Source organism: Oreochromis aureus, linkage group 4 (assembly GCF_013358895.1).
Source record: "Oreochromis aureus strain Israel breed Guangdong linkage group 4, ZZ_aureus, whole genome shotgun sequence".
Lineage (NCBI taxonomy): Eukaryota > Metazoa > Chordata > Actinopteri > Cichliformes > Cichlidae > Oreochromis > Oreochromis aureus.
In genome coordinates this window covers 6,583,163-6,725,072 of record NC_052945.1, presented here as the reverse complement: position 1 = coordinate 6,725,072, position 141,910 = coordinate 6,583,163, and the positions used below count along the sequence as shown (strand labels likewise).

Here is a 141,910-nt window from a genome sequence, read left to right as displayed (position 1 = left end):
AATAGGTCTGGGACTGGTGTTGTTTGGGCGTTTGGAGCCGACCCCGATGTACGGTGTCAATGGTGTCATAAAGTTAATTTTTACATTCAGGCAACACAACCTGACAAATCTCAACAGCAACTCTCCATGTATCCTCCTGTTGCTCTTCTTTGACACCAAACAGCCTGAGGTTCCACCGTCTGAAGTATCGCTGGAGATCTGTGATTCTTTGCTGGTTTTTATCCATACGCTCTTCCTCTTTGGAGATTTTCTGCTCCAAAGTGCCCACTCTGCATTTGACATCTTTTATCTCTTCACGTGCAAAGTCCACAGTTTTTCTGATCCAGGTCATCCATTCTTTCGTTTATTAGCTTTGACAGAGTTTCAACAATATCCACGCTATCTACCTTTGAATGCAACGCTGTCTTTGGCGCCGGAGACTGGCTGGGTGAGACGGGTAGAGGTGGAAACTCGTCCATTACGTCCTCGATAATTGGGAGAGGTAGTGAAAGAGCCGTGTAGTGATGGCAGTTATCAAGCAGTGGGTTTACCGACCCGGCTGTTTGGCTAGCATTAGCCTTTAGTAGTAGCTTCGTCCTGGAGCTAGCCGAGGGTCTTTTATTGTCACGCTGTGACATTTTGTCGCTTTATTGATCAAAATCAGTCCTTTTCTGGCTTAAATACCGAAAACGCTTCTGAGGTCTGAGTTGACACAGTGTTCCTACGGTATTATAGCGTTACATTTGCTAAGCTGGGGAGTAAGCGTGCACTTACTCCGCCATCTTGGAACGCCCCCTCGCTCTTTGATCCTTTGACCTTCAAAGGACCATTCTGACGTCACGGTCGACTTCACGGTCTCTCGAGTCCTTAAATAGGGGAGCTCCTTTAACAGTTTACATTGGAGCATTTTCAGAAACAGCCAGTTGTTTTAGACAAAGCGAATACGTATTTAACCTGTGACACCGTGCTTTAAACCTTTAAAAAATGTCACAGGAATCATTAGATAACTTACCTTCTGGAAGCGATAGTGGATTGGAATCACTCAGGCTGCGGCTTCAGGCTTTTAATATGAGACTGTCTCAGGATCACGAACACTCAAGGCTAAATTCTGAGATCAGCAGTATAATTGTTACTCAGCTGTCTGACGTTAGAAGGGACAAAGATCGAATCAGCAAAGAGTATAAAGACAGTAGGAGAGCTAACAGGGAAGAGACAGAAAAACATTGGGAACAAAACACAGAACTCACAACAAGATATGAAGATATCAAAACAAAAAACGCAGAACTCAGAAGAGAGTACGAAAATATTACAAAAGAAGACACAGAACTCAGGGAAGAAAATGTAGAACTCAGAAGAGGGCACGAAAATATTACAAAAGAAGACACAGTACTCAGGGAAGAAAATGCAGAACTCAGAAGAGGGTACGAAAATATTACAAAAGAAGACACAGAACTCAGGGAAGAAAATGCAGAACTCAGAAGAGGGTACGAAAATATTACAAAAGAAGACACAGAACTCAGGGAAGAAAATGCAGAACTCAGAAGAGGGTACAACAATATTACAAAAGAAGACACAGAACTCAAGGAAGAAAATGCAGAACTCAGAAGAGGGTACGAAAATATTACAAAAGAAGACCCAGTACTCAGGGAAGAAAATGCAGAACTCAGAAGAGGGTACGAAAATATTACAAAAAAAACCGCAGAACTCAAGGAAGAAAACGCAGAACTCAGAAGAGGGTACGAAAATATTACAAAAAAAAACGCAGAACGCAGGGAAGAAAATGCAAAACTCAGAAGAGAGTACGAAAATATTACAAAAGAAAACGCAGAACTCAGGAAAACTGTGGAAAATCATCAGCGCCTAGTGGAAGAAGCACAGTGTATAATAAATAGAAATGCTCCTGAACCTGAGGAGGCTGAGACCCATGGTTCGTGGTGTCATGGTGCCAAACGCCTACTTAAAGTAGGTTTAGGTCTTGCCACAGCGGCCATTGTTGTTCCTGCAGCTTGCTGGGCCATCTCAACCCTTTTCCGCTAAAGTGAATGTCCTGCTCTGTGGGGTCATGATTATTATCATGATCCCACAGAGCGAGATCGCTATACAATGATTCTGGTCCACATCCACAATTACAGCCCTACTGTAATTGTGGATGTGGACCAGAAACCCCTTAAAAACAGTAATGATGTTTTCCAGCCACAGTCCACCTTCATCCTGGCGTTGTTCCCGCTGGTGCAGGGCAAAGGTTTCTCCATTTGCTTCTGTCCAAGGCGTCCTCAGACGATGCGTTGACTGTCTTAATGTCTTCCTTGATTTTGTCCATCCACCGTTTCTTCGGTCTGCCTCGAGGCCGGCGCCCTTCTGGGTCGATCCTCATAGCCATTTTTGTACAGAGTTCTCATCGCTTGAATCATGCGTCCATACCACCTCAGGTGGGACTCGAGCATCTTTTGGACTCCAGCCACAGCCCACCAGCCTGTCATAAATTCTGTGCTCTCCTTTATGTTTGATTTTATTTTGCCCCTCACACCCCAACCAGTCATGGCAGAAGACCGCCCCTCCCTGAGCCTGGTTCTGCCAGAGGTTTCTTCCTGTTAAAAGGGAGTTTTTCCTCTCCACCGTTGCCAGAGTGCTTGCTCACAGGGGATCATTTGATTGTTGGGATTGAATTTTGGGTTTCGTTTAATTGGCTTGAACTGAAAACCCTAAAAATTCAGGTGAGGGTTTTACATAGTGGAGAGCACTACATTTGTTAACTGCACTTTTTTATTTGTAGTTTTGCAGTGCTTCCTACTACAAAAACTACAAATAAAAAACTTGCAGTTAGCAGCAAATCAAAATAAAGAAAACACATTTTTAAAAGATCCACTACTGCTCTGTGTATTTACTTCAATGAACAATTGTATGTTTTTGTGGTAGAAGATTATAGATTGTCCAAATATGTGAGAGTTTTAAAATTAGCAATGCATGAGATTTACTGTGGCACAGATCGTTGAGCAGATCGTGTGTTGATCTGAGTCCTGTGATTTCCAGTAGTGATTTATTCCCAAGACAAAATCAAATTGTCCTCTGCTGCCGTGTTGTTGCACAATGAAAAAGATGGAGGTTTCAGAAACAGTCCGGCCCTGGTTACTGTCTCAGATATGACGCTAGTCTTATCCTGTCTGCTTCTGTGTGTATATATGTAATATGCATATCCACATAATTATGGATTATTATAATTATGATATTTAATAAACAAACACTGTGTTTTAAAGAACATACACTAAGAAACTGATTGTATTAAATTTTTATTTCAAATATATTTCATTATATTTTCTGTCATCATTTTACTATAGATTAAGTGCAAGAGTTGTTAAGTGTGGATAATTGAATAATAGTTTATTGCAATAGCAAATTGCGCCTTGTTCTCAGATGGACAGCAAGTGGAGAGTGATAGATGAGATGAGGAGATGGGAGGAGGAAGAGAAGCAAAGAGTGATTCACAGGTAGAGCCTAGTTTATTTACCAGTTTTTGTTGCCTTATGGTTCCAAGCGCTTTCACCAGGCATTTTGTTATTATCTCATAACACTTGTTTAATCAGCTACCATCTCTCCTATGGAAGTTTTACTGTCTACAGTCCCAGATCAACACAGCCCTGCCCTCCAGCACTATCAGCAGCGGGAGCAGCAGAAACCCCTCAATAGCAACATTTTACCCCATCAGGTAAAACATAGGCTATATTTGCTTTGCCTTATCGCCCCCTCACAACACTGATATAGTATGATGCGATCTCATAATAGATTCTTGATGAATGTGTGTTGTTGTTATTCAGCCTGGTTCAATGTGCCCCTTTTTAACTTGAGCACCCACCCAGTTACAGAACTGCCTCCGTTCGGGCATTTACGGAATCGTGGTTAAACAACAGCGACGACAACAGCACGCTACACATTGCTGGCTCACCACCCCTTCGTCTGGACAGAGACCGTGAACGCAGCGGGAAGCAACATGGCGGCGACGTGTGTCTGTATGTAAACAACAGCTGGTGCTCTAAAGTCACCGTGAGGGAGAAGCTGTGCACTTCAGACATTGAGCTTCTGGCTGTTTCCTGTGCCCCTACTACCTCCTCAGAGAATTCCCACAGCTTTTCATCATCTTGGCCCTGACAACATCAGCAGTGGAGTCCTGAGGCACTGTGCAGGGCAACTAGGAAGTGTGTTCCGGACTCACTGTTAGGATCCACTGATTTCGTCACTGATCAATCTTCAGTCACGCCAGAGCTTCATGTTTATGGGATTAATGTGCAGTTTCATTGAATCTGTATTTATCTTTAAACAGGGTTCATACGGTGCTTGAAATATGTGATGTTTGGTGCAGTTTTCCTGTTTTGTGGGGAAGAAAGGCTTTTTAAGTCAACCTAAGATGATTCGTTTTCATTTTCACATGGTCTTAGTGACATGATGCAAAGTGAAACATGCTTTCTGTTTGTTTTTTTCGGGGATGTGCTGGGAAAGCTTGAACATGGACCTTGAAAGTGCTTTAAAAAATGCTTGAATTGGAGCCAGAAAAAGGCGTATGAACCCTTGACTGGGAGGTGATGGAGTCTGAAACCATGTGATCACTGTAAGCTCTTTGATCTATTACCTGATGGACCAGCAACACCTTCACTGTGTTTAAATGAGAAAGAATCCAGCTTTACTTTAATATAGACAGCACTGTGCAAAAGTCTTGAGCCCTCGTTTCTTTACATTTTGCAGGAGAATTGGAAACGGCTGCAGCGATTCACTGAAACGTGCAAATATTCATTAAAAATACAGAATATGAATCAAAAATCAAGTCTTTACAGTTGTAACGAGCTTGAACGTGAATGGTTGGTCTGACCTTCATCCTTCAGTTCACTCTGAACTCTCTGAGCAGCTCTCTGTCGTCTCTGTGAGGACCTGCAGGAACACTTCTCCAGACTTCTTGAAGGACATTCAAAGCTCTTCTGCCTTTTATTGATGATGTTGATGATTCCACACTGTTTATGTCCTGGTGAGCTTTGTGCCCTGGGAATGACAGACCATGACTGATATTTTGTAGATCAGACTGCGTAGTTGTGAACTGAGTTTTGTAACTTTGTAAACCGAAAGATCAGAAAATGATATCTTTGTGCATCTGTAGATGAGAATTTGTGTATTTGTGTAATGTACCCCTCTGACAGCCAAACCCATTAATATCCTGTCTGCTTCTGCCGGTTTCCTTCATTTAAGATACAGTCCTGATTAAAAGGTTTAAGACCGCTTGAAAAATGGAAAAAAAAATCATATTTTGCATGGTTGGATGTTAACAAATGTTGTTACTAAGAAAATGTTTTATTCACAAATGCAGACATTTCAAAGCTAAATGACATGATTTTGAAAATGATAAGTGATATTAAGTGTATTCATTGTTAATCACAGAATCATAATTTATATATGATTTTATTGATAGTTAATTATGTTTAACTGCTCAGCACTGATCAGAATATAACTAGGAATAAGTTTAACCTGTGTGATAGATCAGAAAATGTAATATAGACAGGCTTCACACACAGAGTGGTGTGTGTGTGTGTGTGTGTGTGTTTGTCAGCTCCAATTATAGAAGATCCACCACCAGAACACAAAATATATGATTGCAAAGGCAGAGAAGCAGAACAAGTTCATCTAAAGGCAGATGTTGCTTAAGGAAGTAGACTAGAAGCCAAGTATAACAAAACTGACAGCATGTTCTAAAAAATGCAGGGGTGGTTAGCAGAGATGGGGGAAAGTAATCCGATTACTTTTTCAAGTAACGAGTAAAGTAAGGGATTACTATTGCAAAAACGGTAATTAGATTACCGTTACTTTCCCGTAGGAACGCTGCGTTACTAAAACCGTGATTTTTTTTGCGAGAATGTCTCATGACAGTGATGTAAGTGAGTGCGACGTTCGTGACAACAGCTGTGTGCAGATCAACAATGGATAATATATCGAGTGGGGAGAGTATGAGCATGCAGCGTTTAAAGCGTGGAAGTACTGACCTTACTTTGAGCTTGATTCCATAAAAGTGACAAAAACATTAGTGTCCGTTGTGCGTGGAAGAAAACTTCATTTTACAGCGAAACACCCCCCTAAACTTCCAAGCAAGCACAGAGTGCGCTACCACCTAATGGGAAATTCACAGAGAAACTTGCAAATTCTTCAACTGACCGCTTTATTTTGTTAAACACACCGAAAACTCGCTCGAGCTCAACCTAAAACAAATGGAGAAATGTGCTTATGGATGTGGATCCATCGATTATTCAGTAATATATGGCCTTAAAAAAAGAACTGACCTGCCTAAGGTACTGCAAAGCACATGTGCATATATTTCAGGATCACTGTAACCTCAGTGGCTTTAAATAAACTTTATTTTGGAGTTACATATTTTGATTTTGGGCAGTTTTCTTTAGGAAACAACTTTTCTAGTCATTCACATTTATTTAATATGGTAAATTAAGTTTTGGGCATGTGTGGCACCATGATATAGATGAATACATGAAAATTGCAGCCCCCATTTTATTTTTATGCTTCATGTCACTTCCTTTGGGAAAAACTACTGTTAGTGTCTATTTTGCTGTAATATAAGTTTCGCCAGCAGAGGGCGCTTGGTGTCTTACACATCAGTAGCCGACACCTCACTAGAAGAGTAGTGCAGAGCTGGCGCACCGGGAAGTTCCTGATACCTGCTGTTTCTCTATTTTTACAGATAAGCTGGATTCCAAATAATACATATGTGATACACAACAGTAGCAATCGATCATAAACATAAAAGCTAGAGAGCCAATTCACGAGCTTAAGGGTTGATAATGGTGAATCACTACCAGGTGTTGCAAAATTCACCTTTGTTACATAGCAAAGTATTTAAAAATGAATTTCATTTCATTATGTATGATCTGAGCATGTGCAGAATGATCCACAGCGCTCTTTGATCCTTTTTTAAAAATTATTATTAAACTTTATTGAGAAACAGTATACAGAACGTGTATACAACCAGAGCAAAATTAACATATGCCAGGGGGTGTAATACAAAGAATTACATACATTCAAATAATTTGTAATTACTACAAATGGTAATAGTTTTCATAGCATTTTGTTAAGTGATCCACAAATCAATTTTATGTAACGTAAAACATCACTATAGTAATATTTAAAATTAGGCTTTTGGTTACTGTATTTGCATTTGTGAAAAAAAAAATTAGGTAAGATAAAAGTTTACAATAAAGTAAACATCTTTTTTGCCTTCGAAAGAAACAAAATACAACATTTTTCCCATTTCACAGTAAAGTCTCTGTAGACATGTCCAGCAATGAATCTGCTGAAGTCTTTCCAAAATGTTCTAGCGTATGAACAGATCCAGAAGAGGTGCTGCAGTCTCAGGATGGCTTCCACAAAATCCACAGTTCACATTATGTCCCTTTTGAACTTTGTCATATAATGATTAGCAGGATAAAATTTATGCAGTATTTTAAATGAGACTTCCTTCACTTTATTCGTTACCAGATACTTGTTAGGAATTGTCCATGCTCTTTTCCAGTTAATGTCACTGACAAAGGAATTCCAAAAAGAGACCACATGTGGAATAGTTAGAGATTCTGTCTGGAACAAAGCACGAATATTCTTATTACTTTTACTATGGTTTATTAGACAGATTCTTCCTATGTGTGAATCCAAAGGGTTGGGGAGAGAAACAGATGATATGCAAGGTTGAATACCTTTAAAAAGCATTATAATACCCGTAGGTATTGCATCAAATAATATGGCATATTCTTTGGGTGTGGCTGGAAATTTATAGGTGTTTAAGAATTCTGAATAGGACATAAGCTGCACATTGGGATTAAACAGCTGATTAACCAAAACAATCCGTTTCTCAACCCACATAGTGCATAAAAATAAATCATTATTTTTTTCTATGTTCCTATTATTCCAAATTAAATATGTATGGGGTGTAAAGTTGTGTTTATATATAAGGGACCAAGCTAATAGAACTTGTTTGTGAAACATCGACAGGTTTTCTGGAAGCTTATCTATATTATAATCACAACCTAAGATAAAATTTAGACCACCAAACTTAGAGAAAATGTGGTGAGGAATAAAATTCCAAATGGATACTGGATTTTTAAGAAAATGTTTAGCCCAATTAATCTTAAACGTATTGTTTAGAGTAGTAAAATCCAAAACATTGAGACCACCGTGTTCATAGTCATTCATCACTACACTTTTTCTGATGTAATGTGTCCCGTTTTTCCAGAGGAAGTTGAAGAGCATTCGGTCAAAATCCTTACAAGTTTTGCCGTCCACATGCAGAGAAATTGCTGCATAAGTCAGTCGAGACAGACCACCTGCTTTTGAAAGCAATACCCTTCCTCTTAAACTTAAATCTCTCTGCAACCATTGATTTAAATTGGTTTGGGATTTTTTAATAATTGGGGGAAAATTTAGTGAAATTCTGTCTTTTGGATCTTTGCAGATAATCAGACCTAAATGTGTTGCTTCATTTTTAACTGTTATATTACAAATACTCTGAACATTACACTCTTTGACCGGTAAAAATTGACATTTAAGTTTAGCACCAATCCAGACCCTTTTGAGAAATCCTCTATTACATGTAAAGCAATTGGCACTTGGCGGGCATTTTTAAGAAAAATTGTGGTATTATCTGCCAGTTGACTGATGACAGTCTCTCTGTCTGCTATATTTATACCTTTCACAGTGTTATTCGAAATATGAGAGGCAAGAATTTGGGTGCAAAGTAAAAAAAAGATAAGGGCTAATTGGGCAACCCTGGCGTACCCCTCGATTAAGACTAAAACGAGAAGTGGTGCCATTTTTCGTTCTAATAGAACTATTAGCATTGGAATACAGAGTTTTGATAACTTTGCAGAAGATATCACCAAAACCAAATTCCTGAAGAGTAAGAAATATAAATTTATGCTCAGTTGAGTCAAAGGCTTTATAGAAGTCCAGGAGAAGGATAAATGAGTCATCAGATATTAATGCTGAGTAGTCCAGAATATCCAAGACGAGTCTAATATTATTGGAGATGTGCCTGTTTGTCTTAAATCCAGACTGTGTCTCATCTACAATATCATCCAAAATATATTTAATTCTTCTAGCTAGCACTAGAGCTAATATTTTATAATCATTATTTAGGAGGCTTATTGGTCTCCAGTTGTCTATAAAAAGTAGGTCCCTCTTAGGTTTGGGAATTAAAGTAACAAGTCCTTGAGGAAGGCTGGGGGAAAGAGTGCCCTTTCAATACTTTCATTATAAAGCTGCAACAAAAGGGTGCAAGCTGAGAAGAAAATGATTTATACAATTCAGCCACCAGCCCATCTGTGCCTGGAGATTTGTTGTTTTTAAGAAATTCAATAGATGTCAATATCTCTTTTTCAGTAATTGGACTGTCACAAAAAAGCCTATCAGCACTTTTAATCATTTCAACATTATTTACAGATTCAATAAATTGGGTAGCGACCTTTGCGTTATAATTGGATTCATACAACTTTGAGTAGAAATTACAACAAAATTGAGAGATAATTTTTGCATCATCACTGACCGTACCATTTATATTGAATTTATGAATAGTATTGGCTTTAGATCTACTTTTTCCTAAGCGGAAAAAATAAGTAGAATTCTGCTCTCCCTCCTCTATCTATCTTTTTCTTGAACGAACAAAAGCTCCTTCAGCTTTCTGGCGGTAGAGCTCATCCAGTTTAGATTGAAAGGACCTAAGATGTAATCTATCCTCCTCCGAGACCTCGTCTGGTGGGAGTTGATATATTGCGGAACTTTGAACAATTAGATTTTCTTCTTCTGCTGCTGCCCTTGACTTAGCTATTTTTGCCCCATACTGTCTTAACATTTTACTCCTCTCAAATTTTAAAATTTCCCAGTTTATGCCATAGGAATTCTCAATATTAGCCTTGTGTATAAAATGTTTTAACAGTCGCGTGATTTCAGATTTTACAATTGTATGGCTCAAAAGCGAACTATTTAATTTCCAATATGAGGATCTATTAATTGCAATAGTTGGAAAGAGTTGCAAGTTAATATATATTGCTCTATGGTCCGTAAGTGAAGTTGTAAGGATATTGACTGTGACACTGTCCTTTGACAGACTACTTGATATTAACCAGAAATCAATACGCGATTCCCTTGAACCAGAACGGTTACTCCAGGTAAATGATATATCGTCAGGAAATTTGTCTCTCCAAATATCTGTTACATTAAATTTATCCATAAATGTTTCCAATCTCAAATTTTCTCTAAAATGTTGTGCTGGGGGCCATCGATCTATAGTGTCATTTAGTGAAACATTAAAATCTCCTCCAATTATTAAATTTGAAAAACTAATCCTTGTATCTAAAGAGTCAATTAATTTATCATTTTCAGGTTTGGTATTATAGCCATATAAATTGACAATTGTGAAAATGGAGTGATTGTATTCTACTACCAGACAAATATAATGACCCAAAGAGTCACAATCTGAATGTAGAACAATACCTCCGAAGCTACCTTTGAGAGTTGTGACCCCAGCTGACCTCTCTGTGCCGTGGGAATACCAAACATCGTTACCCCACTGAGACTTCCAGAAGTTCACATCAGCAGATACGGAATGGCTTTCTTGGAAAAAACAAATCACTTTCATATTTCTTAGCAAACAAAAATAAGGCTTTACGTTTACAAATCTGTCTCAACCCGCTGGCATTAAGGGAAACAATAGAAAATGAAAACAAAAATAAATAGCTAGAAATTTAAGGAACCAATATTGTGTGCTTAGCAAAAAAATAAAAATAAACCTCACTAAGGGACCGAACATTGCAAGGATGAAAATAACTCGGCAGAAATACAAGAAATATTTTTAAGGTGCGACTCAGGTGCTGAAACTTAAAGTGTCCTCAAAATATAAATGAAGCATAGACTTAATGATCCAAAACATCAGAAGGATCAATGAAAAGCATTCAACCAAGTCCAAGCAACTGTGCAACATTGTAGAGACTTTTCCATTTCTTAGCTCCCCCATATTCACCTCTCATTCTGAAGATGGGAAAACTTCCGTCCCATTAACAAAACCCCGGCATCCGACGTAACAGGTCTTTTTATTTTCTCTGCCAGCCTTCTCAATAATGGGCCACAACTTGCTCCGGCGCTCCCTCTCTTGTCAGGAAAGGTCCTCAGCAAACTTCAGGTCCTGGTTGTCCTTTAAGAATGGAGATGTCTTAGCTGCTTTCCACAGGCCATCTCTGGTTCTGCGGGAGATGAACTGGATGATAATAGGTCTGGGACTGGTGTTGTTTGGGCGTTTGGAGCCGACCCCGATGTACGGTGTCAATGGTGTCATAAAGTTAATTTTTACATTCAGGCAACACAACCTGACAAATCTCAACAGCAACTCTCCATGTATCCTCCTGTTGCTCTTCTTTGACACCAAACAGCCTGAGGTTCCACCGTCTGAAGTATCGCTGGAGATCTGTGATTCTTTGCTGGTTTTTATCCATACGCTCTTCCTCTTTGGAGATTTTCTGCTCCAAAGTGCCCACTCTGCATTTGACATCTTTTATCTCTTCACGCAAAGTCCACAGTTTTTCTGATCCAGGTCATCCATTCTTTCGTTTATTAGCTTTGACAGAGTTTCAACAATATCCACGCTATCTACCTTTGAATGCAACGCTGTCTTTGGCGCCGGAGACTGGCTGGGTGAGACGGGTAGAGGTGGAAACTCGTCCATTACGTCCTCGATAATTGGGAGAGGTAGTGAAAGAGCCGTGTAGTGATGGCAGTTATCAAGCAGTGGGTTTACCGACCCGGCTGTTTGGCTAGCATTAGCCTTTAGTAGTAGCTTCGTCCTGGAGCTAGCCGAGGGTCTTTTATTGTCACGCTGTGACATTTTGTCGCTTTACTGATCAAAATCAGTCCTTTTCTGGCTTAAATACCGAAAACGCTTCTGAGGTCTGAGTTGACACAGTGTTCCTACAGTATTATAGCGTTACATTTGCTAAGCTGGGGAGTAAGCGTGCACTTACTCCGCCATCTTGGAACGCCCCTCGCTCTTTTGATCCTTTGACCTTCAAAGGACCATTCTGACGTCACGGTCGACTTCACGGTCTCTCGAGTCCTTAAATAGGGGAGCTCCTTTAACAGTTTACATTGGAGCATTTTCAGAAACAGCCAGTTGTTTTAGACAAAGCGAATACGTATTTAACCTGTGACACCGTGCTTTAAACCTTTAAAAATGTCACAGGAATCATTAGATAACTTACCTTCTGGAAGCGATAGTGGAGATGAGTCACTAAGAGTGCAGCTTGAGGCTAGTGACATGAGAGTGTCTCAGCTTCACAGAGACATAGTGCTTCACCTTGAGCGCAGCCGTAGAATAAATGCAGAACTCATGGAAGAGGTCAAAATATTGAGAAAAAAAACGCAGATCTCAGGGAAGAGCTCGAAAATATTAGGAAAGAAAACGCAGATCTCAAGCAAGAGCTCAAAAATAGTAGGAAAGACAACTCAGCACGCATGGAAGAGCTCAAAAATAGTAGGAAAGAAAACGCAAAGCTCTTGGAAGAGCTCGAGAATAGCAGGAAAGACAACGAAGAGCTCGAAAATAGCAGGAAAGAAAACGCAAAGCTCTTGGAAGACCTCGAATATAGCAGGAAAGACAACACAGAGCTCATGGAAGAGCTTGAAAATAGAAGGAAAGAAAACACAAAGCTCTTGGAAGAGCTCGAGAATAGCAGGAAAGACAACGAAGAGCTTGAAAATAGAAGGAAAGAAAACGCAAAGCTCTTGGAAGAGCTCGAGAATAGCAGGAAAGACAACGAAGAGCTCGAATATAGCAGGAAAGAAAATAAAGCTCTTGGAAGAGCTCGAGAATAGCAGGAAAGACAACGAAGAGCTTGAAAATAGAAGGAAAGAAAACGCAAAGCTCTTGGAAGACCTCGAATATAGCAGGAAAGAAAACGCAAAGCTCTTGGAAGAGCTCGAGAATAGCAGGAAAGACAACGAAGAGCTCGAAAATAGCAGGAAAGAAAACGCAAAGCTCTTGGAAGAGCTTGAAAATAGAAGGAAAGACAACACAAAGCTCATGGAAGACCTTGAAAATAGCAGGAAAGACAACGCAAAGCTCAGGGAAGAGCTAGAAAATAGCACGAAAGCGAATGCAGAGCTCATGAAAAATGTGGAAAATAATCAGCGCCTACTTAAAGTAGGTTCAGGTCTTGCCACAGCGGCCATTGTTGTTCCTGCAGCTTGCTGGGCCATCTCAAAGCTTTTCCGCTAAAGTGAATGTCCCGCTCTGTGGGATCATGATAATAATCATGATCCCACAGAGCGGGGATCGCTACAATTGTGGATTCTGGTCCACATCCACAATTACAGCCCTACTGTAATTGTGGATGTGGACCAGAAACCCCTTAAAAACAGTAATGATGTTTTCCAGCCACATTCCACCTTCATCCTGGCGCTGTTCCCGCTGGTGCAGGGTCTGCTCTTCGGCAAAGGTTTCTCAATTTGCTTCTGTCCAAGGTGTCCTCAGACGATGCGTTAACGGTCTTAATGTCTTCCTTGATTTTGTCCATCCACCGTTTCTTCGGTCTGCCTCGAGGCCGGCGCCCTTCTGGGTCGATCCTCATAGCCATTTTTGGTACAGAGTTCTCATCGCTTCGAATCATGCGTCCATACCACCTCAGGTGGGACTCGAGCATCTTTTGGACTCCAGCCACAGCCCACCAGCCTGTCATAAATTCTGTGCTCTCCTTTATGTTTGATTTTATTTTGCCCTCACACCCCAACCAGTCATGGCAGAAGACCGCCCCTCCCTGAGCCTGGTTCTGCCAGAGGTTTCTTCCTGTTAAAGGGAGTTTTCCTCTCCACCGTTGCCAGAGTGCTTGCTCACAGGGGATCATTTGATTGTTGGGATTGAATTTTTGGGTTTCGTTTAATTGGCTTGAACTGAAAAACCTAAAAATTCAGGTGAGGGTTTTACATAGTGGAGAGCACTACATTTGTTAACTGCACTTTTTTTATTTGTAGTTTTGCAGTGCTTCCTACTACAAAACTACAAATAAAAAACTTGCAGTTAGCAGCAAATCAAAATAAAGAAAACACATTTTTAAAAGATCCACTACTGCTCTGTGTATTTACTTCAATGAACAATTGTATGTTTTTGTGGTAGAAGATTATAGATTGTCCAAATATGTGAGAGTTTTAAAATTAGCAATGCATGAGATTTACTGTGGCACAGATCGTTGAGCAGATCGTGTGTTGATCTGAGTCCTGTGATTTCCAGTAGTGATTTATTCCCAAGACAAAATCAAATTGTCCTCTGCTGCCGTGTTGTTGCACAATGAAAAAGATGGAGGTTTCAGAAACAGTCCGGCCCTGGTTACTGTCTCAGATATGACGCTAGTCTTATCCTGTCTGCTTCTGTGTGTATATATGTAATATGCATATCCACATAATTATGGATTATTATAATTATGATATTTAATAAACAAACACTGTGTTTTAAAGAACATACACTAAGAAACTGATTGTATTAAATTTTTATTTCAAATATATTTAATTATATTTTCTGTCATCATTTTACTATAGATTAAGTGCAAGAGTTGTTAAGTGTGGATAATTGAATAATAGTTTATTGCAATAGCAAATTGCGCCTTGTTCTCAGATGGACAGCAAGTGGAGAGTGATAGATGAGATGAGAGGAGGAAGAGAAGCAAAGAGTGATTCACAGGCAGAGCCTAGTTTATTTACCACAGTTTTTGTTGCCTTATGGTTCCAAGCGCTTTCACCAGTCTTTGCATTTTTTTATTATCTCATAACACTTGTTTAATCAGCTACCATCTCTCCTATGGAAGTTTTACTGTCTACAGTCCCAGATCAACATAGCCCTGCCCTCCAGCACTATCAGCAGCGGGAGCAGCAGAAACCCCTCAACAGCAACATTTTACCCCATCAGGTAAAACATAGGCTATATTTGCTTTGCCTTATCGCCCCCTCACAACACTGATATAGTATGATGCGATCTCATATTAGATTCTTGATGAATGTGTGTTGTTGTTATTCAGCCTGGTTCAATATGCCCCTTTTTAACTTGAGCACCTGCCCCTTTAAACATCTCTGAATGGCCCTGACCAGGAGGGGATTAAAGAAGAGTGGGGTGAGAGCCAGACTCAAGAGGCAGACACACAAACAACGAGCGCTGCCGTCCATTATCTTTGCTAATGTGATAAGCTGCAAGCCTGCATCAGCCACTTCCATGAGTACAGAACTGCCTCCGTTCGGGCATTTACGGAATCGTGGTTAAACAACAGCGACGACAACAGCACGCTACACATTGCTGGCTCACCACCCCTTCGTCTGGACAGAGACCGTGAACGCAGCAGGAAGCAACATGGCGGTGGCATGTGTCTGTATGTGTCACGGCGAGTGGGATGAGCCGTGTGGAAAATAATAAAGGAGGATCCAATCGCAGGCAGGAATGAAGGTGAGAGGGTGGCTTATTAAACACAAAATGAAATGGACAAAACAGCAAAACGGGACCGAAACTATCTAAACTGAGAACAACTAAACTACTGACACAAACCAGGACCTGAACATGAAGGAGGATGAGCGGAGGTAGCAGGCGACGGACAGCAGGGAGACACACAGATGAAGCAGGGTGGATACGCAGACAGACCAGCAACTACAATGACTAAAGACGTGACTTAAATACACAGAGAAACACAGGGAGATTGCACACAGGTGGTGGACACAGCTGGGAGTAATTAATGAGACGAGACAAGAGGTAAAACTGAACACACTCACATGAGACGCAGACTTTCACAATAAAACAGGAAACAAGAACACTACACCAAGACGCAGACCTGACACTGAGAGACAGACAGAGAATGACACATGGAACCTGAACTCACACAAAACATGAGAACACAAATCCTAAATACAAATAAACAGAAACATGGAACTCTAATAACAATAATCATCAGCACCATCACCAAAACACCAAGATAACTGAAACACAGTACCAGAGAAACATAAAGAATAATCCATGATGCAAAAAGTAAACCAAAACATAATAAACTCAAAATACTGGGTCCAACGGACCCAGAACCGTAACAGTATGTAAACAACAGCTGGTGCTCTAAAGTCACCGTGAGGGAGAAGCTGTGCACTTCAGACATTGAGCTTCTGGCTGTTTCCCTGTGCCCCTACTACCTCCTCAGAGAATTCCCACAGCTTTTCATCATCTTGGCCCTGACAACATCAGCAGTGGAGTCCTGAGGCACTGTGCAGGGCAACTAGGAAGTGTGTTCCGGACTCACTGTTAGGATCCACTGATTTCGTCACTGATCAGTCTTCAGTCACGCCAGAGCTTCATGTTTATGGGATTAATGTGCAGTTTCATTGAATCTGTATTTATCTTTAAACAGGGTTCATACGGGTGCTTGAAATATGTGATGTTTGGTGCAGTTTTCCTGTTTTGTGGGGAAGAAAGGCTTTTTAAGTCAACCTAAGATGATTCGTTTTCATTTTCACATGGTCTTAGTGACATGATGCAAAGTGAAACATGCTTTCTGTTTGTTTTTTTCAGGGATGTGCTGGGAAAGCTTGAACATGGACCTTGAAAGTGCTTTAAAAAATGCTTGAATTGGAGCCAGAAAAAGGCGTATGAACCTGTCAGGATCCAAGCGGCCAGGAACACACAGGCACAAATGTAATCTTCAAAAAAATGGGTTTTATTATACCCCAAAAAGGACAAGAGGATTACAAAAATTCAAAATAACAAAAATAAACTTTTTTTAAGAACCAAGTGGGCCCATAAAAGAGGTTAACTTAACAGAACTTTACTCAAAAGTCACTTAACAAAAACATAACTCAACAAACTGACCTGCCCAAATGAGAAACAGCTCCAGTTATATAGCAAATGAATAAACCATTATATACACCAAAGGTGAAAACTAAAGAGATAACAGCTAACCATCATTCAAGAATAACCCCATTCCCCCTGCATGATCACAATTGATGGTCCAGTCCACTTTATTGGCTTCTGCATTTAAACCAGCTCCACCCACAGCCTCCTCTTTCAGCCAAACCAGGAAGGACTGGAGCGGAGGTCAGGTAACTCAGAAAGAGCAGAAATATTATCAATATAACATACCTATATAAAACAACAAACAATGCAAAGCAGGGTCTATGCCACCATTTGGGCTATAGCTTAGTGCTGTCATGCATTACAGGTAAACTCAAAATAACAAATTAGTTAACTTATGATCACAGAAGCTTTAGAGCATAACGTAAACATAAGACCAAATGAATATTACCTAAGTATCTTAATTGTGTGGTTGCATGCAGCCATCACAGAACCCTTGACTGGGAGGTGATGGAGTCTGAAACCATGTGATCACTGTAAGCTCTTTGATCTATTACCTGATGGACCAGCAACACCTTCACTGTGTTTAAATGAGAAAGAATCCAGCTTTACTTTAATATAGACAGCACTGTGCAAAAGTCTTGAGCCCTCGTTTCTTTACATTTTGCAGGAGAATTGGAAACGGCTGCAGCGATTCACTGAAACGTGCAAATATTCATTAAAAATACAGAATATGAATCAAAAATCAAGTCTTTACAGTTGTAACGAGCTTGAACGTGAATGGTTGGTCTGACCTTCATCCTTCAGTTCACTCTGAACTCTCTGAGCAGCTCTCTGTCGTCTCTGTGAGGACCTGCAGGAACACTTCTCCAGACTTCTTGAAGGACATTCAAAGCTCTTCTGCCTTTTATTGATGATGTTGATGATTCCACACTGTTTATGTCCTGGTGAGCTTTGTGCCCTGGGAATGACAGACCATGACTGATATTTTGTAGATCAGACTGCGTAGTTGTGAACTGAGTTTTGTAACTTTGTAAACCGAAAGATCAGAAAATGATACCTTTGTGCATCTGTAGATGAGAATTTGTGTATTTGTGTAATGTACCCCTCTGACAGCCAAACCCATTAATATCCTGTCTGCTTCTGCCGGTTTCCTTCATTTAAGATACAGTCCTGATTAAAAGGTTTAAGACCGCTTGAAAATGGAAAAAAAATCATATTTTGCATGGTTGGATGTTAACAAATGTTGTTACTAAGAAAATGTTTTATTCACAAATGCAGACATTTCAAAGCTAAATGACATGATTTTGAAAATGATAAGTGATATTAAGTGTATTCATTGTTAATCACAGAATCATAATTTATATATGATTTTATTGATAGTTAATTATGTTTAACTGCTCAGCACTGATCAGAATATAACCAGGAATAAGTTTAACCTGTGTGATAGATCAGAAAATGTAATATAGACAGGCTTCACACACAGAGTGGTGTGTGTGTGTGTGTTTGTCAGCTCCAATTATAGAAGATCCACCACCAGAACACAAAATATATGATTGCAAAGGCAGAGAAGCAGAACAAGTTCATCTAAAGGCAGATGTTGCTTAAGGAAGTAGACTAGAAGCCAAGTATAACAAAACTGACAGCATGTTCTAAAAAATGCAGGGGTGGTTAGCAGAGATGGGGGAAAGTAATCCGATTACTTTTTTCAAGTAACGAGTAAAGTAAGGGATTACTATTGCAAAAACGGTAATTAGATTACCGTTACTTTCCCGTAGGAACGCTGCGTTACTAAAACCGTGATATTTTTTTTTGCGAGAATGTCTCATGACAGTGATGTAAGTGAGTGCGACGTTCGTGACAACAGCTGTGTGCAGATCAACAATGGATAATATATCGAGTGGGGGAGAGAGTATGAGCATGCAGCGTTTAAAGCGTGGAAGTACTGACCTTACTTTGAGCTTGATTCCATAAAAAGTGACAAAAACATTAGTGTCCGTTGTGCGTGGGAAGAAAACTTCATTTTACAGCGAAACCCCCCCCCTAAACTTCCAAGCAAGCACAGAGTGCGCTACCACCTAATGGGAAATTCACAGAGAAACTTGCAAATTCTTCAACTGACCGCTTTATTTTGTTAAACACACCGAAAACTCGCTCGAGCTCAACCTAAAACAAATGGAGAAATGTGCTTATGGATGTGGATCCATCGATTATTCAGTAATATATGGCCTTAAAAAAAAGAACTGACCTGCCTAAGGTACTGCAAAGCACATGTGCATATATTTCAGGATCACTGTAACCTCAGTGGCTTTAAATAAACTTTATTTTGGAGTTACATATTTTGATTTTGGGCAGTTTTCTTTAGGAAACAACTTTTTCTAGTCATTCACATTTATTTAATATGGTAAATTAAGTTTTGGGCATGTGTGGCACCATGATATAGATGAATACATGAAAATTGCAGCCCCCATTTTATTTTTATGCTTCATGTCACTTCCTTTTGGGAAAAAACTACTGTTAGTGTCTATTTTGCTGTAATATAAGTTTCGCCAGCAGAGGGCGCTCGGTGTCTTACACATCAGTAGCCGACACCTCACTAGAAGAGTAGTGCAGAGCTGGCGCACCGGGAAGTTCCTGATACCTGCTGTTTCTCTATTTTTACAGGTAAGCTGGATTCCAAATAATACATATGTGATACACAACAGTAGCAATCGATCATAAACATAAAAGCTAGAGAGCCAATTCACGAGCTTAAGGGTTGATAATGGTGAATCACTACCAGGTGTTGCAAAATTCACCTTTGTTACATAGCAAAGTATTTAAAATGAATTTCATTTCATTATGTATGATCTGAGCATGTGCAGAATGATCCACAGCGCTCTTTGATCCTTTTTAAAAATTATTATTAAACTTTATTGAGAAACAGTATACAGAACGTGTATACAACCAGAGCAAAATTAACATATGCCAGGGGTGTAATACAAAGAATTACATACATTCAAATAATTTGTAATTACTACAAATGGTAATAGTTTTCATAGCATTTTGTTAAGTGATCCACAAATCAATTTTATGTAACGTAAAACATCACTATAGTAATATTTAAAATTAGGCTTTTGGTTACTGTATTTGCATTTGTGAAAAAAAAAAAAATTAGGTAAGATAAAAGTTTACAATAAAGTAAACATCTTTTTGCCTTCGAAAAGAAACAAAATACAACATTTTTCCCATTTCACAGTAAAGTCTCTGTAGACATGTCCAGCAATGAATCTGCTGAAGTCTTTCCAAAATGTTCTAGCGTATGAACAGATCCAGAAGAGGTGCTGCAGTCTCAGGATGGCTTCCACAAAATCCACAGTTCACATTATGTCCCTTTTGAACTTTGTCATATAATGATTAGCAGGATAAAATTTATGCAGTATTTTAAATGAGACTTCCTTCACTTTATTCGTTACCAGATACTTGTTAGGAATTGTCCATGCTCTTTTCCAGTTAATGTCACTGACAAAGGAATTCCAAAAGAGACCACATGTGGAATAGTTAGAGATTCTGTCTGGAACAAAGCACGAATATTCTTATTACTTTTACTATGGTTTATTAGACAGATTCTTCCTATGTGTGAATCCAAAGGGTTGGGGAGAGAAACAGATGATATGCAAGGTTGAATACCTTTAAAAAGCATTATAATACCCGTAGGTATTGCATCAAATAATATGGCATATTCTTTGGGTGTGGCTGGAAATTTATAGGTGTTTAAGAATTCTGAATAGGACATAAGCTGCACATTGGGATTAAACAGCTGATTAACCAAAACAATCCGTTTCTCAACCCACATAGTGCATAAAAATAAATCATTATTTTTTCTATGTTCCTATTATTCCAAATTAAATATGTATGGGGTGTAAAGTTGTGTTTATATATAAGGGACCAAGCTAATAGAACTTGTTTGTGAAACATCGACAGGTTTTCTGGAAGCTTATCTATATTATAATCACAACCTAAGATAAAATTTAGACCACCAAACTTAGAGAAAATGTGGTGAGGAATAAAATTCCAAATGGATACTGGATTTTTAAGAAAATGTTTAGCCCAATTAATCTTAAACGTATTGTTTAGAGTAGTAAAATCCAAAACATTGAGACCACCGTGTTCATAGTCATTCATCACTACACTTTTTCTGATGTAATGTGTCCCGTTTTTCCAGAGGAAGTTGAAGAGCATTCGGTCAAAATCCTTACAAGTTTTGCCGTCCACATGCAGAGAAATTGCTGCATAAGTCAGTCGAGACAGACCACCTGCTTTTGAAAGCAATACCCTTCCTCTTAAACTTAAATCTCTCTGCAACCATTGATTTAAATTGGTTTGGGATTTTTAATAATTGGGGAAAATTTAGTGAAATTCTGTCTTTTGGATCTTTGCAGATAATCAGACCTAAATGTGTTGCTTCATTTTTAACTGTTATATTACAAATACTCTGAACATTACACTCTTTGACCGGTAAAATTGACATTTAAGTTTAGCACCAATCCAGACCCTTTTGAGAAATCCTCTATTACATGTAAAGCAATTGGCACTTGGCGGGCATTTTAAGAAAAATTGTGGTATTATCTGCCAGTTGACTGATGACAGTCTCTCTGTCTGCTATATTTATACCTTTCACAGTGTTATTCGAAATATGAGAGGCAAGAATTTGGGTGCAAAAGTAAAAGATAAGGGCTAATTGGGCAACCCTGGCGTACCCCTCGATTAAGACTAAAACGAGAAGTGGTGCCATTTTTCGTTCTAATAGAACTATTAGCATTGGAATACAGAGTTTTGATAACTTTGCAGAAGATATCACCAAAACCAAATTCCTGAAGAGTAAGAAATATAAATTTATGCTCAGTTGAGTCAAAGGCTTTATAGAAGTCCAGGAGAAGGATAAATGAGTCATCAGATATTAATGCTGAGTAGTCCAGAATATCCAAGACGAGTCTAATATTATTGGAGATGTGCCTGTTTGTCTTAAATCCAGACTGTGTCTCATCTACAATATCATCCAAAATATATTTAATTCTTCTAGCTAGCACTAGAGCTAATATTTTATAATCATTATTTAGGAGGCTTATTGGTCTCCAGTTGTCTATAAAAAGTAGGTCCCTCTTAGGTTTGGGAATTAAAGTAACAAGTCCTTGAGGAAGGCTGGGGGGAAAGAGTGCCCCTTTCAATACTTTCATTATAAAGCTGCAACAAAAAGGGTGCAAGCTGAGAAGAAAATGATTTATACAATTCAGCCACCAGCCCATCTGTGCCTGGAGATTTGTTGTTTTTAAGAAATTCAATAGATGTCAATATCTCTTTTTCAGTAATTGGACTGTCACAAAAAAGCCTATCAGCACTTTTAATCATTTCAACATTATTTACAGATTCAATAAATTGGGTAGCGACCTTTGCGTTATAATTGGATTCATACAACTTTGAGTAGAAATTACAACAAAATTGAGAGATAATTTTTGCATCATCACTGACCGTACCATTTATATTGAATTTATGAATAGTATTGGCTTTAGATCTACTTTTTCCTAAGCGGAAAAAATAAGTAGAATTCTGCTCTCCCTCCTCTATCTTTTTCTTGAACGAACAAAAGCTCCTTCAGCTTTCTGGCGGTAGAGCTCATCCAGTTTAGATTGAAAGGACCTAAGATGTAATCTATCCTCCTCCGAGACCTCGTCTGGTGGGAGTTGATATATTATGGAACTTTGAACAATTAGATTTTCTTCTTCTGCTGCTGCCCTTGACTTAGCTATTTTTGCCCCATACTGTCTTAACATTTTACTCCTCTCAAATTTTAAAATTTCCCAGTTTATGCCATAGGAATTCTCAATATTAGCCTTGTGTATAAAATGTTTTAACAGTCGCGTGATTTCAGATTTTACAATTGTATGGCTCAAAAGCGAACTATTTAATTTCCAATATGAGGATCTATTAATTGCAATAGTTGGAAAGAGTTGCAAGTTAATATATATTGCTCTATGGTCCGTAAGTGAAGTTGTAAGGATATTGACTGTGACACTGTCCTTTGACAGACTACTTGATATTAACCAGAAATCAATACGCGATTCCCTTGAACCAGAACGGTTACTCCAGGTAAATGATATATCGTCAGGAAATTTGTCTCTCAAATATCTGTTACATTAAATTTATCCATAAATGTTTCCAATCTCAAATTTTTCTCTAAAATGTTGTGCTGGGGCCATCGATCTATAGTGTCATTTAGTGAAACATTAAAATCTCCTCCAATTATTAAATTTGAAAAACTAATCCTTGTATCTAAAGAGTCAATTAATTTATCATTTTCAGGTTTGGTATTATAGCCATATAAATTGACAATTGTGAAAATGGAGTGATTGTATTCTACTACCAGACAAATATAATGACCCAAAGAGTCACAATCTGAATGTAGAACAATACCTCCGAAGCTACCTTTGAGAGTTGTGACCCCAGCTGACCTCTCTGTGCCGTGGGAATACCAAACATCGTTACCCCACTGAGACTTCCAGAAGTTCACATCAGCAGATACGGAATGGCTTTCTTGGAAAAAACAAATCACTTTCATATTTCTTAGCAAACAAAAATAAGGCTTTACGTTTACAAATCTGTCTCAACCCGCTGGCATTAAGGGAAACAATAGAAAATGAAAACAAAAAATAAATAGCTAGAAATTTAAGGAACCAATATTGTGTGCTTAGCAAAAAAATAAAAAATAAACCTCACTAAGGGACCGAACATTGCAAGGATGAAAATAACTCGGCAGAAATACAAGAAATATTTTTTAAGGTACGACTCAGGTGCTGAAACTTAAAGTGTCCTCAAAATATAAATGAAGCATAGACTTAATGATCCAAAACATCAGAAGGATCAATGAAAAAGCATTCAACCAAGTCCAAGCAACTGTGCAACATTGTAGAGACTTTTCCATTTCTTAGCTCCCCCCATATTCACCTCTCATTCTGAAGATGGGAAAACTTCCGTCCCATTAACAAAACCCCGGCATCCGACGTAACAGGTCTTTTTATTTTCTCTGCCAGCCTTCTCAATAATGGGCCACAACTTGCTCCGGCGCTCCTCTCTCTTGTCAGGAAAGGTCCTCAGCAAACTTCAGGTCCTGGTTGTCCTTTAAGAATGGAGATGTCTTAGCTGCTTTCCACAGGCCATCTCTGGTTCTGCGGGAGATGAACTGGATGATAATAGGTCTGGGACTGGTGTTGTTTGGGCGTTTGGAGCCGACCCCGATGTACGGTGTCAATGGTGTCATAAAGTTAATTTTTACATTCAGGCAACACAACCTGACAAATCTCAACAGCAACTCTCCATGTATCCTCCTGTTGCTCTTCTTTGACACCAAACAGCCTGAGGTTCCACCGTCTGAAGTATCGCTGGAGATCTGTGATTCTTTGCTGGTTTTTATCCATACGCTCTTCCTCTTTGGAGATTTTCTGCTCCAAAGTGCCCACTCTGCATTTGACATCTTTTATCTCTTCACGTGCAAAGTCCACAGTTTTTCTGATCCAGGTCATCCATTCTTTCGTTTATTAGCTTTGACAGAGTTTCAACAATATCCACGCTATCTACCTTTGAATGCAACGCTGTCTTTGGCGCCGGAGACTGGCTGGGTGAGACGGGTAGAGGTGGAAACTCGTCCATTACGTCCTCGATAATTGGGAGAGGTAGTGAAAGAGCCGTGTAGTGATGGCAGTTATCAAGCAGTGGGTTTACCGACCCGGCTGTTTGGCTAGCATTAGCCTTTAGTAGTAGCTTCGTCCTGGAGCTAGCCGAGGGTCTTTTATTGTCACGCTGTGACATTTTGTCGCTTTACTGATCAAAATCAGTCCTTTTCTGGCTTAAATACCGAAAACGCTTCTGAGGTCTGAGTTGACACAGTGTTCCTACAGTATTATAGCGTTACATTTGCTAAGCTGGGGAGTAAGCGTGCACTTACTCCGCCATCTTGGAACGCCCCCTCGCTCTTTGATCCTTTGACCTTCAAAGGACCATTCTGACGTCACGGTCGACTTCACGGTCTCTCGAGTCCTTAAATAGGGGAGCTCCTTTAACAGTTTACATTGGAGCATTTTCAGAAACAGCCAGTTGTTTTAGACAAAGCGAATACGTATTTAACCTGTGACACCGTGCTTTAAACCTTTAAAAAATGTCACAGGAATCATTAGATAACTTACCTTCTGGAAGCGATAGTGGAGATGAGTCACTAAGAGTGCAGCTTGAGGCTAGTGACATGAGAGTGTCTCAGCTTCACAGAGACATAGTGCTTCACCTTGAGCGCAGCCGTAGAATAAATGCAGAACTCATGGAAGAGGTCAAAAATATTGAGAAAAAAAACGCAGATCTCAGGGAAGAGCTCGAAAATATTAGGAAAGAAAACGCAGATCTCAAGCAAGAGCTCAAAAATAGTAGGAAAGACAACTCAGCACGCATGGAAGAGCTCAAAAATAGTAGGAAAGAAAACATAAAGCTCTTGGAAGAGCTCGAGAATAGCAGGAAAGACAACGAAGAGCTCGAAAATAGCAGGAAAGAAAACGCAAAGCTCTTGGAAGACCTCGAATATAGCAGGAAAGACAACACAGAGCTCATGGAAGAGCTTGAAAATAGAAGGAAAGAAAACACAAAGCTCTTGGAAGAGCTCGAGAATAGCAGGAAAGACAACGAAGAGCTTGAAAATAGAAGGAAAGAAAACGCAAAGCTCTTGGAAGAGCTCGAGAATAGCAGGAAAGACAACGAAGAGCTCGAATATAGCAGGAAAGAAAACGCAAAGCTCTTGGAAGAGCTCGAGAATAGCAGGAAAGACAACGAAGAGCTTGAAAATAGAAGGAAAGAAAACGCAAAGCTCTTGGAAGACCTCGAATATAGCAGGAAAGAAAACGCAAAGCTCTTGGAAGAGCTCGAGAATAGCAGGAAAGACAACGAAGAGCTCGAAAATAGCAGGAAAGAAAACGCAAAGCTCTTGGAAGAGCTTGAAAATAGAAGGAAAGACAACACAAAGCTCATGGAAGACCTTGAAAATAGCAGGAAAGACAACGCAAAGCTCAGGGAAGAGCTAGAAAATAGCACGAAGCGAATGCAGAGCTCATGAAAATGTGGAAAATAATCAGCGCCTACTTAAAGTAGGTTCAGGTCTTGCCACAGCGGCCATTGTTGTTCCTGCAGCTTGCTGGGCCATCTCAAAGCTTTTCCGCTAAAGTGAATGTCCCGCTCTGTGGGATCATGATAATAATCATGATCCCACAGAGCGGGATCGCTAATAATTGGATTCTGGTCCACATCCACAATTACAGCCCTACTGTAATTGTGGATGTGGACCAGAAACCCTTAAAAACAGTAATGATGTTTTCCAGCCACATTCCACCTTCATCCTGGCGCTGTTCCCGCTGGTGCAGGGTCTGCTCTTGACAAAAGGTTTCTCAATTTGCTTCTGTCCAAGGTGTCCTCAGACGATGCGTTAACGGTCTTAATGTCTTCCTTGATTTTGTCCATCCACCGTTTCTTCGGTCTGCCTCGAGGCCGGCGCCCTTCTGGGTCGATCCTCATAGCCATTTTTGGTACAGAGTTCTCATCGCTTCGAATCATGCGTCCATACCACCTCAGGTGGGACTCGAGCATCTTTTGGACTCCAGCCACAGCCCACCAGCCTGTCATAAATTCTGTGCTCTCCTTTATGTTTGATTTTATTTTGCCCCTCACACCCCAACCAGTCATGGCAGAAGACCGCCCCTCCTGAGCCTGGTTCTGCCAGAGGTTTCTTCCTGTTAAAGGGAGTTTTCCTCTCCACCGTTGCCAGAGTGCTTGCTCACAGGGGATCATTTGATTGTTGGGATTGAATTTTTGGGTTTCGTTTAATTGGCTTGAACTGAAAAACCTAAAAATTCAGGTGAGGGTTTTACATAGTGGAGAGCACTACATTTGTTAACTGCACTTTTTTTTATTTGTAGTTTTTGCAGTGCTTCCTACTACAAAAACTACAAATAAAAAACTTGCAGTTAGCAGCAAATCAAAATAAAGAAAACACATTTTTAAAAGATCCACTACTGCTCTGTGTATTTACTTCAATGAACAATTGTATGTTTTTGTGGTAGAAGATTATAGATTGTCCAAATATGTGAGAGTTTTAAAATTAGCAATGCATGAGATTTACTGTGGCACAGATCGTTGAGCAGATCGTGTGTTGATCTGAGTCCTGTGATTTCCAGTAGTGATTTATTCCCAAGACAAAATCAAATTGTCCTCTGCTGCCGTGTTGTTGCACAATGAAAAAGATGGAGGTTTCAGAAACAGTCCGACCCTGGTTACTGTCTCAGATATGACGCTAGTCTTATCCTGTCTGCTTCTGTGTGTATATATGTAATATGCATATCCACATAATTATGGATTATTATAATTATGATATTTAATAAACAAACACTGTGTTTTAAAGAACATACACTAAGAAACTGATTGTATTAAATTTTTATTTCAAATATATTTCATTATATTTTCTGTCATCATTTTACTATAGATTAAGTGCAAGAGTTGTTAAGTGTGGATAATTGAATAATAGTTTATTGCAATAGCAAATTGCGCCTTGTTCTCAGATGGACAGCAAGTGGAGAGTGATAGATGAGATGAGAAGATGAGAGGAGGAAGAGAGGCAAAGAGTGATTCACAGGCAGAGCCTAGTTTATTTACCACAGTTTTTGTTGCCTTATGGTTCCAAGCGCTTTCACCAGTCTTTGCATTTTTTTATTATCTCATAACACTTGTTTAATCAGCTACCATCTCTCCTATGGAAGTTTTACTGTCTACAGTCCCAGATCAACACAGCCCTGCCCTCCAGCACTATCAGCAGCGGGAGCAGCAGAAACCCCTCAACAGCAACATTTTACCCCATCAGGTAAAAGATAGGCTATATTTGCTTTGCCTTATCGCCACCTCACAACACTGATATAGTATGATGCGATCTCATATTAGATTTTTGATGAATGTGTGTTGTTGTTATTCAGCCTGGTTCAATATGCCCCTTTTTAACTTGAGCACCTGTCCCTTTAAAATCTCTGAATGGCCCTGACCAGGAGGGGATTAAAGAAGAGTGGGGTGAGAGCCAGACTCAAGAGGCAGATACACAAACAACGAGCGCTGCCGTCCATTATCTTTGCTAATGTGCTAATGTGACAAGCTGCAAGTCTGCATCACCCACTTCCATGAGTACAGAACTGCCTCCGTTCGGGCATTTACGGAATCTTGGTTAAACAACAGCGACGGCAACAGCACGCTACACATTGCTGGCTCACCACCCCTTCGTCTGGACAGAGACCGTGAACGCAGCGGGAAGCAACATGGCGGTGACGTGTGTCTGTATGTAAACAACAGCTGGTGCTCTAAAGTCACTGTGAGGGAGAAGCTGTGCACTTCAGACATCGAGCTTCTGGCTGTTTCCCTGTGCCCCTACTACCTCCTCAGAGAATTCCCACAGCTTTTCATCATCTTGGCCCTGACAACATCAGCAGTGGAGTCCCGAGGCACTGTGCAGGGCAACTAGGAAGTGTGTTCCGGACTCACTGTTAGGATCCACTGATTTAGTCACTGATCAACCTTCAGTCACGTAGGAAGACAGAGCTTCATGTTTATGGGATTAATGTGCAGTTTCATTGAATCTGTATTTATCTTTAAACAGGGTTCACACGGGTGCTTGAAATATGTGATGTTTGGTGCAGTTTTCCTGTTTTGTGGGGAAGAAAGGCTTTTTAAGTCAACCTAAGATGATTCGTTTTCATTTTCACATGGTCTTAGTGAGGTGATGCAAAGTGAAACATGCTTTCTGTTTGTTTTTTTCGGGGATGTGCTGGGAAAGCTTGAACATGGACCTTGAAAGTGCTTAAAAAGTGCTTGAATTGGAGCCAGAAAAAGGCGTATGAACCCTTGACTGGGAGGTGATGGAGTCTGAAACCATGTGATCACTGTAAGCTCTTTGATTTATTACCTGATGGACTAGCAACACCTTCAGTGTGTTTAAATGAGAATGAATCCAGCTTTACTTTAATATAGACAGCACTGTGCAAAAGTCTTGAGCCCTCGTTTCTTTACATTTTGCAGGAGAATTGGAAACGGCTGCAGCGATTCACTGAAACGTGCAAATATTCATTAAAAATACAGAATATGAGGCAAAAATCAAGTCTTTACAGTTGTAACGAGCTTGAACGTGAATGGTGTGGCACACCCAAAATGTGTGACCACTTTTGTGTTAATCATCTAATTTAATTTATTTAATTTGTTTATTTGTTATTTTCTGTGACTATGAATATTCAAAGTGACTTTGGTAACATGACCAATTTATGCAGTATATTATTTTGTCACATGGACTGTACAGAAGGACAGGAAAAAAATGGAGCAACACCTCAGGTGAAACTATTATTTCAAGGCAGGTGCACCCCAGTTGCTTTAGGGGGATGGACTTCCGCCCACTATTCAGAGGCAAACCGAGTGCACTGTCTTCATTGCTCCTTAACTTTACCTGTATTTGCAGGTTAGTACTTGGTAGTGATGGGTAGATGAGGCCTCGTGAAGCGTTTCAGCACATTCCCCAAACTGTATCGATACTGTGTCGACACAATGTTGCTGTTTTGCTCCATACTGACACCTGCTGGACCTTAAATATCATTGCAGGCAACTTACTTGAGACTCACAACAGACACTGATTCAATGACCTCGTCATACTTGTACACTGTAAGGTACTTTCCATGGAATCATTTTATATCTTTTACATTTCAAATATTGTAGACATCTATAAAATATATTGTGAATGACACTAAGTGAAAATTAAAATGAAAGTATTGTGAATGTAATATTACCCATTTGACTCAGAGTTTATTATAAAATTCTATTCAGAAAAAAAAGTTTATCCAATGTTTTTGCATTCAGTCTATTGCGTTTTTTTGACACCATTTCCCCAGCTTTGGAAAACTCACAGGCACAGATGAAGATGGGGTACACAAAAACTGTAAAGTCAGGTGGAAAAAGTTCTGATAAGATGTCTTCCTATTCCCCCAGTACCTTAAAGGATCCTCTGATCTTGGAATGTTTCTCTCAACACTCTCCACAATACTAAAGGGTTGGCAGTCCTTCTAATAAAATTCAGGACTGCCTGGTCCAGAACAGTCTTCCTAGATGCTTGATTTCAAAATAATAAAACACATATTAATAAAAAAAAAAAATGATGATAAAGCTGTTCAGTGTCAATATAGCCTGACCTGTGTTCATTCTCGGTGTGTTTGTCTCCTCATTTTCATGTTTGGGTTCTCTGTAATGCCTAAACATTAAGGAGGTGCTTTTGTTTGTGTAAGAAAGCGCCGCAGAACAGATGCGACATTTAACCTGCATAAAATGAAATAAATAATTTACACTTCAACTCACATTGCTGTTTTTCCTATTCTGATAGATTACACTGAAACAAAGACAGACAAACTATTACCTTCTTTGCAGTTAAAAGATCAAAATGATCCCACACAGCAGAAACATTTCTTTTTCTTTCGGGCTCCATTTTGTTATGGAGAGATGTGTTTTGTTTTTTAATCTTTGCGAGAGTAATTTCATGGTTTTTTTTTGTGGTGACTCATTCCATTGGCAGATGCGGATGCGGTACTTTTTAAACACAGTTTGGCGCGTTGGCAATGAGCGATACAGCAGCTGTATCGATCACGTGACTTTTTCTTAAAGCGACGCACGCACCGATACAGGCTTCGCTAGGTGAGCTTGATACATGCGTCGGTGCGTCAGTGTTGCTGGACCCATCACTAGTACTTGGTAAAAAAAAATACTACCACTGTCTGTTACATACCAATGTTTTATCTCCATGCTAAGTTGTAAAGAAGTATGACAGTATCTGTAACACAGCCGCGCGTGAACCCGCATCAGTGTGAGACAGCGGGGTCAGGCTGCGCAGGCCGCTAGCAGAAACGTCACGGTAATGTTTTGGTATTGTGGGTCGTAGCGCCCAGAGCATTGTCTTGCAGGAAGGTCATGCATATAGAGTTATTTTATTTTCATTATGGAGGTTGACACTCCCGCACACTTTACAATTGTATATAAAGTTTTTGATAGTAGGATGTTTTATTGCTTAAGTATTATTGAGGTTGGAAAAGTATAAAGCTGTTTAACATGTGAGTGTTAATGACATGTTAAATAGAAGGAAGTTGCCCATGTTATACGGAAGCGAGTTTCATCTTCAGTGTGCTGTAAGTGATGTGTGTTTATTTTTGCTCAATTTCAGTATTCAGAACCGCTACAGTTGTCCACTTTAATTTCAACCACATAAGTGTGTGGTTTGCTTTAAATACAGTTGAATATTGCTGTAAATTCACTGTAGATTACGGTGGCTTTCAATTGCTTAAGCGAGAGCATGTGTGTACTTTTGTTTTGCTTTCACTGAGCGATCACATGAAGCACATGTAAAATAGTGGAAAGTGTAGAGTGTGAATCAGTTTATTTTTTGTGCTTGTGACTTTGGAAAATGGACATATATGGACACTGGCACTGAAAGAGTCATGCACACATGGATATTGTTAATGTTGTTCATGTTTATTGAAACTTGAATAAGAGATGCAATCTGAGAGGCAAACCGAGTGCACTGTGTCTTCATTGCTCCTGAACTTTACCTGTATTTGCAGGGATTTCTTCTTTGTTATTATGGCACCATTCCTGGGGCCCGTAACAGTTGGTCTGACCTTCATCCTTCAGTTCACTCTGAACTCTCTGAGCAGCTCTCTGTCGTCTCTGTGAGGACCTGCAGGAACACTTCTCCAGACTTCTTGAAGGACATTCAAAGCTCTTCTGCCTTTTATTGATGATGTTGATGATTCCACACTGTTTATGTCCTGGTGAGCTTTGTGCCCTGGGAATGACAGACCATGACTGATATTTTGTAGATCAGACTGCGTAGTTGTGAACTGAGTTTTGTAACTTTGTAAACCGAAAGATCAGAAAATGATACCTTTGTGCATCTGTAGATGAGAATTTGTGTATTTGTGTAATGTACCCCTCTGACAGCCAAACCCATTAATATCCTGTCTGCTTCTGCCGGTTTCCTTCATTTAAGATACAGTCCTGATTAAAAGGTTTAAGACCACTTGAAAAATGGCAAAAATCATATTTTGCATGGTTGGATGTTAACAAATGTTGTTACTAAGAAAATGTTTTATTCACAAATGCAGACATTTCAAAGCTAAATGACATGATTTTGAAAATGATAAGTGATATTAAGTGTATTCATTGTTAATCACAGAATCATAATTTATATATGATTTTATTGATAGCTAATTATGTTTAACTGCTCAGCACTGATCAGAGTATAACCAGGAATAAGTTTAACCTGTGTGATAGATCAGAAAATGTAACATAGACAGGCTTCACACACTGTGTGTGTGTGTGTGTGTGTGTGTGTGTGTGTGTGTGTGTGTGTGTGTGTGTGTGTGTGTGTGTGTGTGTGTGTGTGTGTGTGTGTGTGTGTGTGTGTGTGTCTCAGCTCCAATTATAGAAGATCCACCACCAGAACACAAAATATATGATTGCAAAGGCAGAGAAGCAGAACAAGTTCATCTAAAGGCAGATGTTGCTTAAGGAAGTAAACTAGAAGCCAAGTATAATAAAACTGACAGCATGTTTTAAAAAATGCAGGGGTGGTTAGCAGAGATGGGAAAAAAGTAATCCGATTACTTTTTTCAAGTAACGAGTAAAGGGATTACTATTGCAAAAACGGTAATTAGATTACCGTTACTTTCCCGTAGGAACGCTGCGTTACTAAAACCGTGATTTTTTTTTGCGAGAATGTCTCATGACAGTGACGTAAATGAGTGTGACGTTCCTGACAACAGCTGTGTGCAGATCAACAATGGATAATATATCGAGTGCGGGAGAGAGTATGAGCGTGCAGCGTTTAATGCGTGGAAGTACTGACCTTACTTTGAGCTTGATTCCATAAAAAGTGACAAAAACATTAGCGTCTGCTGTTCACTGCGTGGGAAGAAAACCCCTTAAATTCCGAGCAAGCACCGAGTACGCTACGACGTAATGTGAAATTCACAGAGAAACTCGCGGATTCTTCAACTGACCGCTGTGGCACACCTGCACCAGGGTAAACCTCCGCCTACGCCACTCCTGCTATACAGGTGAAAATAGAGCAACAGGACCGCTAGTCTTTGATTTTATTTATTTTCTGCTGTGTTTGACTTGCATTTATTTGAAAGAGTGAGTGTAAACACAAAAAAATTTTTATTTTATGTGCTGGAATGTGCAGAAAATAGGTTTAAATGTTAAAAAAAAAAAAAATTTCTTCCACTCAGTGAATGTTGCATATAATTTAATTTTTGCTTGATGCATAAAGTTAAGATTAAAACTAATAAAACAAGTTTTAAAAAGAGACTTTTCCATTTGATTACATTTTGTATGATGGATTATGCAGAAAAAGTAGAATTGGGTTGAAGGATCTATCGCTTTATCACCTATTCAAGTTGTAAATCGTGTTTTTAAAAAGTAACTAAGTAATTAATTACTTTTGAAAACAAGTAATCAGTAAAGTAACAGGATTACTTTTTTGGGAAGTAATCAGTTACTGATTACTTTTTTCAAGTAACTTGACCAACACTGGTGGTGACGGCAGCAAATTCTTATGAACATCACCTGGGGCTGTGTCACTGTACTAGGCATACAATGAAACTCTGAACAGGGTCTTCCTTTGTGTCATTGTTCTTGTCATTTGCTTCATGACCACTTCTATAAGACTGCTGAAGTGACTCAACAGGTAGGATCATAACAGCAGTAAGACAACTGGATCCAACACCTTTTCCACGGAGGCGTTTTCTGCAGAGATGAATGGACAGTAGAGGAGTCATAAGTATCCCTCACAGGATAAAGGCCTGAAATGAGGTGATGGGGGTTGATAGAGACCATAAAACAGGAGTGGTGACAGGCCTGCAGCTGTGAAGAGAGCTGAGACCCATGTTGACAAACAACAAAACCAACTGGTATGTTTGAATTCCTATTCTACATACATTTGGACTCTGGTCCTATGGACAGTGATTGAAACAACTGGAAGTGACATTTATGACGCCCTGCCGAACTCAAACCACTCTGCACAGAGAATGTGTGATCACCGCAGAGCTGGAATGATTTTGAAAATGTTCATTTCTGTTTTGACTGTTAACAATTCATTTGTTTGCTCATAGGATGCAGTTTACCACTGAATGAGATCAATGAGGAATACGATGACTGCTGATACATTTGTCAAATGTGTACTCCTGCAGTAATTTAGGGTGATTAACAGATGTTGAATATAAAAAACAGGGCGGAAATGTCAGGTTTTTATGGTTGCTGGGAGGATACATACAGACCTCCAAGGTTATCTGCAAAATGTTTGAGAAAAGGTAAAATTACATTTAATTACATTTATTGGTAAAATTACATCCCCGTGGTCTGCCAGGATGACGCGCCGCTCCTCCGTGACCCCTGTCCTCCCCGGCTCAACGTGCGCCGGGCGAACCTCCGCAATCTGAGGCCACTGTGTCGGACTCCCTGTGCTGCTGGGGCTTATACCTCATCCCCGGCTCCTGTCAGGATTGGGCTGGTAAACGCCAGATCGCTGGTGAACAAATCTTTTATTCTGAATGAGTCATTCATCTCCTGGAAACTGGACTTCATGTGTGTCACGGAGACTTGGCTTAATACTGGTGAGTCCAGTACTTTATCTGAACTTTTACCAGCGGGTTGTTCCTATTTTAATACACCAAGGACATCAGGGAGAAGAGGAGGTACGGCGGTTGTTTTTAAAAAGGTTTTTAAATGTAAACAGTGTGTTTTACAGCCCTCGTTTTCCAGCTTTGAGCTCACGTGTTTTGAAGTTAATCGCTCTAACTCTGTGCTCTTTGCTGTTATTTATCGTCCCCCTAAATACAATAAGAATTTCATAAATGACTTTTCAGAATTTCTAGCTGGGATTATGCCCAACTACGATCACGTTCTTATTGTGGGAGATTTTAATATCCATGTCTGCTGCCCTGATAAACCTCTGGTGAAGGAGTTTTTAAGCCTCATTGACTCTTTTAATCTGGTCCAGTCCGTACCTGGTCCCACACATGAACACGGACACACACTAGACCTGGTCTTGTCACACAGTCTACCTGTGTCTAACGTGGAAGTGACTGACACTGCTTTCTTTGACCATATGGCTGTATTATTTGATGCTGTGTTTTCACGCACTACAGTTCAAACCAGCGCTCCTGTTCGCCGCTGTCGGATTATTAACCCTTCCACTGCTGCCCAGTTCTCAACTGCTTTTAACCAGCTGTCTATCCCCGCCGATCGTACTCCCTTGGACACAGAGATCCTCAGCTCCTGGTTTCAATATTCTTGCCTTACTATTCTGGACTCTGTGGCACCATTAAAAACCAGGAAGCCCAAGGCTAAAACTGACCCTTGGTTTAATGACGCCACTCGGGCTGTGAGGAGGGAGTGTCGTAGAGCTGAACGCAGATGGAAGAGGGACAAACTGCAGGTGTCTCTTCAAATCCTAAAGGACTGCTGGCGCCTCTATCAGGATACAGTCAAAGAGGCTAAAAGAAAATATTTCTCTAAGATCATTTCCTCCAACAGTCACAAGCCACGTGTGTTATTTAAATCTATTGACTTAGTCTTAAATGCTCCACAAAGTGGCTGTTTGGAGGCCTCTCATAAACTGTCTAATGATTTTGTGTGTTTTTTCATTGAGAAGGTTGCAACCACGCGGGCTCTCATTTCTTCCCTGAGTCTGACCCCTCTGTCTTGATCCCTTGCTCTGCTGTTTTTAACCAGTTTGAGCCTGTGTCCCTTTCTTATTTAGAGGATGTGGTCGGCCACCTGAGGCCCTCTGGTTCCCCAAATGATCCTGTCCCACCACAGTTTTTTAAGGAGATTTTTCCTAGCATAGGCCAGGCTGTTCTTACTGTTATAAACAGCAGTTTAATATCTGGTGTAGTCCTGCTAATTTTAAGCATGCGGTAGTACAACCCTTGCTTAAGAAACCTGCCCTGGACCACACTGTATTGGCTAACTACAGACCTATCTCCAACTTGTCCTTTATGTCTAAAATCTTAGAGAAAATTGTACATTGCCAATTGATGGATTTTTTAAATGAGAATGGTATCCTGGAGGTCTTTCAATCAGGTTTTAAAAACTTTCATAGCACAGAGTCAGCACTCTTAAAGGTTTTTAATGATATCCTCCTTACCTGTGACTCTGGTAATCATGTTGTTCTTGTCCTCCTTGACCTAACAGCTGCCTTTGACACTGTAGACCACAACATTTTACTGTCTCGCTTGCACCATCTTGCAGGCATTCGTGGTACTGCTTTGAAATGGTTTAGGTCTTATCTTTGTGACAGAACTTTTAGTGTTAACTTTTTAGGGTATGAGTCTTCCTCTGCCACTTTTCAGTCTGGGGTCCCATGAGGGCTCAATTTTAGGGCCTCTGCTTTTTCATTATATTTACAGCCCCTGGGAACCATCCTCAGAAGGCATGGAATATCCTTCCACTGCTATGCTGACGACTGTCAGATTTATCTGCCTCTGAAGCAGAAAGATGCATTCTCCATTAAGCCACTTCTAGCATGTCCAGAAGACATTAAATCTTGGATGTCCCTAAACTTTCTAAGGTGTAATTCAAGCAAAACTGAGGTGATTCTGTTTGGTCCTAGTGGACCTTGTGAACCCTCTGCTATTAATTTGGGACCCCTGGGAGAGTATTTTAAATCTGTTGTTACAAACCTGGGTTTTAAGATGGACAGTGATTTTAAATTAGACAGTCAAATTAGGGCTACTGTCAAGTCCAGTTTTTACCATTTAAGGCGCTTGGCAAAGATGAGACCTATTTTATCCAGGCCGCATCTTGAAACGGTAATCCATGCTTTTATTTCATGTCGTCTAGATTACTGTAATGCTCTGTATTGTGGAGTTAGTCAGCATCTTCTCTCTCTCGTCTGCAGCTGGTCCAGAATTCTGCTGCACGACTTTTAACCAAAACTCGTAAAGAGAGCACATAACTCCCATCCTGGCTTCACTCCATTGGCTGCCTGTATATCATAGAGTTCATTTTAAAATCCTCATGTTTGTTTTTAAATGTTTAAACTGTCTTGCCCCAACTTACCTCTCTGAGCTTCTGCATCCTTACTCACCCCCCAGGTCTCTCAGGTCAGCTGACAAGCTGCTCCTGGAGGTACCCAGGTCCAAGAGGAAGCTCAGAGGGGACAGGGCCTTCTCTATTGCTGCTCCTAATCTGTGGAACAATCTGCCCCAGCACATTAGAGAGGCCCCTTCACTGTCCACTTTTAAAACACATCTTAAAACCCATTTTTACTCCTTGGCATATGACACAGTCTGACCCGATTTTATTGTTTTGATCTAATGTGCTGATTTTATTGTTTTAAATGTAATTCTCATCATCATTTTTTATACTATTTTATTATTGTCTTTGCTATTTGTGCTAATTTTATTTATTTTAATGTCATTTTAATAATCATTTTCATACACACACACACACACACACACACACACACACATATATATAAATAATTAAAATATATATGTATATTATTATTTTTCTTATTTTTTAACATGTTCAATGTATCACTTTGGCATGTCAAGTGTACAGCACTTTGTGTTCAGCTGGGGGCTGATCTGAAAGTGCTATATAAATAAATTGCTTGCTTGCTTGCTTATTGCCGGCAATAAATGTAATTTGTGATGGGCTCCGCCAGGACTGCCCTTTGTCACCGATTCTGTTCATAATTTTTATGGACAGGATTTCTAGGTGCAGCCAAGTGGCGGAGGGCTTTCACTTCGGTGGCCTCAGAATCTCATCTCTGCTTTTCGCGGATGATGTGGTTCTGTTGGCTTCATCAGGTGAAGGCCTCCAGCTCGCACTGGAACGGTTTGCAGCCGAGTGTGAAGCAGCGGGAATGAGGATCAGCACCTCCAAATCTGAGGCCATGGTTCTCAGCCGGAAAAGGGTGGAGTGCCCACTCCGGGTCGGGGACGAGTTCCTGCCCCAAGTGGAGGAGTTTAAGTATCTCGGGGTCTTGTTCGCGAGTGATGGGAGAAGGGAGCCGGAGATCGACAGACGGATTGGTGCTGCGGCTGCAGTGATGCGGATGCTGCACCGGCCTGTCGTGGTGAAGAGGGAGCTGAGTGTGTAAGCGAAGCTCTCAATTTACCGATCGATCTCGTCCCTACCCTCACCTATGGCCACGAGCTGTGGGTAGTGACTGAAAGAACGAGATCGCGGATACAAGCGGCAGAAATGAGCTTCCTCCGAAGGGTGGCTGGCCTCTCCCTTAGAGATAGGGTGAGAAGTTCGGCCATCTGGGAGGGGCTCAGAGTAGAGCCGCTGCTCCTCCACATCGAAAGGAGCCAGATGAGGTGGTTCGGGCATCTGACAAGGATGCCTCCTGGGCGCCTCCTGGGTGAGGTGTTCTGGGCATGTCCCAACGGGAGGAGGCCCCGGGGCAGACCTAGGACACGCTGGAGAGATATCTCTCTGCTGGCCTGGGAACACCTTGGTGTTCCCCCGGATAAGCTGGAGGAGGTGGCTGGGGAGAGGGAGGTCTGGGCTTCTCTGCTTAGGCTGCTGCCCCCACGACCCGGCCCCGGATAAAGCGGATGAAGATGGATGGATAGAAAATTACATTTCACTGGAATGCAACACAAACCACACACTATGTATAAACTTATTTTACATTGTGTCTTCAGCAGCTGCATGAGAGACTTTTGTAACATGGTAAAGGACCAGAGCGCCTGACTGCAGCTTCATAGAAAATGAGCAATCAGAAGTAGTTTCGACTATGGAGCCTGAGTGTGTGAATAAAACACAGGAAACCAAAATACAGCTCAAAAATATATATATATATATATTATGTTTGTTATGAGAAATATATAGACCGATGTACAAAAAAATAAAAATATATGCATATATATCACAAACAAAAATAATGTTGACAATACAAAACAGCTTATTAGGTTCCAAAAGGAGGTGGGATTTGGTTTAGTCCAGTATGACATCACTTTAGTTTCATTGACCTGTGAGAGGTCATGTGTCAACAGTTCAGTTTAGGCCAAAGGTTCGCAAGTCCTACCGCAATGCAGCAGTGGTCGGGTGGCTCGCCATCCCGCGCTGATCAGGGCTGATCGCGAAAAAAAAAAAAAACTGACCTAAACAAGGTCAAAAACATAAATTATCATTCACAGAAGAAAATGAAACAGCATTCTACTGCTGTGACAAAATAAATACATAAATAACAAAGTCAAGTAATTAATGACAATCAATAATCAAAACATCTCTTATAATGACTATCATTCAAAATACAATTACAAAACAACATTCTCATGGGTCCTATCAAAGTATATTAGCAATTAGGCTAATAAACATTATGCAAAGCTTATCAAATATATTTACAAAACGCATTTAATCAAAGGTGTTGCGCAACAAGTTCAATAATCTAAATGGAATTTAACTCAATGCAAAAGTCTCATAGGCCGTTTTGGCATTTAATTAGAAAAGTAACAAAAAACATCCAAAACGGACAAAACTACAAAAATCAAATCACTCGTTCAACTCTTGATACGTTAATTCAACATTCGGCCATAGTGGAATAAACAAAAACAACAATATTCAATAAATAGAACTAGTAATTGCACTTACTGTCACTAGCCTGGCATTAGCTTACCGGCGTTTTAGAATGCGCGACCGCGGCTCCGCATTTTCATTAAACCAAACAAACAAATAACTCACCGTTGAGTCGATTGCGAGGTGGTGTAAAGATGAATGAATCGGCCGGGTTATTGCACGCTGTCAATTGGTATGTAGTGTATAATTTGTCGATATCTGACAAGTACGCCAACCACAGGGACAACAGCAGCCAGAGGAGCAGGGAACGTGCAGCTGATTGACCCGGAACTTATACGGGTTCATTCCCGCCACAATAAAAGGATTGGCAGAAGTGGGGTCAGACGTTACTGTGGTTACACTTTCCCCTGATGAACATTAGTCAGATGGACCTCTTCGCGGATTTGCCTGAAAGTGACTCACAAGACATGCTTTGTCACATTAATCAGCTCGATGAAGTCAGGTAATTTGTACTGAAACCTCAGGTTTTGCAGACTTTATCATGTTGTAATGTATGTTTTAAAATGATAAAGTTGTAGTGTTTCCCCCCTTCAGTCTCAACCAGTGTTGGGGAGTAACGGAATACATGTACTGCCGTTACGTATTTAAAATATAAAATATGAGTAACTGCCATGGTCGTCGTAAATGTGCAGTCATATTCATTGTGTTCCCGCTAGTGCTGTCAGCGTTAATCTGAAGTGATGTTAACGCCACAACAAGGCAAATCTCCGTTAACGAGCTACCGCGGATCGACCCATGCGTGGGGCTGGACGGAGTCAACACGTTAACGAGCAAACTGCGCTATATATGTATATGTGTATATATGTATACATATGTGTGTGTACATATACATATATATATATACATGTATATATATATATATATGTGTGTGTATATATATATATATATATATATATATATATATATATATATATATATATATATATATATATATATATATATATATATATATATATATATATATATATATATATATATATATATATATATATATATATATATATATATATATATATATATATATATATATATATATATATATATATATATATATATATATATATATATATATATATATATATATATATATATATATATATATATATATATATATATATATATATATATATATATATATATATATATATATATATATATATATATATATATATATGTATATACACACTGTGTTTTGTAGCCTGCTCTTCATTTGCTCAAAATGTATGCCCCGTCTAATTTATACAAATCAGACGCATCTGGTGTGATGAACTTTCACCACCATTGGTTTGAGATAAAAGAACTTGGGCAGACAGCCCACGTCTGTTCATCCAATCAGGCATAGCTCAGTATTGTACAGGTGTAACTGAGAACCTGTCAATCCTTAGTTGTCAGTTTCTATCAGCTCAGCCATCAAGCATCCAAAAATGGAAATAATTTGACCAAATGCCACTGTGGAAGTGTAAATGTATTGATGGTTAATTTGTAACTTTAGCTGATAAAGCCATTTTCAAATGCTAAATTACCAAGTACTACATAAGCTCAGGGATAAATTCATTGACAATATGCGCTGAAAACCAGTATTTTGCTTCATTCGATAGGCAGCTATTTAATAGGCTTGCAGGCAAGATAATGTTAGCCCAAGATTAAACAAAAATTCTTCCACGAATTGAGTTTTTGGTAGAAAACCGCTAATATAAGCTATTGCAGACAAAGTGCTACCCATTTAGTACTACTAGCAAAATAAAATCTGAAGCTGAATCATTTATTGGTTTGTGTTGGACTCTGTGCTGTGCTGGGTCATTTTGTGGACATGAGTGATTTGTGGATTCTCACTTTGCTAATCTAATATTAGCAAACTGAAGCTGAACTGTAGAGGAGGTGGGCAATGAGGCTCAACACTTTGAGATAAAAATGTCACATTAAATTGCTGTGAGTGAAAGTTGAGGAAGGTCTTATAATATTTGGGTTACACTCTAGTCCATAGGTGTCAAACTCTGGCCCGCGGGCCAAATTTGGCCCGCAGCCTAATTACATTTGGCCCGCGAAGCCATGCCAAATTACTATTAGAGCTGGCCTACTGGTATTATACAGCTAATACATATATCGTTTAGTATCAAGCTTTGCTTGTTCCATATTCAGTTTTTCAGCAAAACTTGTTTGAGTCCATAAGAAAAGATTCATTCTTATATCTGGAGGAAGATTTTTTTTTTCAATAAATATTAATGATAGCCCACGACTTTGTTCCAGTTTTGAATTTTGGCCCACTGTGTATTTGAGTTTGACACCCCTGCTCTAGTCCATTCAAACATAAAAAAAAGTGTTTAAACTGTTAAAGTTGTTTTATAGTGCACTTTATACTGAGCTCTGCAACCGAGCTGTCATCTACAAGTTTTGTTTGAATTCTCCTAGAAACCTCACAAACAGATGATGCTTTGTTTTACAGGAAAAAGCTACAGGAGGCCTTGTGCCACTACACCACAGACACCCTCACCTACATTGACACAATGAGAGCATTCTGTCAGATGTTCCCTAAATGGATTCTCTGGAGAAAAACCAAGGTAGAAATAATGAGGGATATCAAAGATAGACTTGAAGCACTTGACCTAAACATCAACCATGTTACTAAGTCAGAGGAAAAAGGTAAAGCCTTTGTGGAGTATATGAAGAGCCAGGTGACTGTGAATGTAGACAGCAAGCGTGCAGAGCTGGAGAATGAGCTGGTCGAAGTGTTGAAGGACACTGCAAGTGGCCTGGAGAGTCTCAGCAGCTTCCTGGATGCAGTGGAGAAGCTGGCAGTGACCTCGCTGCATGTGTTCACGGAGAACCATGTGTTACACCTTCCAGAAGGGATCAGTCCTGAGTATGTTCAGGCTGTCATCTTGGCTGCACGAGTGATCTGTCCTCTGCTGCTGGAGTTTAAAAGAGACGACAACGCCTTCTTCCTTCCCAAACTCCAGAATGTGGAAGTGCTGGCATATCAGCTGGACAGATACATACAGACCTCCAAGACAATCTGTGAGAAGTTGGACAAAAGGTAAACAAATAAATGATATACAAAATATTAAGGAATTTTGCACAGTAAGTATTATCTATTGTATTAAATAAGTTGACCTGCGTTCTTCACAGCTGCTTCAGTGACTTTGGTCTGAAGATGGCTGTAGAAACTGTGGTTGATCTTGATGTGGATTTGCCTGAGGATGACATACAGAGAATGCTTGATCACGTAAATCAGCTTGATGAGATCAGGTAAGTTTTTCTTTTCCCAAATATGTGTCAGCGCAGAGCTTGTTTTTTTTTTATCTCAGGGGTCAGATACTGCTGGTGTCCTACAGGCCTGCATAAGATGTCCTTTGATGTTGGTGCTGTGATGTAGACATTGCCGCTGCAGTGAGACCAGTTTCACTCCTAGTGCATCAGGGGTCTTGAACTCCAGGCCTCGAGGGCCAGTGTCCTGCAGGTTTTAGATCTCACCCTGGGCCAACACACCTGAATCAAATGGTTAGTTCACTACCAGGCCTCTGAAGAACTTCAAGACAAGTTGAGAAGATAATTTAGCCATTTAAATCAGCTGTGTTGGATCAAGAACACATCTAAAACCTGCAGGACACTGCCCCTCGAGGCCTGGAGTTCGAGACCCCTGATAAACATGCTTGGTCTGGACACTACACTATACAAAAAAATGATGTAGCTTCTGGATCTGTAAAGTCAAGCCAGTGTAAATGTTTCTTAACCTCCTAGGACCTGGCGTCCACGTATGTGGAGATCACATTTTGGGTTGTCTAGACCAAAATACAAAATTTTGCTCTACAAGGGCCTGATATCCACTTACGAGGACATTATACTGCCACTACTCTATCAAAATTTAAAACGAATGTCCTCATATATGGATCTCATTTCTCTCAGAAACAAAAATCAGGTTAAAAAAAAAAAAAAATCTGGTAATTCTTTGTTTTTTACATTTATCAGGTCCCAATCAGCCCAAATAGGAAAGAGAAATTAAAAATGCATGACTTGAAAGAGTTCGGGTCGTAGGAGGTTAAACCTTTAGTCTTGTTCATGGGCTGCAGGGGCAACCAAAAAAAAATGTTTTGCAGGACACATGACATGTTTTTGTTGGTCATGTAGCCTTAAAAACTAAACCTAAATATTGTTAATATTGCAATAACATGCTAAAGTTTTAAAATCTGTCACCCCACTTTAAATTTCTTCTCTCAGGATGAACGAGCAGTTCCGAATGGTGTTCTTGTTCCAGGAGGAACCGTGCCATGGGTTCATTAGTGAGTTTGACAAGCGACGGCCCACCATGCTGCAGTTTCTAAAGGGGATGGAGGAGACAGCTGTTCAGTTAGACAGAATGAATATGGGGGCAAAGATTTCCAGTGTGGCAGGCAGCTCCGTGGGGGCAGTTGGAGGTGTGCTGTCCATTGTTGGTTTGGCATTAAGGCCTTTCACAGCAGGAGTTTCTCTAGCTTTGACAATGACTGGAGTCGGGTTGGGAATCACCAGTGGAGTCAGCAGTATTGTTACCACTGCAACAGAGGTTGGAGTAAATGCTACACAACGAAAGAAAGCCTCTGAAGTCTTCAAGAACTTTATGGAGGATGTACAGAGTCTCCAGAGTTGTCTGGAGGAGGTTACCAGTCAAACCATTGCCAAACTGGACGCAGTTGACCAAACTATGTTTATGGTAGTTGGCAAGATTGCAGTTAACGCTATTACTATTGGAAAGGGTATTGGTGCACTTGTTGATTTAGCTTCTGCTGTTAAGGTGTTACAAACTGAAGAGCTGCTCATGAGTGCTGAGAAAGTCGTGGCTCAAAAAGGACAAGTGTTACGTAATGCACCCAGGGTGGCCTCAGATATCCCAGATATTGGTCAGGCAGCAGCCAAAGGGACCCTTGCACTGTCCAAGTCAGCAAGAGCAGGTCTCATTGCACTTAATGCTCTCTTCCTCGGCATGGATATTTTCGTCATCTGTAAAGACAGCATCAGTCTGGCTAAAGGCAGCAAGACTGAACTCTCACAATTCATCAGAGCACGAGCTGCACTTTGGAGTTCAGAGATCGACTCATGGCAGAAGATGCATGACTCTCTGAATGAAGGTTTGCCAACATCAGAAAAAAAGAAGGCTGTCCTGGAGACTCCAATTTATCTGGAGATGGAGGTGAAGAAACAGAGTGAAGCAGAAAGGGTAGAACCATCTGCTGAATGATTTAAAAAAAAAAACTACAATGAAACAGTTCGACTCATGCTAACTGAAACTATGATCAGATCATAGAGCTGTTTTATGTGGAAAATGTTTGAAAGCAATCCTCAGACTGTAGGTCTTTTCAGAAACAGCACGCAGCGAGGCATCCTCATGCTGTAATTACATTAATTGCCAATAAGTCAACTGAAAAAAATGTATATTCTAGAGTTGTGATTACTGCAATATAAAGTATCAGAGAAAATATCTGTCAATGCAAAATTTGAATAATATATGTGATTTGTACATAATTCTGCTGAACATTTTATTTGCACAGTCAAATATAAAACCTTATTTAAGAATTACTTCCAGATAGACATTTTTTCTGTAATATAGTTCTGTAATTACACAGTAATTACATGAAGTTCTGGTGCACAGATTTTAGAACAGATGAAATATTCTTGTACCAGTCTGACCAGTCTGCTGTGTGTGTACTGCACTGGTAATTTAACAGCAGCACTAATCACATGTAATGATCATAATGTAAATGTAGTCTGTTTCTTTTTTGTATAAATACTTGTATCCTTAAATTTTCCCTCTGTTGATATATAAAGTTTTAACTTATCCAGTGAAATGTGTTAATATCCAGAATTGTTTTAGTGAATATAATTAAAAAGCTATGCCTGTGGTTGATGATAGGCAGCAGATACGAGATGAAAACTAAAACAAAAACTAAAACAAAAAAATAGATGTTGTAGTTTTTCTTGTTTAAGAATCAATTTTTTTTCAGAACATTTAGTCAGACTCTCTGGTAATTTGATAAACATGGATACCTTTTCCAGTGGCCTCTTACACATTTGCAAGTTTCACTTATAAAACATGTGACAGTTGTAATTACAGTTTTAATTACAAATATATGATGATGATGATGATATCTTCCAGATGAAGCAAAAAAAATTCCCACAACTGCTGATGCTCTTAATTTTATTGCTACAGTATTTAACAAGGTCATTGTTGGTATATGTGCATATTGTCCTTAAAGTAAAACAAACAGACAAATAAACGTACAAGTTTATTTGTCTGTTTTTGGTGCTACCTGTCTTTCTCCAGAGTCAGCAAATTAGTTGTGTAGGAGACTTTATTCAGCAGTTAGATGTGAGATTACTTAAGCTAAGGAAGCAGAGTTTGCCAGTGCCGTGCACCAGTTTGTTTGTGTTTTAGTGACTACTGTTTAGTCTTGTATGGAGACAGATTTCTTAATTTATGCTCGCTTTTTTGGCCAGCAATTAGCTGTAAATATCTTGATTTAAGCAGAACTTCACAATTTGCCATTTTTGGAAAAAAAATTTCTGTATGAATTTTTGAACCTTACTATTAACTATAAAATTTTACTAAAATTAATGTAATGTACTTGTGCTACATATTTTGAAATCAATAAACTGCTCAATTTTCTTTCACATTTTTTTTAGATCATTTCTGCAGTTGTCGTTTATTTTGTTATTAACTAGTACAAATAATGCCCAGGAAGATTTCTATACTTTATGCCTTAATCTCCAATATCTATCTATCTATCTATCTATCTATCTATCTATCTATCTATCTATCTATCTATACACACATGTATAAATATATCTATCTATCTATACACACATGTATAAATATATATATATACATAGAATAGAATAGAATAGCTTTTTATTGTCACTGTTACAAGAACAGTGAAAGGCAGTTTGGCATCTCTCCATGTGTGTGAAGTACACAATAGCGTAAGTATTTACACAATGACAAATTTACATTTACACAAGAAAGATATGTACAAGTTATACATACACCTGCAAACATACACGCACATACATACATATATGTATATATACATATTTGCATCCGTACATGCGTACACACACGTATTTCCACATACACGCTTACATCTATATACATACACATACATGCCATCTAACTAGCAGGTGCATTGAGAGGTGCAGTGTGATCAGTGATATTGCACATTGAGTGTGTGGCGGGGGGATGATATTGCACATTGAGTGGGGGTGGGGGGGTGCTGTTGGAACTATACTGAATAATGTTATAATAAATACAGTTTAAAGTGGTAAGGGTGTTGTTTGCATTGAAGTATAAACAGAAATACGATTTATAAATAAGGTGCAATGTCCATGAGTGTTGGCAGTGCAGTTATCCTCCAATCAGGGTGGAGGTAGGGCATGTTTGACAGCCTGTGGGTAAAAACTTCTGTTGAGTCTGTTTGTCTTCGACCTGATGGACCTGTAGTGTTTACCAGAGGAAGGGGGGAAAAAGTGTGAGTGTCCAGGGTGCGAGGGGTCTTTAATGATGATGCTGGCTTTCTGCTGAAGTCTGCCAGTATAGATGTCTCTGAAGGGGTTAGTGAAGTGCCGATTGCCCGCTCTGCTGCCCTCACCACCGCTGCAGTTTCCTCTTGTCCTCCGCAGTGCAGCAGTTGAACCAGAGTGTGCAGCAGTAAGTCAGAAGGCTCTCAATGGTGGAGCGGTAGAAGTTTACTAGCAGTCTTTGGGGTAATTGGGCCTGACGTAGTTTCCTGAGGAAGTACAGCCTTTGTTGTGCTTTCCCTACTTGGTGGGAGATGTTTGTGGACCAGGTAAGGTCGGCCGAGATGTGGACTCCGAGGAACTTAAAGCTTTCTACCCTTTCTACCTCCTCCCCATCAATGTAGAGGGTAGAGTGCTCAGATTGCTTTGTTCTTCTGAAGTCGATTACCATCTCCTTGGTCTTGGCTGTGTTCAGATGCAGGTTGTTGTCGTCACACCATTGCTTCAGATGCTGAACCTCCTCTCTGTAGGCTGAATCATCGTTGTTGTCGATCAGTCCTATGACAGTGGTGTCATCAGCAAATTTTATAATGGTGTTACTGGTGTGGATTGGTGAACAGTCATGGGTGAAAAGTGAGTATAAGAGGGGACTGAGGACACACCCCTGTGGGACACCCACATTCAGAATGAGGGTGGAGGAGGTGTGCTCTCCCATTCTTACGTTCTGGGGTCTGTTGCTCAGGAAGTCCAGTATCCACACTGCACACATACATACATGTATAAATATATTCCCTTTTTAGTTGGTAATATCAAAATAAATTTATAAGCCATTAAGGCCTAGGAAAATGGGGGAGGGAAGGACTAAGTAACTAAATGCCTCCAACTGTGGCTACACCCCAGGAAGTTTTACTGGCTGCAAAGCCACACAGGCTCCTAATTGATGTCGAGGCATGGCAAATAAATTTCATAATTTCATAAAAGAAAATAAAAATATGGAACCGCAAACAGCAAAGTGACAGGGTTTACCACATCAAAGGCATTTATTTAAAATAACACTATTTAACACTATGCATTTTTTAAAAACAACAACAACAAAAAAACAAACAAACATGCCACTAGATTGCCCTAGATAAAATTGCAGTTCAACAAAACTGATGCCACTCTGCAACTCAAATGGTGCTTTATACTTGCATTCTGGTGTTTGCACTCACATGTATGGAAGGGAACCTCACCCAATGACACCAATGTTCTTGTATCTGCAGAGTTTGCTCCTTCATGTCTGACAACATAGACTCCCAAAGTCGGCTGCTCCATTTCTCTGCTTGCACCAAGATCCACATCCTTTAAATAAAAATAAAAGAAAAAGATAAGTTAATTGCATACATATACATATGGACAAGTAAGTCCACCTTCCATTTCCTATCCCAAATTTTAAAAAAAAGGAAAATAACTGATTGTTTTCCTTTTTTAACTTACCAAGAATTCCTTGAATAGGTCATCTGGCTTTTCATTTAAGTAGACACAGACAGCATTCAGAATGTATCGAACATCAACGCTGGGATTCTGGTGGAGATAAGAACTCAATATGAGAGAAGTTTACTATTTTGGTTCCTTTCAACCTCTTTACAAAAGTCAAAAATATTAACACATAATCCAGATAAGTGATTAAGCAAAGTTTCATAACTCACATCAGTGACGTGCAGTGAGGTTCATGATTGGTAAGGCACTGACTCCTCTGAGTCAGATCAACAAATATATGAACCCAAAAATCAAAGCTTTTCAATTTCAACATTACGTGAAAGCTTTCATTTTTGTTTTAATCAATTCCAGATTGTTCAACAATATATTTAATAATTGTGCCCCTAAAAACATTAAAATTAAATAGAAGATTAGAACTGGGCAATATGGACTTAAAATCCTATCATGACATTTTGTGGTATTTTTTGTGATAACAATAAGTCTGTGAAGGTTCTCAGTCATCCAGGTCATCGTAGTCTAAGGAGCTTGGAAAGAAAAGTGAAGCTTCTTCAGTGAAGAAGCTTCTCAGATGAGAGATGAAATGTCTTCAAGCAACTTAAAGAAGTCCAGATGCTTTTCTTTCAAAGCTTCTTAGATAACAATAAGAGTTACAATAAAAGATCATAATAGTATTTTTGCCTATAAATCTATCAATGCAGCCTCACAAATACAAATATTGCAAATTAAACTTATCAAATGTGCTATTTAGACAAACCAGCAGTTATTTATCTCGTTGAATTGATGATACGTTTGACATTAATGGAAGTAATAGTCTCAACTAAATTATCATATATTTTTTTTAGAGGTTTGAAATAGGATGTGTGTTATCACAATATTGATAAGCGATACAATAAGTGCCCAGCCCTACAGACGATGCATTACAATTTATTTAGGTTTGGTGTGATCTCATTTTTTGTGTGCAGTAAATAAATAGGTCAAATGACCTGGAAGCAACTATAGAAAAATCATTAATTTTACATCAATTAATTAATTTATAAATAGGAGATGCATTGAAATAAAATTGGTGCGCCTCATTGCTTAGGACTGATTTGGTGTCAATTTGTCCTTTGTGAAATTTACTGATGTTCCCTAAGTGCGCTGCTTTATCCAATGTCAATGTGTCAATGGCGCTCTTAGTGTAATGTGATTACACTGTGAATCCATATACATGTACCTCTTATACATGTTGCCTTTAGGATTCAGCACTGCCATCCATCAGCCTCACTCGCATTTTTGCAGCACATTTATGACCAATAACATTAAACATGTAACACACAATCGCCAAATAAATTAGGTAGTCTCCATCAAGTCATCGTCTGTATTACATGTGTAATCAAACATGTACGTTGGCGATTTAGAGAAACAGCAGTGGGATTGCGCATGTGTGTGTCCGCGGTGAGACACAGCATCATCATTGCCTCCTCTCAGCGTTTTACCTTGTATTTGAACAGAAAATCCGTAATGACAGCAATTTTGACCATAAAAATATTGAAATCACACAGAAAGCAAATTTAAAATCTAGCGTACAAATTGAATTTCAGCAATTTTGACCATAAAAATATTGAAATCACACAGAAAGCAAATTTAAAATCTAGCGTACAAATTGAATTTCTCTTTTGTTAGTATTTTACTTCTCATTAAGGTGCCTCACTTGACTGCATGTCACTGATTCACATGTATCTGCAAAATATTCAAAAATACACATATTCAGTTGAAAATAAATTCTGATTAATGACAGACACAGAAATTGAAGAAGCATTCAAATAATTTCAGAGCTCAATCAAGGTCAACTAAAATACATACCCCATCCATGGCTGCCATGATTAAGTTGATATTGCGTTTGGCTGTTCCCCCCTTCTTTTTGAACACTCTAAGAAGGTGGTAAGCGTAGTGATCCAGCTTGGCCATGAAAGTCGACAACAAAGGGACCATGGTGATGCGGGTGAACTCTAATTTTATTAGAGGCCACATGCAGGAATGTTACAACTTTCAGTCAAACATTTTGTATCTTTTAAAATTAACAATTTACAGTACTTTGTTCTTCTTCAAATACAAGTTCTTATGAAAATGACTTGCAATAACAAAATTAGTAAGAATTGCCTCAGTCTCTGAAAACAGGGCAGACCATCTGTTTTTGACCTCTGTAATAAATGGCATGTCTTTGATGATTTCCTGTCTTCAGTAGCGATGATAACCAATGGAAACTGATACAAGGAGTTAAATGCAGTATATATAACAGTATTACACATTATTCTGCACTTCAATGACAACAGATGAACGCATGTCTTATACTTTACAAATCAAAGTGTTAATCGCTTAAATCCCTGCGTTTGACATTAAACCAGAAATCAACATGGAGTCGAATTCTTTCAAACAATGTAGCAACTTAATTGATGCACGTTTCTAAAATACACTATACATTCATTTCATTCTTCAAACTACAGGAACCTGTCACTGAACAGACTCTTCTGGTTGTTTATGGCTGTGTGCAGAGGATGCCCAGCATTGTCCATAATGTCCAGCAGTTTTTTTAGTGTCCTTTTCTCTGCCACTGACACCAGAGTGTCCAGCTGAGTCCTTCTTTGCTGTGCTGCTACCCCAGCACACCACAGCATAGAAAAGTACTACAGCAACCACTGACTGGTAAAACATCCTCAGGAGCTTCCTGCAGATGTTAAAAGACCTCAGCCTCCTGAGGAAGTACAGTCGGCTTTGGGCTTTTTTATACAGGTGCGCTGTGTTGCATGACCAGTCCAGTTTGTTGTCCACCCACAGCCCGAGGTACTTGTACTTGATGCCCGGCTGACAACTGTATAAAACAAAAACTACACACAATATTCAAAGCACATAGTGCACACTGTGGGAATTTACGACTGTGCGTAAATCCCCCCTAATATTGGTATGATCCGAGCTCAGACACTAAGCGACTGAGCGAGGGGGCAGGAGGAGCTGCTGCTTGTGAGTGAGCTGTTGGAGAAGAGCAGCCAGGCAGACAGAGGAGAACTGAAAGTACCAAAGTAAATCATTCGTACTGTACAAATAATGTAATAGTGTGTCACAAAAGATTGATGTCAAACTGATCACTTGACCCATATGACATTACTTGCTCTTCAAGTGAATCAACAAATGGCGAAATGAAAAGCAGAACAGCAACAATGCTGTTTCTTTAGAGAGTCTTAGCTTACATGTGTGTTTATCTCATATTTTCAGTTGCTACCCTCCACGGCTAAATAAATCGGTTTCAGTAATGTACAGTAATGGACATAAGGGGCTTCTTTCAAAGAAAAAACTCTGGTAGATGTTATTTTATATATGCTTTGTTTGTTGTTCAGTATATTTCTATGCAAAACAAGAGGAACTTCAATACACAGCAGCATATTCACAATTTAAACCAGATATTTACATACACTTTATGGAAAACACAAGAACATTTTTTTTTACTGTGCAACATCAATTTAGAGTAAACTTGTTTTGTTTTGGATAAATAAATATTGAAATATCTTTTGAATTAGTTAAATGTCACAATAAAGAGAGACAGAGCTGTCTATTTTTTTATCACTTTCATCAAATTTAGTACATATACACTAAGTTTATTGTTAATTAATAAGAAAACTCCAGACGATTCCATTCTGAGCTGAAGAAGCTTCTGATAGGTTAGTAGAGTCCATGTGAGTAAATTGGTGGCACAGCTGTGGATGCATATAAGGCGAAACACAGAGCCTGTTTCTTTGACATGGGAAAATCAAGAGATGTCAACCAAAACACCAGGAAAAGAACTGTGGAGCTCCATAAGTGTGGCTCAATTTTGAATACAATTTGGTGCCATTTACAATTAAGAAATACATATAGTTTCTCTCTTTACTCTTAAAGTTAACAAATATGTTTTTATATTTATCAATCTAAAAAAATAAACATTTAGTCTGATTTGATGTTACAATTAAAAAAGTGTTTGTGTTTTTATCTGGTTTCAACTGTATATTTGAGGATGTTGGTGTTTTGCTTGATTGTCAGCACAAAGAGGGAGAGAGAGGAGCAGAGAGGGAGAGAGAGGAGCAGAGAGGGAGAGAGAGGAACAGAGAGGGAGAGAGAGGAGCAGAGAGGGAGAGAGAGGAACAGAGAGGGAGAGAGAGGAGCAGAGAGGGAGAGAGAGGATCAGAGAGGGAGAGAGGGGAACAGAGAGGGAGAGAGAGGAGCAGAGAGGGAGAGAGAGGAACAGAGAGGGAGAGAGAGGAACAGAGAGGAGAGAGAGGAGCAGAGAGGAGAGAGAGAACAGAGAGGAGATGGAGAATGAGGACAGAACAGAGATGGAACAAGAGCAGGTGAGACACACATGTTAGTCAAATGGTTGTTTACCAAAAGTATCACCGTATCATAGGTACTCATGTATCTTGTACCTAGTGTTTCTTTTTAGGTTTGTTATTTTTCAAATTCTATATTTATTAAGTTATGCAGGCTTGTTTGCGCAACAAGTCTAAATAATTATATAAACTTTTCTGAATCTAAATAGTGTACTTTGGTAGAATTAAAAAATAAGTGCAGTGCAGGTCTATGATGATTTTTAGTGCTACTATCATCTAGTTCTGATTCTGGTTCTGTCTTGGTTCAATCCTCAGTAGTCCTGATTTTGAACTGTTGTAGTCCTGTTTTAATTCTGGATCAGTTCTGGGTCTGGTTGAATTGGGGTTTAGTCCTCGTGTCTTAATACAGCCCGACTTTGTCCTGCCTTGCTGCTTAATTAAAAAAATAGTTTAAGGTGTCCTGCATATGTGATATATATATTTTCCCCATATGAAGTCATTCTTTTTTGAACAAAACTCAAAACAGAGCCTATTAATCTTTCAGTCATTTCTACTTATAAGACAAGAGACATTGTTTCAATCATTAACATGGATTTTATTGACAAAAAGATAACCCTTCCTGGAACAATCCAAGAACAACTAACACTTGTGCATAAACAAAGGCTCGTAGAAAAAAGAATGTAATGCAAACGCACATTTGAGCACATAAGAAGGGGACGATGCCACCTCGAACGTTCATCTGCCTCCCCACATCTGGAGCAACGAAAAGCAATATATTTGAGGCACATAACCTGCAGGTTTAGAAGTAGCTCTAGCTTTCTAAAAGTCTCACATTCAGGGCTGCTGCTGGCCATTGGGTTACCTTGGAGAAATTTGCAAAGTAATCATATGCAAAGAACAACTGGAGTAAAACAAAAGCCTCATTGTTATGTTGATTATATTTAACTGATAAGTATTGATATGTTGTAAGTTGTCAATTTAACAAAAAAAAACTTTTACCAAAATAACTGAACGAATGGGACTGTGTTTCGACGACTGTAAATTAAATGTGTATTTTTTAAACTAGTCTTTTTAGGTACAAAAGCCTGCATGCAAATATAAATTACGCTTGCCATATTATCTGACGATCTGATGTTTTTATGTTTTATATTATATATTTTATGTTTATATGTCTATTTGTTTATTTGATTTACTTTTTTATCGTTTAGAAATAAGAGCATTTTATTGAATTCGTTAAGATTGACGGTAAACGAGAAATATCGTTAAGATTAACATGTAGTGTATGACAACTCGTTTTAAGTGTAACTGTAGTTGCGCGCTGTGTCCGCCAGGGAGCGGCAGTGTCGATAGACCTTAATGTAGACATGCAAACATTTCCGGTTTTAACAATCAAAATAAAAGTTTCATTTTGGAAATGTACAGAAACAAATCCACCACATCCGGTCGCGATACTTTAATTTTGAAAGGTTTTTCTTGATTTTCAGGTGTACCGTCACCACAAGGGTAGTTCATGCTATTTAATCTACACGAGCACTCCTTTTACCGTCACAGGTCGACTTCAGGTGAGCTGTTTATTCACTAGTTTATGATAAGTGGGCTTATTTTAAACGAAAAGGATGTTTTTTTTTTCCCTCAAATCGTAAGCTTTGTTGTTAGAGACGTGCTGTCATGCTAGTTAGCTACCGTTAGCATGCTAATGTCAGATTTGCTAGCGGTTAATGAGTGAGTGAGAGCTGGGCGGCGGGGGGGATGGGTCGGGTGATATTAATACTGTTTATGCTTTAATTATATAGCCATTACTAGATAAGGCCGCATTTATAGTTTTAACACAAATGTCACTGAAAAAGTCAAAGACTTAAATCTCTGTTTTAGCTGTTAGCGAGTGTTTAGCAGAGATTGGGTCGGTGGCTAAAAGTTACTTGAGCTAAAGAAAGCTCATAGGAATGAAGCTGCTTAAGTTACTACCGGCTGGCATGTGTGTCTACAGATGTCTGAAGGTGTAGTTTTATAAGTTTTCTTTAATAATAAAGCGGAGATGCGACAATTAAAGGTTCTTTTCTTCATTAGTCCTTTCTGGTTTCTGTCGCTATACTGGGAGCGCTTCCTCTTAGGGAATTTGTCACCTTAATATCCCACTGTGTGACGAGATTAAACTTCCTTAGAGTTTAATCTCAAAGAAAAACCGCTTCTCTTTGCAAATGCTGGTCTGGTTTTAGATTAATACTTCAGTCTTTGGGTTAAAGATCTGCTAAACCTATGACACAAATGTAAGTTCCTATGGTCAAGTGTTGCTGAATTCTAATAAGTTAGTGGATCTTTTTCTGCTTATCTTGTATTTTCTTTGTTGTTGGAGCTCTGTCTTTGACATCATTAACTTGATGAACTATACACTCGTCAATAATTACTTTACCACACCTCTCTCCTGAGAACCAGCTCCATGCATAACATCAAGCTATCCTTAAGAGTAAATCAGCATTATAACTTATAAGCGTATCACTAATAAAGTTCTGACACTGCATGTTAAAAGCAAAGCACTGTAAGTGTAGTTAGTGATGTATGGAGCTTACAGTTTCTGGGTTTTGGTGTTGATGCTAAACAGCCTTCTGCCTGAGTGGAGGGGAGGGTGTCATAACAGTTTATAGGCTGGGTCAGTGGGTGGGTGGGATCCCTCATAATACAGACCATGAAGGGGAGGGAGCTACAAATGATCTGGACAGCTTCCACGACGCTCTGCAGCGGCTTCTTCTCAGCAGCATACCAGGTGGTGATGGGGTGTTGAGGCCAACCTGCCTCAGCCTCTTGAGGAAATGAAGTCACTGGTAGGCGTTCCTTACAATGCTGCAGGTGCTACTGTTCCACGTCATGTCCCTGGAAATGTGTTCTCAGATGTATTTGAAGCTGTGGACTGTTTCTACAGCTTCTCCTCTGATGAACAAGGAGATGGAGTATTGCTCCTCTTCCTGAAGTCCAAGACCAACTTCCTTATCTTCCCCACATTGATGCAGAGGTTGTGCTTCCCACACCCATCTATTATATCTTTCACATCCTGCAGATATCATTCTTTTCTTCATTAACAAAAGATTTTGCGTATAAAAGTTTGGGCTTTTCACCAGAACTGGTTTTATAAAATAGACAACGATTAGAGAAAAATGCACAGATTTCTGTTAAATGAAGTTACACAATACTCTGAGTATTTAAAAATAAGGTGACATAAGTGGCTTTAATGTTAAAATGGTCCACAGGTCTCATTTAATAAACAAAAAAGTATTTTTGTTGCCAGATGTCCTTGTTGATTATTTATCTATTTTTCTATGTCTTAATTTTTGTCTTAAGATGGTTTGTAAGAGGTGTTTTTTTTTTTTTTTTTTTTTTTTTGGTTTTTTTTTTCCCTTCCCTTGTCCAGTTTTTCTGCTCTGTCTATGATGTTGTTAACCCTTATTTTCCTGTTTGTTTCATAAACATTCTCTCACCCCGCTCTGATGCAGGTCCCACAATGCGAAGCCTCTATCTCCTCCTGATACCCGCTCTCCTGCTCCTCTTGGCCATCCCCGTCTCCAGGGGGCGTTACAATGATGATTTTGACGATGGAGAGGACCTAGCAGACTTCGATGACAATGACTTTGCCGAGTTTGAGGACATGACTGACGATTCAGCAGCTGAAGCAGAAACCGCCCCTCCACCTCGGGCTTCACCATCCTTGCAGCCGGATGAGGATGAGGATGAAGATGAAGCCACAGTGGAGCTGGAGGATGGACAGGATGGTTTTGAAGACCCAGACACACAGGTTCATTACCTTCTAATTCTTTACATCTCAGTATTTGAACACCGTTTACATAATAAATCAGGTTTGTTTTGATCTATTTCCTTTTCATATTTTACTAGGATCAAGATATATACAGCAAATATGACCAGGAGGAGTTTGAGGGGATTGGAGACATGGAGAAGACGGGACAGTCCATGAAAGACCCCCTGATAATCCACACGGTAAGCCGGGCTTACTGCTGAAATCTCCTAAAAAGCAAGTCTGCAGCATTCCTAATCCTTGAATATACTTTGCATGTTCGTGAGTCCACTTACTCCTGAGTAATAGGACTGTGAGCGCAAGGGTCCATGCAGATCACTAATGTGACCACACATAAATTCTCCATTTATATGTGGAGAGTTTACATTATTGTGCAACAACTTGACATGCTCTCCAGTCTGTGGACTTCAAGTAGACTTCAAATAAGTAAAATGGGGACGATGACTTGGATATCTTGTCTCCAGCTGCCCGTGCGCACAACAGATCAAGAGTTTAGAAACCCATAATTTTGTTCTGCACCTTTGACTGAAAATGAAACGAAGGCAAAACTAAAATGGTAAATGTAAATAATCACCAGCCCACCTATTGTCAAGCTTCAGTTTCACCAATTTATACCACCAGCACAATAAACCTGCACTATATCAGACAATAATGCATATAGCAGTTTTACCCTAAATCCCACGTTGCTTGTGATATAACTGAAGTGTCCAAATGAATGCATAGATGAAAGATAGAACTCTGCCTAGAAGTGGTGTAGCAAAACCTTCCACAGGGGAACTTGTTCTGCCATCAATACTAATCAACCATCATTATCATATGTTAAAAAAACAAAACACTAAACATGCTGTCTTATAATACAGAAAGATCAGCAGTTCAGAAAAGGTTTATGCCAGTCATAAAACTCGGTGAATCCTAAAGACACAGACATTAACTTTATTAATCCCACACTGAGGCAATTTACATAATACAGGAGCACAAATAAGAAAAAATCAATATTATACATTTAGAAATAGAAAGAAATGACTGTGTACAAATTAAAAAATACAAATTAAAAAAGCCAAAATACTGCACAAGAGTAATTTGTACTGTATATTAAAGGTTTCTTTATCCAGTAAAATACACTCATATTTTTTTATGTGTACATAAAGTGCAGTGGGAGTGATGATATATACACTCATACAGTCCCGATCAGGTAGTCACATGACAGAAAATGACGTTCTGATGGCAAAGGCAAAAAAAACCTTTCCCTTTTGAATGTGGATTTTTTTTTTTTTTTTTTTTTTACATTTTTCAAGTTGGTGTTAAACTTTTGATCGGTACTGTGTTTTAGCACACGTAACACACCCCATTATGTGTGTGAATTGTACCATCTAACTGCTGTCAGGAGGAAGGAGCTATGGTGCTCTGTCCTACACAATGGCTGTAACTGTCTAATGCTCAAGGAGCTGCTCAGGGCCTCCACATTCTCATGCAGGGGGAGAGAGAGGAGCTGTACATCAACCATAATCCTCCTCTCACCCAGCTCTTCTATGGAGTCTAGGGGACTGGCCAGGACAGAGCTTGCCCTCCTCATCATCAGTCTATTGAGTAAAATAGTCTCAGAGTTGCACTGATTTGAGCTAGATTACTAAGTTAGTCAGACTGATACCCTGGCTGTTATTCACCTGTTTCATACACAGTGGTGTCTGTGTATGTCTGCAAAGGAATGACCGATCTCAGAAATGTCAAACCAGGTTTGGGGTTATTTAGAAACAGTACAGTCATTCCATTTAAAAAGAACAAAAGTTGCAACCTGTAATATCACCATGATGTTACAGTCAAAAAGAAATCAACCAAGTTTTCAACCTGAAGATTGTTTGTTTTTAAAAATTGCCATTGCTTAATAGTTCAGAACAGCTTAAAAAAACAAACACAAACTTCAGTAATTCAGAGCAAAAATCACATTTAATCATTATTTTAATAAACAAGTCTCATGTAGTTATTGAACTAAAAAATTAATATGTCCTTAAACTTTAAATTTAATTTAAATAAAACATGAACGGCTGAACAAGTGGATGTGTTGGGAGACACAAGGTCATTCTGTAGGGCGTTAAGCTCAGACTAGCAAGTGTTTTGTGTTTTTTGACTGTAAACCAGTCTTTCCAGGGCTGCAGTCAGTCCCCGCTGGCCCACAGCATGCCTGTGGGTGTAGATGGGGACAACAAGCGCCCCAGGCAGCAATGAACTAATCCACCTAGGGAAGAACAGAGCAACATCACTGGGGAAACAAAAGCAACAACCAAATGGCACAATGTTATTAGCAAACAGCTGCAGGCTAATAATGATCCTAAGGAAGGACCACCTGCAAAAACCTTTTTATGAATTTACTTCAAGATCAGTGAGGCTTCCAGGTACTTTTAGGAGTCATTTTGTAATGAAGTGTAATAAACTTTTAATTTAAAATCTTCTAATTTGATTAAAGATGCTGTTAAATGTTTACATTAAAAACAAGGATCATAAAAACAGGCCTTAGAGTGAGAAATTATAAATTAATCTTTATTGTCTTTTTTAAAAAAAAAAAATTTTTTATTTTAGTCTTCATTCCTGACTGAGCTGCTATACTCTTGGCTGTTTGCTTCTCTGCAGGTTCCTGCACATCTCCAGAACAGCTGGGAGAGTTACTACATGGAGATCCTGATGGTGACCGGCCTGCTGGCCTATATCATGAACTACATCATTGGAAAGAACAAAAACAGTCGCCTGGCTCAGGCCTGGTTTAACTCTCACAGGGAGCTTCTTGAAAGCAACTTTGCACTAGTGGGTGAGTTTTTTCCACACTGCCAGAAAGATTACTCAACAGGCTACATCTGCTTCCTTGTATTTAGTGTTAATGGTTAGCATGAGGTTAACTGTTGACACTTTGTAGGTGACGATGGCACCAGTAAAGAAGCGGTAAGCACTGGGAAGCTGAACCAGGAAAATGAGCACATCTACAACCTGTGGTGCTCTGGACGTGTGTGCTGTGAAGGCATGCTGATCCAACTCAAGGTGTGGGCAGTGTGTTCTGATATACAAGTACGAGTATTAGATATATGTATGCTACATGTATCTTATGTTTTTATTGTCTTTTAAAGTTTCTTAAGAGGCAGGACCTGCTTAACGTTTTGGCCAGGATGATGAGGCCCGCCTGTGACCAAGTGGTACGTTTTCACTTTTTCTTTTCTCTCCGCTGTGTATTGCTGCAGATACACTTTCTAACCAGCAGTGTTGGTGGGTTGGGTTTTTTTGTTTTGTTTTGGGTTTTTTTTTTTTTTGCAGCAAGTCAAAGTGACTCTTAATGATGAGGACATGGATACTTTTGTATTTGCTGTGGGCACCAAGAAGGCCATGGCCCGGCTTCAGAAGGAGATGCAGGACTTGGTGAGTTTCCTCCTCAAATTGGACATGCAATTTTAAAATTCACTGTTTTTATGCATACAAATACTGACTTGTGTAGTCTGATTTCTTTGAATTTCTACCAGGTATGCATTAATATTAAAATAAAAGCCTTGTTTTTATGTATTCATTTAATTTTTTTTTGTTATCCCTTTTTTCCTCAGAGTGAGTTCTGTGGTGATAAGCCAAAGTCTGGTGCCAAGTATGGGCTCCCAGAATCCCTGGCTATTCTTAGTGAGATGGGCGAGGTTACGGATGGTGTGATGGACAACAAGGTGAAGTCTGGCTCTCATATCAAAGCAGTGTCATAAAAGAGACTGAATATTCTGAGAATACTCTTTAAATCTATTGCTGTCATTAAAACTCTGTGTTGCCTCCCTTTTTTTGTCATTTAAGATGGTACATTATATCACCAATCATGCTGATAAGATTGAGTCCATCCATTTCTCGGACCAATTTTCTGGTCCAAAAGTTATGCAAGAGTAAGTAATCATTTACTTTTTCAGATAATAGTTAAGAATTTCTGTCTACTGATGGATTTCTTTGATGCTTCAGGGAGGGTCAGCCCTTAAAGCTGCCTGAGACCAAGAAGACGCTGCTGTTTACATTTAATGGTGAGCATGTCATTTCTGCTACTGTCTCGGATATCGTCATTAAACCTCATTTTATTTCACTGATGTGTTTATTTTAATATATTTTGTTTTTATATTCAGTGCCTGGCATGGGCAACACCTCTCCCAAAGACATGGACGCTCTGCTTCCTCTCATGAACATGGTGATCTACAGCATCGATAAAGTCAAGAAGCTTCGTCTGAACAGAGAGGTGTGTACAGTGCACCCACTATTGCAGTGTACTAATGTTTTAGCTTCTTTTTGTAATCATTCTTGTATGTTTAGGGCAAACAGAAAGCTGATAAAAACCGTGCCCGTGTGGAAGAGAACTTCCTGAAGCAGACTCACGCTCAACGTCAGGAGGCAGCCCAGACACGGCGGGAGGAGAAGAAGAGAGCAGAGAAGGAGAGGATCATGAATGAAGAGGACCCTGAGAGACAACGTCGTCTGGAGGTCTGCAACAAGAACATTTCAGACTGAATACACTCAAAATGATACGCAGCATTGTGGAGTAAATGTGTAGATAGCTTTAGCTAATTAGATTAGAAAGAAAAACTGACCAAACATGGTAAAACTCACTAGTAAGTGAGTAAGTAAAATATTTATATAGCACTTTTCATAGACAAAAAACGCACAAAGTGCCGGACAACAATTAAAAGACAATATCAACAGAGAACCATGTTTACAAAAAAAAAGAACTTAAAAAAACATAAATGAAGACTGTGAGAAGAAGACTCCACAGAGTCAGATAAACAGAGCTGGAGTGGTAATCTGCTCCAAAGCCTCGGTGGCACAGATGGAAAAAGCTCTGTACGAGGGACAACTAATAGATTTTGCGCTTGGGAGCAAAGACAGCAAGTAGCAGTGTGACAAGAAGTCTGGACCTTGTCCATTTAGTTTTCTGGTATGCAAGTGTGAGAAAAAGCAGGACCTAATGACTGGTTGCAACATGTTTTCAAACTAACACTCTGCTATTATTTTAAATTAGACTGGTGAAAGTTTGGAAATAACTGCAATCTGAGTGATTGCAGTTAGCCTGTGTTTGAGATGGGTTGCCTCCCATCAGGCAACATCTGCACTCATCTTGCAATGAAAAGTGGCCAGAGGTTGAGGCATGCTCAGCAATTGACTTCTGCAAGTCCATCTCTGAATGCAATCGGCTGTGAATATCTTTTAGATATCTTCAGTTCAAGTGACTAATATTATCAGTTATAATGTACATTGATGGTGTCGGAGTGTCACAACACTTTAATTAAGACACTTATACCTTAGCAAGACAGCAAGCATGCAAAATCTGCAAAATTCAACTGTGTTTTCTCATGTGACATTTTCAGGAAGCTGCCCAGCGGCGTGAGCAGAAGAAGATTGAGAAGAAGCAGATGAAGATGAAGCAGATCAAAGTTAAAGCCATGTGAAAGATCACTACAGGGATGAGGATACAAGCACACATAAAAGCAGTGCTCAGCTCAGACCGTTTTCTTCCAGCTTGTCTCACCACAGTCCACAGCTCTTCCTTACAAGTCGCTCAAAGCTTCAAACAGACGTCCTGCACCTCTGGATGTTTCGAGCTTAGCTGTTTGTATCACCACCTGCTCCATGTCAGTGGCTAAATCTTAAAGACTGTGAGTGAATATGAGAAGGACTTTTTTTCACCATCAAATCTGTCACCACTTCTCACGCCAAGATCTTTCCTTGAATTTCATGAACATTGCGTAGCTCAGTGAGCTTTTTAACCTTAATTTGCAGGGAAGGAATACACTATTTGGTAATACTCAGACACATTTTTTTAAAGGAATAAAAGGATTGCTGTGGTTTCATTGGATATATATTAGCATTAATATAATAAATGATACTGTCAAGGACGTTTTAATTTATATATGCAATGTGGTTGATTTCTTGCAAGTTGTTTCTAATCTTTATCTGAGCAAACATAATAAAATGTACTGGAGTCTGTTGGAAAACTTTGTTTTTAATGGCAAATGACAAGGCAGCTGGTTATGGGTGTTAGTGTGGTGTGTGGGTAATAAAATAGTCTCTCACTCAGAAATTGATATACTTCTTTGGGTGGTAGTTGTTGAAAGAGTGAAGGGATAAAATGGGCACCAGAATAAGGGTGGGGCTTAGTGCTAAATTTAACTAGTAGACTCCGTCAGCAGTCTGAGCTACATTTGGTCACATCGGCATGGTCGTGTCTTAACAGGCTGAAATATTATAGTCCTGTGAGGCCGGAAGTCATTTTTAATCAAAAGTGTTTTAATAGTTTACTGAATCTGGAGAAATGAAGTGCAAAAATGGTCATTTTGTCAGCTAAAATAATTTAATCCTTGTCTTTGGTAAAATGTTAGTTCCTTTTTTTTTTTTTTTAAGTCTGACTGTCCCAGATGTTTGTTTAATGAACTCCCATTTCTGGTTAAAGTAACAGAAAACACTTGTTAGTATTATTGGCAGTTTATTGCTGCCCTTGTGGTGCTTTTAAAGGTGAACTAAAACTACATCAGTTTACTAAATATACAATTCAGCAGCACAAACCAGTTCTTACATATTTTGACAGGTAAGTTCTTTTCAATCTCAAATAAATCAGAGGGATAATAGATACTTGTCACACTCTAACACAAAGTCGGTTAAACTTCAGGCAATTGATCTGTCCAGTTAGAAAGCTAGAACCAATATAAATCCATTTCACCTGCTTTGGGACATTAAAAGTGACAACCTTTGTGTGACTTTGCCAGGTTGGCACAGTCACACGAAGGTTCTGGTTCTTGTAGCAGTCTCAAGAGGTTGGAGGGGCATCAGCCCAGCAGCAGGAATAATATCTGTTCCTTTTTCCATAGAGAAACCGAGGGATCCCTGCCAGAACTCTGGAAAATGCCCTCCAGCAGGTTCATGTTTGTGACTGGACTCTTAGAACCTGGCTCCATGGTGGCGACACGAGGTCCTGGTACCTTTTAGTAAGATCTGCGATCACAGTTGTGCCCCATGCAGCTTGATAGGTCCACCACTGGCACCCTGTTCTTTACACAGATGAGAACAAGCTCATGCTGAGCACCTTGGTGTGTTCAAGTGACAGTCTAGGGACACCATGGGGACCTTTGGCCATGTTATGCTGCCTCCAACAACATGGATTTGCAACAGTTTATTCTTCATAACCGGACAGATTGATATCCCTGCAGTGTAACCAACTTGGTGTTAATCAGATTATTTAATAAATTATGGAATTTCATATCCAAAATGTCTAAGACCAACTTTATTGTCACACTATTCAACATTACAAGGCAGGAACTAAAGAAGGAGCTTATAAGCATATTTTACATCTGGTTGATTATTGAACTGGGGACATAAATCTTGAGTGCCCACCAATTGTCTGCATGATCAACTCGGTCACCTATAATATCTCCAAGTTTCTGGCTTCGATCCTCAACCCGCTGGTGGGCAGCTCTGAACACCACATCCAGAACACCCTGGATTTTGTTGAGAAGGTGAGAGATGTCATTATGGAGGCAGATGAAACCATGGTCTCGTACGACGTTACATCTCTCTTCACTTGCATCCCAGTCACGGAAGCGTTGGAGGTAGTCTGTAAGAGATTACAGGATGACACCAACCTCAGCAACAGGACCACTCTCAGCATCGACCAAGTGTGTTTGCTTTTGGAACTGTGTCTTCATTCCACCTACTTCACATACAAGGGTCAGTTCTACAGGCAGAAACATGGGTGTGCCATGGGCTCCCCAGTTTCACCCATCGTGGCCAATTTGTACATGGAAGAAGTGGAAAAGAGGGCTTTGCTATCCTACCCTGGAACACCACCAAGCCATTGGTTCAGATATGTGGATGACACCTGGGTGAAAATCAAATCTCAGGACGTACTACACTTCACGGATCACATTAACTCGGTGGACCAACACATCAAATTCACCAGGGAGGATATGAAAAGTGGCAGGTTAGCCTTCTTAGACTGTGAGATTTCCATCAGTAATGGGGACATCTAAAAGCTGGCGTGTACCGTAAACCTGCGCATACGGATCAGTATCTAAGGTTTGACTCTCATCATCCACTGGAGCACAAACTGGGTGTCATCAGGACGCTACAACACAGAGCGAACACCATCCCCACTGACACAGCGGCCAGGGAGGCAGAAGAACAGCACATCAAGAAGGCCCTGAGTAAATGTGGTTATCCCAGCTGGACTTTTGTCAAAGCTGGGAAGGCACCTAAAGAAAGCTCCAGCCGATCCAGGAGAGAAGGACAACCGCTGCCCAGGCGAAAACCTGTAGTGATCCCATATGTGTCAGGAGTATCGGAACAGTTGAGACGCATTTTTCTAAACACCGGGTCTCTGTGGCTTTTAAACCCCAAAACACGCTGCGCCAAAAAACTGGTCCACCCAAGGATCGGGTCCCCGACACAAACAGAGTAACATAGTGTAGGCTGTTAAGTGCCAGGAGGATTGCCAGGATTTATACATCGGGGAAACCAAACAACCTCTAGCGAAGCGGATGGCACAACACAGAAGAGCAACCTCATCAGGCCAGGACTCTGCAGTCCATTTACACCTGCAGGCCAGTGGACACTCTTTCAACGATGAGGATGTACACATCCTGGACAGGGAAGAACGCTGGTTTGAGCGCTTGGAGTCAAGGAGGCCATTTACGTGAAAAGGAAAAGACCATCTCTGAATCGAGGAGGGGCCTAAGGGTACATCTTTCGCCATCTTACAATGCTGTGATTGCAGCCATTCCCCAACTCTCTGTGAATGGTACTCATGGCCATTGATCAGTGTTCTTTGATCAGTGGGTTTTGGTCAGTGATTGTTGATCAATGGTCATGGGAATTTGCATAATATGATTAAGGAACTGACCTCACAGCCCATTGTTCCTTCAGTGGGCTGGTTTCAGTCATTATGCAAATGTACTGTTTATAAGGTTTGGGGAAACCTGCAGTCAGCTGAGACTGAAGAAGTCACTTGGATGAGTGACGAAACGTTTCTCCCACAAAACGCTACGTCCAGATGAACAGATTCAACTTTTGGAGATTTACTTTCCTGGATGATTGAGAATGCATCAAGATGCCCACCTTGAAGCTTTGGAGATTGTTTAGATCTTCTGTGCCTAAGGTCAGTCCGAATTATTTGAATTTCATGGTTTGTAGCTTATTTGCAGCAGGTTGCAGCATCAATATTCAAAGTCGTGCCCACTGGCTGCTGTTCTATCAGAGATGATTTTATGATAAGGAAATCCCATCATTGCTTCTACTACTTCGAAAAAGGACTTCAAACTCCTGGCTGGGATGCTCAGGGACTTCTACTCTTACACTATAGAAAGCATCCTTAGTCGGAGCATCACAACATTGATTGTGAGCTACACTGCAGTACCACTTGGCCCTCAGGAGTGTAGTTACTTCAGTCAAGAGAATGAGGCGGAACTTTTACCTTCAAGCCGCGAGACTGCTAAATGAGACTGCAACTCACACACTACCTATCTGATACTCAACTACTCAATACTCACCTCTAGACTATGGTTGTGCTACTATTATTAAAAAAAAAATTGGGGGGGGGGGCTGATTGGAATACTTCTCTATTTGTCTTTCTTTTGTAAAGCCAGTCTGGCACTTAAGCATTTCACTACACATTATAGATGTGTAATTGTGTATGTGGCAAGTTTAATTCTTCAAAATGTAGCGGCATAAATACACTTAATATGTTGAAATAAATTCCTTTAAAGTGTTCACTACAAGTATAATATGAGCCTTGAAAGATTTTAATATACAATAAATTACATTTGACAGTAATTTTGAGGTAGGTTTGCTGATCAGCCGCTAGGGGGACCTTTGGCCATTTTTTATACTTGCGAATGTAGGAGCAGATTCAAACCAATTTTTAAAAATGCGTAAATTTGACGATGAATAAAACAAAGGACTTTATTTACATTAACAATTTTTAATGCTGTTGTGTGTACAGTGTTATGTGTCAATGTGAAAGCTCCCTGTATTTAGTTTCAGCTTTGACGAAAGTGCCGGTGAGTAATCGCAGGTTGCATTTTGAACACACTGATGGAGAACAGGCGAGGCTTTCAGGTTAGTTACGCGATGGCCGCTCTCTCAACAATGTCAGGATTTCGAAGCGAAAACAATGGCTCCGTTGCTCGAAGAGGCGTGTTGCTGTTTTGACTAACTGCCGGAATGGTAGCGGTATCGTTTTAGCTCATCGGTTTTGCGTTAAAGCCGGGCCGGTGGTGAGCCGTGTCTGTTAGGGACTCAGTGTTTTTCTTGTTCGTCTCCCGGGCCTGGCTGGAGCTGCCTACACTGTAGCGGCGGGTTGCTACTTTCGGATGAGCGGGCAGTAGGTGTCGAAGAGGAGAGGGGTCTGAATTTAATCAAACTGAAGGTGAAACGAGTCTACAGATCCTCGCAGTGAGGCACGTAACTGGTAAAATTTTATTGCTGTGGGATGAGGGACATGAAGAGCATAGTTTTGAACTCCTAATGTGATGTTCTTGCTAACTAGCATTAGCTCACCGTACCGTTGACTTGCCCTAGCTAAAACGAGAAGGCATAACTAATTTACAATCACGTCGCTCTGATCTGAAGTGAGAGAAATAGATAGGTGGGCGTTTTACTGAGTGTTTCGGAAGCCTGATTCAATGCGTGGAACGTGAAATCTGTCATGACGCCGGAAAGCAGCACAGTTTGCATATTCTAGGTTAGCCGTTGCTAACAGCAGGTGGCTAGCTGAAGTATATGGTCAGTGACGTAACGGTGATCATTGTTTTGACAGCACACGGCATCATATCCGCGGCTAACACCGTCCCGTTTGCTAGTCTGTTTGATTTACTTATTTTACCCATGCAAGAAGAACTACAACTTAAATATAGATGTCCGAAAAGTTGATCGTTAGCAGCTGATGTGACGCAGCTGGCTAGCCTGACAGGTTGCCATACAGAGTGCTCATAGTCTGTAATTACTGCAGCACTTTGCATCTGTTTGGCTTAATTCCGCAGGGATTTTTTTTTTTAAAGCTTACTTCCCTGTGCTGATGCCCAGTCATTTTTTTTTTTTCTTCTATCAGTAGCTTCTGCACTGTGTGTGTAATGGTGGTCTTTCTTTGTGTGACAGTTGTAGGATGGATCCAGACGGTGGGGCAGATTCACAAAAAGCTGTCAGTTTGCAGTGGAAAAGCTACAAACTCGTCCAGGACCCAGCCATTAGGCGTGTCACCCAGAAGATCTACAGATATGATGGAGTGCATTTCAGTGTGCCAGTGAGTTAATGTTCACTTTTATTTATTTATTATTATCTTCAATCATTTTGGCTATTGTTTGTATGTTGCATCCTGTTTATTTTTCCTCCCCAGGACTCTGGATTTCCACCTGTGGGAGAACTGCGAGATCCAAGACCCCGGAGACTGTGGTCCAGATATACAGAGCTGTCTCTGCCAGTGCCAAAGTTTAAGGTGAGAATAATTGGATCAGTGTTCATTTGACACGTTTTGGGAGCTTTCTGTTTGATTATCTTTTCACTGATCGTTTAATTTTTTACCGCAGCTTGATGAGTTCTATGTGGGTCCCATACCTCTCAAGGAGGTGACCTTTGCTCGACTCAATGACAACATCAAGGAACCCTTCTTGGCAGAAATGTGTGCCAAGTTTGGTGAGGTGGAGGAGATGGAGATTCTGTTTCACCCCAAGACTAGAAAGCACCTAGGCCTGGCCCGAGTATTGTTCACCAGCACCAGAGGAGCCAAGGACACAGTCAAGCACCTGCACAACACCTCTGTCATGGGGAACATCATTCATGCTCAGTTGGATATAAAAGGTAAGTTAAAATGCCTCCTCTTTCCCATCTGATGCACATTGTTACAGTGATGCTTTGGGCAGTTTCTTTATATACAGCTTTGCAATTTTAAATCAAAAGACAAAGAGGGTCACTTTCTTGTGTATCTTTTGAGCAGTTCCTCAAAGGAAGAAGACCTGCTAACAAAAACACAGTCAAATGACACAGAAAAAACTTAAGCTGCAGTTAAATCTAAAGTTTTTCATACAAACCTTGTTAGATGTAAATTGTTTGTGTCTGTTGGTTCAGTTTGAGATCTTACATTTAAATGGCTGTGACTTTTATTTTTATACAGGTCAACAGAGGCAGAAATATTATGACCTGATAGTAAATGGGTCCTACACTCCTCAGACAGTGCCTCTAGGAGGCAAGGCTTTGACAGACAGGCTTCAGCCTCAGGCTTCAACACAGCCACAGCCTGACACGGTATTGTGACTGCACAAACATCTCTTCACTTATTTAGTAATGTCATGCTTGAGTGGCAATCTGAATTAAGATGAATTTAATTTTACATATTTTTACTCTGTTCCCATAGCCATCAGAAATCAGGCGGAGGCTTTCCAGTGAGCTTGCAGTTTTGGCAGCAGGGGTCCAGGCCCTCACATCGGGAAATGTCACACCTTCTGTAGAGACTGGCTATGATCAGCGTCTAGACACGCCCCCCTCCTCCATGGCAGGTCCTTACACCCCAGGCTCCTCTGCGTCATCTCAGGGTGGGGGAGGAACACCTTACAGTTCAAGATCTGGGACCCCTTTTTCACAAGACTCGGGCTATGCTGGTGGAAGGTTAGTTTCTGATAATTAACCGGAACAAAGCATCTTGAATAAAATTTGCCTTAAGTGGTCTTACTGTTGTGGTTTGGTTCAAAGTACTGTGGAAAAGACTGACACACCCCTTGTTTCGATATATTTTGCTAGGAAAATGAGAAATGGATGCAGCAATTTATTGAAGCATGCAGACATACATGAAAATACAGTATATGAGGCAAAAAAACAAGAGTTTGTACAATTCTAACAAGTTCGATAGTCTTGAAATATTTGTTTTGACAACCTTTTATTTTTCCACATAGCCTGAACCTTCTGAGGCAAGCTTTCTTGTAATTTAAGTAGTTTTCAGAAATAGTTCTCCAGACTTTTTGAAGGTCATAGCTAAGCTCCTATTTGGATGTTGGCTGTCATTTGTTCCTTCTCTGTTTCCTCAGTAATGTTGAGGTTTGGGCATTGGAAAGATCAGTTCATGACTGATGGTGTCCATTTTTTGTTATTGCTTTTATTGTGTTCCTATGCTTTTACTGGATTGGCAGTATGCTTGGGATCATTGTCATGCTGAAAAATGAAGCTATTGCCAGACACTTTCTAGATGGTACTGAGTGGTGGATCAAAATCTGATGGTACTTTCATAATTCATTCATAAAATATGCAATATGCAAAATTCATAATTATAAATACAGTCCCAAACCATAACCAAGCCTCCACCATATTTTACCATGTACTTCTTTAGTGAACTTGTCGGTGCATATGATATGAAGGGAAATTTTTGGTACAAAAGACCTGGCCTGGTCTTATTATCTTTCATCATTTTGTTGTGTTTATTGTGTCCTTTGTTAGCTTGGCTTGCACAGAGGAGGGAAATGCTCTCAGGTTGTTTGTTTCAGTTGTGTGACATTGAGTTTCCAATAGTATTCGCCACAATTAGATTTCACTGTATGTATGTATGTATGTATGTATTGTATGTCAACCTCAAAATCCTTCTCATGTCATCCCTTTTGAAACAAAAACATTTAAATGACGTTACAACACAAACCGCATTTTACCTTTTCACATAAAGTCAAAAAGCATCGTTGTATGACTTAGTGGTTCATATATAAATTCCTTATTTCTGCATTTCAGGCATCCTGGTTACAATACTGGCACAATGGGCAGCGGCTACCCTCCCCAGGACATGTTACCTTCCTCATCTTCGTCTTCTGCAGTCTCCTCGACGGTTGGAGGATACAAAGTGTCTCGCTACTCCGATGAAGCACAGGAACCTGCAGTGTATCACCGGGGTCGTCCTATGTACCCCCCAACCACATCATACCGTCCCAATGAGCCACCATGCTACCCCCCTTACCCTAATGTTGGAGGACCTGGGCCACACATGGCACACCACTCCTCAATGCCCCCACCACCTCTTGCCAACCAATATGATCAGCCCCTAATGTCAGAAAGGGAGAGGGAGCGTGAAAGAGACTCAGGGGCACGGTATGGGCCAGCGGGGATTGGTTCCAGGAGGTCATCTTATCATCACCAGCAAGACACAAACTCTTCCTCAAAGTACCATTCCCATCATTCCCACCACCATTCAGATCGCAGGGATGACAGGGGGTACAGGCGAGACAGCCTGGGCTCTCGGTCAGGTGACCACAGCCACCAGAGACACCGCAACCACCACCATTCTCACAATCACCATGGCAGCAGCAGCCGCAGAAGAAGCAGCCATGACCGGGACAGGGACAGAGACAGAGATCGAGATAGAGACAGGGATAGAGACAGGGACAGAGACAGTGACTACTCTAACAGTTCGGATCCCAGGTACAATTCCAACTCGTACCGCTCTTCATCTAACAGCATGTCTCCTCCCCCATCGTCCTACTCTGCATACTCCTCCAAAGAGCCTGCCCCAGCCCCTCCTCAGGGATTGGACGTTTCCACTCGCCTAGGGAGCACAAGTCTCACAGAGAGGGGTTCCCTGCCTTCATTAGGTGCTGAAAAAGACTACCATGGTCACCACAGTGCTCTGCCTCCACCTCCCCCACCTCCTCTCCCACCAGCTTCTGTTATTGCAGCAGCTGTAGCAGAAACACTTGGAACACTGGACTTCAACCAGGATAGTCCTGCCAGTGAAGAACAATGGACAAAACCCAAACGTCGTCCCAGCACCCCACCTGCCCCACCCAAGACACCCCCACCTTCTTCTCCGCCCCACCCCACCATTGCTTCCTCTTCTAATTCTCCTTCTTCTACTTCCCTTCCCCACCATCTTTCATCTTCTTCTAGCTCCCCTCCACCCCCTCAAAGGGACTCCTCCTCCCCAGAGCCAGATTCCACCAATGAGAGTTTACCGTTTGTCTACCACAGCAGCAGTCTGGACTCTCGTATTGAGATGCTTTTGAAGGAACAAAAAGCTAAATTCTCTTTTCTTGCCTCTGATGAAGAAGACGAGGAGGATAGGAAAGAGGAGAAGCATGGAGGCGGAAGTGGAGATGGAACAAGACGTGGGTCAAGTGATGTGAAAGTGGAGAGGGAACAGGTGGGGGACAATGGTGAGAAAGACCACAGGAGGAAAGGGGAAAGAGACAGAGATGGCCACAGAGGAAGAAAAAGGGGAAAAGGGGGAGAAGGCAGGAAGAGTCCCACAGTACTTGCAGCGTCTACACCACCCGTTTCTACTTATTCTCCCCACATCCCACCCCCAGAGGAAACTCAGGCCCAAGTCGGCCCAGCTGGCCCTGGAGCGTTGCAGGAAGAGTCTTCACAGGCTGGATCTGCTGATGCACAGAGCCGGACAGGAGCGCACACACCACCTTTTAATGGACAGAGTCAGGTATGATCTGTCCTGATTCCATTTATTTTTATAAATAGAATCAGTTGTTTTGATAGTCACCCAGAAATACCTGTCTGTGGGCAGAGACATAAATATTTGGTGGAAATGAATAAAAACATCCTCAGTACCGACACAGTGATTAACATCCTGAGTGCTGTCAAACATAATGTTCATGTTTTGGTTTCTTGCTTTTAATGTGCCCGTTTCTATGTTAGAAAAGTGGGACAGAAAAATAATTCAGTAAGTGTTGTTATTTTGAGAATTTGCTTCAATATGTGGGTGGTTTTTCAACTTAAGACAGTAAATTCTGTTTTCTTTCAGGCCTCTCCTCATTCCTCAGGAGAAGACATGGAGATCTCAGATGAGGAGGAGGAGACTACGACCATAACAACCGTGACCACCCACCAGCCATCAGTCACCTCAGGATCCTCACCTTCTTCATCTCAGGCTGCCATGACTTCACAAACAACAGACCCCTCATCTTCACCCCCACCCATCTCTGACTCTGCACAGCACTTTGGCACCTCCATGCACCCTCCCATACCATCCTACCCCCCTCATCTGCCCCCTCCACCACCCCCTGGTTACTCCCTACAACCCCCACCTCCACCAGGGATTCCTCCCCTTCCTCACATGGAGCTACACCCTGAGTATCCTCCCCCCATGCCCCACCACATGTATGACTATGCCAGCTCCATGGAGCTGATGAACCAGTACAGTGGTGGAACCCCTATGTCTTTCCAAATGCAGACCCACATGTTAAGTCGCCTACACCAGCTGCGCATGTCATCATCCAATGGCACCCCAGGCCCAGGTGAGGCAGCTACTGCAGACTACAACTCCTACCATCTCCACTCTCTTCCACAACATCACACACACCACCCCTACATGGACCAAGAGGGCAATGGGGCAGGCACTCATTATGACCAAGACCACCGATACATGCCACCCCACATGACCTATCCCTACCCTGATCCCCACAGCACTCAAATACCACCCCATCCACACCATGGCATCCCGCCTCCACACACTGGCTGGCCTCCACATGTCTTACCGCCACACTACTCATCTTATATGCCCCCACCTGGCTATGGCACCATGCTGCCTGGGGATGGAGATGAATACAGGGCTCCAGGGGAGGAGATGTCCATACTGGCAGAGAATCCTCATGAAGCCACAGTGCAGATGGTCTTGGCCACTCTTATCCAAGAAATGAAGAACATCATGCAAAGGGACCTGAACCGCAAGATGGTGGAGAATGTAGCCTTTGCCACCTTTGACGAGTGGTGGGAGCGGAAAGAGACCAAGGCCAAGGTAAGGAAGCCCAGCCTCAACAATATTGAAGGTCATCTTTCTAAGGTTGCAGTTAATTTTTGTGTATGTAAAATAAAATAAATAGACCCACCCTTTTGCTTAATCATTTTACTAGTTTATGTATGTGCTTCCTCCATTTAAGTGTAATTGATTTTTTTATAATTAGCATGTTTTTTTTTAAAAATGAAAGATGTCATTCCTGTTACCATTTCATCTCAGTTTAATGATGCTTTTACTAGTCGGTTAACTATATAAGAGAAAGACTGTTGTTACGAGGCCAGAAAAAATTAATATCTTCTGTAAATGTCTACTTTTTGTAGCCATTCCAGACGATGGTTAGGGGGGTTTCTGCGTTACGGGATGAAGAGAAAAAAGAGGAAAAGGTCAACCGTCCACGGGAGCCTCTCATGTCTCTTGTGGATTGGGCAAAGAGTGGTGGCATGGAGGGATTTTCTCTCCGTGGAGCACTACGACTGCCTTCCTTCAAGGTAACAGTACTTTATTGCTGTGGATTTTGGTTTCATCTCCATGTTACTGTATGGAATCTGTACTGCCTGCATATTTTATGTTTGTTTGTTGGAGTGTTTCATTTGCCATTACACCACCAAAACACTAGGTGGCAGTGGTGCTTGTATGCCACCTTGTTGAGGCACTTTGTTAACATCACTAAATGGTAACTGAAACTGTTCTCCATGTTGGACCTAATAAATACAGAATTTATTTAGTTGTACTGAACTCTGTTTTTACAAGGGAGACCTGGCCAGTGCCAGGAGTTAGAAAAGACGGACTAATTCCGTTCATACATGGAATGAATGTGATATGAACATAAGAAAACAGCATAAGTATTACTGCATTATCATCATGCTATTATCCTGCTTATTGTTTCACAGTCAATAGTGCAGTATTTACAGTGCATGTTAGTACCAAATTGACCAATAATAATGATTGTGGTCTGTGTTGGTGCATTGTGTAGTTAGGTTTCTTATTAGATACTCTTCAAGCTACATTTAAGGCTGTCACAGGGTATACGGTTATGCAGTACACAGAATATGTGTACTGCATAACCGTACTGTATAAATGTTTAGCACAGTATATGTCAAGCTTAAGTCAATAAATGGTGTCAAGAGTGTAGTTTAAAATAGCTGATATTGTCATTCTAATATTTTGAATTTTTATGTGGTGCCACAATATTCAAAAAGTGCACAAGTGTTTAGCGTTATCAGTTTGTGGTACTACCTCTTGTTCTGAAAAATAGTCAAACTTTGTAAAGTCCATTTTTGGGTGTGTTGTTGTTTTTTTTTTTTGTTTGTTTGTTTTTTTTTAATTCTTAAAAAATACTTTGAACTATGCAGGTGAAAAGGAAAGAACCTCAGGAGCTTGAAGAGGGCGACATGAAACGGCCACGACCCTCAACGCCACCAGACGAAGATGATGAAGGTTTGCTAAGCTGTAATTCAGACTTAAAAAAAAAAAAAAAACATGGGTTGGATTACTTGATCTGCTCCATCTAAGTCTTAAATTATCCCGTTTTCAGCTGCTGACGGGAGAATACCAGAGGCAGACCGGCATGGAGCTGAAAGGGACAACAAGAGGAGGAAAAAGAAGCCTAGAAATCGGAAACCCTGGGAGCTTGACAGTGAGGGAGAAGAAACATCTGATGGTTCTTCTACTGAAAAGGTTTGTTTGTTTTAAAATTGTGATTCAAGATAAAACACAATTTTAAAAAAATGACTTTAGATTATTAGAATATGAATCTGATATATTAGTTTATAACTCATGTTGTTGGTTTTTTTTAGTTAGCAACAGATAAGAACAAAATTATTAGCCTCGTATGAAAATTGAAGTTGTTTTCAAAACTTTCCAAAGTAGTTTCTACCTCTCAGCTGTAAAAGGCTAATTGGGATGTTGCTGTCACCCCATTGGGCAGGCAGGCGGGTATCCCAAGTTTGCGATGTCAACGAGGCAGCATAGGATTTTGAAATTCATACCACTGGTGCATCGACTAAAAATCTCACATGAGTTTGACTCCCAGTGACCTTGACCTTCTAGCACTGGTGATCACCAGTATTTTAAAACGTGCAAGGGATTTTCAACATAGCACTTCTAAGGATACTACTTATTTTAAATTTTTTAGAAACCATAAGTTATTTGTTTCTTGTTTTGTTTTTTGATTTTACACACAATAACAATTTTTTCAGAAAACAAAAATTACCAGTGTCACCATTATAAGTCGCCAGAAAATGTGAACTTTTTATTGAGCCATAGCACAAACCACTGCTGTGCAATGATGTGCTTTGACTTTGTGAAGGTTCAAACTGAAGGTTATTTTCCAATTTGCATGCAGTACTAAAACAAGCAAGGGTTTGAGGTGTCTAAAGAACCCCATAACAACTGCCAAGACACTAGTGAATGACTAAGCAAAGTTGGGAACCAAAAAATGTTTCCTTTGGTCAGATGAGACAAAACTAAAGCTCTTTGGCCATGGAGACAATGCTTATGTTTGTAGAACATAAGCATTGTTTTCCAACTCAACAACACCCAAGCATGGGTTGTTCCTGGTACAGAAGACAAAGTTAACATTACTGAATGGCCTACACAAAGCCTTGACTTGAGTCCCACTGAAAATCTGTGGGGTGAACTGTAGACTGAGGTCCGTGCCAGAAGACCCATTAAATCTCTGGAGGAGCTTGAGAGATTTGCCAAAGAAGAATGAGCTGCGATTGCTCAAGAGATGTGTGTGTGTGTGTGTGTGTGTGTGTGTGTGAGACTTGATGAAAACTATAACAAACAACTGCAGGCTGTTATCCAGGAAAAGGATATGCAATTGGTTATTAATATCAAGGGGGGTAATGAATCTCACCCTGGTAGTTTTTGTGAAATCTGTGTGCAAAGTAAAATAATGTAAGCATCCAAAAAAAAACCTCAATATGTTTGGAAAAGCTGTGTTTAAAAATTCCATGCTCTCTTTAACACCACTTAGGAAATAGTTCTGTAGTGAATTGAATACAATAAAAAGGAAATTTTCATAGCAGGGTTACAAATCCTGTCCTCACCTGTAGATGGCAGGATTTCACTGTGATAATATTGTGTTGCGATGACAACTTTTTTTTTTTTATCCCCCCCATGTTTAGGAGGATGAGGAAGACGAAAGTGGAAAAGAGTCTGATGGTAAACCACAAACAGGAATCTCATAACTTTATGTTCTTATTTTCAGCTATCATGACTGTTTACATTGACTTTTTATTTTTTTAGATGATGTCCTCAGTGCAGACAGTGACGACGAGAGCCTCTCATCCTCTTCTGAAGGCTCTTCATCTTCAGGATCTTCATCTTCATCCTCTTCTGAGGATGAAGATGAAGAGGAAGGAGAGCAGGCAGAAAGTGAAGGACCAGACAGTATGGATGAGTCAACTTTGGATAGCACAACTGAGAAAGACAATGAGAGGTACATCACTTGTACTGCTGTAATCAGAATTATATAACAATGAATGTTGTGCTTTTCAACATTCAAATGCTTGTTCTGTTTTTCTCAGGGAAAATAATGCAGCTGTTCCAAAGGCAGAGGTCAAAGCAGGTTAGTCAGAAGTTGTTGTAAATCACCAAAAAGCACCAGTGACATAATAGATTCAGTTTGATTTCAATCTTTGAAAACTTGTATCTTTTCTCAGGTGATACAAAAGATGGCAAGGCAGACACAACGGCACCTACCAAACATCCCCCCTCACCACCATACCCACGCCCTACATCCCCTATCGTTCTTGTGCCCCCTCTCAAGAAGCGCAAAAAGACAGTCTCCTTCTCTACAGACGAGAACGAAAGCAAAATGCAATTGCCAGCTGCACCACCATCTCCGTCGCAAGTTTCGGGTGAATCTCCCCTCCTCTCAGGCAGGCTTCCAGACTCGCCCATCACTGCAACCTCACCCAATTCATCTCGTCCCAGTCAGGGCATCCAGCTGCTTCCCTTTGCCTCTAAACCAGGCGAAGGGAATGCTCTCATTGTGCCCCCATCTGGACGAACCCAAGATACTGAGGAGTCCAAGAGAGGACCCCTCATTTCTCCCCAGACTACCCCTGTCAAATCCCCTAGCAAACGCAGTGCAGGCAAAGAGTCTCCCAAATCTCCTGCTCCTCCTGTTATGGTGTGCCGCACTGTGCAGAACCTGCCTTTGGACCATGCCTCTATGTGTAGGATGGCCTTTGAGGAGGCCCCAGCACCCCCATCTGTCAATAAAAGGTCCAGAGGCAGACCACGGACATCTAGCCTGTCTACTTCTTCCTGTCACTCTCTCAGAGAGGAAGATGAGGATGAGGAAGAAAGTGAGCAGAGGTTAAGACTAAGAGAACAGGTTGGGGCCTCCAGCCTCCTGCAGCTGGCCTCTGCTTCAACAACTGACCTGTCTGTGTTAGCTGATGTGGCTTTGAAAATGGACCCTGATCCTGGAGACTCAGAGGAGACAGAAACATCTGATGAAGCAGAGGAGCACAAGATGGAAGGAAATTACTTCTCCCCAGAGTCGCTGGCCCTCCTTATGAGTCCAGGGGCTGTAATTGTCCTTATGGAGCACAACTACTGCAAACCCCCTGTTGTCCCAGCACCAACTGGTGCCAAAAGGACTTCCTCCAGACAAGATTCTTCTGTTTTGCTCCCAGCCGACCTCAACGCTATTTCTGGGGTGCTTGAAGCACCAGAGGAAGTCATTGGAGATCCACTTACATCAAGGGGAGATGCAGGAGAATTCTTGTCTGCAGTGGAAGAGATGTGTGACTCTGAGGATACGGGCCAGGTCACGCCGGTGTCTCCATCATCAAAGAAGAAGAACCTAATTGGCAAGGGTTTTGAAATTGAAGAGGAAAAGAGCAAAAAGAGGAAGAGAAAAGATAAAGAAAACCTTGAGGTTCATCACACAAAAAAGCAGAAGGAGCAGCCAGGCAAGAAACAGAGGAAGCGGAAATTAGAGGTATATTTGTCTTGTTTGTTCCTGTAAATGTTTGAGATTGCCATTACCGTAAACATGCCACAGGCAACAATAGCACTGACTCATTACCAGTAAGCCCAAAGTTGGAATTTTGAAATTGGTACAGTTGTACCCTGTAGAAGTGCTCTGCTCTCAGTCTTACTGATGCAATCACCCTAGAATTACTGACATTTCCTTAGCGTTGCTTAAAGCTAACGTCAGCCAGGTGCTTTGCGTCATGAAAGAAAAAACATTTCATTTCATTAATCATAAACTTGCCACCTGCCAGTGGCATGTCTAATGGCGCTCTTTTCGTTTCGTTTGGTTTCAGCTTGTGGCCTTCATCAGGGTCATAGTAACACATAGTAGAAGTGTGCTTCAATAAAAACAGAAAAAAATTCAAATTAACCAATCACATCTTCATAGATAAACCAGCTGACATATAACAGGTTGGTATTGGTTAATTGGTTAAGTCACGCCCAAGTAAATACTGGACTAGATCATTAATTTTATTTATTTTATCAACAAAAGAAAGAGTAGCTTTCTAGGCATCGCGTTTTAAGTCTACATTTGAGAAATTTTACATTTTAGAGACATAATTGAGGACCTTACCACAAATATGGTTCCATGTTATGATGTACTCTTGTTTTTTAATCTAACTCCTGCACTGACTTCTTTTTTAATTAAATGCTTTCCTTTGTAATTATTTTATAGTTTTTTTGTATATTTGTAATATTCTTATGTATTTCATGCATGTATTATTTTAAGACAGGTGGGGATTATGTCTCCCCCTCCCCGTCTTCGTCATTAATGATCTAGTCCAGTATTTACTTGGGCGTTTCTGTTTCCTGCCTTTTATTGAAGCACACTTCTACTATGTGTTGCTATGACCCAGATGAAGGCCTCAAGCTGAAACGCGTTGGTCAGTCAATAAAGTTGTTCCTCTTCCCGTTAAGTGTTGCTGGAGTCCCTGCATTGCAATCTTTGATCTTTACCGTGTCTTACAGCACGTATGCCTTTTTTCTAAGAACACTTATGTTCATGAAAAATGTAAATGGCATTCAGTCACCGAATATAGTTATGAATATTGTTATGGATTAGATGACTTTAACTGGTCAGAGAAAGGTCCAATGTGTCAGTGTGTGTTAGTGTAAACACCACATAGACTAGAAACTAAAAGACAGTATTTTTTTCCTGCAGGACTCAGATTTGGAGGAAGATGTGGATGTGGAGGAGCTTGAATCTGGGGAGCTGTCCAGCTCAGACACTGAGGAAGAGTTGGTTGAAGAGGTGAGGAAGAGTGAGCGGCTCTTTTTGCAAGAAGCAGGAATAACAACATCCCAGAACCGGGCGAAACCTGTCCCAGCGCCTGAGCCACCAGCTGTGAAGTTTGACAACCGCAGTGAATTTGAGCAGATGACCATCTTGTATGACATCTGGAACTCCGGTCTGGATGGTGAAGACTTGTTGTTTTTGAAGAAGACTTATGAGAAGCTGCTGCAGGATGACCATAGCTCTGACTGGCTCAATGACACTCATTGGGTCAACCATACTAATATCCTTTTCAGTGATTATCTTTCACCTCAAAGATGTATGGGCACTAGGTTTGATTTACATGGCAGTGACACAATATCCAAAAAGTCTGACTATTATGAATTACTAAATTGTCTGCATACCATGACATTTTTAAATTCAGGAATGCTTTTATAGTTGGTTCCCTGTTGTCGGCCTTGACCTTTGGGCTGCACTAACCAATTTGCCAAATCCTCGCCGCAAAAAGAAGAACACAGATGGGCAGCTTCGTGAGCATGTGACCGGTTGTGCCAGGAGCGAGGGGTACTACGCCATCAGCCGCAAGGAGAAGGATGTCTACCTGGACCTTGACCTACCCGAGCAGGTCATACGGGAGGTGGAGAATGTCGACACCTCGGTAGGCAGATTCCAAATCTTTTTGGATGCATCTTCTTTTATTTCTTTTCCATTTATTTAATCTGTTGTTCTCACATCAGTTTGATTTTGTCTGTTATAGCAGTTGAGAAGCTTTGCTGAAATGCTTGAGATACTTTGCAAAACTTGTTTAGGCTTTTCCTTAAAAATGAGTCGGCATCGGGTAACAGGCCGACGCACTTGGACAGTTCAATGTTCATGTTTACTCTCTCACAGGTAATGTTCACTCTCCCAATCTAATGTTTGTGAAATTGGAGATTCTGTTGTGCCTGTTCCTTCATTTGTTGTTGAAAGAACAGGATAAAATGCCCGTGAGGTGAATCTGTGCCTGCAACGCAACCTAAAGTCAGTAAATCTGATTGGCAGTGGAGATGTTGGTGTGGACATGCTTTCGATTGTGTGGAAAGTTGAAGCCGGGTTTTGATGGAATTTTAATGTGATATCCAGTTGAACTTTTTTTTTCCAGGAAAAATATTTTGCTGGTCTCCACTGCCTCAGTAATCAATTATTAGCGGTTTCAGAGTATTATTATAAAGTCGACATTTGGCTAGATAGTGCATTTGGAATGGAGGTGATTTATATTTGGCTCAGTTGAAGTGGTAATTTTAGGATTTGAGATGGAAAAGGTGAGGGTTTTCAAATGATAGAGAAGTAAGATAATGAATATGTGAACATTTACAATACAGAGGTTTTAGGCATTAAATTCGTGCTGTCTGGTGGTTGAGACGGATTCATGCAGGGGGAACAAATCACATTTAATTTCAGTCACATACATCACTGCTCATATGTTTAAAGGCATGCATTGTATTCTTTGTCAGTAAAAAGAACATTAAATTCAACAAAACAACAACAGTGCTGTAAGGGCTGATAATAATCAGTAAAGTATTGATTTGTAATCAGTCTAAAACAAGAAGCACAATACAAACTGAAAAACTGTGTGAAAATAAGAGTCATGGAGAAACGTGCGAGATGCATGTCGTTTCTAGTCGGGCTTCCTGATTATCAGGCTTGTATGAGTCAGAATGTGGTCATTTACAGGAATGATGTGATGTTTGAAAACATCAGGCTTTTGTTTTTCCTTGCAAGACTACTTGAAACAAAAATATTTCTTGCTGACTGATATTTTTTTCTTTCTTTTTTTTTCTCATCTTTGCTGTTAGAAGTGGGTTTAGTGGGTTTAGAGTGGTGAAGGGGTGTGATGAATTTAACAACAGACGAAACAAGTGCGCCAACCTTGAATGTAAACGTGTAGTTTTCCTTTGTTTTCCCGTTTTGTTGGCAGCCATAATTCTAACGTACTTGAAATTCCAACTTCAAGTTGTTTGTGTCCACTGATTTTGAGTTTAATGTTCGTATCACGTATCTTATGGTCAGTATTCAAAAACAGTACAAATGTATTGCATTTTGAGGATGTCGAAGAGTGAATCCTTCCTCTGGGCCAGTGACAGGATGTTTCAGTTCAGGCGTTATTTCACGTAAAGCACAGTGATCATTCCTGTTTGTGACACAGGAAATCCGTAGATTTTTTTTCCTGATGTAGATCCGGATTTGTCACATGTGAATTTCTCCTTCCTGAGCAAAAGGTGATGAATCCAATTTACGTCAAAGGATCATAACGATCACATAAATTCTTATGAAGTTCCCTGAAAATGCAGTTTGATCATAGTGAGTGTGACACCTTTAAAGTGTTTTGGAAAGAATAATCAGAGCAAATGTGCAACTCCAACTTTCCTCAAGCATGGTTGAACAGCTCTAGAAATTTGCAGAGCACATGTATTCCCAATCCAGAATTAAACCATTCTCCTTTATTAAAAATAAAGGAGAAAATTTCACATATTCAAAAATTGGAGGATTTGAATACATGTTTTATGTGTTTTCAATTAAAAAGACTGGGTTCAGTCTGTAACCTCCATGAAATACTGCTGAATTGGGTGCCTCTTAGCTGGAAGTACGAACAGGAAACATGAGTGGAGCATTTATTTACACAAACACCCTAACCACTATGTCTTCATTAGAATTTACTTAGAAAAAAACAAAAGAAGTAAGGCTAAACCGGTTGTGCATTTATCACTTTGTATTCCAACGCACGATTTTTTTTTTTCAAGTATAGACATCTCCCAGCCTAAAGCCAACACAGGCATGCAAATATAAAGATAAGTGTGTAATGAGTGGGGAAAAAACAAAGTCAGTTTTTTATTTACAGCCAATTAGTTTCAAAGACCTGGGGCATGGAGCCACTGAAGGAGGTGTGAACAGAGGAAATAAAAATGTTTGAATGAATTTAGGGGAAATAAGTTGGAATTGCTGATTGTATTGCACTAACCTCTAAATGGAATTCAGCTTGGATGCTTTTTTATTTGTTTGTAATGGCTGATTAAAAATGTGTGAGAACCATTTCCTGTGTGCCAGGAGTAATTACAGTAGCACTGTATGAATTTATAGTGTCACTGCAAATATGTTCATGTGGTCAGCTTTACCCTACAGAGCCATGGTTGCCCGGTGCATAATGCTGGGCAGTAACATAGTATGTGTCCTGAATGCATCACAGTATTCTGATCTGTTACGTGGGTCTTTCAGCTCTTTGCGAGTATTACTTTGGTGCAAGTGCAGTGAAAGCTTTCTGATAAGTCTGCCTAGACTAGAGTCAAAAGTTTGGAAAAAAGGAGAAAGGGGGGGTCACAGATACCCACACATTTATCATAGGCCTAAATTTGGCTATTACTGTGATGATTCTATGATTTCATCATGCAACGTTCCTCTTTTATAATGCCCGCAAATAAAGTTTGGGTCACCTGTGGGTGATGATCTTGATGCTTGTCAGACACTCATATGATGCACCCTCACTGGTCCCATGTGCAGCCAGTTATCCTCCCACACAATGCCAGATTGTCATGGAAGGTTGGAACATTGGTAGGAACATTTGGAAAATCAGCTCATTGAGTGTTTGTGTGAGTTACAGTGGAAAATCCACGTCGCTGGGTTGATGTGCAAAGTTTATTCCTCTCTAATGTATTTCCCTTTTAGCAGTTGTGCTTTCCCTTACTGCTTCCATGGACACGAACATAGTTCCTTATAATAATACACACAAATTCTTATTTTTTACTGTGGCCTGTTTTATGCAGTCTTGCTGTTTCTAGAGTTACCGACTCATGCAGACTCGGCACATAATAAGATGTAACTGGTGCACCACATCAGTCTGCGTCTTTGATATCTGATCTAAGTGTCGAAGCAACTGAGAGGTGTCTCTGCTGCTTTTTGTATTTTGTGTTTATCTCAGGAACAAAGTGATGTATTGAGATGAATAATCACTGTTTATGTTTTCAAACCAAAGATTTGTGGCAGTCTTCAAAAAAAAAAAAAACATGAAGAGTTACTGATACTCAGGGGGACACCCCCTCCTATACACACACACACACACACACACACACACACACACACACACACACACACACACACACACACACACACACACACACACACACCAAATTAGGATTGTGATAAAATATTCCTAACCACTAATATCTAACCAGTCATGCTTGCATGTGATTTAACATCATGATGATACATTGAAACAGCTGTTTCACTTTGCATTTCATGTTTCACCTATAAAGCTATCACATGGATTATTATCTTGATTGTAATATTGATCTTTTTAGTACTGAAAGCAAAGCATGAGTTTAGGCTGTTTCATTTAACTCATGCATTGGTTAATTGGTTGTAAAAACACACGAGTTACATAGTCTGACTAAATCTAAAATGAATTTTGAGGCGTAGCATGAGAACATGTCAGTTCATTCTGTTTCAGTTTGAAGTTTCTGAGGAAGTTTCAGCTGATTCATTTTTTTTCCATAGATTCCGTTTCCTTGTTTTTGGAAATTTGTGCTACAGTTACATTGCTGGGCTCCCTTTAACACTCAAGGTTTTTTCACATTAGTTATGGGAGTAATTTTTGATATTTATAAGGAACGCAAGTTAACATCTGAAGAATTTAATTACTGAACCAGCTGGTTGTTCCATAATACAGGGAAGGCAGTGGTTGGGACTGAAGTATTTGAGGGCAGACTTGCTTCCATTCTTGCGTAATAACCTTTCCAGTCATATCTCTTTCGCAAATGAACCTCTACTACAAGAGCAGGGGTATTGGAAACTGAGGTCAAGATGTTTTTCAGGTTCATGCTGTTACCCGTCAAGGCCATCTGATGAAGTCTTAGTGTAACCGTTGCACTTTCTGAATTTCTTTTGTTTGTTTCCTGGCAGGGTGCTAACCGAGTGCTATCAGAGAGACGTTCAGAGCAGCGCCGCCTCCTCACTGTCATCGGCACCACTGCCGTCATGGACTCTGACCTGCTTAAACTCAACCAGCTTAAGGTACAAGCAGTAACAGCCATAGTATTCATGCGGTCACTCATTTACAAGCTAAAGGACAAAGTTAAACTGCAACCTGTGACTTGTCAACAGATTAACCTTTTTTTAAAAAAAAATCTATGCTTAAAAAACAAAAACACTGTAATTTATGCCACCTCACACAATAAATTAAATGGTTTACAGTTCATGAGTGTAACCAAAAGGTCATCTAAGGAATAAATTTCCAGAGCCTGAAACTGATTCCACGCTTTTAGAAGTGCAGAGCTAAATTTAGTAGGATATTTACCAACATGTTTTACAGTCTAAACACAATACAAACAAGATGTCTGTGAAGGTTCTCAGTCATCCAGGTCATCATAGCTTGGAAAGAAAAGCGTCTGGTATTTAAGTCCAGACTGAGACTACAAACAAGACCAATTTTGACCCAAGCACTGTTATTTCTCCATTCCACAAACTCTGTGGTTTGTTAAGCAAAACTCGCAAAATGATTTTCCCAAGCCTCACAAGATGAAACTCAGGGCTGAATGCAGAAGTTTTACCTTCACATTGGTGGTTTTATCTTTTGGTTTCAAGATGAATTTGTTTATTTGTTACTGTGATGTCTGAATAGGAGTTTTTTGGAAGGTGGTCCTGCTTTTGTTTTTTTGTGCGCATGTGTGTGTTTGGTTTTGAAAGAGGCTGTATCTCTGGCTTTCATTGTTGCACAAATCCGGGGTCAGTCACAAATCTGCCTCTATGCTAAGCATGCAGAAAATCTGCTCACTACAGTATGTCAGTGGTCAAACGTTTGGGTGTGGCCTTTTTTGCATGTTCTTATTCTAGTCAACATTTTTTTTTTTTTTTTTTTTTTTTTTCTGGTTATCACACCAAATTATCAACTTGGATTAGTTTACCTTTTTGAATTGTTGAAGATCCAATAATAAAACAAAGATATAGCCCAGGGCTCGCAAAATCGCTAGCCCGACGTCCCGGGGCTAGCGATTTTTCCAGTCGGGCTACCAAAATCTATCTCAGCCCTGCCCGTCGGGCTATCATAGGAAGGAAAAATATGTGTCAATGCTTTTGCATTTTCTTTCGCAAATGTAGCTGAGTAATTATGTTATTGGCATCGATGAGCCACTGTCAATATGTGACATATCGAAATCGCGTTTGAATTTGCGCTTGTTTTTTGCTTTCACTTTGCGATCGCGCCAATGGTGTGTAGAGAGCGGCAGCACTGATTGGTGAGTGACGATTAATTGCGCACCAATTCCTCTGACATCGTCTTATCACTCATTAGCTTACTATTCAAACGTGACAAGTGAAATCTCCCACAGCAAGTTTAAACATGTGAGAGGTTGATTGCGCAGAGAATCGCTGACCGTTATGTGAATGCGTGTGTAAAAGCAGCAGGATTTACGCCGGTATTTTAGTTCTGCTGAGCCAAATAAGACGGGTCAGGGTGAAGAAGGGACAACCAAATAAAAGCCTACCACAAAACGGAAAAGTTATGACAAATCAGACTATGAGGCAAAAAGAAAGCTCAGCTTTTTTGGTTTCATGGACAAAAGAATTTATGTGGCTGGAATATGACGAGCTAAATAACACGATGTTCTGCCGGGTGTGTCGTGAGTTTCGTTTCATTTGAGTCGACAAGCGCCTTTGTAACTGGGACCAGTAATTTTAAGAAAGACCCCATCAGAACCCATGAGAAACGCAAGAAATGCATTATACTGCACCCAGTCTGCAATATCTTTCCCAGAACAAACAGCAATTGCAAAAAACATACTAAAAATAAAACAAGCACAAGCAGAAGTCCTGAAAAATCTTTCAAAAGCGTACTATGTTGCAAAGAGTGAACTACCATTGGCCAAATTTAGCAGTTTTGCAAACTTCAAAAAGCAAATGGCCTCGATCTTGGTTCCACTTACCTCTTACCCTTGACTTCAGTGGAATTTTCAGATTCAGGATCTGACACAGACTGATTCATGTTCTATACAGTTCTTACAAGTTCATAGAAATTTCTGTTCAATTAGAACCAAGTATTTGAGTTGATGATTGTAATTTTTATACAGTTGTGATTTGTATTTAACAATTTTCTGATTAATTTTTGTTTCTGTTACAATATTATACTTTAATGTATAATATTGTAAAGGAAACAAAACATTAAAAAATTTCTCTCTTTTTTATTCGGGCTACTTAAATTTATTTTGGGCTACCAAAAACTGAAGAGTGCCTGCCCGAAGGGCTACCAGAGATTTAGAAATTTTGCGAGCCCTCTAGCCTGTAAGTAATTAAAACTGCCTGTTAATTCAGGACAGCTTAGTTTATAAATTGATCAATTTCTAGTAAGGCTCCTCTTAAATTACATCCGCTCTGTCCTGATGCAGTTCCGAAAGAAGAAGCTTCGTTTCGGACGCAGCCGAATCCACGAATGGGGCCTGTTTGCCATGGAGCCCATTGCTGCTGATGAGATGGTCATTGAGTATGTGGGTCAAAACATAAGACAGGTATGACTTATAACGAGTTCTGTGTTTAACCAGTGATGGTTTTTGAAACTTTCCAGCCATCTTGACATCTTTTTGTCATGCCACTAAATGTTTTCATTATCGTTGCCACTAAAACACTTGTACAGATAATAAATCTCTAATAGTCCTGCTATGTTGGACCCTTACTCTTGCATTGTAATATTGATATGACGGTATGTGAATTGCAGTTTTTCGGACGCTTTGAGGGTGTGGTCAGTCAGAAAATGTTCTTTGTGCGCAGATGGTGGCTGACAATCGAGAGAAGCGTTACGCACAGCAAGGCATCGGGAGCAGCTACTTGTTCAGAGTGGACCATGATACGATTATAGATGCCACCAAGTGTGGGAACCTTGCACGATTCATCAACCACTGCTGCACTGTAAGTCTGAAAACACTCAACAATAATCTGCCTCTTACATGCTTTAGATATGGACTGATGTTAAGTTCTGCAGCTGTCGCCCATCAGTCTGTCGTTGCTTTTTTCCCCCTTGCAGCCAAACTGCTACGCCAAGGTCATCACCATAGAATCCCAGAAAAAGATTGTGATCTACTCAAAGCAACCCATTGCCGTCAACGAAGAGATCACGTACGACTACAAGTTCCCACTGGAGGAGAACAAGATCCCTTGTCTGTGCGGAACGGAGAATTGTCGTGGGACGCTCAACTAGTCAACGCACTTCTCTCCCGCACTTACCAATGGCCAATGGCCAGCCATACCCGTAAACACCTCCCTTTCCCCATGAGTTCGCTCTCCTAAATGTGTAACTTGAACCACCCCCAGTACCCTATGCTGCCCCTCCTCATGGCCTCATAGCCAGCCTCACAGTACCTAGGATGTAGACACGCACACACTTGGCACTTTTCACACAGTTTTCATTCTCTAGGCAGTTTCACAGCCACAAGCTAGTGGGTGATGGATTGGCGTCATCTGGTTCTCGATGCATGGACAAGGCCTTTAGCATCAGCTCGTTAGTGGCAGTATTACTGGACAAAACCGGGCGCTCCAAGGGAGTTGCTGCGTCAGTCAGGGCATGAAGGATTTGTCTGATTCCATGCCAACATCCGTTTGAAAGGAGACAATGTGGAGGAAAAAAGAGAAAAGGAAAAACGTCTCTTGGCACTCTCTCAGACATGGCTTCATTACTCTTTTAAAGTGACGGCATCAGTCAGACATAGGTCATTTTTATGTTCCTCATGACTTCATCCAGACATACCTGTGGTGCACGCACAATATTTCACTTACTTTCAAAGGGATTATATTTTTGTAAATAACTATTGTTAGTATCGACTTTAGTGAAGTGAAACTACACTTTCGGTGTTCATTTCCTCTGCCATTATCTCTAAGAGCAGCACTTTATCACTTGTTTGCATGCTGCTGTGAAAGTTGTATTGTGCGTCTCATAACCAGCCTCTGAAATATTGTTTTTTCTTTATTGGGTGTAGCTGAAACAAATCGGTGAGGGACACTTTGATCTTTAATTAAAGCAGTAGGTAGGAAAAATGTCGTCCAGAAGTTACTGCTGTTTAGGGCACTTAATAATTCACAAACATGCACAAGATGTGCAAAAATAATATTGTGCATAACTATCTGTAAACTTGGCAGCATGCAGAGTTGTGCCAGGCTCCTACTCTCTAAGATTTTCTTTGTGACAGCTACAGAAGTCAGGGTGTTTATCAGATGTGAAGCAGATGCATTTGGATGCCGTCACGTTAATGATAAGGAGTTCATGTCTGAAAGGGGCTTTGTTTTGTCGGCGGCGTCCAGGAGTCACTCCTCTAGTGTCGAATTCCTTCTGTAACCACACACCCATACAAATCCGCACAGAGACGCACATGAATACCAGAAAAATTCAGGGTTTTTAGACTCGCTCGCTACGGGCGTAACTTTTAAGATTAATCACTTCAATCAATTTGGTCTTCAGTTATGCAAGATTTCCAAGTGTGAGGGTTGTTTTGGAGCTTTTTTTAAAATTTCATTTCATAGTATTATATTATATTACTGTTGCTGTTATTAATGGTATTGTTACTTATTTGCATTAGCTGTAAGTATATTACAGTGAAATGAGCTTCAGTGTACCCATCCACTGTCCTCAGTGGCTTTGTGATCCACCAGCCCTATAAATCCTTTCTCCCCTCCCCACTGTGTGTTACTCTCCTGTTTTGCAACAGGCTCCGGTCTGTATGAGAGTAAAGCCGTTTTAACCCACTGTGAAAATGTGTAATTTAGGTTTCAGCTTACAGTGTGCGTGTTTTTTGTTTTGTTTGTTTGTTTGTTTTGTTTTGTTTTTAAATGCCACTGTTAAACTTTTATATTCCCCTCTTTATTTTTTTTCCTTCTCCATACTTATGGACACTGACATATGTGCTTTTAACAAATTATTTGTGTGCTCTTTGTGGGCTCTTTATTCATCTACAATATTTAGGGCTGTGCTTGTGAAATGCAGTTGAGCGCATGTCCAGTGGGGGTGGGATGAGAAATTGTCAATGGCTGTTTCTATCACCAACACAATGGAGGAGAGTGTATACGTTCATAACTCACATCGCTTGTTTGTCATCGATGATTTGGCACACTATCTGCTGTGTCAACAGAGAAGTCGCAAAAGTATGTGCTGTTGTCGACAAGGTCACATGTCCCTGTTTGTGGGTGAATTCTAAAGATTCACAAAGTACATGTAATCCTATTAGCAATGACGCTGGTTTCACAGCCGTTGCATTTGTTGGTTAAAAGCATGTATGTCAATGACGTAAGTCAAGAAAAGGTTTTGTTGCTGCTTACAATATATCATCCTGTTTCGTTTCAACAAGCGCACAAATTCCTGTTTAAACAATTGACAAAAACGTTTTCTGCAAATCCTTCTCCCTAGTTGCTTTGTTAGGTTCTGAATTACACAAATGAGTTTGTGAACAATGCTGCTGGCTTTGCAGCCATTTGCTACAAGTTTGCATTTCTAGCAGAGCCCCAAGTCAAATAAAGTTATAATAATAAGAAGAACTCCTTTGAGGTAAACTTGGCAGATCTTTTTGTAAGGCACATTTATTTGATTTAGTTATTTCTGTTCAAAGACTTAAAGTTCTTGCTTTCCCCTTGTGTTGCAGATCTTTGCAGAATTCATGAGAATGCATTATATTTTACTTCAGTCATCCCTTCTGAAAGATCGTAACTCAAAAAAAAAAAAAAAAAAAATCCTGCTTACAGTCTGTTTGCAGTGTAGATAGGTGAAAGTGTCCGTGTCCCTGCGAGGTTAACAATCCTAGGCAGTTTCTGATACGTTGCAGATGGGGATTTCAATGACCTTTGTGTTGTCCTTTTTTTTTCATGGCTATGGCCGTCCAAAGTTTAACTTTGATGTTGAACTTTTAACTAAACTCCTGTTTATTTGTTCTTTCCCAAACAGGAAAATGTGTAAGATATTTCTTGTTGCAATGAAAGCCTTTCAGTACAAACCAACCCTCTTTAATAAAGGAGAAAAAGATGAAAGGAAAAAAAACAAAAACAAAAAAACAAAGAAGTACATGTAAATATTGTAGAGGTGTTTGTTTCTTGTAGAAACACACTGATTCCAAGCTGTAAATATGTTTGTTCCGTTTCCTTACTCAATGAGGAGGAAACATGTACATACCTTCCATTCATTTATTTTTTATTGTTTTTCCTTTTAATTTGATGATTATTTTAATATTATTTGCAATATTTCTCTTGTATTAATGCGTTGGACCCTTTATTAATGGTGCATTAAAATATTTTTTAAATAAATGAAAATCTTGTGTTTTTCTTTACTAAGTCCGTGTCCTGCTGGATATGGATGTTCAGATTGGAAACAAGCGTGAGAGTCTGAGTGGCTTCTAGTTGATTGCTCTCTTATGCCACTTTAATGGCACGTTGGTTGAGCAGGAAGTTGTGCCGGAAATGAATGCATCTGCAGCTGTCATAGACTGTAAGAGGAAGCAGTGAAATCTGATGAGAACAGATGGTGACCTGAGTTGAGGAGGCTCCAGCTGGCTAACATGTGCCCTTATATGCTTTTCCAACTCCCATCTTTTTAGTGCTCTCCCTATAAGGCCAACTTTCTTCTGCTCCACTGTCCCTCACAGTGAAAAGCAGGTGAGTGTGTTCAAGAGGTGAAAATATAAAAAAACATCAGCAGAAAAAAATGCTTGAAATCTAACATTTTAAGGGATTACTCTCACATTCACTGGTCTCCTAATTGGAAGGTTTCTCTGTGTTTATTGCAAACATCCACTATACTATAACAATATATTCATGACAGAAGGAAAGTAAAGGAAGCAAGGTAATGAGGCCTCCGTAGCTCTCATCACTTCTGAAGCCATTAGCTGCTGGTTAAAAGTTATTGAGGGCAATAAAGGCACCAGGTTCAGGTTTGTTATTCTCAAAACAAGCTGGCTAGAGCCCATCAAATATTTGTAACTTCATGAGCCCATCAAATATTTGTAACTTCATGATCCGCTCAGGCACGAGGATGTGTATGTTAAGTTCTCAAACACATCAATGATCAACCTAGAATCACCAGTTAACCAAACAGGCATGCCTTTGAACTGTCTGATTTATGTGTACATTTTTGGAAAATTAAACACATTTCAACTGCCATGGTTAAAATTAAAAACATTACAGCTGCTAGCATGGCTGAAGACTCCTAGCCCTGTAACCCATCTGGAAGCATTAAAAAAAAAAAAAAAACAGTTCTTAACCTTTAACCATTAAGTCATTCTTATCTGCTTCCGTTTGAAATGACACTATAGAAATGTGACTGAACAACTGAAATGTGACCAGTTTTCTTCCCCTTTTTTCTAATGACGTCCTCTGTTTAAGTATGGCGCATAAAGTGTGGCCTTAAAACTGTTACAGTTGGGATCGATCCTAGCTCACCTCAGGCCCAAGGATGGGTATGCGGTGTTCCTTAGTCTATCACAACAGATAATCTTTATGTTCTTAAACATTAAACATCATTGGTCACCTTAAAATCATCAGTTAACCATAAAAGGCATGCCTACAGATTATTGGATTTATTAGTACACAGTGGGTTCGAACACCCAAGTTGAAGAAGAGGGCTATAACAGTGCTAACCACTTCAAAAGCATTTTTTAGTAAACTTGAGAAGCAGTTGTGCACTTAAAGGTAGACGTAATTGAGCGATGCAACATGCTAAAACAATTACAAAACAGAGCAGAAGATTTTCCAAAGTGTAGTCCGCAGTCCAGTTGAGATCCTTTGTAACAGTTAATGTAGCATGGTGAACACAAGAAGGAACAGTTTCTGTCATAATGCAGCATAAATGCCTCTTTTCTCTTTTCTATCAAACTACAAGTCATTGACCCAAATTACCCTCACTAATGGTTACCAACCAGCCAGCAAAAAATGGCAATGACTAAGATAAATATATGATGGTTTTCAATATTGTATAATATAAACTAATATTTGTTTCCAAAGTATAGTGAAATAGAAGCAAAAGGTAGCATAATTCTTATATTTATTTTATAAACAACATAAATATGGAACTGACTCCATGTTTATTTAAAGCAACATGTATTTATATCTATGTACATCAACTATCTCTTGTACAAACAATTGTTATAAAAATTGAGTACTGCTACACTGCTACTTCATCAGCAGACACCGTTCACACCTGTCAAGTGTGTTGTTGTGGAAACATCTGCATGAAGACTTTGTTCTCTCAAATATGCACCTGAAAACTAGAAGATGACTCCACAACTTTCATTGTGGTTGTATATTTTTATGCTTTATTGTTTACCTAAACATAACAGTGACATGAACCTGCCAAAATACTTCAGTCACATTTCCTTTAGTCCATTTTTACAGCTATTTATCTGACAGTAAACATTTAATAAACTCGTCATTTTAGTCTGTGGTGTGAGGTCATAATATATCACATAGCATAGTATTTTATATTGTTATTTTAGGCTTACATTTTACTGTAGTTAAAATTACACAGGGTATTATTATTGAAAATATTACAGGCAATGGGGAGTAACAAAGTAGAAATACTTTCAACTTTTACTCCCTACATTTTTACACAAATATCTGTACTTTTCACTCCTTACATTTTCAAAACAGACTCGGCCATTCAACATCAAACAGATTTAACACATGAAAGCCAGTCCTGTTCGTGTATTAATCTGGAGACTTCACATGAAAACAGATGAAAGATCAAAAAAACATGTGCGATAGTCAGAGATTAAAGTGGGCACAACAACAATAATACAGTCCCAATCAAAAGTTTAAGACCACTTAAAAAATGGCAAAAATTCATATTTTGCATGGTTGGATCTAAACAAGGTTCCAAGTAGAGCTTCAACATGCAACAAGAAGAAATGGGAGTGAGGCAAAACATTTTTTGAGCATGCAATTTATTGAAAACAACGCTTAAACTGAAACAGGCTGTTTTACAGCTGATCAAAAGTTTAGGAACACATGCCTTTAAAAGGGCACCGTGAACGTGGTCACCGCGATCCCCCAAATGGTGGCACACTTGACTGCGGTCAGAGGTTAGATTACATAAGGTGTAACAGACAAGAATTTCAAGTTAAGCTGATGATGCTTAGGTTCATTAATTGAATTCCACCTTCATACCAACTTAATTCAGTCTAGTATAAAGTTCATATAAACAGTATACTGTCAGTGTAGAGGATGGAAATTTACCAGTACACCTCAGAAACATCTGATGACATCTGGTTGAATTCAGTCATGTGCATCCACAAAAAGAAGCAGACCAGCTGATCACAGCCTGTACACTAAGAAAATCTACTGGAGCCCTCAATAGAAATTATTGGGAGTTGTGATTCTTTTCCCTACGCTGAGCCATTAGAACCAATTTTAGGGTTCCTCCATGTGATCGACCGAGCAGTGAAGGAAGCTCCGGCACAGGTTAAAGTCCAAAATAATTTTTTTTATTTTTTTATTTTTTTTATTTAACCCCAAAACAAAGTTGGTTAAATTACACACAAAAATCAAAATCTTGGGCCCATAAAAGAGGTCAAAGTAACAGAAATCTACTCAAAGTTGACAAACAATACTTATAACTCAAACAAACTGACCTACCTAGCGAGACAAAGGGGAAAGTTAAAATAGTGGCTGATCAGCCCACAAAAACACAGAAAGGGGTAAATCAGAATCAGAATACTTTATTGATCCCTAGGGGAAATTTTGTTGGTTACAGTGCTCCAGTACAAATAGTAACAAAAACAGACAATACAAGAAGTAAGAAATAGCACAATATATACATACATATAATTCACTTACTGATAAACATATCTGAATAAGAAAGAAAGAAAGAAAGACAGAAAGAAAGAAGAGCATGTGCAAAAAGGGTGTAGCTATTGCAGTATACAGTGTGTTAGGTGGATGAGTTGCACAGGGAGATGGCCACAGGAATGATTTCCTGTGTCATACAGTGGTGCTTTTTGGTAATCTCAGTCTCTCACTGAACGTGCTCCTGTGGCTAGCCAGCATGTCATGGAGTGGGTGGGAAGAATTGTCCAACATTGTCTTTATCTTGGACAACATCCGCCTCTCTGACACCACCTTAAGAAAGTCCAGCTCTATCCCCACAACACTGCTGGCCTTGCAGATCAGTTTATTGAGTCTGTTAGCATCAGCAACCCTCAGTCTGCTACCTCAGCATGCAACAGTTTAGAGGATTGCACTGGCCACAACAGACTCGTAGAAAATCCTGAGCATTGTCCGACAGACTGAAGGACCTCAGTCGTCGCAAAAAATAGAGATGACTCTGGCCCTTCCTGTAAAGTGCTGTGGTGTTTTTAGCCCAGTCTAGTTTATTGTCAGTGTATATTCCGAGGTATTTATAGTCATCCACAATGTCAACATTGACTATAAATACCTCGGAGTATACATTTTTGAGGCGACTGAGGTCCTTTAAGATCTGTCGGACAACACAGCCAGTTATTTATTATCCTATAAATTAAACCCTATATTTAAAGAAAGAAAAATGTGAATGTAGTTTTATGTATAAGCCTCGACACTAATATTTGGTGGATATTACCACTGTGTGGCTGTAACTGCAGCCACCACACTCCACCTGCTGAATCCCACTTTAACCCCTGACTGTACATATTTTCCTGTGTATAGGTAAAGTCCCCCTCTAAAATGCAGGCAACATAAAACAGAGCTATATTAAAATTTCCTTCTTTTTCTCTGCTCATGTTTGATTTAACTGGTTCAAGAGTTCAATTAGAAATTTAAAAAAATAGACTAAAGCAAAGTTTGAATTGCTATCTTCTATTATGTTATTGTATTTATATAGCACAAGGCTGACTTTCAGAGCCTGCACTTTTTCACTTTTACTTTTACTGGAGTACTTTTTAACACGGGTATCTGTACTTCTACTTAAGTACAGAATGCCTTGACTTACTTTACTTACTTTACTTTTTCAATGCTTAAGGTGTCAGGGGTGGGCAACTCCAGGCCTCGAGTGCCGGTCCTGCAGGTTTTAGATATCACCCTGGGTCAATACACCTGGATCAAATGATTAGTTCATTACCAGGCCTCTGGAAAACTTCAAGACATGTTGAGGAGGTAATTTAGCCATTTAAATCTGCAGCTTGGAAGTCGCTTACGCTATAGAGGCGGGGCAGACAGCTGGCAGTATAAAAAAAAGCTCCAGCTCTCCGCTGCAGAGTATAGGGTTTGCTCGTTAGCGCTGCACGATGTCGGAAAACCAGCGGGGTCTTGTGTATCTGATCACCGGTGGCTGTGGGTTTCTCGGCCAGCATTTACTGAGAATTCTCCTGGAAAAGGAGGACAGACTAGAAGAGATACGGGTGTTTGACAAACGCGTAGATCCGACCTTGAATGATCTCAGCACAGGTAAGACGAGCAGAAGCGCTTCGTGGCTGTTCGTGACTTACGTCACGCAATGCTGTTTCTATTTGTAATGCGGAACTTCGTTAGTTAATATACCGATTTAACGTTAAATCCTACACTGGCAAACAGACATACGCGCAGATATATTGTCGTAAATCACTCGAACTGTTTGTTTTATTCTGCAGCTTTTTCCTTTTCCTGGCAATTCTACAGAGAAAGTAAAACTGTCTTCATCACTTCGCTAAAACATTCCTGATAAGAATCATAGCTCAAACATTTAACGTGCCAGCTTTATGTCATCTTAATCAGCGTCTGTTTGAATGAAATGCCTCGAGCAGGTACAGCGTTGATATATAAGGGGAAAAAATGGCATACCCTGATGTTTGTGTCACAGATATGTATTTAATCACCTTGGCAACACAAAGAAGGCTGTGTTTTGAGCGCACCCTAATTTACCTGTCGTGTCTTGTTGTTGCACCTGCCGTGACTTACAGCACCTTTTCAATAATTTGAATGCCAGCCTGTTTGTTTACATAGACTCAGGAGTCATGACCAAAGATGGCTCGCATGCTATTTGTTTTTGTTCCCTGCTTCCTTGGAAACATTAATGAAATCATTTAGAAGTCAAGATATTTTTTGTTTCCTTGATTACTGGTCTGCTTACAGTAAAATACAGAAGTTAAGCAAGACAATATCCTCAAAGCTGTGACAAATGCCCCAATAAAAAAAAAGGTACTTCTAGACAGCAGTCAATATCTGACACTAGTGTCAGATATATTGCTGTGCTCAGTGTGGGATGCTGAGAGATGTTCTTACAGAGCTCTCAGTGGTCTTTTCTGAAAGGCTCATAGCCAGAGAAAAAAATATCCTTTACATGAACTAATGGAAATATAACACATAGTGATCCATCTAAGAATCAAAACCCATAAAACAGAGTTTGAATTTCAGCAGAATCTCTGAGTGAAAGTCCAGGTTCAGAGCTATCAGCATTTCAAGGACAAATGGTAGATAATTTATAGGTTCAAGGCCTTCATAATATTTTGCCATGTCAGCTCAACACTTGAGACTGATCTCTTATATTGTTTTAAACTCCTGTGGAATTCAAAAATAGGACATTAACACTTTGGATAAAATTGGACTTGCCTTGATGATTCGGAAAGATGCATATCACACCTGGAAATAACACTGCTATTATGAAATCAGGGCGGGCTGGGAAAAGAATGTTGTTTTTGAAGTTCCTTGGTAAACAAACTGGCTGCTCCTCAGTATATTTGTAACATCCTTGTGGAATTCTCAGGAAAATTCGGACATTTTTCAGGTTCTTTTGTTTTTTAACTTTGTGTTTTCATATTTTCTACCCAGAGCGGACAAGAGTGGTTGTCATTCAGGGAGATATCACGGATTATAAATCTGTGTTGGAGGCTTCCCATGGAGCAGATGTTGTCATCCACACAGCCAGCTTGGTTGATGTTTGGTACAAAGTCCCAGAGCCCCTCATCTACTCTGTCAACGTAACAGGTGAGGCTCGGAAAGATCAAAGTGATAACAAGGAAAGGGATGGGGTGGAAACATCAGTTGACGGTTAAACTTGAATAACATTTTACCACAGAAAGCTATTTAGAGGAAAACCTTGAATGGATTTACTTTGGATGACTTCCAAGGCTGAACTCTTCCCTTCAACCAAAAATGAAAAATAGTTGTAGTTCACATATTCACATTTCTGGTCTGAGGTGTGGTTTCCTCTTGCCTCAGTCAAGGACTCATTTTGTGTGTTCAAAGTGTTGATTTGTCTTAATGAAAGGATACTTTGTTTAAACACCAAAGGTCTCAGATTCTCTTAGAGTTTAACTCTAATTGGCTGATGCTGTTAGTGTGGAATTTATTGGTGAGTTTAAGTGTTACATGATGCTGAAACTGCTATTGGGAGAGGGTTTTCCTTTGCGCAGACGAGAAGCGAACTGCTGGGGAAACCCCTCTACTTTTCCCCCTCTACTTTTTTGGAACATGATGAGACTAGTGTCACTAGTCACTGACTGAAACTATGACTAAATAGGGTCTGTTGAATTCTACATTTAGGTCAAGGTTTAACAGATCATATGTCACTATAGAGCTCTATTTGCACATGAGAGCATCAGAGACGGACTCCAGATTTGTGTCAAGTGTCTCGGTTAAATAAAAACACCTTGTTCAAACCTGGAAAAGTTAGTGATTCATAAATGTATTAGATTACCAAAAGCCAAAAGCAGCTCCTCCTATCAGTCCAAAATAACAGTTAACCAATGAGTTTACTCTTGACTGGAAAACAATTTTAAATGGTTCCCAAAGGTAGCGTTTCTTCGGGTCTATGGAATTTAATGGGTTTATTTTACTACTGTTTCTAGGGGTTTTTTTGAGGGTGGGCAGGTTGTATTGTTTAAAATCTGTCTAAACATTCCTTCTGCTGTTTTATGTAGCAAAATGGCTCTCAAGAGATGGATTTTGGCTCAAACGCTGAATAAGTGTTTGCTATCATTAATCTCTATATAATATTTTTGGTATTTGGACATTTAAAACAGTAAGTTGGCATCATGTTAGACAAACTCAAAAATGACTAGATGCCCGTATTCAGCTAACTAAACCTTAAATCAAATGGTGTTTGGAAAACAGTGGAGCTCTGTGACAAAGATGAATAAGCTATTCAGCCTTCTATATACTCAAGAAGTATTTGTTTTCAGTGGACTTGTTGACCGAAATTGCCAGCCAGGAAATACTGCAGCTTATTTTTCTGAGTTCCCGAAATGCCTCTGGCGCTGACTTTTAAGTGACTAAAGAATTTTATTGACAGCAGCATGCCAGATGTGCTTCGATGAAGGAAAACAAAAACATTTAATCGATCTGAATCTAGAACCAGACTGAAGACACTGATCACAGTAATAAAGAAGGGATGAAAATGTTGCTGGCACCTGTTGCTGGTGAGGCTTTGCTTTTAATATCTGTACCCCAGAAACAATCGCTGCAGATTAAAGGCAGTTTTGTCTGTAGGCTCCCAAAAAGATCTCGTGCAGAGGTCAGCTTTTTTCCATCTGGATGTTAATTATTTGGATTGCTAAAGTGTATATGAACAAACCGCTACAGTTAAAGTTTTTTTTTTTCTGTAAAAATCTCTGTGATAAGATCCAATAGTTGCACCTGATTGTGTTTTACTCTGTCCGAGGAGGTTGTCCCATTTGACTTCATAGACTTGAAAAATATTTCAAGAATTTTAATATTTCCCCTGTGTTGGTGTCAAGGGGTTTTCTTCAACACATTCTTGGTAGTTCTTCCTCTAGTGTCTGGCTAAAATCTCTCTTCTTCTCATAACTGGTATAAATGTAAAATGCTAGTCTAACAGCACTGTATTGTAAACACTAATAGCCTGTGTATTTTAGCCTGTAGCTGTAATGTTTAACCTCCTTTCAGACAACATGCAACCATGTTGGCACCAAAGCTAGACAGCAGGCTAACAGAGCTTGCAGAGAGTAAACATTACTGCGTCAGGAAAAGCACAGATCAAACCAATTTGATTAGTGTTTTCTGTATTTAATTAGGTGTCCTATAAGTCATGCCAGTGAGCCACTACGCATAGACTGTGGAACTGGTTTACCTAAATTGTATCTTAAATTATGGTCCGTTCCTCTGTCTTATCGGTGTCCTGTTCTGTATTTTTGCCTTAAAGTGAGATTAGTTTTAACTGTGCTAGCAGCACAGCTGTAGGCATGACAGTGCTGGTAATTTCAGTTCATCACTTTTGCCAAGAATAGAGTATCACAACACATATTTAGCAAATTTACTGTTAGATTTTGTAGAGGTGTTTTTGGTTTGGCTTATTCAGTTTTTCTGTAGCGAGTGAAACCTCTTGCTCTGTTCTAGTGAAATATGGCATATATTCCTGGTAATCTACTACCACATTGGTGCTGATAAGCCTGTCACTCTTCAGAGAGTGGTATAGTAGTCAGTTCTCTGTGCAGCTGTGAATGGTATTTGTGAGCGCTGTGGGTTTCTTTTTTGTTGTTTTTGTTTTTGCTCAGATGGCAAATTAAACACATCACTTCTTCTTCTTCTCATCAGCACTTGAACAAATGTTAACTATGCAGCTTGTCAAGTGTTTACTCCCTAGATTTTTGTTTTTAACTTTCAGATACGTAAACAATAGCCAGAAAGATGCAGGAAAAACTAAAGACCCCACTTTACTTGTGCACTGTTTATAATGGAGGCCATGTTGTTTAGGAGCAGAAATATTCGTGGAGTTCTCTCAGATAAACGGAACACACATGGGTCCCATTTAAATTATTCACACGGATGTTTCATATAGTAATTTGAAGCAATCCATTAAAAAAAAATAGTAGATTTCTTCAAATCTCACTGACAGAATAAACTATCTGTGTCACAGTGTCCTTTGAGCTACAGTCTGATCTATCAACACAAAAGTGAGCAGACTTGCTAAAAACAATGTTTTCTTTTCCTCTTAGGAACAAAGAATGTCATCAAAGCCTGTGTGGAGTGCGGCATCGAGTGCCTCCTCTATACCAGCAGCATGGAAGTGGTCGGTCCCAACATCAATGGAGATCACTTTAAGAGGTGAAATTCAAAAAAACTACAACATTGTTAGTAGTTGTTTTTTATGCTGACTGAGCCAACATAGTAGACATTTAAACCCCATTTGAAGAAGTGCTTTAGTGCATGTAGTTCCTTTTCTGTAGTTGCTGTCTTGTAACCACTCTTATCTTAAAAGCAACATCATTAAACACATGACTTGTGAAAAAGAAGATATGATGGGGTGGAGACAAACGTCAATGACAAATGCAGTATTTAGTATTTTCTGTCTTACTCAACCGAGTGATCAAGGTAGTTTATTCTGATTGAAAGACATTAAATGGGAGCTACTGTCTGAGCTTTCCTTTGCCAGTGCTTTAATATTTTCCAGTCTGTTATGTCACGCAAGTGTTATGTAATGTTGCCGCAGTTATACAGCTTTTCAATCTGCAGCTTAAAGTTCAAACGGGTTTTGCCATCATCACTTGCTATGGCATGCTATTTACAGTTATGTCACTCAAGGTTGGTTATTACCAGAGGAATAGTTCTGAATTATTTAATAACAATTTTTAATTGTTATGTAATGTACATTTGCCAGGTTTTTTTGCCTGTCATGAGAGGAAAAAGGCAACACAATGGCATTTCTAAATATGGACTGTCTCTAGATATTTCTGTGTATTCATCATTTTCAGTGACATGTCCATACCTGTATAGCTCTGGAATATTTTGGGTAAGAATGAGCAGAAACCACAATCAAAACTGATGACAAATGGAAAGTTGACTCCTAAAGGCATGAGTCAGATCCAGGTGTATAGCTCACCGTCATATTGTTTGAGTATAGGAATAGGAGACACAGACAGACCATTTACTGGTATATGTGGGTTAGAGGGAACAGTTTTTGTGCTTTGGCTGAAAGCATTTCAAGGTAGGGTTTTTCCCATTGTCACCCATGACCGAAATGAAAAACCCTGGTGTGCAACGCTTGTATGCACTAAGGTTAAGGTGACAGTGCACAAGTGGGCATTCTTCAATGCACCGTTGGAAAGTCCACCCAGTTCCTGAGGTTTATGGTTAATCTATTCTGGCCAACCAGTACCAAGGGTTTAAAAAAAAGAAAGAAGTTTGCTCTACAGAAACTCTGAGCTAATATTTAGCATGTGCACCCTTTGCCCTCCAACCTGTACCAGGAAAATTCTGAGTGCTGCCTGCTAATCTCAGACTGGCTCCATGATCTTGAGATTAGGGCTTTACAGAGGCTGGACTTCTTGTTCTTTTTGTCTCTTTTGATGATTCTTTGGGCTGTTTGTGATGCTACAGAAGGATCTGGGACCAATCAGGCGCCTTCTTGGTGATGTGTGACGTAGAACATGTGCAAAGCTTTTTCACAGTACAATATGTTCTCAGATTGAGAGTTAGATGAAGATTCAAAAGAGAAATATGGTATCATCATTCCAAGTGGAAGCCCTCTTTTATCTACTGAGATCTTTCTACGTCAGCCCACACTCCAGCCATTGACAGATTAGTTTTCTGGTATTTCCTAGTAGAATTCATGTTACTATCATATCTGTTTTGAAAAGTCTTCTGCATTCTTTACCACTATTTCAATTCATGAACTTAACTGTGACAATCAAGTAAAAATGGATTTACAGTAACAAATGGATTTAAAGAATTCCACATAATGCCCTTGTCACGTGAGGAAGATCACGTCCAAACGTGCTGGACGTGCTGTCTGCCTTCCAGATGGTGTGCACTCTTTGCACGTACACAGGCACCTCAGCAGCTGTTGTAGTTGTGATGTTACCCTATAAGAATGAACCTTTGCCTTCTCTTGTTACAAAGATTTGTTCTAGTCAGACAGTAGATTTGGGGGGAAAAAAAGAGATAAGAACAAACTTTGAAAAACGTGCAAATAAACATGGATATCAGGTTTGTTCTTTCCTTCTTTGCCAAGGTTCATTTCAACGCTTCTGTTGAGTACGCCTTGTTTAAGCACATTCCTAACACACGGCAAGGTTAAGAAAATACTACGCGATTATCTTCTCCTGAGCACTTCTCTGAATGTTTGACTTTTTGTTTTTGTAGGGGCAATGAAGACACACCTTATACAGTGAAACACAGCATGGCCTACCCCAAGAGCAAGTCAGAGGCAGAGAAAATTGTGCTTGATGCTAATGGCACCAAGGTAAGATATATTTCACAAATTAATGGTGTGTGTACTTTGTGTAAAGAAAATTGGTAAACTGTTTGAACCACATCACAATGAAGCAGATTTAGTAAATGTACATTTGAACTGAACTATGATAATGCAGTGAAACCAGTAAAAGAGCTTAGTCTTCTAAAAAGGCTTAACCTTGATAAACTCTGACTGGGCAGTTCCATGCAGAGGCTCTAGATATGCAGATGTTTTTGTTTTTAGTCTCTTGCTGAGCTGGTTGGAGCCTTTAAAAAACAATCATAGTGGGGGTGTTTCTTGTGCAACTTTGCCACAGAATGTGAGAATTTCCCTTGTGGCTATGTGGTGGTGCAGTGGTGTAATTTCTGCTGTTTACAATTATATCTAAATCTTTTATTTTTATGTGCCTCTGGCCTGAAAACTAAGTTGTTTGTAATTCCTATCCAGGTTAAGGGTGGTAAGCGCTTATACACATGCTCGCTGAGGCCGACGGGGATCTATGGCGAGTGGCACCAGCTAATGAAGGACTTCTATAAGCAGGGTGTTCAAAGGGGAGGCTTGATTGTTGGAGGGATCCCGGACCATGTTGAACACGGTCGAGTTTATGCAGGTAAAATTACCACTTCTGTGACGTTTCCTATGTGGCACTGGAAACTTGGTTAAAGGTGCCTTCATTTTTAAAGCAGATGTAGCATGTAGAAGCACTTCCTCTGCACTCTGCAGGAAGTTTGAAGGTTTTTGCACCTAACGCAATTCATAACATTTGAATTTCAGATGATAATATTTTAAGAAACCCTGATGCTCTTGAACAACTTTTAATCAGTTTATAGTAAATTCAATACCAGATGGTCATTATCAGTGAACATGTATACATGCATCCCTATTCACACCACAAATCCTCTGATCTTCTAACAGAATATGATTGCGTTTATGATATTAATACATATTACAAATGCATTCATGTAAGGCATGCAGTATCAACCACAACTGGTTAGAAAGGATGCCACTTGGATGCAGATTAAACAACTAAAGTAGTATCTACAATTGATGTATTTTAAGTATTTGCACTCTTTACATCACCATAATTAAATCTGTTACTTATCCACTTGTTTGTCTACCTAGGCAATGTTGCCTGGATGCACCTCCTTGCAGCCCGAGCTTTGAGAGAGCGCCCGGAGAAAGTTGGAGGAGAAGCGTTCTACTGCTACGATGACTCGCCCTACAAAAGCTACGAAGATTTCAACTTGGTGTTGCTCTCTGAGTTTAACTTTCGAAAGGCCCGGATACCTACACTGGTGTTATGGTTTCTGGCCATGTTTAATGATTTGATGCACTGGCTACTAAAACCCATACACAACTACACACCGCTGCTGAACAGTTACACCTTGGCCGTTGTTAGCACCACCTTCACAGTGAGCACCGACAAAGCTGAGCGTTATTTCGATTACCGCCCCTTGTACAGCTGGGATGAATGTCTGGCCCGCACAAAGAAATGGATTGGCACATTTCCTTCAGAAAACCCCAAAGACTGTTGATCTGAGCTCAACCACAGCAACATTTATTAGAAGCTGCTACGTAGACAGACAGGATTGCAATACATAAATAATGCTTGTTGTCTATTGATGTTGTAGAGAAACGGGCAGTAGGGACAGTGTAAGAGCTTTTATATAGAGAATATAAACATGCATAGTTTTATAAAAGATGTCTCAATAATTCTCGTCGTAGTAGATTAAAGGGTGCTTTCATAGCATTTTGAAACGTTCATGTCAACATTCAAGCTTTAAAAATATATGCAGTACCACTGTGTGTGTTGTGGGGGCGACAACATACAATAAAGCAGTATTGTTCTTGGTCTTTCTAGAGTGTAGGTGTTTTCAGTTCTGCCAACATCCACAGAATGCCTTAATTCAAAGTTAAAATAAGAAATAGAAAAATGACACTGACACTTTTTTTTTTTTCATAAGCTTCATTATAAAATGATGACCACTGATTCCATCAGAACCATTAATTCATTTGTTAATGAACTAGCTCTAGATGGGGCAAACAGTGAAGACGACGTCATTATTACGTTGTTATTCTCTTCATTTCCGTGGTGTGTACTAATTTTAGATATGCATTTCACATTAAATATTATCAATATGCACAGTATTAATGGTGACAGTGTAAACTCAATTTACATGCATTTACTACTCAGGTTATTAATATTTCATTAATTTAGCAGAGTTTATAAAATGTTTTATTTTACTGTTTGAAGAAATGTTTGTTATTGTGAAACAATTAGAATGTTTAATTTTTTGTCATTATAAATAAAGATTTATTTAATCCTTTCTACAAGGCCTCTCATGTTGTGCTTTGCATCAGGGCGGCACCCTGATCTCATTGCATATCATCAGTCTTTGGTTGCATAACAAATCTCATACACATCACATCCCTGGAAACCACTTGCATAACTTTAAATCATTGTTTTTGTTTCAGTATGCATATTTGCCCTCACCATATCCCCATGGTTACATTGTATTCTCCGCCTTTTGGTTTCTATGTATCCAAGTGTTTACCCATTGCGGTAGGGTAGAGAGAATCACTCCTTGAAGTCTTGTGGAAATTTGTCGTCACGCTATACTAGAACCAGCTGGATTTGAACTTGTATGACTCAGAAAAAGGGAGTTCCTTTAGAGAGTTTGCTAAACAGTGTTCCTGTAGCCCTGGGTGTCCCCCATTTTGAGGTTTTGCATAGCAATCTCCAAAACACTACCATGCATGGTGCTAGGAAATACAAAGCAAAGACTAACAGTTTCCAAACAAACTCATAAATCCTTTTTCACAAACAAAACCAAAAGATGTGGGAATAAGGGTGTGAAAAATTACGTTTTTTTTCCCCAGCAGATTTTAATATGGTCTGATACAAAGGCTAGGCTTTCTTATAAAATGTTTCTCTCTGATGTAAGCATGTCTGTGGGAATACAGCAAAATATCTGCATGAGTTTAATTGATGTGTTTTGGTGGTTCACCACAACTGGAGTCTCTAGGTGTGTCAAACCTGTTTGAGTTTGAGCCAACCAGGAGCCATATTATAACAAAAGGGGTGAACCAGTAAAACATTACTGTATAACATAACGACCTATGTGAAAACAAACACCTATATCTTTTATGAGAAGTGAAGAGACATTCTGAACATTTTTACATTTACAAAAACATGAACAGCCTGAGATGTCCTAAAGTTTAATTTCAACTCTCTGTCTCAGAGTCTGATGTCATAACAATCGACTGATCACATTGATTCTATAAAGAAAAACTTTACATGGATAGTTTTTGGAAGAAAATATTATTATGCATCTTTGTGATTGAAACACCATTGTTGTAATGCTGGCATCACATCATTACTCCAGGAATAGCAGATGACAAAAATAATACAAATTAAAAAAAATTTACGATCTTTTAGCAGGAAAGCCACTCTGTGGACCTGTGGCAGGTGGGGGACCTGTTCCAGGAAGCAGGAACTATAGAGACAAAGAGAAAACATAGACCTCCACCTCTGTAACTGTTGAGACTCTGTGGACAGTAAGGGTCAGCCAGCTTCCTTGCACTGCAACATTTATTGAAGGTTACTGTAGCAATCATTGTTTAAATAAAAGACATCTGTTCTTTGTTTTGCAATCAGTCACACTGATGGAAAAATTTTGTGTTACAGATGGAACCTTGGCTATGATGTGGCTATTTGGGTAAGGAACAGAAATGAAACAGAAATGATTTTTAAGACTCTAAGACTAAACTAAATAGGTGTTTTAAAAGCAGTCAGACTGTCTGAATGTAATCTGATTACATTTAATGTTTGTCTTTGTTCAAAGATAGAGATTTACTTATGAATTATGTCAAACAGCATTTGAAAGGTACAGTGTCTGTACCACTGAAAATCACAAAAAGCAGACTCTGTGAGTCTGCCCAGAACTGGATCCAGCTGAAGGTATTAGAGGCTCCATAATGGATCAGCAAACCATGTCCTACAGAAAAAGAAGGACTCACGGATCAGGTCCAGCATGGCCATTTTGCAGCTGATCCTGTCTGGACTGAATTTTTATGTTTATATTTCATTTATTTTGTTTGTATTCTGTTCCCCTGTCCTTATCTAAAATGGCTCATAACATGTTTGCCTTTACAGATAAAACTTACATTCAAGACCTGGAAAGCTGGCCTGCATTTTTTCAGTTAAATAGGAAACTGTTACTCTGATCTAACTATGACTATTAACAATAACTCAATACAACATCTCTCCTACAGCTAGAGCAAACAGTGAAGGCTGACATTAGATTATATTATATTAGAAATTACAAATGGCCTGCTGTAATGGGGAACATAACAGCAGAGTTTTTCCGTAAGTCTTATTAAGCAATACAATCCATCCATCCATTTTCAGCCCCTTGGAGGCAGAAGTCTAACCACATAAGGGAGGACCTCCCTCTCCCCAGCCACCTCATGACGTTTCCCACCTCCCCTCCTGCTTTCTAAGACAGTAATCCTTACTTAAGTGCTCTGAGACAGGCGGTCATCACTGACACGCATTCACATTCCTGGGCCCACTGGATTAAAAAGGAGACGCTCCTCTTTATTTTCCCGTTGCCAAGGTGAAATCTGCATCTAGAAACTCAGACTTAATCAACTCGGGGTTTATGATTAGACTCTCAATTTAATGAACCTGCATACTTCCTGAAATTGAAGCCAAATTTGATGTCTTTGACATTCCTGGCTCGTTCGTTTGGAGTCGCAATGAAATGCAACTGCGCCATCTAGTGGCACAACTGAACACACCAACAAAGTGAAAAAAAAACTGATAATAGATTGATTTCATCTAACTTCCCATCATTATTTTTGATGTGGGAAATTTTGTGGCCTTCTCCTTTTGATACGACCTATTTGTTTGAAACTTCCCTTTAGTTCCTTACAAAGAATAAATAAATACAGTAACTAACACTAATAACTGAAAACAGCTATGAAGCGAATGAACACTGAAAGACATCTGTGTTTATCTATGCCTTTGGAGGTATGGAGATGTCTGGGAGAGAGGGAAGTGGGCTTTTTAATCAGATTGTTTACACAGTCCTGGAGAGTAAGAGGATGTCTGATGAATGATCTGATTGCTACTCATTTTTGAAAACAAGGATGATGTGCAGACCTGTAATAATTACAGAGGGACAAAAGTGATGAGCCATACCATGAAGATATAGGAAAAAGTTGTTGAAGCTAGGTTGAGGACAGAGGTGATGATCAGCGAACAGCAGTATGGTTTCATGCCAAGAAAGAACACTGCAGATGAGATGTTTGCTTTGAGATTGTTGAAGAAGTGTAGAGAAGGTCAGAAGGTGTTGCTCTGTGTCTTTGTGGATTTAGAGAAAGCCTACAATAAGTTTTCAAAAAGAAACTGCAATACTGCAGTGAGGAAGTCAGGAGGCAGAAAAGTATGTGAGGGTCGTGACGGACATGTACGAGGACAGCAAGATAGTGGTAAGGTGTGCAATAGGTAGGGGTGGGACTACATCAGATATTAGCTCGAAGCTCTTTCTTGTTTGCATTGGCGTTGGACAGACTGACAGATGAGGTCAGGCAGGAGTCTCTATGAACTATGATGACGATGAAAGTAGGTAAAAGGTGGAAGAAAACATGGAGAGAATTAAACTCAATAGAAGCATAACAGAAAATGTGTGTGAATGAGACAGAGACAGGTGTAATAGTAAACATGTAAGGAGGAGAGATAGTCAAGGTAGATGAGTTTATATGGGCCGCACCATCAAAAGTAACAGACAGTGCGCAACAGAGTTGAGGAACTGCATGCAGGCCGGGTGAAGCAGGTGGAGACAAGTACCAGGGATAAGAGTGAAAGAAAAGATTTACAAGGCAGTGATTTACAAGGTAGTGAGATATCCCGTGATGTATGGTTTGAAGATGGTGACACTGACAAAAAGAACCATTAAGCAATTAGAGTGAAACACTTTCCATTAACATAACAATCCAAAGTAGTAAACAGTGCAGTGGGGGTGTTTAACATAAGAAACAAACGTCATTGTTCACAACAATAAAATATTAGAGATATCTATTGATATTCTCCTGGATGTCTAAATTAGTTTTATGGAAGCGATGACAGTGTGTAGGGAGGTTCCTGTGCGTGTGCGTGCTCGTCGTCTTTTGACGCGAACGCGCGCGTAGCTGTCAGTAGGAAATACAGGCTGTTCGTGTCTGCCGAGCCCCTGCGGCTGTGCCTGGACATCTGATCACAGAAAGTCGGTCTATTACAAAATGAAAATTATCACTTACAGACTCGCTTGACTTTGGTGAGAATGCGTCGAACAAGTGCGCATGTGTAACCGAGATACCGAGGCATCCAGCTAGCTAGCACGGCTAACAGAAACAGAACACTATCAGGGCTAATGCTAATAGTTAAATAAGCTAACTTAGCTAGCTGTTAACTTAGCTAGCTAGCTCACGGATTGCGGGACGTTTGTTCTCCCAGCTCATCTCCCCGTTCAGCGGTTCCTGCCCCGGTGTCGCCTTTTCGTGTTCTCATTAATTGGATAAGGTTACGGAACCGGAGCTGTGGCGGGGGGACGAGACGACAGGAACCCCCTGGCTGGCTATCCAGGCGGACCGATCACAGTGACACGCCGGTGTGGGTGAGTTGAAGAGTGGAGTTGAAGTTATAGTTGATAGGGGGGCAGCGGGGTGGACAAGGCCTGTGGACGTTGCTCAGCTGGGGCCTGGCAGGGAGGCAGGGTGGGTGTTAACTATTAGCTGCTCGTAAAATGTTGCCTCAGCGCGCTGAATCGGGAAGTTGAGTCGCTTGAAGCAAGGCCTCTTGAGAGGACAACAACAAAGTGACTGTGACTATTGTGGTGGTGTTATTAGCTGCTAGCTCGTAACACATAGCTGTCTGGAGCAGCCGCCACAAACATGAACCTGCTCCATCAGCAAAAAAAAGCTGGATCACCATGGTTGTCCGTCCGCTTTGTTGAATACCAGTGCACTCATGCATTTAATGAGGAAATTGCATTTCTGGGACACTGGCTTAATCATCGATTAAGTACATTTCTGATGTATTTGCTAAGAGTTTTCATTTGTGTGTTTTTTGCCGTGAGCCTTTGTGTGACTACAAATAAGAAGTTCCTGAATTATGTAGACACACTACTATCACTTCACTGTACAATATAAGCTTTTGTGGCAAAAGAGGAAATGTAGCTTCGTGCATCTATTGGTGTTAGGTTTATGTTGATCGCACACATATGATGAGGGAAATCTGGGATGGGCTGTGAATTTTTTATAGTGAATATATTATATTAGTTTAAAAATAATAATAATTAAAAATTTTGACTCATTCTTAAACTGCTTCTGTTTTAAGAAGAGTTACACTGGAATTGTTAGAAGTCTGTTTTCATGCACATTCACACTTATGCTTTATTTTATTATTGACCCGTTGCTGATAAGATTAGTGTCTTTATCCCTCTGTAGAAGCACTATTTGTGTAGCTGTGACTTTAATATTATTCAAATTAAAATTCAACTGCTCATCTTTCTTTTCTTTTTCTAAAGGAGAGAGTGGAACCATGGCTGAGCTTTCCACCTTATCCCCATCCCCACCTGCTTTGTGTGATCCTCATGCAGCTCCATCTATCCCTCCGTCATCACCAGGGCTTCCTCCACCTAACAGCACTGCTACAGAGTCTCCCAGGGAGGTGTCCATACCCAAGTCTTCCCTTTTTAATGACAAAGCTTTGAGTGGAAAAACTTCTGCAGTACTGGCAGGGGGGTCACCCTTGATTCCCCACCGATCCTCAAATCCTCCCAGCCTCACAGCTGAGACCCCCCTTCTATCATCGGTACAGCAGCCTGCTCCAGGGAATGAAGAATCAGCAGGAAACGATACAGAGAAAAAGACTAAAAATCCTTCCACTGTGGAGATCTTGAATACTGAAACTGAGACCCCTAAAATGATGAGTGAGCCACCAGCTCCAAGCGAGGTGGCACAGGCGTCCCCCTCTCCTGATCTAAATCCTGGTCTTAACCTGTACCCTAACCTGCATGTCACCTGTAACCCAAATCCTATCGTAGATGAAGCTCAACTTAAAGTGGGACAACCCCAGACCACTGCAGGTCCCAATCCCGCACCTGCTCCTCCAGTCTTATCATCAGCAGCAGCTGAAGAAGAAAAACCTCAGCCGCTCCAAGAAGCACAAAATGCTCCAAACGAGCCTCCACCTTTGTCCCCAAAGCCTGGTACTCCCAATGAAGCCAGGATGGGAGAACTGCCGGCTACTCCTACCAGAGCTGAACCCCACAGCCCACCACTCCCACTGATCCAAGAGCCACCTTTGTCCTTCGCTCTACCCAACCCCAAACCCCGGCCGGCACCAGACACCCTCAGTTACCTTGAGTCAGCCAGCCTTATGTCGGGAACTTTGGAGTCTCTGTCTGGACTGGGAGAAGATGGCAGCTCTGTGGGGTCAGATTCAGAGATTAATGGCCTAACTGTCAGACGCACTGACAAGTATGGCTTCCTAGGTGGGAATCAGTACAGTGAAGGGGGGTAAGTACACATTAACCAGTCACACACACTCCCAGCTACTGTACAAAACCATGCGCTGTGTAATATTAATATTTTAAACAAAACAAAGCAAAAATCTGCTTTTTCATGCTAAGCTTCACTGCAGATGGATCACTGTTTGAAATATGAGACACTATTAAATCATGACCACAGAATTGGTTTACTCAGATAAGTGTAACTCTTGCTTGACTGTTTTCCTATGGCCACTTTACACCATCTGACCCACAGAGATCGTCTTCTCCATCCCAGCCTCTCTTTCCTGCCTTCCTGTCTGTCCTTTATCTCCCCTTGGTCTGACTCAGATAGTGCTGAGAGCGCTTTTGTGACTCATTATGTACTGACTCTGTGTGTCTGTGGTGTATTTCCCATCGCACCCATCTGCTCTCTTCCTCCCCTTTTTTGTCAGATTTGCTTCTACTTTTCTGACAAGCTAATTGCTCTTCCTCTGTTGAATAATTAAAGTCTTATTGATTTGCCCTGAGTGTCAGTGCCGGTCAATTCCTGTCATTGTTTGGGATTTTCTTTGAGTGAGCAAAATGTTGTGCAAATTAACGCAAGACATTTGTGTCATTAAATTAAAGTTACAAATCTCAAAGTGTAGTTTTTAGCGGTATCAAAAGAACAAAGAACTTCCTCATTCTGTCAGCATAAAGTCATTTTATATTACTCACTATTGCAGTGAAAAGGAAGTTCGAGTTGAAGTTGCACGACAGCGGGAGATGAAATGGCTCGACATGTTCTGCCACTGGGATAAGTGGGTCAAACATCGCTTCCAGAAGGTACACACACAGCAGCTTTTCAGTATGTGATGGTAAAAGTGGGAACAGAACTGCTAAAACAATTAAATAAATAATGGAACAATCAAGTCACACATCTGATCTTTATTAATGAAACATTCAAGTTGAAAATCTTTATTTATAACATCACTGCCACCAGTAAAAACTAGAATCACACACACAGAAACCCCCCAAAGAACATATAGTATAAATTAATGATGGGTAAACATTATGTCAGAGCTGATGGCCTAAATGTCTGCCTTACAGGTGAAGCTGCGCTGTAGGAAGGGGATTCCGTCTTCTCTCAGATCAAGAGCCTGGCAGCTGCTGTCAAACAGTGAAGAGCTTCTAAGAGACAACCCTGGGAAATTTGAGGTATCACGGTTACCATGTAATCTTTAGCACTAATGAACTAGTTGTCTCATATTCCATGTAGAAAGTGGAATAAATACAAATTATTTGATCTCTGTTATTCAACTTAATTCTCTTTCAATTTAAGACAATTGCAGCTGGTTTGAAAGCATTTTGGGAGATATCTTTAGTATTGACTAAGTGGCTTGTAGTGGGGTTGAGAAGGCCACTTTCAGCTCCAGGAGTGCTAAAGGGGCGCAGGCGCAGGCCTAGTGAGCAGTAAGCCTCTTATCAGGACCAGTAATCCTGCCTGTTGATGCCCTGCCCCTCTGAGAGGGTCTGGCCTTGACTAGGCGGTGTCCAGCCATTTACTAACTTATTGTTCCTCTTATCTATGAAAGAATTTCTTTGCCACCATTTTTATTTTTAGTTAATAATTAAATGTCCTGTATAATCCAATTTTATGGCTAAAAAATAAGGTTCAGAGAATTTATTGATAACCTGCTTGTTTGTTTGTTTGTTTGTTTGTTTTCTCTTTCCCTACAGGAGCTGGAGAGAGAGCAGGGAGAGGCTAAATGGTTGGACATTATAGAGAAGGATCTCCACAGGCAGTTCCCCTTTCATGAGATGTTTGCTGCTCGCGGTGGCCACGGGTAAAACAATAAACACAAACACTGTCTATTTTATACCAGAGGAACCATGGTGTTCCTTTGATTAAAAAGGAACACCATGCACTCTGCACTACTTGGAAATGATTTGATCCTTGTAGCTGCGTATCAGGGCAGGGTCACAGTAGGATGTTACTATATCTGTCGGTAAACATTAAGGCTGTGCCATATTATAATGTCCTGAATAAAACACAGATTCACAGTAGCTCATTGAAAAAGGACGGAAAAATGCCCTTCATTGGTTTGTGCTAATAAAAGCTGTTGGCTGTGGGTCTGCAATCAGCAATAAAACGTTCAATATTTTTCTGTCTCAGCATAAGTATCAGTATCACAGATTTGCTTTCTCTAGTGTAATGTATTTTGAGGCTTTATCAGACACTCCTGGTAAACTTTTGTTATTGTTTTGTAGGGAAATTTGGCTTCCACAATAAAACAAAATTGGATTTGATTAAAGGCAGAATCAAAGATGGCAGAAATAGTGATATCAGACATTCAAAGATGAAATTAAAAAAAGAGAAAAAAAGGTAACCTGGCAAAACGAAGCCAATGAAAAAAACAAATGTGTACTTTAAAAAGATGTTTGAAGTAATCCTTGTATAGTTTTTTATTATTTATTTAATTTTTTTTGGAATAGCTCGTGAACTAGAGGTAGCACCCATGTTCCCCTCGTAAGCCACTGAATAATTCTCATGCTTGTTCTTGCAGGCAACAGGATCTGTACCGAATCCTCAAGGCCTATACCATCTACCGGCCTGATGAGGGTTACTGCCAGGCCCAAGCGCCGGTGGCTGCAGTGCTGCTCATGCACATGCCTGCTGAGGTGAGGGGTAGAATGGTTAGGTTACTGTTTCTAATTAGGTTTTGAGTGTTAGTTTCACAATGATTACTTCAGGAGCGTGATTTCTTGAGAAAGTCTCATGAATATATGAACAATGACTTGTGGTGAAAGTCTTTTTTACTACAAATGAACTAAAGTAAATGCAGGTACGTTAAATACTGTCCAGTTTACTTTTGTCCTCAATATCTAAACATGTATCACTTGAAGCAGTGTTTTAAATCCAGTGTGCAGCGTTTGTTTTCACATGAGAGAAAAAAAAGGAAACTGGATGAATTGACACATTGGATGATGAGTTAATCTTCCAACCTTTAGTTATGTGTGTGGTCAGACTTTCTTAGAAATCAAGGATTTTTTGTTTTAGCCTTGGTCTTTCTATTTATCCCTCCTCTGCTGACACGTTAATAAAAGAGAGTGACAAAAGAGAGTAGGCAGAGCGAGAAAACAAAACCCATCTGAAACGTGACTTTATTTGGTTGTTATTTCACTGGAAGGTCATCTTAATTAAAAATAGGAGACCGAAGAAGCCTAAAATGCTTATTGAACCGCCCCTAACCCACATCACAAGGTGACATCATTTCTTTCTGTGACCTCACTTCTGTCCGCGATGGAAACAGCGTGGGCTGATGTTTTTACAGTATCGTGACCACACCTGCTTAAATGCTACTGTCGCAGTGTGAAATCTAAGTTTGCTCATTTCTTTAAATAAACAGGTGAGCGTGAACTGTGTTATGTAAGGCTTGTTTTCTCACGTCAATACCTAATAGCAAACTGCGCCTTTATCTCTTTGTCACAATTAGACTTGCAGAATTATTTTCAGATAATGCTTTCTTATAAAACCAACATCTATTTAAAGCTGGGCAAGCTGATTTTTGTTTGTTTGATTGACATAAAAAGATGTATGAAATAATTGATGTTGCTCTTTGTTTTAGTGGTTAATGCTTTAATATTGAATACACTTGCTTAGCAAACACATGAAGCAGCAGAGGGCATAATAATGCACATATCTGCTTTAAAAGCACTCTGATTATACTCAATTGTGGTTACACCACTGATGAGAAGTTGTACTTTTTATATTGTTTGTTAGTATTTTGTAGTCTACTTGTAGTGTAGTGTCCACATAGTCCTCTCCCACACCTTAATAATTCAGAATATATTTGTTTTTCAATCCACAATTTATTGTTTACAGTGCAAGCCTTTAACTTTTCTTTCTGTTTCACAGCAAGCGTTTTGGTGCCTCGTCCAAATATGTGAGAAGTATCTTCCTGGCTACTACAGTGCAGGGCTGGTGAGTGAATAAACACGTTTTCCTAGTCTGTTACACAGTTATCTCAGTTTTAATAACTTTGTTTTATTTTTTATTTTTTGTCCTTTAGGAAGCGATTCAACTTGATGGTGAGATCTTCTTCTCTCTGTTGCGTCGCACGTGTCCAATGGCGTATCGTCATCTTAAGAAGTTCAAGATCGACCCCATTCTCTACATGACTGAGTGGTTCATGTGTATCTTCTCACGCACTTTACCATGGTCCTGTGTCCTGCGTGTATGGGACATGTTCTTCTGTGAAGGTACTGTTCATATCTGCAGGTTTCACAGCCAGTTGTCAGCGTTTTTGTCTGTTTAGTGAATTTGATTTGTGTACCTCTGTTTATAAATTACTTGCAAATGTGCATGAAACATCAGCTCTGGTGGAAGCTTCTCTTTCCTAGGAAGCCCAATCCCACCACCAGGACCCCTCAGGGCCTCTTCCACTCTGCTGTCACTCCATGACCTTAAATATCCAATCCAATTTTATTTATTAAGTGCTTTAAAATTGCCAGCACAGGACCAAAGTGCTGTACAGTAAATACGTTAAGAACAACAGAATAAAATAAAACAGCAAAAAAATAAAACCCAAATACATCAAATTAAATTTAAAATGTAAATAGCAGGTACTTTTCGACCAACAACCTGATTTGATTAAATGCAGGAGCTGTAAGAATGCAGCATTTTACAGTTTTGTTATTGTTAAATAATTTTTATTTTAATTCTGTGGAAAATGAGAAAAAGGGTGTTTTTCCATCTCCATATTTTTGCTATTGGATTCTGCTGTAGTAGTTTTTCATGATTCACAATTCAAAGTCACCCACGTTTATGTGCAGCTGGGGCTTTTGCAGACATCGTGCTCATCCTGTTTCAAGCTGTTGTAGCTCCCCTTTCTCCTCCCTTTAAAGCTGCTCTATTCAAAAATGCTCGAAACATAGCGGTGTGGCTGCAACCACAGATGTCCCGCCCTCTTCTGTGGTCACAGCCAAAACGGTGTGCCTGAGATGACCATATTAGGAATATCAGCCCTCATTTACATCCTACACAACCAAGAATAGAAAATGTCTGTCTTCAACTGTATGTATCAAATGCATAATTCTTCCCCTTTTAACAGAACTTTGAGAACTGCTTGATTTTTTTTTTTTTTTTTTTTTTTTTTTTTTTTTTTTGGAAGTTTTTCTAGATTGAAAGAAACCTAACTTAAGTGTGTCTGTGTGTAGGAGTGAAGATAGTCTTCCGTGTCGGCCTGGTGCTACTGAAACAGATGCTTGGCTCTGTGGATAAACTTCGGGAACTTCAGGGCATGTATGAGACCATGGAGCGTCTAAGAAACATCTCACCCGACACTATCAGAGAGGACATATTGGTACAGGAGGTCAGTGTTTATGTCTCTGAGCTTTGGAGGCCGTGTACATAAAACTTGTTTCTGTTTTTACTCAGAGACACGAGTTATTAGTCATTTTATCCTGTTGTGGCTCATCTTGTTATCCTCACTTCCTCTGTCTGTCTCTACTTTGTCTGATGTTTTCTTGTCCAGATCGTCGCTCTCCCAGTGACTGAGGCACTCATAGAGAGAGAGTGCAACATTCAGGTGAGGAAGTGGAGGGAGTCCAGAGGGGAACTTATGCACCAGCCGGGACGCCGCCTTCATGGTACAAGAGCTATCTTTGAGTACAAACGCAGAGCTGCTTCCATCAGCTCTGGTGGAAGCTTCTCTTTCCTAGGAAGCCCAGTCCCACCACCAGGACCCCTCAGGGCCTCTTCCAGTCTGCTGTCACTCCCTGGCTTCCGCAAATCTAAGGCTCCTTTCCACTCCCACGCCAAGAAGGGCTCCTTCTCAGGGCCGTCAGGATTTGACGGCTTTCCACCTCTGTCACCACCCGCAGTAACATCAAGCTCGAACCGAGGGCCCAGCCAGAAACCACCTATGCCCCCAGGGGCAGGTCAGAAGGCAGCACCACAGAGCCCCTTAGTCACAAAGGTGGCTAGTTCATCTCATGGTCCTGCTCCAGCCTCAGAGAGCAACTCAGCACAGGGCGAGCCTGCTTCTTCGGCCCCAATGCAAAGCACACCACAACCCCCCGCTACTCTGGCCCCCTCTCCTAAGATCGTCTCGGAGCAAATTACTCCCACTATCCCCTCACCTACTGCAAACAACGCCCCTCTGCCCCCATGCCCAGATTCAAAAAAAGAAACAGCACCTCCATCAGCCGATGCCGCAAATGTGGAGGAAGAAGGAAAGAAGAAGAAGAAAAGCAAAGAGGACAAGAAGAAGGAGAAGGAAGATGAGAAGAAAAAACAGAAGGAAAAGAAGGAAAAAGACAAGGCTGAAAAAGAGAGGCTCAAAAAAGAGAAAGAGAAGCTAGAAAAAGAGAAGAAGAAAGGGGGCAAGAAAAAAGACAAAGGAGGAGGAGGAGGGGATGCAGAGGACAAAAATGGAGCTGCAGCAGCGAAAGAATCGGCCTAATTTTCCACCTCGTCATTCCAGGATAACAAAAAAGGGAGGCTGAACAAACAAAACAAACAAAAAAAAAAGAGGTCAGGGGAACAAAGGATCCCCCAAAACAGTGACTAATATAAAAAATGGGATGGCTTCCTATATAATACATCATTTCAAGGATTTAAAGTAGTCTAAGGACTATGTTGGAGAAAACTGGATCATGATTTCAACAGCACCTCGGGGCACTTTTTGCCTCTCGTGAGATGGGACAAAATTTCCTTATCTTTTTCTTTTTTTCCCCAACTGGAGCATGGACTGTGAAACTTTTTTTTTTAATATTATATATATAAAGTATTGCAGTCACTTTCTGTTTTAGTTTTTTAAATTCCTCCTCTTTTTTTAATTATTTTAATCAAACTGATGGCAGTGGTATGAGGAAAAATTGGCTCAAACGCTTGCAGAAGTTGTTACGGTGCCATAGAAAATGTAAATAAAAGGTCTACCTACGATACATAGGATCGTGTTAACACTCCATATGCCCCGTCACTTCTCATCTGATGAAGGGTTATTTGGGGAAAAGGGAGAAAACGAAAATAAATCATTTAAAGTCATCTCAAACGCAGGCACTGAAGACAGAAATGCTAGTAATATTGTTGAGGATGTATTTATTGTCACGTTAATTGTTGTCTGTGCCTTAGTAGTATAGTGAAATGTGTGAATGTGCTTTGTGTGGCCTCCCTTTTTTAAGTCAAACTACCATTGAATCCCTTCTGTGTTTTCAAACTTTTACTAGATTAGATTTAAAAAACACAAAAACAAAAAAAACAAAAGAGGGAGGAGTAGAGGAAGAAACAGTACCTTGTAGTCTTGTAGTGACTACAGTGTTTTAATGGGTCACTTTTATTTTGTTTTGTTTTGGACGAGTAGGTAATGTTTTTATTTCAGGTTTTAGTTTGTTTTAGTTTTATTTTTTGTTTTTGTTTTTCAAGGGTTAAAAAAAAGGAGGTACAACATTATCAGTAAATTGCTTGTGTGCTAACATGCAAGCAGTATCTGTGCATAAGTCCTGCAGACCAAATATCCTTCTGTGAGTTTAGTATTAAAATCGTGTGCGCAGTCAAAATTTGGTATGGGTTCCTTAACTCATTAGAATGTGATTTCAAGTATCGTAAGAGAATGAAGAATTTTTTGTTTTTTTTTGTTTTGGGTTTTTTGCACTTGTCATTTTGTCACAAAGCACCACTGAAGGTGACCACTCCTTTTGTGCGGTGACATGGAAAACAAGCGTCTCAGCAGGCTGGTTTCAGCCTCGTGGACCTATAGGAAGCCACTTGACTGGAGGTGCCAGGTGTGCCAATTGTAGCATTAACCTCTGATCTTTGACCTTTTGGGCTCTGATGTATTTATGTAAAAAGTGGTTAATTTAATCAAATATAGTATATTATGAATTATTATTATTATTTTGGATCTGAGTATTTTTCTATCTAAGTGAGAGACACCTGGTTGACTGGAATTGAGGCTGACTACACAGCGTAGTTGCAGAGGAACTGTTTAAAGTCTTTTATTTTTATTTCATTTCTTGTTTTCTTTTTGCACATTAAGTCTTCAGCTTCAGCAAACTCGATGCATGTCTTTTGGTTTACTTTCACTGTTGGTTTGGTCAGCTTAGGTTCACGAGTCTCCAGTTTACTGAAGTGCAGTATTAACAGACTTGAGTGTGGGGGAAAAAAACGAGCCTTAGACTTGAGAGAACAAACTTTAGAACGACTGACTTTGGCAGAATATTTAGGAACTGAAGGTATTTGTACTGTGTCATATACTAAAAAGTGGTTTTTAATTGAACATCTTAAGTACGTCTGTCTCACCAAGTTGTGTTGTAACATTCATAATGACTTATGGACTAACTCCCTAATGTATTTACACTCAATGTTCTGTACTGTAACATATTTATGCATACATTAAATGGCACTGAATCCTGTCAGTATATGATGAATAGTGCCAGGTAGTTAGTGTAAACCATTTGATGGCAAGAAAAACAAACATTGATGCTCTTTAACTGTACTGTTTGGTAGTTGATGATTAGAGGGACTTTCGTGTACTTGTAGCCAACATGTCCTCCATATTCATTGTTTTCCCACTTGTTTCAGGTCTTCACATGGCTGTCATTTATATATAAATATGAATATCTCACACACACTCTCCTTCCCTCTTCTGTTTCGACGGCAGCGCATTATAGGCACAGATTAAGTGTAGTGTTTAGTGTGGATAATCTGAACACATCTATGCAAACTTTGCTTCATAATGACTGTTGGCGTGTGTGTCTATGTGGTGACAGCAGCACTGATTTTACCTCTGATCGTGCTGATCTGAGTGGTGCCGTCGGGGGGGGAAAAAGGATTTTGTGCTTCACCACGTGTTTTTTTTTTTTTTTGTTTTGTTTTGTTTTGTTTTTTCTGTAACACTTTCAGGCCCGCGGACTATGATATTTATGAGCAATATGTCCTCGCAGCTCACGTCTGGATGATGGTGTCGTTTGTCTTTGTTCAGGGGGCTGGAGGTGATGTGATGATCAAATGAATCTGACACTAGCTGCTCTTTGCTCTGCTCTGCAATAGTGACAAAGCCTATTTGTATCAGGTCCTTTGTGCATTTCTCCATTGACCCTGAAGTTGTAATTCTTAAGTACATTTCATTGGGAATAACTCAACTGATGCAAACATTTCAAAAAAGGAAAATGTGTCTCAGCTGTGTGTTTTTTTTTTTTTTTTTTTTTTTCCTTCCTATGCCGTTACGTCTTTAGTGTCTTTAAGTTTACATGTCACTCGATTTTCTGGCAAAAGTGAAATAAAATCATAGCTAATTGAATTCATTCCTTCAGATCTGCAACTGTTGTATTTATAATTAATGATGATAATGACATTTGTGATGAGTAATAAACCATAATATATTAAATCACTTGGGTAATTTTTTTTTTTTCTTTTTTGGTGTGTGGCTTACATGTTTGGAAAGATTAAAAATGTAGGCTGGATTTAAATAACCAGCATTTAATTTTAAAGTTAAAAGAGTCGGCTGAGTCTGTTTTTATTTATAATTGTTCCAGCCATACTTGGCAGGAAGAAGCTCCACCAGATGTCACCAGATGGGTGATTTTTGCTGCTCAAACCCTGCCCCACAGAGCCACTGAACAGACACACTACAAAAGAAAAGAGATTTTTATTCAGTTTTTTTTCCCTTTTATTTGTTACAGAGGAAAGGTGAGGAAGAGTCCAGTCACTGGATTCAAGACAGCTTATGGAAAAAAAAAGGTGATTTGTTAGTTGCTAGAAGGAGGGGAGGGAAAGGAATCGAAGAATTGAATGTTTTCTTTCGACCCTTTCTCTCCTCTCCTTCAACCTTTTCTTTATTTCTTTCTTTTTTTTAACTTTTCAAATAAATAAAGTTTCCATCACTTTAATGAGGTAACTTTTTTCTGATCTAACCTGCAAATTCTCTGTCCCCACCTCCTCTACTCAGAAGGACATCTTCAAAATTTGGAATGAAGTCCTCATGCTTGGTGTGTCCCTCCAAATAATGTGTTCCTCTCATACTGAGGGAAGCAGAGGGGACGTGATTCATTCACACTAAAGCACCTTTGAGGCTAGAGTGACGGGCCACACAGAGACGAAGAGGTGAGACGACAGAAGCTGTTTGCACGGAAAGAAAAGTTGGAAATGATGTTACAGGATAATTTTTATTAATAATAATCATCCTTATTCCCCATAAGCAAACATAGACATCCCTCGGGCGTCGGTCATCTCATGTGTCAGTGTGACAAGTCTTTGGTTTAAACATGAGCGGCTGAGCACCTGGGCTTACACAGAAGGTGAGTGGGAAGAAAGGAGGAAAGAAAAGGACAGGGAAGGCAGAATAGCAAAGGGATTGTTGTCTTTCTTGTCTTTTAGCTTTTTCTTTACTCCTCCTTCTCCTCTCCGTGTGTGATGACGTAGCAGATGTTCTTGTAGTCTACGTTGCCAGCAACATCTGGGGGGAAGGCGGCCCACATGTTCTTAATCTGAGGGAGAAAAGCAAAGTTGGAAATTCACCACATTGAGAAAGTAGCATGGTCCATAATTAAATATTTGGTCCGTCAGTCAAATAATCACTCACTGAAAAATAAAGCTAATTATATGTTTAAATGAACAGTAAGGATTTGTTTTAAAGACTACGAAAATAGTCTATAAATAGACTTGGGTGTACATTTTTTTCAGTAAAAGGAAGACCCATCCCAAATATCCAAAGAAATAAGGGCGCTACCATATCCCAATTTAGATAAAAAATATAACTTTTTAACTTTCTTCTGTTAAATTATTAAATAATTATTTAATTTTAATTAATTTTATTACTTAAAGATAGGCTGAGTAACAGTGTACAATAAGAACATCAAAGGGCCACCGTGCCAAAATGTGGAATTACTGATTTTACCTCCTCCTTGGAGAACCTGTCGCACTGAGTGGTCAAGAGCTCCTCAAGGCTAAAATAGGTTAAAAAAAGAGAAGATTTTAATGGTTTAAATTCTGAATTCCACTTGGACCAACATAGATGATAAAAGAGATTGTTTTAAAAGTCCTCACAATTCCTTCTTGATGGTTCCAGTAGCCGCGGGGTCCAGGACCTTAAAGGCGCTAAGAATAACGTCTTCGGGATCAGCACCTGGTGAGGACAGGGGGTCAGTTACACAATGTTAGCGGGAAAATATGCAATTAGCATTAGCACATAACTGTGCATTATGTGTTAGCACCCCTTTATCTGAAAGCGCTTAAAAGGGAATCTGGGGACTTCAGCGCCAGTGTAATATAAGTCATTTGGTGAAAATGGGATTCCCACCCTTCAGCTTCTCTCCGAACATGGTGAGGAAGACGGTGAAGTTGATTGGGCCGCTGGCCTCTTTGATCATGGCCTCCAGCTCCTCATTCTTCACGTTCAGCTGGCCTGAAGAGCACGGAAATTAAAATCAAGATGAGAGAGAGCGTGAAGTGAATTCACACATGCTTTCTGGGGTGCGAATTGCTTCCATCTGGACTCACCCATTGAGGCCAGCACGTCCCTCAGGTCATCTTTGCTGATGATACCATCTCTGTTCTGGTCAATGATTGTGAAAGCCTGGAAAGAAATGCTTGGGTTTAATATTGGAGGGAAACACTTGGGGCTGATGCGGTCTGTGTGGTTGGGCAGGGTCAGACCTCTTTAGGCATTTACGAACTCCTCTGTCAATAGTTTGTTCAATAAAGTTGCAGCTGGTAAGAATCTTTGACACACAAATGATGATACACGATACTGTGTAAGAAAGAGCCTTAGTGGGCTTTTGGTGGCAGGGGGGGGTGTTTAATCCCCCCACCCCAGTCTTTTCTTACATGTTAATTTGGGAAAGTATCATTAGAGTACAGCTGTCTGATCTACTCTGCATCTTACAACCATGAAACTTAAGATAACCCCTTGGACTTGGACTTGAACTTCACTCACTGACCTTTCTTTCCACCTTCTCCCCTTGCTCTCCTTTTCCTTTCTCTCTCTCTCTCTCTCTCACACACGCACATTTGTGCTGATAGTTACAAATACATCCTGCTGCCTGCTAACTTTCCATCTATGCAATGTGCTAAGATCATCCTAATCATTATTACATGTGTTCCCTGTGTGGCACTTAAGAAGCCTGTATCACTTATCAGGAGATAAATATTTTCTATTCGGAGCTCACATCACTTGGCAACACACTGAAAACCCAGACACCATCGTTATCCAGAGTCGTGACAGCATGCTCTTCTCAAATCAAGTCTCCCTGACCTTAATGAACTCTGACACACAACCTTTAATCTTTATTTTTTACACTTTTTCCTTTTGCTCTTTGCCTTTTCTTTCTAATCTTATCAAATGTTCAGTGGCATCTGAAAAATAAACCTTTAAAAATATATCATACCCAAAAGTGAGTCTAACCCCTTTGTTTTTCTTTTCTGCGTCATAACACGGGGGTTAGTTTGTTCTCCTTGGCATCCCAGACTTTACCCAGCTGTGACAGCTGACAGCAGCTAGGAGGGGGGGGGCAGTCAGAGGTGGATGAAATACGGAGCGCTTCAGATGGTGTCGAAATTTCAACGCTGCTCCTAACGACATTCTTATGCTTATTAAACTGTCAGGGGAGAAGTGGAAGCATGCAAAATAGCAACTGCTGTGAAAACAGATCCTTAGAGTTGCTAAACCAAACTCTAATTCTGCACAGATTCAGATTCTGAGGCTATTTAAATATCTTTGACAACTAATCGGAGACTGTCAAACGCTTCCAGGGCGTTCAGCCATCAGGGATGCTTATGGAGTAGGGATGAAGACGACCTCACCTCTTTGTACTCCTGAATCTGGCTCTGCTCAAACATGGAGAACACATTGGAGGAGCCGCTGTCTCCTGCTGCCTGCCTCCTCTTGGCCTTCTTTGGTGCCTGGAGGACAAAGACAAGCACATCATCTTCAAATGAATCTGGGATGCTGATGAGTGCGGAACAAGATTCGGTAACCCTTACTTTTATCAGTCTATCCCAAAAGGATGGTTTAATAATGTTAACCTTTCTAAACTATATAAGCTTTATAAATTATACTAAGATCATAAAAATAATAAATTTTGCGTTGCGACTCTAAACCTGTCTGATTGGAAATCAGTGCTCATCCAGATTACACTTCAGGTTCAAGTTCAGGTCCATCATTCAGGCTTGTTAAAAAAAAAACATGATAGCTAATTTAACACAAGTTATGCTTGTGTGAAATTTTATGAACTTGATATTTTTTCCTCAATTTAGCTTTACCAAACTAATCAATTTGGCGTGTAATGTATCTAAAAACTCGTATTGACTAATAGCAACAATTCATTAGAATCCAAGCCTCTTTACAGCTGCATCACCAAAAATCCAGTTCTCCAAAATCCAAACTTCTATTCTGGAATTTCTATTTCAAAATTAGACCAAAAAAAAAAAAAAAAAAATTGTAATCCATGGGGTTGGTTCAAATTCTCCTGTAGATATTTCCACCATCACTGTGCATAGATGTGGGAAGCCTGGTACTCACCATCTTGAGAGCTGAGGTTTGGGTGATCAAGAAAGGGAAGACACTGTGTGTGAAGCCGCGTTATACGTTTATTCCCGGGGGCTTATATACTCATCCACCAGCCAATCTAACTTTAGCCGCAGCCTCAAGTTTGGATGGGAATAAAAAGAGAGAGAGCGAGGAGGGTGTGTGTGTGTATGTGAAATAGAGAGGGAGAGAGAGAGAGGATGGTCAAGGATGAAGTGATGGCAAAAGTGAAGGAGACAGAATGGCGGGGCAGCATATCACCTTACAGGAGATCAAAAATAGACCCGGGAGTCTTGGAATTAAGTAAACCTGATAGCTGAGGGACCATGTTGCAGGTTTGCAGTCCCACGTGGACTAATAAGGACATTCAGGACATATATACTTGTTGGACCACTGGACACTGCCTCTCCTCCCCTCCTTCTGTCCACCTCCATCCGCCTGCAGAAAGGCACAGAGGCCACTCTGACTTTATTTTTGGTTTGTGATGTCCATTTGCGATATTACAGTTTGAGATACAGGCATTCTATATGCTCAGCAACTGATGCAGCTCTTACCCTGAATGTGCACAGCGCTGCTTTCTTTTTTTAAGCCGTGACAAAGTGACGACGCTGATGTCAAATCTGGGATTTTCCCATGGAAGTTATGATGACAGGAGCTGCTTAGCAGGATCAAATACGTATTACTACATAAAAACACGCAGCCATTAATAAAACAAGCAACAGCAAGAAATATAGAAGCAATATTTTTTTACTTAATCCTCACATCATGCTGTAGAAAAGAGAGCATGTCTGAGGATATTCATGCTTACTTATATACGACTTCTATTTGTATTTTACCACCGTCCTTTCTGGATGCATTAATGCAAATGCAAACTGGTCTGTTTTATGAAAAGATTAGCTTTATTTATTTATTTCCCCTTTCTTTTTCAGTCTTTTCAAACCTGTTCCATCATGATGAAATGGGACATCGCCAAAACTGAATTGAATTAATAAGGATAAGGTGTAAACAAAGAGAGCTTAAACAAATTATTTATCCAACAATCTCATTGTTTAATAATTAAAATGTTAGTGCAAACAATTTAAACATGTTAGGGATGCAGATTACGGTCACAACAATGAAACACGAAAAGCAAAAAACAACTGAAAAATAATAAAAACAACATAATTATTATGTTTATAATAATTAATAATCTAATTGAAATAAATAAACAATTAAACAATTTCTGCTATTATAGGTCACAGATATACAGGGGGTGATAAATGAAATGCCTAAAACATTTATTTAGTAGCAAAAGAACAATTTACAAACACTTCCTGCATTCTGAAAGTAATTTTAAGAAAATGTCCTTAAATTATTAATAAAAGTTTAATCCTAGAGAAAAATCAGATATTATGTAATGTGTGGCTTAATTAGATTCTTAATACCCATGCAGGGATAATTTAACTTTACTTAACTTTCAATATTTAACTTTTTTATTGGACTAACCAAAGACATAAGGGATAAGCCAAAAGTTTTGCACACCAGTAATTTAATTTTTAAACATGTAAACATTTTTCTGATGTCCCTTAGTTAAATAAAATTTTGATTGTGGAAGCAGATAGTCGCTTCATATGTAAGATTAATTCTGAGGCCTGAAAACTACAATACTACCTTTTACAGGCAGAATGGCAATTAATTTGCAATGTGTAGTGTGAGTGGCTCTTTTGTGTAAATCAGTTTTTTCTCATTTTTTGTGTGTTTGTTTTTTCCGAAGGGGTGTTGCGAGCCTTAAATGTACGACAACATGCCAGACAAGTGAAAGCACCATTAATCTCTGTCTGAGGCTCTGCCTTCTCATCACTACAGAGGTGTGTGTTTTCTGATTGGTTACAGTCATGAACACTTTCCCACCTGTTTGGCCCCCTCTCACACCGTCTACCCCTCAGGCTCCCACCCCCTTAAATATAAGGGGATTACTTGGCAGGGTGATGGCAGCAGACATTCCCAGAAGAGCATAAAAGGGACAGCTGAGTGCGACCAAAATAGCTAAATAAACCTAACAGTCTGTCGATGTGCCCCCCCCCCCCAATAGCAAAATGCTTTCCTTCATTTGCTCTTTCAGGTTTTATATCTAAATCTACTTCAGAGATAATCTCTTTTCATTTCATTAATCAGGCACATTTATTTTTGTTCTGTGGTTGAGACTGTTTGTGTTTCCACTTATCTCCCCTCCAGCCACCGATGACTCACACCTCTGCTTTTTACTGGTTTCCAGTCCCTCAGTAATCTGAATTAGGCTGGTGTTTGTTTTCACTGGACGTGCAGGAAATCCAGGGTCTGAGTCTCAGTACTTACTTTGTATTCCTGTTGACCTTTGACCTCTGTTTCACTAGACCATCAACATCCCGTTGTAGGAGTTATATGTATCACACCATATGGTGTCAGTTTTTACTTTTAAGAGGAAGACATGGATAAGATAAGATTTACCTATATTTTCTTTTTCTGTACACTTCATTTATCGCTCATACACGGCCACTTTAGAATCACCAGTTAACCTGAGATGCACTGTGGGAGGAAACTGAAGAAGGCAAACTCCACACAGAAACAAACATTCAAACTGGAACGTTTTTACTGTGAGGTGACAGTGCCAACACGTGCAGCGCCATATTAAACACCACTGAGACTCTGTATTTTAGCTTTAAAATGGGCTCCATAATCTGCTCCCACATTAATCATTCAGTGCTTTTACACTTTAGGATTTACTTAAACAAGTTAGATCTTGCAACTTAGAGAAAATAATAAATCGTATTACTTCAGTGTGACATTTTAAAGCATTTAAACAGATTGCATTGCTTCTAATATCAGAGTATGGTGACCACTGTATCTGCTTTAAACAACATTTAGCCTGTTCCTTTCTGCTGTTTTAACACTGTGTGAGTTTGTTTTTTTATTCTTGTTCTTTATGTGATTGTGACTGAAGATAATAACAACAACTCAATGGCTTCCTCTTTGATTTTTGAAAGGGAAAAGTTTTGATTTTAAAATCGGTCTTCAGTAAAATAACAAATAAATCAAAGTGGTTTTCTTCAAACTGGCCCTTCTAGTTGGACACGAGAGTCAAGCACTTCTTAAAAAATATGCAAACGAGCTGCAACATCTCAAACTTTTCACAGATGTGTCAGCTGCTGCAGTTTACTGACTTCACTGTCTGCACAGTGTGTTTACTCGCCGCTGTGGCGGAATGCTTTCATACAGATGTGTGTGTACATTGCAGGCGCCTGTGCTGTAATGTGACGCATCCCACCACGCTCTTGAGAAGCCATCTATCATTTCTGGATGACTGGTATGTATGTCTGTAGGGTGTGGAATGTGGAGAAGCTCCCTGCTTGACCTATGGGGAAGATGGCCTTAGCAAATTGGAGTGACACGGGAGACATGAGAGTTTGTAATGTCATACTGTGTGTTTGATCACCGTCCAGTCTGAGGTTACTCTGTTTGGTTATTTGAGTCCATCTGTGATTGTGTTACATCAATCGCCATTCAGTGAATTTCAAAAGCACTTCAGGTGTCTGTTGTTGTTTTTCAAGTTGCAGGACAGCTGAATTGTGGACACTGCTGATAAAAGTAACCAGCAACTAACTTAACTAAAGCCACTTAAATTTCTTAAATATGTAAACCAGCTGCATTCTTTGTGTGTCTTGCATGTTTCCATAAATCAGTCACACACTGTGCCTGCAGCTCCCTCTACTGTTCATGTTCCTTTACTGCTTCTTGTCTGTGAAGTTTCTCAGTCATCCAGGTCACTTCTTCTTTTTCTTTCGGCTGCTTCTTTTAGAAATCACCACAGCGGCTCATCTACCTCCTCTGTCACAGCGACCCTCCTTCACTACATCCATGAATCTTCTCTGTGGTTTTCCTCTTTTCCTCCACCCTTTGTCCAGTATATCCACAATCCCTGCTCTTCACATGTCCAAACCACCTCAGCCTTGCCTCTCTGACTTTCTGATGTCCCTCTGATGTACTGATTTCTAACCTGCGAATGAAAAGCTTAACATCCTCAACTCTGTCACCTCTTGTATTTTTGTCAGTGCAACCATCTCCAAACCACTACATGATAGCAGGTCTCTCTACCATCTTCTAAACCTTCCCTTTCACTCTTGCTGCCATCCTTCTGTCACAAATCACTGGTGACACTCATGCTTGCACTCTCTCCTTCACCTCTCTTGTGCACTTTCTTTTGCTTTGGATGGTATTTAAGCTCATCTACCTTCAGGACATGGACTTTCTTACCACCACTGTTAATCACAGGCGTAGATTTAAGAAGGGGCTCTTTTGAGTTATGTTTTCATTTGCATTTTGTGCATCAAAGTTGTGTGTCAACATGCCAACGAACCAATTACAAGTCATAAAAAAAACAATAGACAAGTTTCATTTGATCACACCATGAATTTCATATAATACTCTTTTATTTAACACTGCATCATGGTGGGCGTCCCACAGCAAGAAAATCACAGGTGTAAAATATTGCCATGAAATATAAAAATAAAAGGCCCCTTTGAACAGCATCTACCCTGCTTTACATTCCAGTGTGTTTTCACAGAATCTAGTAAATCGGAACTTTGTGTCGAAGAGTTTAAAGCTAATCTAAAAATGATCAGCGTTGATCAGACAGATGTCAGGTGTCTGCCAAAAATGTCAAAATACTAAAACAGGCTCGCTTCCTCTTTGACACACATGACTCACCCCATCTCAGTTCCTCCTAAGGAAACACTAAACTCTTTTTTCTTTCACCCCAGGTCAATAAGATCTTGTTCAGTGTGGTCCTCTTCTTTTTGCCGACTTTTCAGCCAGTCCTCTCGCACTTTCTTCACTTCCTGGCCATAATATTCATGGAGTGTGCTAAAATCCTCGAGCGGGTCAAATCCCACCAAAGGCCACTCCCCATACAAAGGTGCCGGTCCATTAAGAGGTGTGACATGAGCATGTCTCCTGGTCCAAAGTTTGGGGGACTTTTTTGCCACTGCTTTAGCTGGTATGGAAGGTGCTTGTAAAAGGGTGCTGGCACTGAAGCTCCTCCCCTCTCTGACTACTGCTGTTTGCTGTGTTGTGGTGAATAAGAAGCTGTTTGTGGGCAGCTTGAGGGCACTGACAGAGGGGTGGGACTCACCCAGGCTTTGCTGCTGCTTAGCTTCTGTGAATAGAAACCAAAATATGAACAGAGAACCCTGCTTGTATATATAAAGTGTAAAAATTTCAACAGTTAAATTTTACATTCAGGTTATGTGCTGTGATATCTCAGGACTGGGGGAAATAACTTGCTGTAATCAAACCAGACTATTCTACTTTGACGCTTTTTTAAGAGCTCAGTGAGCCGTTTAAGTACAGCCAGTTTTTTCAATAGATTAAAATCATATTGAGAAAACTGGCTGATTGAAAGCAAAAAACATGAGAATTTGATGTATAGGTGGCAGTACTCCTAACACACCTTCATACTGTCTCGCTAGGTCTTTCACCAGCATGGAGAGGTAACAGTGGCTGGCTGAGTGGAGAGCTTTCACCCAGCTCTCTTGACCCTGGCGATCTACTGCTGCAAATCTGTAGGTTTTGAGTCCAGGCCCAAACACCAGGGAGAAGGTAAAATGTCCATCGGTCTCCGAGTGCTGAACAGCACACCCTTCCAGCACAATGACACCCAGCAGGTGTCTGTCAGCTGGGCGCTCCTGGTAAAAAAGCAAGTTTGCCTTCAGGACAAACCACCGCCGGTGGTAGGTGTCATTTCGGTTTTTCTATGGGGACATTTGAGATAAATAAAGTCAAACAAAAAGATTGTATTTGCACATGAAAAGTGATTTCACATTGTTTATGATGTATATCATCTCAAACCTTTTTGTTGAGATATCCCTCTTTATCCACTGGAGATGTGCACGAGAGGTAATGGGTTAAAATCTTCTCATGAAGCTTCATCACAACAACTGAAAAAGAGAGAGCGCTGATAATAACAATAATAATAATACATTTTATTTAAAAATAGCGCCTTTCAAAGCACCCAAGGACACTGTACAATGAATAAAAACACAAAAACTGGAAATATACACAGAAATAAGAATAACAGATAAAAGTTACAGAGGTTTAGACATAAGCAATTTTAAACAGATGAGTTTTGAGAGTGGACTTAAAAAGAGAGAATGAACTAATATTTCTGAGGTCAGGGGGTAAGGAATTCCAAAGCCGAGGGGCAGAGCAACTAAAAGCCCTGCCCCCCATTGTAATCAGACGAGCGGAAGGAACAGAGAGAGAAAGAGAAGATGAAGATCTGAGGCACCGGGATGGGAGGTTCATCTGTACTAAATCAGAGAGGTATGGTGGAGAGAGAGAATGAATAGCCTTAAATGTATAAAGGATTATTTTAAAATGGATGCAAAATTTAACCGGGAGCCAGTGAAGCTGCTTCAGGATTGGGGAGATGTGGTGGGTAGAAGAAGTCCTAGTAATAATACGGGCAGCAGAGTTCTGGACACGTTGAAGCTTGTTAATAGATTTTTGTGTGAGACCAAATAATAATGAATTACAGTAATCAATCCGAGAGATGACAAGATTATGGACGAGAATGGCAGTGGCATGAGGAGTGAGGAAAGGGCGGATGCGATTAATGTTACGGAGTTGAAAATATGCTGCACGTGTAACATTATTGATATGTGAATTAAAGGATAGTGTGCTATCGAGAATGACACCCAAGCTTTTCACAGAGGGAGAGATAGGGACCAACGAGTTATTGATAGTGAGAGAGAAATCGTTAATTCTGGATAATAATCGTTTAGTGCCGACCAGGAGAAGTTCTGATTTATTGCTGTTGATTCGGATGATATTTATACCAAAATCTGCACTAGATGTAACAAACACATGACAGAAGAGTGACACGGCAAAATATGCATGGCCCTTAAATTACTGTACTTGTTTTATGTGTGTCAAAGCAATGATTTTAAAGCACTAAATGGATTTGTTGGTATGATACAAAACATCCATGAAACTTAAAAAGTAAAGGCAGGTGTTGAAGAAAACAAATGTAAATTAAAATAAAAATGAAAAAATACTTGATGAAAATTATGAAAAGTATGTGTACTAATAAAAACTAACATCAGTTTTCATCATTGTCAGGCTAGTTACATTTATTAACATGACCTGCCTGATTTTACACAAGGCTTTAATTTTCCTACATGACTGTGAGTCGACCGCATCCACAAAGTGTTGTGGATGTAGCAACATTTTGAAACAACAGAAAAAGCTAAAAAACGGACTCAAAACTAAATAAATAATTTGAAAAAATTAAGCAATGATATTTCAGGTCATCAGAGTCAAGCTTACTCTGTGTTCCTCATTACAGTGAAACCAAGCAAGACAGATTTTATCTTCTGTTTCTAGTGAAACAGTCTGCTAATATTAAAAGTGTACAGATTATTTAACTTTAATGGGTTTGTGTACCTTTAACTTTTTGCTTTTGATTTTAATGTCTTTTAAATGTGATTTGAATGAATTTTAAGCCATTTAAGCCACGCTAAATAATCTCGCCACGTCATGTCACGGAGGAACCAAAAAACTGCAATACTTGCATATATAGCAGTAAAAACTACATCCAACACAGTAAATTTATTACTGCTGTAGTGCTGTGCTCATACTGCTATTTTAACCATTATGAGCTTTTTCTATAAGTAAGTTACAGTCACGATGAAAACAGTTGTATAGCTGTGCAGCTAAATTGTATCTACCATAATCCGACAGTTTTGTCTAGTAACTATAAACAACAGTGACATAATAGAAAACGGTGACTCAGACTTACCCCTGCCAATGATCAATCGCTCACAGGGTCAGTTTGCCCTCTCGCGTGGACTTTACCTTAATTACATTCGCACATATTTTCTTTTGATTCTTGTCATTCCTGATCGTGAAGCCGATTGTTCTCCTCCAGATCCAGACAATGTTTGAATGTATAGTTTCAGGTTACTACCACCGGTTCTCCCTCATGAACAAGAGGACGAGCGTTGAAATATAAATAACTCGACCCACTTCCTGGTAACAAAACCCTGGTAACATTATATTCTCTCGCCTCTGCGCTTGAGTCTGCTTTGAGCTGATGGGTCATACACCAGCAGTTGAAACCAACCTTCCTGACAAGAAGTGCTACCTGGAAGTGAGATGCTCAGCCCTCTCACTTCTGCATTTTGTGTTACTTGATCTAAACTTAATATCAGTTAAGTTTAGATCAAGTCTCTCATTGTATGTGTAGCAAATGTCCCTTGATTCTTGAGCTTTCTTCAGAAAAAGTTAATATTTTTCCATATATTTAAAAGCAGAAAAACATTAAATGACCTCCTGAAAATGTGGCTCGTCATTTCTTTGCTTGTGTCTATTTTTGACATCCACTTATCCTTTTTATCCTTATGGCCCTCAGAGAATTTAGAATCTAAAAGGCTCCAACATGTAGAGACATCCAAGGCCTTATACACTGAGGAGCCCTTTCTTGGTATATGTCTTATATACTTTGGATATTCATCGCTGCCTACTGTATTTTTGTCAGTGCCACCATCTTCACATCATGGCATCTCTCACTACCACCTTGTAAATCTTTCTTGCTGCTTTTTTTTTCTGTTACTCATCAGCCCTCACACTTGTATCCACCAACACTCCCCTGCCTGCACTCTCTTTTTCACCTCTTTAGAGCGTTGTTGTTTAGTTTGGATGGTTGATCTACTTTCACTGCCTTTAGCATTTGCAGCTTCACTGTTACACCCGCCTCTGATTCACACACATGTATTCTGTCTTGCTTCTACTGACTTTCACTAACTATTCTCCCATCTCATGCATTTTCTTCCTTCATCACCACCTCTAAGTCTAAGAACTTTCTCTTTACTCATTAGTACTTTTCTATCTCTATCTTTAACAACTAAATCCTATCCAGCTCGACCTCTCTGCCTAACCAATCGTTACAAGTTCTTTTCTCCTTTCTTAGGGTCCAGCCTCACACACAACTCACTATATACGTCTGTAATACACGTATTTCTGAAATATACAATCCAATTCCCCAAAAGTTGATTCTGTTCATCTAGCTTTATCAGTGGATGATTCAGTGATTCAGTGAACAGAATCAATTTTGGGGGATTTTTACTTACCTGGATGATTGAGCATGCATCGAGACAATACAATACAATTCATACTCCTCGTCAGCTGGTGGCGGTAGTGCGCCTTATCATTGTTTGTTAACGACAACGTGAAAACATGAAAAGAAGAAACTGAGTCGAAAACGAACGTCGTTTGAATAATTTTCGGTAGGTTTTTACATCATTTTACAGCAAAACATTACTTTAATAGATTCCTTTTCATATTTCACCTATTGCGTGCAAATATTATACTCAGTAAGTGTTATTTCACCTCTACAAAGGCGTTTTGAGATGTAGTATTTGTTTTGCATGTGGTTTGTAGCTCATGTTTTTGGCTAACATGTTAGCCACAGAGCTAACCCGTGTTGCATGTTCACGGCTAATTATTACAGCGTTACAGGGTTACGCGCCTTAAAAGTTTCATAAAACTGCGCAAGTAACATCACAGCTCACCTTCAGTTGTCGCACGGGAATAAAACAGTCACTGTTTTTCCTCCTGTAGCACCATGTCGAAAAGAAAAGTAACATTTGAGGATGGCAACGGTGAGTTTGACCTCGAAGACGATGTCCCGAATAAAAAGGTAATGCTGTCTTCTTTACACGGTTATTTAAAAAGTATAGACTGCTGTGGTGGCAGAGGTTAGCAATAATTATTTTGTAGTGCAATTAGATTCTTACTAGTTGTTTACAGCCAAGCATCACACACGTACTTTCGATATCTCCAATGTTAAAATGGCACAATAATGCGCAAGTATAAGTCAGTTACCGAAATTTAGTATTTGTCATTGTCATGGATACAGTTGTGTATATAGTCAATAATAATGGAAAGATTGTGGCTGATGCTGACACATACTTTCGTAGAGTGAAACAATCTGATGTCATCATATTGGCCTGTATTCATCTATTATGTATTTAGTGTATTGAAAAACGCAAATGTGTGGTCATTGTTTAGCAATGTTCCAGCTTTTGATGTAACAAACTAGTTAGCAACATGTTCTAAAGAGACAGCTTAACGCCACATAAGCATCTGTACCAGAGATGCTCAAAGCAAATGCAAAGCTGCAGATGTTTACGTACAGTCAGGGCATGCATCTCATGCTAAATTTGGGCTTTTAACGACTTTTTTGAGGTGTTCTTTCCCAGAATGGAATTATTGTACAGCATATATCATTGAGACTTTAAAAAACAAAAAAATAATTTGGAATTTGTCTAATCCATGCAGGGTCATAAGTGTACATGGCTGGCAGTTTGAAGTGTCCCTCAGTCTGTGACTTATAGTGCACATCTGTATTCAACGTCTGCTGGACTGTCTCTTTATTAATTTAATCCTTCTCCAGTTCACACATACTTTTAAGCCCAGTCTGAATACTTTGAAGGGATTTATTCATAAAATGAATAAAACAAACTGTGATTTAAAAAGCAGCCAAAAGTACTTGGTGATGGCAGTTTCAGAGAAAGGCATAAACACTTCACAGTGTGATAGCAGTTTGGCAGGGTATTATCTGTCAAGCCCCATGGTGTGAGCACACATTTATATATCAGTCATTTATAGTTCATAGTCATCCTAAAAACACAGATGCATTGTATAAGCAAATAACTCTAGTAAAGACTATACTTGGTGGCCTAAGAATTAAATTTGACCACAGCAGAAGCAGCATTAACTGAGAGAGTTTTTCGTGTGTTTTGGCACTGTTAATAAAATGTTAGAGCCTTTTTATCCTTTTTTTTTTCTTTATGATCATTTTTGAGACGAAACCATTAAAAGCAAACTACTCTGTGTGTGTGTGTGTGTGTGTGTCTGTTTTGTTTATTTTTCAAGAACAAATTGATGAAATAAGAGTAGTCAATATATCTTTATTTTTTTTAATTTTATGTCATTTCAGTTCACTTGGTGAAATATTTGTGTTATTTTTCTTTTTCTTCTACTCTTAAAATAGAGTTGTGAAGCTGTCAGCGGACCAGGCTCCAGGTTTAAGGGTAAACATTCCCTCGACAGCGATGAAGAGGATGAAGGAGAAGACACAAACAGCAGCAAATATAATATTTTAGACAGTGATGATGTTGAGGGTATGTTGATTATTTAAGCTGTATCTGTAACTCTTAAGTGGTCTTGGTTACTCTTCACATGTTTATTTCCCCCACACTGAGTCAAATTTAGAGCGATTTCTTTAAAGGGACAGTTTGTTTTCTTAGAATTGGGATTTTATGAGATATTATGATCCCTTTTATTTCCCCCTGGAATGTTTTGCATATAGTAGAGGTAGTGCCACTTTGGAAAAGTAATTGCTGAAGGGGATAACATATCTTAGGTCTGTTAAGTTGACAAACATTTTTGGCCAAATGAGTTTTAGTTGACTGGTGATTTCAGTGTGTCTTTGTCAGCTGAACAGATACAGAGACACATCGTACAGCCTCGTGTTATCTGAGCAAATTTTTGGAGGATTCACTAGAGCATTGCCTTGTTTTACTTGGCCTTCATGCATTGGTCGTAGTGTCTTTTTAGTTAGTTGTGTTGCTTTAAAGTGCAGACACACAGCACTCTTTGTATATAACTTCTACTTTGTTAACAATAGTTGCTAAACCCAAAGCATTTCGAAATACCAAATGATGAGTCACTCTGAGGGACAAGCGCTTCACCTTCTGCAGTGCCAGACAGTTTATTTGGCACTGCATGTCTTTTTCCATAGTGTTAGTCATCCAGACTACATCTAGAAAATTTCAGTTTGTGTGGTACATTCACACATGTGGTTAGGTACTCAAGGTTTTAACTGTTGGAGCATGTATTCTGAATATCACATGATTGTACTCATTTAATTGTGGGAATCCAAAGTCCTGATCAAGATTATACAGGGTGGGCCATTTATATGCATGCACAATAATAAAATGGGAATGGTTGGTGATATTAAAGTCCTGTTTGTGGCACATTAGTATATGTGAGGGGGCAAACTCCTCAAGATGGGTGGTGACTATGGTGGCCATTTAGAAGTCGGTCATCTTGGATACAACTTTTGTTTTTTCAATAGGAAGAGGGCCATGTGACACATCAAACTTATTGGTAATGTCACAAGAAAAACAATGGTGTGCTTGGTTTCAACGTAACTTTATTCTTTCATGAGTTATTTACAAGTTTCTCTTTGTTCACAGCCATTGACATGTCGAAGGGGTTAACACGTGAGGAGCGGATCGAAATTATGTTGATATCTGGTGAACGCAGTAACCGGGTCATTGCAGCAGATTTCAATGCAAGACACCCTACGAGACCACCCATCTCCCATGCTACAGTTAGCAAACTGCTTGCTAAGTTTCGTGAAACTGGTTCAGTGTTGGATTTGCCAAAATGTGGACGCAAGAAAACTGTCACTAATGAAGAAACATCAGTGGCTGTCCTAGCTTCATTCAGCAAGAGCCCACAGCGTAGCACTTGCCGCATGTGACTGGAGAGTGGCATTAGTCGAACATCCCTTCGGCGGATGTTAGCTACTCATAAATGGCACCCTTACAAACTCCAGCTACTGCAGCATCTCAACGAGGATGACCCAGATTGGCGCACAGAATTTGCAGAATGGGCAAAACAAAAATTGGAACAGGACCCTCAGTTCACGCGGAAGATTTTGTTCAGTGATGAGGCAAACTTTTATGTGAATGGTGAAGTTAACAAACAAAACCACCGCTATTGGTCTGACACTAACCCACATTGGATGGATCCCTCCAAGACTTTTATCTTTGGGGTCATCTGAAGGCAATTGTCTATGGTGTGAAGATACGAGATGTGTAGCACCTGAAACTACGGATACTGGATGCCTGTGCTGGCATTTCTCCTGCGGTGTTGCTATCAGTGTGTGAAGAGTGGGAGAAGAGGGTTGCATTGACAATCCAACACAATGGGCAGCATTTATAAGTGGTCAGAAACTTGTAAATAACTCATGAAAGAATAAAGTTACGTTGAAACCAAGCACACCATTGTTTTTCTTGTGACATTACCAATAAGTTTGATGTGTCACATGGCCCGCTTCATATTGAAAAACCAAAAGTTGTATCCAAGATGGCCGACTTCTAAATGGCCACCATGGTCACCACCCATCTTGAGGAGTTTGCCCCCTCACATATACTAATGTGCCACAAACAGGACTTTAATATCACCAACCATTCCCATGGTATTACGGTGTATCCATATAAATGGTCCACCCTGTAGTTTGCTTAATTATGTGTCCCTACCTAATCCCACTTTAAAGAAATCAAACTCATTTTAGCAAGAGGGGGTGCTGAATTCTCTGATTTCTGTCCTGTGCAAGTGAAAGATGTCGTTTTGGCTAAATCAGGGTTTTTCCTACACAGAGCGAATTTTGGCAGGACCCCAGCGGGTTTTTAGTCACAGCCAATGGAAATTCACAAGTGAAATAATTGGTCATAAATAACCAGATGCAAATAAAGTAACACATACATACTGCTTTGCCAAAGACCCGCTCTGAATCAGGAAAAAACCCATAAGCATCATTTGTGAGTAGTTGGTTAATACGACCATGCCAACTGTGTTTTCAGGTCAAGAGGGAGCAACCATTGACTTTGATGAGGGAGTTTCTATTACTCCTTTCAACCTGGAAGAGGAGATGCAAGAAGGACACTTTGACTCAGAGGGAAACTATTTCATCAAAAAGGAGCAACAGATTAGAGACAACTGGCTTGATAACATTGACTGGGTAATTAAGTTCCTTTTTATTATACCACTGTTAATTCTTTCTCTGTCACTATTTTTATTTCTTGTCTGCTTTCTTCAGCCGGAATCTGCTTTTGAGTGTTGGTGTCTGTGTATTTCATGGGTTTGTAATCTCATTTTGGTGACAGGTGCTTCATATTTTAAACAGTGTTCAGTAATAAAAGTCTCTTCTTTCTTCAGGTGAGAATAAGAGAGCAGCCTTTCAAAAAAAAGAAGAAAGGTCTTGGAGCCAAAAGGACACGCAGAGCAGGCGATGAGGACGAGGCAGAGGAAGAAAAACAGAGAGAAGAACAGCAAGCAGACCAAGAAGAAGAAGAAGAGGAGGAGGAAGAGGCAGAGCCTCCAGAGGACCCACTGGCATCCTACACACAGCACCAGCTCACTGAAGCGGTCATCGAACTACTGCAGCCTGGAGAAACAGTCGCTACAGCGCTCCGTCGGTTAGGAGGCCTTGGAGGACGGAAGAAGGGAAAGCTGAGGGAAGAAGAAAAATCCACAGAGGAGACCAAAAGGGATACGGAAAAGCTTGATCGGCTCACAGCGCTAGCTGACCGACTGGTTGGATCCGGGATGTTTGAAATCTATCAGCAAACCTACGAAAAACTGGCCTACATGTTGAAGAGCATGACTAGCAAGCGGCCAGCGGTGGGGGGTGAGGAGGAGGAAGAAGGAGATGAGCTTGACATGTTTGCTGACAAGTTTGATGAGAAGCATGGTGAAACAGCTGAGGACAAAGATGACAATAAAAGGGGTAATTTAGTTATTTTATCTACTTTAATTTTCAAAGACTATATTTTTGGTTTAATCCCATTTTGCCTTCCATCCAGTGAGCGATGAAGTGATGTGGGAGTACAAGTGGGAAAATAAGGATAATTCAGAAGTCTACGGCCCTTTCACAAGCCAGCAGATGCAGGTACTCTCCTAAAACTACTTGAAATTGAATGACAGGACTTCTGTTAAGTGTTTGTAGGTGACTGTTTAAAATGATCAAAAGCGAAATGTTTCCCTCTGTGGCCATCGATAACAGTAATCGAATCTTTTTAGACTAAAAATTTTTTCATCCTCTAAGTCTGAGGCCTGGGTTTCCAACTGGGAATGGGTGGAGTGTTCATTCCGTGTTGGGGAGGTGTTCAAGTATCTCAGACTGTTACAGCATCTGCAGTAATGCAGACACTGTACTGATCGATTGTGTTGAAGACAGAGTGTGAAGGTGTCGATTCTCTGGTCAGACTATGCTCCTAATCTCAGCTATGGTTTTGGGTAGTCATTGAAAGAATGACATCACAGATAGCTGTAGCAGAAACAAGCCTCTTTGGAAGGAGGCTGAGATAGGGTGAGGTTGACTGTTTGGGAGGGTGTCCCCCCTAGAAGAGCTGGAGGAGGTGGCTGAGAAGAAGAGGTCAGGGTGTCTCGGCTGATAAGAGGCAGAAAATTAATGAATAGATTATAGCATCTTATACTGTACCTTATCCTAACTGTAAAGGTGTTTGTTGTGGATCTCTAGAGCAATGTAATAATGAACCTCATAGAGTTAACAGCTTTTAGGTTTAAGGAAATTTAAAAACCCTAATAACATTCAGCTTTTCTTTGTTTCTGGTGTCTTTCCAGGACTGGGTGGATGAAGGCTATTTCAGCAGTGGTGTTTACTGTAGGAGGGTGGACCAGGAGGGATCGCAGTTCTACAGCTCCAAGAGACTGGACTTTGAACTCTATACATGATTTACATCCAGTATTGAAAAATTTGAACATAATATTATGTTTCAGCTACAATCTGTTCTCAGCCTTTTCATGATTTCTTTTAGGGTTTTGGTGTCAGATCTGCCATTTTAACACTGGTTTTGTTTTCTGTACGCTGTTTTTTAAATAAATGATGTATGTGGTGAAGTAATCTGACATGTTTCTGTTAATCTTAGAATCAGATGACTCAATTTTAAGCTCACTTTTATTTATTTCTTGACATGTGCTGAAAGTTTAAATAGCCTTTCAAGTTCACAGTACATGTAGCGCATTTTGAGAGACTGAATTATTCAGTTGTTGTAGAGTATTTTACACTTATAACCATGGTAAAAAAAAAAAAAAGTACACCCTCTTTAAATGATAAGGTTTTACTGTCAGGACATAATAAAAAAAGTAATCTGGTCAAAACATCACATATTACAGAGTGTCATTATTTAAAACAAGCCAAAACGCAGAAGCAGTGTGTGAAAGCATCCTCACTGGTTCCACAGATGGATACAGTTGTGGTCAAGAGTTTACATCCAATCATGGGTGTGAATGTCATCGTAATTTTGGGGATTTTAATTAATTCTTGGAACTATTCTTTTTCCAGGGTCGAATGATTATGCAGTGTGCATCTTTAATGTCTTTGAAAAAGAACAACTGGGTGCACATGTTTATTATTTTGGATTTTGTCTAATCCACACAGGGTCAAAAGTATACATACAGACAAACATACAACCCACTAATATTTGGCTAAACTTCCCTTAGCAAGTTGGACCTCAACCAGATGCTTTTGGTAGCCATCAACAAGCTACTGGAATAATTCTGGCTTGATATTTCACCACTATTCTTGGCAGAATTTGTGAAAGTTTCCTGGCTTTTAAACACTCCACAAATTTTCAATAGAGATAAGGTCGTGGCTTTTGATTGAATGTAAGTGACTCAACTTTTATGCATTTTATGTTATAAAAGGGAGTATAAAGAAGTATAAGCTATAATCCTGCCCCTTCTTATTTTTAAATAAATGACTGCAACATTCATCTTCCTTTCAAAAAAACTTATGGCCTACATATATAGAGATGTAAATCACACCAATGCATTAATATGTATACAAGCTATACAGCTCATTCATATATACATACATTGACCTATATCTACACAAACATATGTACTCATAGATTTAGTCACGCAATAAATCACTTACGTAGAGTCAATGTTTCGACTCTTTATCCCAGATTGAATAAATTAAGTGGGTAAGTAGCAGCCCACTGCTGACTCAAAGCAGAACTTTTGGCAGTTTTGCTGGTCCCCAAGTAATTCCATGGAGGAAATACATCTGCAAATATTTTAGAGAAACAATCGTTGCGTGCCAGTCAGTCTGGGAGGGGATATATGGCCGTTTCCAAACAATGTGAAGTTCATTATTTTACAGTGAGAAATATTATTTACAAGTGGAAAACATTCAAATATTCACAGTTACGAAGCTTTCCATGAATCAG

The 141,910-nt window shown here is 39.9% G+C and overlaps 10 protein-coding genes across 14 annotated transcripts in view; 8 read left to right on the top strand and 2 right to left on the bottom strand.

The window, feature by feature from the left end:
• LOC120439819 (golgin subfamily A member 6-like protein 2) overlaps window positions 1-13,767 on the top strand; it is a 14,017-nt gene extending 250 nt beyond the window's left edge. The window contains exons 1-3 of one of the 2 annotated variants that reach the window (XM_039611048.1): window positions 1-1,274; window positions 1,401-1,951; window positions 13,209-13,767. The exon at window positions 1-1,274 is cut by the window's left edge and continues 250 nt beyond it. In XM_039611048.1, coding sequence (XP_039466982.1) covers window positions 964-1,274; window positions 1,401-1,951; window positions 13,209-13,273 — 927 coding nt within the window. In that variant the 5' untranslated portion in view covers window positions 1-963 and the 3' untranslated portion in view covers window positions 13,274-13,767. Of the gene's footprint in view, window positions 1,952-13,208 lie in introns of both variants that reach the window. The other variant, XM_039611047.1, reaches the window with a different exon arrangement.
• A 10,209-nt stretch (window positions 13,768-23,976) lies between these two features.
• LOC120439833 (synaptonemal complex protein 1-like) lies at window positions 23,977-25,991 on the top strand. Its single transcript, XM_039611093.1, has one exon. It carries the CDS (start codon window positions 25,053-25,055, stop codon window positions 25,989-25,991), a length of 939 nt encoding a protein of 312 aa, XP_039467027.1. The 5' UTR covers window positions 23,977-25,052.
• A 13,900-nt stretch (window positions 25,992-39,891) lies between these two features.
• On the top strand, window positions 39,892-45,405 carry LOC116328527. Its single transcript, XM_039610743.1, has 4 exons — window positions 39,892-40,034; window positions 42,036-42,626; window positions 42,719-42,838; window positions 43,808-45,405. Exons 1-4 carry the CDS (start codon window positions 39,943-39,945, stop codon window positions 44,802-44,804), a joined length of 1,800 nt encoding a protein of 599 aa, XP_039466677.1. The 5' UTR covers window positions 39,892-39,942; the 3' UTR covers window positions 44,805-45,405.
• Window positions 45,406-54,307: 8,902 nt separating this feature from the next.
• ccdc47 (coiled-coil domain containing 47) lies at window positions 54,308-62,682 on the top strand. Its single transcript, XM_031750590.2, has 13 exons — window positions 54,308-54,455; window positions 56,379-56,677; window positions 56,776-56,877; window positions 59,321-59,495; window positions 59,601-59,722; window positions 59,809-59,874; window positions 59,993-60,094; window positions 60,274-60,384; window positions 60,506-60,591; window positions 60,665-60,723; window positions 60,823-60,932; window positions 61,007-61,174; window positions 62,056-62,682. Exons 1-13 carry the CDS (start codon window positions 54,404-54,406, stop codon window positions 62,134-62,136), a joined length of 1,533 nt encoding a protein of 510 aa, XP_031606450.1. The 5' UTR covers window positions 54,308-54,403; the 3' UTR covers window positions 62,137-62,682.
• A 4,060-nt stretch (window positions 62,683-66,742) lies between these two features.
• setd1a (SET domain containing 1A, histone lysine methyltransferase) lies at window positions 66,743-89,818 on the top strand. 3 transcript variants are annotated; one of them, XM_039610911.1, is made up of 21 exons: window positions 66,743-66,793; window positions 67,832-67,976; window positions 68,070-68,168; window positions 68,260-68,530; window positions 68,844-68,974; window positions 69,084-69,334; window positions 70,439-72,134; window positions 72,456-73,448; window positions 73,769-73,936; window positions 74,801-74,885; window positions 74,983-75,125; window positions 76,580-76,616; window positions 76,701-76,893; window positions 76,982-77,022; window positions 77,117-78,408; window positions 79,606-79,960; window positions 80,154-80,335; window positions 84,610-84,720; window positions 87,087-87,206; window positions 87,466-87,603; window positions 87,719-89,818. In XM_039610911.1, the coding sequence occupies exons 2-21, from the start codon at window positions 67,839-67,841 to the stop codon at window positions 87,890-87,892; spliced, it is 6,618 nt and encodes a 2,205-aa protein (XP_039466845.1). In that variant the 5' UTR covers window positions 66,743-66,793; window positions 67,832-67,838; the 3' UTR covers window positions 87,893-89,818. The 3 variants fall into 3 exon arrangements, with proteins under 3 accessions (XP_039466845.1, XP_039466846.1, XP_031606461.1); XM_039610912.1 differs by lacking the exon at window positions 66,743-66,793 and adding an exon at window positions 66,802-67,103; XM_031750601.2 differs by lacking the exon at window positions 66,743-66,793 and adding an exon at window positions 66,802-67,134.
• Window positions 89,819-95,842: 6,024 nt separating this feature from the next.
• Window positions 95,843-104,767, top strand: hsd3b7 (hydroxy-delta-5-steroid dehydrogenase, 3 beta- and steroid delta-isomerase). Its single transcript, XM_031750613.2, has 6 exons — window positions 95,843-96,081; window positions 97,441-97,596; window positions 100,566-100,674; window positions 102,712-102,811; window positions 103,250-103,412; window positions 103,925-104,767. Exons 1-6 carry the CDS (start codon window positions 95,922-95,924, stop codon window positions 104,335-104,337), a joined length of 1,101 nt encoding a protein of 366 aa, XP_031606473.1. The 5' UTR covers window positions 95,843-95,921; the 3' UTR covers window positions 104,338-104,767.
• Window positions 104,768-108,998: 4,231 nt separating this feature from the next.
• On the top strand, window positions 108,999-120,713 carry LOC116328754 (TBC1 domain family member 10A). The gene is made up of 10 exons (XM_031750625.2): window positions 108,999-109,461; window positions 110,374-111,367; window positions 112,065-112,164; window positions 112,429-112,536; window positions 113,059-113,165; window positions 113,886-114,000; window positions 115,238-115,303; window positions 115,392-115,581; window positions 116,539-116,693; window positions 116,856-120,713. Exons 2-10 carry the CDS (start codon window positions 110,388-110,390, stop codon window positions 117,783-117,785), a joined length of 2,751 nt encoding a protein of 916 aa, XP_031606485.2. The 5' UTR covers window positions 108,999-109,461; window positions 110,374-110,387; the 3' UTR covers window positions 117,786-120,713.
• Window positions 120,714-120,974: 261 nt separating this feature from the next.
• Window positions 120,975-124,994, bottom strand: mylpfa (myosin light chain, phosphorylatable, fast skeletal muscle a). The gene is made up of 7 exons (XM_031750636.2): window positions 124,842-124,994; window positions 124,124-124,222; window positions 122,822-122,897; window positions 122,622-122,726; window positions 122,369-122,447; window positions 122,220-122,268; window positions 120,975-121,809 (listed from the first exon to the last, which is right to left on the bottom strand). Exons 1-7 carry the CDS (start codon window positions 124,842-124,844, stop codon window positions 121,708-121,710), a joined length of 513 nt encoding a protein of 170 aa, XP_031606496.1. The 5' UTR covers window positions 124,845-124,994; the 3' UTR covers window positions 120,975-121,707.
• A 4,273-nt stretch (window positions 124,995-129,267) lies between these two features.
• Window positions 129,268-134,568, bottom strand: pheta2 (PH domain containing endocytic trafficking adaptor 2). Of its 2 annotated transcripts, none has more exons than XM_031750657.2 (4): window positions 134,432-134,568; window positions 130,710-130,798; window positions 130,312-130,612; window positions 129,268-130,017 (listed from the first exon to the last, which is right to left on the bottom strand). In XM_031750657.2, the coding sequence occupies exons 2-4, from the start codon at window positions 130,788-130,790 to the stop codon at window positions 129,614-129,616; spliced, it is 786 nt and encodes a 261-aa protein (XP_031606517.2). In that variant the 5' UTR covers window positions 130,791-130,798; window positions 134,432-134,568; the 3' UTR covers window positions 129,268-129,613. The 2 variants fall into 2 exon arrangements, with proteins under 2 accessions (XP_031606517.2, XP_031606526.2); XM_031750666.2 differs by lacking the exon at window positions 134,432-134,568 and adding an exon at window positions 132,661-132,972.
• cd2bp2 (CD2 (cytoplasmic tail) binding protein 2) lies at window positions 134,049-140,837 on the top strand. The gene is made up of 7 exons (XM_031750645.2): window positions 134,049-134,146; window positions 134,481-134,559; window positions 135,916-136,045; window positions 138,518-138,675; window positions 138,873-139,443; window positions 139,520-139,605; window positions 140,301-140,837. Exons 2-7 carry the CDS (start codon window positions 134,485-134,487, stop codon window positions 140,409-140,411), a joined length of 1,131 nt encoding a protein of 376 aa, XP_031606505.1. The 5' UTR covers window positions 134,049-134,146; window positions 134,481-134,484; the 3' UTR covers window positions 140,412-140,837.
• Window positions 140,838-141,910: the final 1,073 nt, after the last annotated feature.

Coding starts and splice junctions, on each gene's coding strand:
- LOC120439833 (XM_039611093.1), top strand. CDS start 25,053: ATGTCACAGGAATCATTAGATAACTTACCTTCTGGAAGCGATAGTGGA.
- LOC116328527 (XM_039610743.1), top strand. CDS start 39,943: ATGAACATTAGTCAGATGGACCTCTTCGCGGATTTGCCTGAAAGTGAC. Junction 40,035..42,035: donor AATCAGCTCGATGAAGTCAG/GTAATTTGTACT, acceptor TTTGTTTTACAG/GAAAAAGCTACAGGAGGCCT. Junction 42,627..42,718: donor TGTGAGAAGTTGGACAAAAG/GTAAACAAATAA, acceptor CGTTCTTCACAG/CTGCTTCAGTGACTTTGGTC.
- ccdc47 (XM_031750590.2), top strand. CDS start 54,404: ATGCTATTTAATCTACACGAGCACTCCTTTTACCGTCACAGGTCGACT. Junction 56,678..56,775: donor TTGAAGACCCAGACACACAG/GTTCATTACCTT, acceptor ATATTTTACTAG/GATCAAGATATATACAGCAA. Junction 60,724..60,822: donor GCTGCTGTTTACATTTAATG/GTGAGCATGTCA, acceptor TTTTATATTCAG/TGCCTGGCATGGGCAACACC.
- setd1a (XM_039610911.1), top strand. CDS start 67,839: ATGGATCCAGACGGTGGGGCAGATTCACAAAAAGCTGTCAGTTTGCAG. Junction 67,977..68,069: donor GAGTGCATTTCAGTGTGCCA/GTGAGTTAATGT, acceptor TTTCCTCCCCAG/GACTCTGGATTTCCACCTGT. Junction 68,975..69,083: donor CACAGCCACAGCCTGACACG/GTATTGTGACTG, acceptor CTGTTCCCATAG/CCATCAGAAATCAGGCGGAG.
- hsd3b7 (XM_031750613.2), top strand. CDS start 95,922: ATGTCGGAAAACCAGCGGGGTCTTGTGTATCTGATCACCGGTGGCTGT. Junction 102,812..103,249: donor TTGATGCTAATGGCACCAAG/GTAAGATATATT, acceptor ATTCCTATCCAG/GTTAAGGGTGGTAAGCGCTT. Junction 103,413..103,924: donor ACACGGTCGAGTTTATGCAG/GTAAAATTACCA, acceptor TTGTCTACCTAG/GCAATGTTGCCTGGATGCAC.
- LOC116328754 (XM_031750625.2), top strand. CDS start 110,388: ATGGCTGAGCTTTCCACCTTATCCCCATCCCCACCTGCTTTGTGTGAT. Junction 112,537..113,058: donor ACAACCCTGGGAAATTTGAG/GTATCACGGTTA, acceptor CTTTCCCTACAG/GAGCTGGAGAGAGAGCAGGG. Junction 115,304..115,391: donor GCTACTACAGTGCAGGGCTG/GTGAGTGAATAA, acceptor TTTGTCCTTTAG/GAAGCGATTCAACTTGATGG.
- mylpfa (XM_031750636.2), bottom strand. Junction 122,448..122,621: donor GTTCGGAGAGAAGCTGAAGG/GTGGGAATCCCA, acceptor TGTCCTCACCAG/GTGCTGATCCCGAAGACGTT. Junction 121,810..122,219: donor ACAGGTTCTCCAAGGAGGAG/GTAAAATCAGTA, acceptor TTTCTCCCTCAG/ATTAAGAACATGTGGGCCGC.
- pheta2 (XM_031750657.2), bottom strand. CDS start 130,790: ATGAAGCTTCATGAGAAGATTTTAACCCATTACCTCTCGTGCACATCT. Junction 130,613..130,709: donor AGGGATATCTCAACAAAAAG/GTTTGAGATGAT, acceptor ATGTCCCCATAG/AAAAACCGAAATGACACCTA. Junction 130,018..130,311: donor CCTAGCGAGACAGTATGAAG/GTGTGTTAGGAG, acceptor TTCTATTCACAG/AAGCTAAGCAGCAGCAAAGC.
- cd2bp2 (XM_031750645.2), top strand. CDS start 134,485: ATGTCGAAAAGAAAAGTAACATTTGAGGATGGCAACGGTGAGTTTGAC. Junction 136,046..138,517: donor AGACAGTGATGATGTTGAGG/GTATGTTGATTA, acceptor CTGTGTTTTCAG/GTCAAGAGGGAGCAACCATT. Junction 139,444..139,519: donor CAAAGATGACAATAAAAGGG/GTAATTTAGTTA, acceptor CCTTCCATCCAG/TGAGCGATGAAGTGATGTGG.